We start from the raw sequence: 144,179 nt of genomic DNA, 5'->3' as shown, positions 1-144,179 counted from the left end.
GCCACGTTGTCTCCCTGCAGGAAGCCACCATTAGGAGACATGAGAAGCTGGTACAGGGCCTTTTGGAAGGGCTCAGGTCCTTGATGGAACGCCACAACCATGGGTTAAAGGCTATTATGGAGCAAATCAGGGAGTTAGCTCAGAGGCTACCTGTCACCTCTGAAAAACCCCACTCAAGCAGTAATTTTTCCCTTATCTGTGGTGAGTTTGTACAGACTATCCCGGCTCCCCGAGAACCCCGCTTACCTCCTCCGGAGCGATATTCGGGGAATCCTTTTACCTGCCTGGGTTTTCTTTCTCAGTGCTCACTTATTTTTTAGCTAAAGCCATCTTCGTTTCCTTCAGACAGATCGAAGATGGCGTATATTATTACGCTAATGTCGGGAAGGGCGCTCTCCTGGGCTACAGCAGTTTGGAAGCAACACTCTGCCATTTGTGGTCATCTGGAGGAATTCATGGCAGAAGTGAGAAGGGTATTTGAGTTTCCGGTTTCTGAGAGAAACTGTCAAAACTCCCATAGTGTGGCGGACTACCCTGTTGATTTTTGCACGTTGGCCGCCGAGAGTGCCTGGAATCTGGAGTCTCTTTTCTATACTTTTTTTGCACGGATTATCTAAGGAGGTAAAGGATGAGCTAGCTGCTCGGGAATTCCCGATGGATTCTCGACTCCCTTATCGCCCTTCCCATTAAAATTGATGGATGCCTAAGGGAACGCAAGAGTGAGAGGAGATCTGGTCTCGGGCACACTTGTGCTCCCGCTATGGTGCGTTCACCTCCAATGGAATCCGAAGTTTCCAAAGGCAGCACTTCAGAGACGATTCGAAGCCACCCGAGCCCTCTACGACGGGTGAGGAATCTATGATGGGTGAGTTGGATACTCCTGAGCCTGTGTAGTTGGGAAGAGCTAGGTTTTCAGTTGGGGAACGCTCAGGAAGGCTGAATAATAACTGTTGTATGTACTGTGGAGGGGCAGGACATTTTATAGCTACCTGCCCTATTAGGAAACCCTTGTATCTAATGGGTACCTGTACTATGGTGAGTCAGACTGGGAATTCCCTAATTCCCATTCCCCGCACACCCCGTTTTGCTCTTGTGCTGTGGAGAGACCAATCTAAGTTTCTCCGAGTGCTCATTGACTCTGGATCTGATGAATGTCTTATGGATGCCACAATAGTTTCATAGCTTGGTATTCCCACTCAGCCTCTCTCTGTGCCCATGGACGCTAAGGCACTGAACGGCCACTCTGTAGGGGAAGTCACCCATGGTACTGTGCCCGTTCAATTACGAGTTTCTGGTAAACACAGTGAGACAATACAGTTTCTTCTCATTGCATATCCCCATGTTCCGGTTGTTTTGGGATTTTCCTGGCTTCAAAATCACAATCTGAAGATTGATTGGACCACATGCTCCATCCTGGGTTGGAGCCCATTTTGCCATTCCCACCGCCTTCAAGCAGCACAGCCTTCCTAAAGTCTTCTTCCTCTGGATGTTAGCAAGACTGTGGATGTCTCCTCTGTGTTTGAACCTCTCCAGGAGGCCACCATATCTTCCAAGTTGGATCTTCAAAATGCCTACCACCTGGTTCGGGAGACGTGAAGGGGTGAGTGGAAGACAGCCTTAAGTAATAAGGATATATGAATGAGTGATGGTACAGAGCAGCATAGGCAAGATACAGTAGAGGGTATCGAGTACAGTATATACATATGAGATGAGTATGTAAACAAAGTGGCATAGTTAAAGTGGCTAGTGATACATGTATTACATAAAGATGCAGTGGATGATATAGAGTACAGTATATACGTATACATATGAGATGAATAATGTAGGGTATGTAAACATTATATTAGGTAGCATTGTTTAAAGTGGCTAGTGATATATTTTACATCATTTCCCATCAATTCCCATTATTAAAGTGGCTGGAGTTGAGTCAGTGTGTTGGCAGCAGCCACTCAATGTTAGTGGTTGCTGTTTAACAGTCTGATGGCCTTGAGATAGAAGCTGTTTTTCAGTCTCTCGGTCCCAGCTTTGATGCACCTGTACTGACCTCGCCTTCTGGATGATAGCGGGATGAACAGGCAGTGGCTCGGGTGGTTGTTGTCCTTGATGATCTTTATGGCCTTCCTGTAACATCGGGTGGTGTAGGTGTCCTGGAGGGCAGGTAGTTTGCCCCCGGTGATGCATTGTGCAGACCTCACTACCCTCTGGAGAGCCTTACGGTTGTGGGCGGAGCAGTTGCCGTACCAGACGGTGATACAGCCCGCCAGGATGCTCTCGATTGTGCATCTGTAGAAGTTTGTGTCAGGACCCGGTTACGAACCTGGGTCTCTGGAGTGAGAAACAGTCACTTAACCAACTGAGCCACGAATAGTCAGCAGAACCCAGAAGATGAGGCAGACATAGCAGTACTTAAGACGGTGTATTTAATAAAGTAAAAAAGAGAAGTCCTTCAATACAAAATGGCAAATCCAAAAGGTGGTAGGTATAGCACAAAAAGCCTCAAGAGATACTCAAAAAACAAAAACAGAATTCCACAAGAGCGTCCACCGGAATCGACAAGAATACACAGAACACTAGGGCTGGGTGCTAACATACAAACACAGAGCACAGAACTGAGGGAAACTAAGGGTTTAAATACAATCAGGGGAAACGAGGCACAGGTGCAAATAATAATGGGAATCAAGGGAAAAAACACAAGGTCAAAAAGCACAATGGGGGCATCTAGTGACCAAAACCCGGAACAACCCTGGCCAAATCCTGACAGAATCCCCCTAGGAACGGCTCCTGACGTTCCTACCAGCTCTCTCAGGGTGGAGGGCCCTGAACTGACGAATGAGGTCAGGGTCCAGGATGTCTTTGGCAGGAACCCAGGATCGCTCCTCGGGACCGTAGACTTCCCAGTCCACCAGATACTGCCAGGACCGCTGCACCCGGCGGGAATCCAGTATCCGATGGACGGTATAAGCCGGCTGGCCTCCAATGACACGAGGCGGAGGGGGAGGTCTGTCTGCCGGGACAAGGGGAGAAAAAACAACAGGTTTTAACAATGAAATGTGAAATGTGGGATTAATCTTAAGGGATCTGGGTAAGTGTAGGCGATAAGAAACTGGGTTAACTCTCCTGGCAACCTTGAAGGGACCGATGTATTTCTGGGACAGCTTGCGAGACTCCACCCGTAGTGGTAAGTCTCTTGTGGAGAGCCAGACTCTCTGGCCGGGGCGCAGGGTAGGCCCGGGACGGCGACGTCTGTTGGCTTGTTGTTGGTACCTCTGTGAGGAACGCATAAGATTAAGATGGGTCTTCCTCCACATAAGCCGACAGCGTCTGACGAACTTCAAGGCTGAAGGCACTCTGACTTCTGCCTCCTGGTCCGGGAACAATGGAGGAGCATAGCCAAACTGACACTCGTGCGGGGACATACCAGTGGAGGAGGAGCGCAAGGTGTTGTGCGCGTATTCGGCCCAAACAATAAAGGATGACCATGTGGACGGGTTGTCACGAGTCATACATCGGAGGGTGGTTTCCAGCTCTTGATTCATACTCTCTGTTTGGCCGTTGGACTCCGGATGGTACCCTGAAGATAGACTGGCAGAAGCCCCCATGAGTTGGCAGAAGGCCTTCCAAAACCTTGAGGCGAACTGGGGACCTCTGTCAGAAACCATATCTTGAGGAATGCCGAAGACTCGGAACACATGATTAATTACCAACTCAGCCGTTTCCTTGGCAGAAGGTAACTTAGTCAGAGGGACGAACCTGGCCGCCTTTGAAAACCTGTCGATTATGACTAGGATAGTAGTATTGCCATGGGATGGAGGAAGTCCAGTAATAAAGTCCAATGAGATATGGGACCAGGGTCTGTGGGGAACAGGTAAAGGGTGAAGGAGTCCTTGAGGGCGGAGGTGAGAAGATTTGCCCTGGCAGCACACGGGACAGGCATTGACGAAAGTGGCAACGTCTTCTCTTATGGTAGGCCACCAGAACTTACGCTGGATGAACTCCAAGGTGCGACCTACGCCCGGATGACAGGTGAGGCGAGAGGAGTGCCCCCACAGAAGGACCTGAGTCCTCACTGCCTTGGGGACAAACAACCGATTGGCAGGACCTCCTTTCGGGTCCGGTTCGCTAGCTTGAGCACGTCTCACGGTATCCTCAACTTGCCACGAGATCGGAGCCACAATCTTAGCAGCACTAAGGACAGGCATGTCCGTGTCATCTCGAATGGCAGGAGCGTAGACTCGGGACAGGGCATCCGGTTTGAGATTCTTCGACCCGGGCCGATAGGTGAGGATAAACTGGAATCGATTGAAGAAAAGAGACCATCTAGCTTGTCTAGAGTTCAACCGCTTCGCCTGCTGGATATACTCCAGATTTTTGTGGTCCGTAAGCACTTGAAACGGGTGAGAAGCCCCTCGAGCCAGTGTCTCCATTCCTTCAATGCCATCTTAACCGCTAGGAGTTCACGATCCCCACATCGTAGTTCCTCTCAGTTGGGGTAAGCCGGTGTGAGAAGAAAGCGCACGGATGAAGCTTCTTGTCTTCACCCTCTGAGACAGGACAGCTCCAACCCCAACCTCTGATGCGTCTACCTCCACCACAAATGGTTCATCCGTAGTCGGTAGTATCAGGATGGGAGCAGAGAGAACGCGCTGCTTGAGTCCTTGGAAGGCCGTCTCAGCTTCTCTTCCCCACAAAAACCTTGAATTGCCACCCTTGGTTAAAGCTGAGAGAGGAGCTGCCACCAAGCTGAAGTTCTTGATGAACTTGCGGTAAAAGTTTGTGAAGCCCAGGAAACGCTGAACTTCCTTAACGGATTTGGGGGTGGGCCAATCCGCTACCGCCCTACCTTCCTGGGGTCCATTTGGACTCGACCGGGTTCCACTACAAATCCCAGGAATTGTACTCGGGATGAATGGAATTCACATTTTTCCGGCTTAACGTACAGATGGCTGTCTAGGAGGCGTTTGAGTACTTGTCTGACATGCTTAGTGTGTTCTTGAAGGGAGCTCGAAAAGATGAGGATGTCATCCAGGTAAACGAACACAAATATGTTAAGCATATCCCTAAGCACATCGTTTATGAGCGCTTGGAACACCGCTGGGGCGTTGGTCAGGCCGAAGGGCATCACCAAGTATTCATAGTGACCAGTAGGCGTGTTGAAAGCGGTCTTCCACTCGTCACCAGGTCTGATCCGCACAAGATGGTATGTGTTCCGCAGGTCAAGCTTAGTGAAAACAACTGCTTCCTGGAGCAGCTCGAAGGCTGTGGCCATAAGGGGTAGCGGGTAACGGTTACGGACGGTTATGGCATTGAGTCCCCGGTAGTCGATGCAAGGACGTAATCCACCGTCTTTCTTGGCCACAAAGAAAAACCCTGCTCCCGCCGGGGAGGTGGATGGACGCATGAGGCCTGCTTCCAGAGCGTCCTTGATGTAGGTATCCATAGCAGCTCGTTCGGGTGGAGATAGGGAAAAGATCCGACCCCTGGGGGGCAAGTGCCCGGAAACAGGTCGATGGGGCAATCGTAAGGTCTATGGGGTGGTAGCATGGTGGCCCTCTGTTTGCTAAACACCAGTTTGAGGTCATGGTAACACTCGGGAACTCGGGTCAGGTCGATGGATTCTAAAGACTCGGGAGTAGAACTCGGAGAATTCTGGAAAATACAAGTAGCTTGGCACGTAGGACCCCACTGCTTGATAGTGCCCACAGACCAGTCGATGTGAGGGTTATGGCTGTGAAGCCAGGGGTATCCAAGGACGAGAGGGAACTCGGAACAGGAGATCAAATGAAAGTTCATCAATTCCTGGTGTTGTGAAACTGAAAGTCGCAAGGAGGTAGTGACATGAGTGACAAGTCCAGATCCCAAAGGGCTTCCATCCAATGTAGTAACCCTCATGGGGTCACTTAGAGGTTCAGAGGGAACGCCATTCTCCTTCGCCCAGACACCATCCATGAAGTTACCTGCGGCTCCAGAGTCTACCAAGGCTTGAAGGAGAAGCTTGTGGTTGTCCCACGAGAGGGTGACTGGAATGAGCAGACGGGAGTTGGACGGATGGGAGGATGTTATGTTTCCCGTTACAGTTCCCCCGGTCTGTACGGGACAGAGCGTTTCCCTGGAGCCCGGGACACGTGGAACGGAAATGGCCCGGTTTGCCGCAATATAGACAGCGTCGCTCCCTCATCCGGCGGTCTCTCTCAGCCTGGGAGATGCGTCCAATCTGCATGGGTTCCGGTGGAGCCAGTGAGGATAAAGGTGGGGACTCGGAGCTGGGACTGATAGGGGCTAGAGGTCTACGGTTGAGTTCTCTCTCTCTCAGACGCTGGTCAATGCGTGAGGCCAACTTGATCAGGGACTCGAGATTGTCCGGTGGTTCCCGAGTGGCCAGTTCATCTTGGATAGTGTCGGAAAGGCCTTTCAGAAAGCACACCGTGAGCGCCTCGTTGTTCCAACCACTCGCTGCTGCCACCGTGCGGAACTGGATGGCATAGTCCGTCACGCTGCGCCAACCTTGGTGGAGAGTCAGGAGCTGTTTGGCTGAGTCAGAACCACTGCTTAGGCCTTGAAACACTCGTTTGAATTCCTCAGCAAAGGCAGAGTAGCTGGCAAGCAGGAACTATGGGCATCCCACACAGCAGTAGCCCAGGCCAGGGCTTTTTCCGACAGCAGGGTGATGATATAAGCGATCTTAGACCGGTCGGTGGGAAACGACGAGGGTTGTAGCTCAAAGGAGAGAGAACATTGGGTGAGAAACCCTTTACAAGCACTTGGATCACCTGAGAACCGTTGGGGAGGTGGAAGACGAGGTTCAGCCAGGGGTTAACTGCCATGGGTACGTGAATCTGAGGTACTGGGACGGAACTGTTGCCGGGGTAAGACGATCAGACATTTGCTTAATGGAAGTCAGCATCTCCGACAGAAGATGAGAATGTCTAGCCATTAAGGCCTCTTGCTGAACCAGGGCGGCTTCGTGGCGTTGGACAGTCTCCTGGTGGTGGGACAGCATGGCAAAAAGGTCCTGGGAACTGGCTGCCTCTGGGTTCATTTTTGGCTCTGTGTTTCTGTCAGGACCCGGTTACGAACCTGGGTCTCCGGAGTGAGAAACAGTCACTTAACCAACTGAGCCACGAATAGTCAGCAGAACCCAGAAGATGAGGCAGACACAGCAGTACTTAAGACGGTGTATTTAATAAAGTAAAAAGGAGAAGTCCTTCAATACAAAATGGCAAATCCAAAAGGTGGTAGGTATAGCACAAAAAAAGCCTCAAGAGATACTCAAAAAACAAAAACAGAATTCCACAAGAGCGTCCACCGGAATCGACAAGAATACACAGAACACTAGGGCTGGGTGCTAACATACAAACACAGAGCACAGAACTGAGGGAAACTAAGGGTTTAAATACAATCAGGGGAAACGAGGCACAGGTGCAAATAATAATGGGAATCAAGGGAAAAAACATAAGGTCAAAAAGCACAATGGGGGCATCTAGTGACCAAAACCCGGAACAACCCTGGCCAAATCCTGACAGTTTGTGAGTGCTTTTGGTGACAAGCCAAACTTCTTCAGCCTCCTGAGGTTGAAGAGGCGCTGCTGCGCCTTCTTCACGATGCTGTCTGTGTGGGTGGACCAATTCAGTTTGTCTGTGATGTGTATGCCGAGGAACTTAATACTTACTACCCTCTCCACTACTGTTCCATCGATGTGGATAGGGGGTGTTCCCTCTGCTGTTTCCTGAAGTCCACAATCATCTCCTTAGTTTTGTTGACGTTGAGTGTGAGGTTATTTTCCTGACACCACACTCCGAGGGCCCTCACCTCCTCCCTGTAGGCCGTCTCGTCGTTGTTGGTAATCGAGCCTACCACTGTTGTGTCGTCCGCAAACTTGATGATTGAGTTGGAGGCGTGCGTGGCCACGCAGTCGTGGGTGAACAGGGAGTACAGGAGAGGGCTCAGAACGCACCCTTGTGGGGCCCCAGAGTTGAGGATCAGCGGGGTGGAGATGTTGTTGCCTACCCTCACCACCTGGGGGCGGCCCGTCAGGAAGTCCAGTACCCAGTTGCACAGGGCGGGGTCGAGACCCAGGGTCTCGAGCTTGATGACGAGCTTGGAGGGTACTATGGTGTTAAATGCCGAGCTGTAGTTGATGAACAGCATTCTCACATAGGTATTCCTCTTGTCCAGATGGGTTAGGGCAGTGTGCAGTGTGGATGAGATTACATCGTCTGTGGACATATTTGGGCGGTAAGCAAATTGGAGTGGGTCTAGGGTGTCAGGTAGGGTGGAGGTGATATGGTCCTTGACTAGTCTCTCAAAGCACTTCATGATGACGGAAGTGAGTGCTACGGGGCGGTAGTCGTTTAGCTCAGTTACCTTAGCTTTCTTGGGAACAGGAACAATGGTGGCCCTCTTGAAGCATCTGGGAACAGCAGACTGAGATAGGGATTGATTGAATATGTCCGTAAACACACCAGCCAGCTGGTCTGCGCATGCTCAACTGGTCTGGGTAGAGTATGCCCGGAACGCCATTCCTAGGTCTGCCACGGGACTCTCGCCTTTCGGGTGCTCCATGGGGTATCAACCTCCATTCTTCCCGGAACATGAGCAGGAGGTCAGCGTACCCTCGGCCCAAAACAAATTGAGATGGTTTGGGATGAGTCGGACTGCAGAGTAAAGGAAAAGCACCCAACATGTGTTCAGCGTATGTGGGAACTCCTTCAAAACTGTTGGAAAAGCATTCCAGTTGAAGCTGGTCGAGAGAATGCCAAGAGTGTGCAAAGTTGTCATCAAGGCAAAGGGTGGCTATTTGAAGAATCTCAATATAAAATAGATAAAACACTTTTTTGGTTACTACATGATTCCATATGTGTTATTTTTGATGTCTTCACTATTATTCTACAATTTAGAAAGTAGTAAAATAAAGAAAACCCCTTGAATGAGTAGGTGTTCTAAAAATGTTGACCGTAGTGTATGAAATTGCAGCAAATGAAGCAAACTGTTATAGAAGAGACAAAAACATTCACACAGCAGAAAAAAGGTATGTTTTCCATGCAATTTGTTTTTGCTTTTTAGTTACAGATTGTGCTAGGCAGCCTGGCTTTGCTAGCCAACTGCCTATGCTAAATTGACCAACATAATATCAAAAAATCGCTGGCTGACATTTTTGGTAGGTCTACAAGCTAGGCTAGCTAGCTAGCTTAGTTAACATCTACAGAATAGACCTTCCATGCCTTGGCAGTTAACATTAGCTAGCCAGTTACCAAAAGCTGCTAAATAGCAAGTTAGCTGGAATCAGTGGTCTTATCTTCCCTGAACCTTGTTCCAGGATATCCATATCCATATACAGACAGATCCAGCTAGCTAGCTACTTGTGTCAATACACCTATGAGTAGTTCCTTTTCAATGTAAACACGAGCTAGCTTATTAGTGTTAGCAAGCACCATTATCAGTATAACGCTAGCTGGATAACACAACAACTAGGTAGCTCGGCCCATCTATAAGCCTAAACCCTAAATTATAGAAATCATGATAATGATTATTGCAGAGATATTGGAGGAAGGTTTCTATACCATCTCCGATGATAGATAGCTAGTAGGCGAATTTGAAAGTGACTTTGTTAAATTGTCATACATTCTTCTTCTCTATCTTAGACTCCAGGATTGGAAATTGCTTACAAGAAAGAGTCAGATGAAGACACAAGCTAGGTTTCCATCCAATGGCCAACAGATTTTCATGGAAATATTCTCAAATCTGCATAAAGAAAAAATTTGCAGTTTCCCAACAGTGGTCTGTTTCCAGCAAACAACTTGTTGCAGATAAAAAATTAACTTTTCTTTCTTACGTTTTCATCATATTTTCAACTATACCAATAGTTTTAAATAGTAAATGTACCTACTCTGGTTTTGGCCCATGCGCTCTAGATAACAGCTCCCAGTCAGACTATGCAGGTAGGCTAGTCTACATGACGAGATTATAATGGATAAGAGCGAGAATATTAATATTTTGTCAACTGTGCGTCAAGCATCGATCATCATGTCACCAGACTGAGACACTCAACATTTATTGGAAAGGAGCATCAAGATCAACGGGCATGGGGAAGTTTATCATAATTTGTTTAATCTGTAGCCTCAAACTGCATGGTTTCCAGAGTTCCAGTAGGAGGACCACACACCATATCATTGTGTGACTCGAAGTTTACTTCCATAGAATGGTTATTATATAAATATTTGTGTATAAAGGCATTTACACTGCCATTTCTCACATAATTAATTTCAGAAACAAAAAGACCCCACCATGTCAAACAGTTGATCTATCGGCATTTATAAAATTGTCCCAAAACTTTCTGTTTCCATCACAGCTGTTGTGACTTTTTTATAAGGTATGACAGTATGGTATTTTTACAGACATTGTCAATTTCCTTTGTTACCTGTAATGTTAAAAAGGAGAGGAAAGGCAATCCTGTTTTCTCTTCATTTGCTAGCTAGCCAGGCAAATAACTATATTGTAGGCTTAGCTACAGATTAAATATATGTGTTGTTACTGAGTAGGCCTATATAATTGTGTATTCTAATTAATCAATAGCAATAGCAATTCTTATTTTGGAAGACTTTTAAGGTATTTTTACATATTGCAATAAAGTTGACAATAGTAGAAGCACAAATTTAGTATGTTTTCCCTATGGTAATGAGTATTAAACAGCTGGAAGCAGGCGTTTCTCCAATAGAGCTCAATTTTTATGGAATGATCTGCCTATCCATGTGAGAGATGTAGACTCGGTCTCGACCTTTAAGGCTTTACTGAAAACTCATCTCTTCAGTAGGTCCAATGATTGAGTGTTGTCTGGCCAAGGGGTGCGAAGGTGAACAGTAAGGCACTGGAGCGACGAACTACCCTTGCTGTCTCTGCATGGTCGGCTCCCCTCTCTCCAGTGGGATTCTCTGCCTCTGACCCTATTACGTAGGCTGATTCACTGGCTTACTACAAGCACTCTTCCATGCTGTCCCTAGGATGGTTGCGGCACTTGAGAGGGTTGAGTCACAGACTTGATCTTCCTGACCGGTTTTGTGCAACCTCGGGCTCGTGCAGTGGAGGAGATCTTTGTGGGCTATACTCATCCTTGTTTCAGAGTAGTAAGTTGGTGGTCTGTTGATATCCCTCTAGTCATGTGGAGCCTGTGCTTTGACAAAGTGGGTGGGGTTATATCCTGCCTGGTTGGCCCTGAGCGGAGGTGTCGTCATACAGGGCCACAGTGTCCCCCGACCAACCCCTCTCAGTATCTATGCTGCAAAAGTCTATGTGCCGGGGGGTTAGAGTCAGTCGGTGTCACGAACCGGCTCGAAGCCCGTAACAAAAAGGGAGACAACGTGGAGATAAGGAATAACAAAAATATATTTATTAACTGAGGTAACCTATATACAAATAAACAATGGTGTGTGTAGTCAGTAATCAGTAGTGTAAGTGAGTGGTTGCGTGTATAGATGTGATAATGAGGAGTGTTGAAAGATGCCCTAGTAAGGCCCCCCCATAAAACCGTGGACGAACAAGGACCCCGGAACACCACTCCAATCACACAAACAACAAAATACTGCCCTGGATCATAGTAGAAGACCCAGCCTAAATCCCAAATGACCCTGCCTTCATCCCAAATGACCTAACAATTGGCAGCAGAGCCAGAACCTGTTCACCTGGACTAAAGTGACAAGGCTCAGCTCGCCGATCAAATATGCCCTTCATCCTCCCCTGTGAAGATGATAGTTTCTCTTTAGCCATTTCACCAGGAGGGGTACAGGTGTCGCCGGAAATCACACACATAAAATAACAGGGACTGAGGTGGCTCTGAAGACTTCCAGTCATCCTGGAGTACTGCTAGAAGTCCACACACCCTATGTCCAAACACAAGGTCATTTGGACTGAAACCAGTGCTCTCCTGTGAAACCTCCCAAGAGCCTAACAGTAACCAAGGCAACCCCTCCTCCCAATACCTATTAATCTCCGTACAATAAGCTCTCAAATAAGACTTAAGTGTTTGATGGAAACATTCCAGCACTCCTTGACTCTGCATGTCATAGGCACTAGCCAAATTGTGTTTAATATGGAGCTGTTGGAGAACCTGACCAAACAGATTAGAGGTGAAATTAGATCCTTGGTCATTCTGAATGACCTTGGGGACTCCAAACAGTGAGATAAAGAAAGCTTTTAGCACAGACTTAGTCGTGATAGACCGGAGAAGATATGCAGCAGGAAACCTAGTGGTCTGACAGGTCTCACATTGAACAGGTAATTACTACCATTCTTAGAGCAAGGCAGAGAACCAACACAATCAATAATCAGCTACGCAGAAGGTGGGCTGATCACGGGAATAGGAAACAGTGTTACCGGCTTAATAGTTTGATTAGGTTTACCAGTCAATTTTATTTTATTTATCCGTTATTTTCCCAGGTAAGTTGACTGAGAACATGTTCTCATTTGCAGCAACGACCTGGGGAATAGTTACAGGGGAGAGGAAGGGGATAAATGAGCCAATTGTAAACAGGGGATTATTAGGTGACCGTGATGGTTTGAGGGCCAGATTGGGAATTTAGCCAGGACACCGGTGTTAACACCCCTACTCTTACAGGTGTGACAGGTTTTGAGGAACTCAGAGACATCTCTCTTTAACCTAGGCCAAAAGAAATGTCTTAGTATGCGATTGTAGGTTTTCCTCACACCCAGATGTCCAGCAAGATTGTTATGGCAAGTTTTCAACCTGACTAATATCCTCCCCCACAAAACAACTACCATGAAACACCCACTTTCTCATCAGGACATCATCCTGGAGAAAATAGCCATGGGCAACATCTCCCAACTGTTCCACAGACATAATTTGGTCACACAACCTTTCTAATGCAGGGTAAGCCCGTTGCTCTTTGAGTAGATCGGAGTGTGGCACAGGTAAGCGTATAACAGGGAAAGTAGCGACAGATTTCTTTGTGCCATCATTGTTAGCCAGCGCAGTGACCAGGTCGCCATGACTCATAGAACGCGTCACCGCACATGCAGAGAACACATCCGGGAAACTGTGCGCTCTCATTAGGAATCCCTACAAATGACGCCTTAACCTCTCTTGGGTAGGGGGCAGTATTTTCACCTCCGGATGAAAGGTGTGCCCAAAGTAGACTGCCTGATACTCATGCCCAGAAGCTAGGATATGCATATAATGCATATATTGAAGCAACATCTCAAGACATCAGTCAGGAAGTTAAAGCTTGGTCACAAATGGGTCTTCCAAAAGGACAATGACACAGCATACTTCCAAAGTTGTGGCAAAATGGCTTAAGGACAACAAAGTCAAGGAATGGAGTTGTCACGCCTTGGTCTTAGTATTGTGTGTTTTAGTTTATTAGTTAGTCAGACCAGGGTGTGACATGGGGTTATTATGTGTTGTAGTTTCATATTGGGGTTTGTAGTAGTTGGGATTGTAGTTGATTAGGGGTGTGTGTGTGTGTTAATTAGGGTGGCTGCCTGAGGCGGTTCTCAATCGGAGTCAGGTGCTTCTCGTTGTCGCTGATTGGGAACCGTATTTAGGTAGCCTGATTTCGCTTTGCATTTCGTGGGTGATTGTCCCTGTCTCTGTGTAGGTTGCACCAGTCAGGCTGTATTAGGTTTCGTTCTGTTTGTTGTTTTTTTGTATTTATTTAGTTATTCGTGTTTGTTCGTTCGTTTTGTCTTCTTTAAATAAACATGAGTAACTTACACGCTGCATTTCGGTCCGACTCTCCTTCAACAACAAAAGAACGCCGTTACAGGAGTGGCCATCACAAAGCCCTGACCTCAATCCTATAGAACATTTGTGGGCAGAACTGAAAATGCCTGTGTGAGCAAGGAGGCCTACAAACCTGACTCCGTTACACTAGCTCTGTCAGGAGGAATGGGACAAAATTCACCCAACTTATTGTGGGAAGCTTGTGGAAGGCTACCTGAAATGTTTGACCCAAGTTAAACAATTTAAAGGCAATGCTACCAAATACTAATTGAGTGTAAGTGAACTTCTGACCCACTGGGAATGTGATGAAATAAATAAAAGCTGAAATTAATCATTCTCTCTACTATTATTCTGACATTTCACATTCTTAAAATAAAGTGGTGATCCTAACTGACCTAAGATGGAATTTTTACTCTGATTAAATGTCAGGAATTGTGAAAACAGAGTTTAAATGTATTTGGCTAAGGTGTATGTAACCGTCCAGACTTCAACTGTATATGAAGCTTCCCCAAATCCAACAATAACTCCACCCTAGTCTTCATGGAGTTTTGCGGTGGGTAATTACGCACTATAGCCTGCTGGCAAGGAAAAAAGAACAAGCACGCTGGCAGATTCCCCCCATGCTAGTGATATGCCCCCGGACACCACACAAAAATAACTAACAAAATAACCGTGCCCAACTTATTCAAAGTGGAACACGTTGCTAAGCCTAACAGGGAAAAAGAAAGGCTATAGTTCCGGGTAGTAATTGGTACTACCCTACCCAAATCTTCCATTGAGCTAAACAGCAGATTGTATTCACCTCAGACCGATGTCCCAACAGTGAGTAGAGCAAGAGTTTCCTTGCCTGGGCACGGGCCTAACCAATGTACTCTCTCCAACACAACCAACTTTCCACCGCAGTGGCAAGTTCACCAAATGAATAAAGGAAACCAACACTGGGCACAAAACATTACAACTCAAAAAAACGAACAAAAGATGCAAACAAAGCACCATCAGAGTTTATCGATGTCACGCCCTGGTCTTAGTATTTTGTGTTTTCTTCATTTATTTGGTCAGGCCAGGGTGTGGCATGGGTTTTTGTATGTGGTGTGTTTGTTTTGGGATTGTAGCTTAGTGGGGGGTTCTAGATAAGTCTATGGCTGTCTGAAGTGGTTCTCAATCAGAGGCAGGTGTTTATCGTTGTCTCTGATTGGGAACCATATTTAGGCAGCCATATTCTTTGAGTGTTTCGTGGGTGATTGTCCTTAGTGTCCTTAGTGTCCTTAGTGTCCTTAGTGTCCTTAGTGTCCTTAGTGTCCTTAGTGTCCTTAGTGTCCTTAGTGTCCTTAGTGTCCTTAGTGTCCTTATGTCCTTAGTGTCCTTATGTACTTAGTGTCCTGATGTCCTTGTTCTGTGTTAGTTTACACAAGTATAGGCTGTTTCGGTTTTCGTTGCGTTCATTACTTTTATTGTTTTGTAGTGTTTGTGTTTAGTGTGTTTGTCATTAAACATGAATCGTAATCTACACGCCGCATTTTGGTCCGACTCTCCTTCCCATACAGAAAACCGTAACAATCGAACAATAACTCCATGTTTTCCCCTAAACAAAATACTCATACCAGTTAGCCTAACGACACTAGTATTAGTCCTTCAACATGCAACAATGTGCTATACACTAAAATGTCTAGGAACCAACATTATGATCCCGGATGACTCACACCACAACACGAGAAACACACCTTCAATATCACAGATGGGCCCCCACTTGTCACGAACCGGCTCAAAGCCAAAAAGGGAGACAACTTGGAGATAATGAATAACAAAAATATATTTATTAACTGAGGTAACCTATATACATATAAACAATGGTGTGTGCAATCAGTAATCAGTAGTGTAAGTGAGTGGTTGGCGTGTATACCTGTACATGTGATAATGAGGAGTGTCGAAAGATGCCAAAGCAAGTCACAAGAATGCAAAAATCAAATTCAAACAGTGTTTTTCATGCAGAAACAGAGAGAGTCTCCTCAATGAATGGGTAAAAGGTGCATTTATCCCGGGACCCACCTGGGCCCAGGTGTGTCCCATTTTGCTGACGACCCTCCCGGCTCCACCAACCAAACTCCTATTAAGGAAAACAAGAACAAAGAGAAATAATTTGGCAGACAGAGTAGGAGGTTCGTCACAGTCTGTTATATCTGGTGTAATTCTCCTGTCTTATCTGGTGTCCTGTGGGTGGGGTTATATCCTGCCTGGTTGGCCCTGTCCGGATGTATCGTCAGATGGTGCCACAGTGTCCCCCGACCAACCCCTGTCTCAGTCTCCAGTATCTATGCTGCAATAGTCTATGTGCCTGAGGGCTAGTCATTTACATTTACATTTAAGTCATTTAGCAGACGCTCTTATCCAGAGCGACTTACAAATTTGGTGAATTCACCTTCTGACATCCAGTGGAACAGCCACTTTACAATAGTGCATCTAAATCATTTACGGGGGGGGGTGAGAAGGATTACTTTATCCTATCCTAGGTATTCCTTGAAGAGGTGGGGTTTCAGGTGTCTCCGGAAGGTGGTGATTGACTCCGCTGTCCTGGCGTCGTGAGGGAGTTTGTTCCACCATTGGGGGGCCAGAGCAGCGAACAGTTTTGACTGGGAGAGTATGTCAGTATGTTATATCTGGTGTAATTCTCTCTGGTGTAATTCTCCTGTCTTCTCTGTTGTCCTGTGTGAATTTAAGTATGCACCCTCTAATTCTCTCTCTCTCCCTCCCGGACGACGTGAGCCCTAGGATCATGCCTCAGGACTACCTGACCTGATGGTTCCCAGTCCACCTGGTCATGCTGCTGTTCTGGTTTCAACTTTTCTGCCTGTGGCTAGGGAACTCTGACCTGGTCACCGGACGTGCTACCTTGTCTGCTGTTTTCGACTCTCTCTCTGTCTACAGCACCTGCTGTCTCGACCTCTGAATGCTCGGCTATGAAAAGCCATCTGACATTTACTCCTCAGGTAAATGTCCTGTTGAACCCTCTAAAACCACTGTGATTGTTGTTTGACCCTGCTGGCCATCTACGTTTTAATATCTTGAATAACAATCTGGCCTTAAATGGCTCATACCCCGGCAGATCCAGAAGAGGGCTGGCCACCCCTCAGAGCCTAGTTCCTCTCTAGGTATGATTGAATGATTTGATTGATAGTAAGTACTTATATGGTAATTGCTCATAGGTAACTATGTAGGTAACGTACTATGTAGGTCCACAATAATTGCAAGTAAGTGCCCTCAGGTTACACTACATTTAAACTAGAGAAGTCCTGTGTAACACCTGGTAATTACATTGTATTCTGGGGTGTACTAATGTGTTTATCATCCCACTTGGATGGCAAGGAGGTTCATGTTGTCATAATGGGTAACATACACATTAATTAAGGTTACAAATATATATATCATCTGGGATAACACCCGTATGGTAGACCCCAGTCAGTGAGGTTGATCTATATCTGATCTGTTTCTGTGAACTCAACCAAGTCAACCCAGATTATATATTTCTGGGGGGCAACTTCTAACCACAACATTGGGTAAAGATTTTGAAGAGTACGCATTCACTGGTAAGTACTTAGAGCCTATTGAGCCTTCAACCTTATTCATCTTGGACACCCAGCGCGTCTCTCCGTGAAAGAAGAAACAGCTCAGCTGAGAAGAAACTTAACACTAAATTGGTGAATTTAGTGGAAACTTGCCCATTTGTAACAAGCCTGGCAACAAACAAACTTGTTACACCTCTTTAATAACAGACTGCAATTATCACCAGTTACATGTTGTTATTACAATTAACTACAATACTTCTTACAGTAGACTTAGACATGTAATTACACTGCAATAAGGACCCCTTAAAGTGTTACCCAAATTCATTATATTAAGCAAAGCATACAGCACAATTTTCCTGTTCTTGATTTATTTACAGATAGCCATTGGCACACTACAATACTCAGGCATCATTTACTAATAATAGTAATAATAATTGATTGCATTTTATAACTCCTTTACACCTATAGAAGGTGCTCACTTTCCATAGGGAGAAACTCACCTCTTCCACCACCAATGTGTAGCACCCACTTAAACACTAGAACGCTCACAATAAATCAGCTATCATAGTGGAGCGTTAATCCTAGTCCGCCAGATCAGAGGCAATAGGGATGACCACGTTTTCTCATGATAACTGCGTAAATTGGACCATTTTCCTGTATTGCTAAGCATTCGAAATGTAACAAGTACTTTTGGGTGTCAGGGAAAATGTTGTGGATTACACTCCATATGTCTCACTTTCACACACACACTCTCCCTCTTTCACACACACACACACACACACACACACACACACACACACACACACACACACACACACACACACACACACACACACACACACACACACACACACACACACACACACACCCTCTTTCACACACGCACACGAACACACACACACTCCCTCTCTCACACACACACACACACACACACAATCCCCTCTTTCACGCAAACACACTCCTACTATTTGTCCTTTTTTCTTCCCAATGTGCACCTGCTCCCACTCACGTTTATAGCTTCAGCTTTTCAGCGTCCCTGGGGAAACACTTTTCACAGAACACCGTGTTTTCACTGGATTAAATAAGTCCCCTGCCGATTACTGTTTTTTTTTTGATTGCTTATGCACTATCTTTGAAACTATAGGCTATTTTTACAAAACTCTACACACTAACCACAAAACCTTACACCAAACCAGCAAAACATTATACATCTCTTGCGAAAGCAAACAATTCTTGCAAAATTCTTTTAAAATCTTTTAAACAATTGTGTTTTTGTGTCAATAGAGTAAACACAAACCATCATTTGAATAAGCTCATGAAGCACCAACTATGCACTGAGAGTATAAATGAAAACCACTTGTGGCTTTTTCTTTATAGCAGTTTGCAAAAAAGTTTTGTCATACATGTAGTAAACACACATACACACAGTTATCAAAAATATGTAAAGTATCGATGTGTATTCCGAACATAACACACTATCAATACAAATAAGGGGGTAAAGTTTTTATTTTTTTCTCAAAATATTCTAACACTCCTCAAACAACAAAAGCGGAGTAGAAGAAAACAAAAAGATTTGTGCTAGACAAATGAGGCTACATCTCGCCTTTTTTGTGGGTCAAGCCAGAAGACTTCATCCACATCACATGCGATGTTGTCTTGAGCTGGGCAGCTTGGAAAGTATTGCCTGGGGTGCCATATCCAGGACTGGTATGACCCCTGATTGATGTCTCCACAAGCCTCCACCACCGCCTGATGATGGGGTATGTGTTGGTGGGGCTGGCGATCATACACTTTCCAACGCCATGCAGAGAAGAATTCTTCGATAGGATTCAAGAACAGAGAGTATGGGGGGAGTTTGAGTGCGATGAAAAGTGGGTGACCTGTGAACCAATTGCGGACCACAGCATTGTGCCAGATGATAACGTACCTGGGCTGCTCGGGCCCTTGGACATTAGGGATTAGTCTGTTGTGAAGGGTGTCCAGAAATGTGACAATGTGTGCAGTTGTCACGTTCTGACCATCGTTCGTGTGTGTTTTCCTTGTTTTAGTGTTGGTCAGGACGTGAGCTGGGTGGGCATTCTATGTTGTAGGTTTTCTCACGTTTATTGTTTTGTTAGTCTATTCATGTGTAGTTTTTTTATTAAAGAACCATGAATAGAAACCACGCTGCATTTTGGTCCGCCTCTCCTTCACCGCAAGAAAACCGTTACAGAATCACCCACCAACCAAGGACCAAGCGGCGTGGTAAACAGGTGCAGCAGGAGCAACAGCAGCAGCAGCAAAAGCAGCAGCAGGAGAAGCAACAGAAGTAGCAGCAGCAGCAGCAGCAGCAGTGGGAGAGGCTGCACTATTTGGAGAAATGGACTTGGGAGGAGATCCTTGACGGGAAAGGACCCTGGGCAGAGCCAGGGGAATATTGCCGCCCCAAAGCCGAGCTGGAGGCAGCGAAAGCAGAGAGGTGGCATTATGAGGAAGCAGCACGGCGACGTGGATGGAAGCCCGATTGTCAGCCCCAAAAATTTCTTGGGGGGAGGCACAGGGAGAGTGTGGCAGAGTCAGGAGTCAGACCTGAGCCAACTCCCCCTGTTTATCGTGAGGAACCAAGGAGGAGATCAGAACCAGAGCTGGTGTTGGAGGTGAGCAAAGCAGAGACTGTGAAGGAGTTAATGGGGAAATTGGAGGAGAGAGATATGAGGGAGTTGCTGGTTTGGTGCATGAGGCACGACATTCGCCCGACGGAACGTGTCAGGGATTTGATGGCACCTGGGTCAGCTCTCCATACTCGTACTGAGGTGCGTGCTAGTTGTCTGGTGAAGACTGTGCCAGCCTCACGCACCAGGCCTCCTGTGCACCTCCCTAGCCTTGCACGTCCTGTGCCATCTCAGCACTACAGTGCTCCTAGCAGTGCTAACCGTGGCGGGCGTGGCACTGGTCAGGCACCGTGTTATGCGGTGGTTCGCACGGTGTCCCCAGTACACGTGCTTAGCCCGGTGCGCTACATCCCAGGTTCCCACATCTGCCGGGCTAGGGTGAAGATCCAGCCAGGGCGGATGGTGTCAGCCCTGTTTTCAAGATCTCCAGTATGCCTTCACGGTCCGGTCCATCCAGTGCCACCTCCACACACCAGTCCTCCGGTTGCAGCTCCCCGCACCAGGCTTCCTGTGCGTGTCCTCGGCCCAGTACCACCAGTGCTGGCACCACGCACCAGGCCTACAGTGCGCGTCTCCTGTCCGGCGCAACCAGAGTTTCCGCCCCTCAGTCCAGAGGCGCCAGAGCTTCTCTGTCCAGCGCTGCAAGGCGGAGTCTCCCACCTGTCCGGTGCTGCCGGAGTCTCCCGCCTGACCGGCGCTGCCAGAGCTCCCGCCCCTCAGTCCAGAGGCGCCAGTCTGCCCAGCGTCGCCTGAGCTACCCGTCTGCCCAGCGCCATCAGAGTCGCCAGTCTGCCCAGCACCGCCTGAGCCACCCGTCTGCCCAGCGCCGCCAGTGCCGCTAGTCTACCCAGCGCCGCCAGTGCCGCCAGTCTGCAAGGAGCCCCCAGTACCGCCAGTCTGTAAGGAGTCGCCAGTGCCACCAGTCTGCAAGGAGCCGCCAGTGCCGCCAGTCTGTAAGGAGCCGCCAGTGCCGCCAGTCAGCCAGGAGCCGCCAGTGCCGCCAGTCAGCCAGGAGCCGCCAGTGCCGACAGTCAGCCAGGATCCGCCAAAGCCGCCAGTCTGCCAGGATCAGTTAGATCTGCCAGTCAGCCAGGATCCACCAGTCAGCCAGGATCCACCAGTCAGCCAGGATCTGCCAGAACTGCCAGTCAGCCAGGATCTGACCAGAACTGCCAGTCAGCCAGGATCCGCCAGTCTGCCAGGATCCGCCAGTCAGCCAAGATCTTCCAGATCTGCCAGTCAGCCAGGACCCACCATTCAGCCAGGATCCGCCATTCAGCCAGGATCTGCCGGAACCACCAGTCAGCCAGGATCTGCCAGAACCACCAGCCAGCCAGGATCTGTCAGATCCATCAACCTGCCTGAGCTTCCTCTCAGTCCTGATCTTCCTCTCAGTCTTGAGCTTCCTCTCAGTCCCGAGCTTCCTCTCAGTCCCGAGCTTCCCCTCAGTCCCGAGCTACCCCTCAGTCCCGAGCTGCCCCTCAGTCCGGAGCTGCCCCTCAGTCCAGTGGGGCCCGTTGTTAGGGTTCCTAGGCCAAGGTTAGCGGCGAGGGTCGCCACTCAAGGGACGCTAAGGAGGTGGACTAAGACAATTATGGAGGGGGGTCCACGTCCAGCGCCAGAGCCGCCACCACGGACAGATGCCCACCCAGACCCTCCCTATAGGTTTAGATTGTGCGTTTGGAGTCCGCACCTTGGGGGGGGGGGGTACTGTCATATTCTGACCATTGTTCGTGTGTGTTTTCCTTGTTTTAGTGTTGGTCAGGACGTGAGCTGGGTGGCATTCTATGTTGTGTGTCTGGTTTGTCTATTTCTATGTTTGGCCTGATATGGTTCTCAATCAGAGGCAGGTGTTAGTCATTGTCTCTGATTGGGAACCATATTTAGGTAGCCTGTTTTGTGTTGGGTTTTGTGGGTGATTGTTCCTGTCTCTGTGTTTGCACCAGATAGGGCTGTTTAGGTTTTCGCACGTTTATTGTTTTGTTAGTCTATTCATGTGTAGTTTTCTTTATTAAAGAACCATGAATAGAAACCACGCTGCATTTTGGTCCGCCTCTCCTTCACCGCAAGAAAACCGTTACAGCAGTGTTGTATGGGCCTAGGTGTCTGATGATATTTCTGCCGCGGCCCCTTGTTTTTGCAAGGTTGAAACCTGCCTCGTCCACATATATTAGCTCATGATGCACTGCATCTCCTTCAAGCTCCATGACTCTCTGAAAGAGACAAAACAATGTAGTACAGTAGGAAAAGACAGGGATCAGTCAATATGATGTAGCACCATACACTTCCAGATCCAGTACCAATGATAGGATAGTATAGCTTACCTGCACATATTCATATCTTGCGTTTCAGTAGACGAGAGAGTGTGCAGAGAGACTCACTCCATTGACGTTTTGGAAGATGGTGTTATCTACCATTATGTGTCCCTGCAATTCTCTGAGTCTGATGCAGTTATTTGCAATGATCATATTTACAATTCCCCAAGGGGTCTACAGCATTGTGATGTAGTTTTACGCATTTATGTTGAAGAATACCCGTAAGCGGCTATATTGCGCAAATGGTCACCTGATGCTCCCAGAGAGATTCTCGAGTAAAATACAAAGATAGCCATTATTCCAATCGGTCCTACTGAAAAACTAATTGTCCCGGTGGATATATTATCGAATAGATATTTGAAAAACACCTTGAGGATTGATTATAAACAACGTTTGCCATGTTTTTGTCGATATTATGGAGCTAATTTGGAATATATATAAATAATAAATAATATAAATAATCTTTTTGGAAAAAAGGAACATTGGCTATCTAACTGGGAGTCTCGTGAGTGAAAACATCCAAAGCTCATCAAAGGTAAACGATTTAATTTGATAGCTTTTTTGATTTCCGTGGCCTGCTGCTAGCTGGACAAAATGCAATGCTAGGCTATCGATAAACTTACACAAATGCTTGTCTAGCTTTGGCTGTAAAATCTGAGATGACAGGGTGATTAACAAAAGGCTAAGCTGTGTTCCAACATATTTCACTTGTAATTGTCATGAATAGGAATATTTTCTAGGAATATTTATGTCCATTGCCTGATGCTAATTAGTGTCAGTCGATGATTACGCTCCCTCATGTGGGATGGGGAGTCACTAGAGGATTTAAACATTCAGAAAAAAATGCAATTAAAGCTACCAGGATAATGGTTGCCATAGATAGATAGCACACTGCTGGTAAGACAACATACTGCACATGGTTCCATCATGGTCCACAAAACCAGAAATATACAACTGACCACAGCACCTGAAATAAATACACTAAGCAACTGACCACAGCACCGGAAATAAATACACTAAGCAACTGACCACAGAACCGGAAATAAATCCACGAAGCAACTGACCACAGCACCGGAAATAAATACACTAAGCAACTGACCACAGAACCGGAAATAAATCCACGAAGCAACTGACCACAGCACCGGAAATAAATACAGGAAGCAACTGACCACAGCACCGGAAATAAATACAGGAAACAACTGACCACAGCACCGGCAATAAATGAGTGAAAATTAGACCAGAAATAAATGATTGGGCACAGAGCTGAAACTAAACCATTGACCACAGGAGGGGAACTAGATGACTGACCATCAAGTGAGGAGCGGGCTTAATGCAGAGGGCTTGACAGCCGTAGGCCGTGCATGTGCTCCCTGACTGTGCTCAGCAACTCAGTGGCTCTACCGTGAGTACAGCATCAGTCACAACTCCTAGTCCAAGCTAGCTGTCCCTGAAGATATGGGTCAGCCACTCCTAAAGGTTGGAGTCTGTCACTGTAGAGGAGCCAGGTCAGCTGTTTGAAGAGATTACTATCAATCGGCTACTGATGTTTAGAGTCTGTAGAGTGTCACTGACAAAGGCCTGTAGCTGATACAAGTGGGTAGAGTAGGGAGCTCTTCAGCTGTGACTGTGTTGACTGTGAATCTATTAGAAGGAACTACGAATACATGATATGAGGCTTGGGAAAAGCATAATGAGACAGGCGCATACGGCCATGAGAGGATGTGAGACTATGAAGGTAGAACAGATTGCATAATGGACAGTGATGGTAGATGATTTACCTCTACGGGTATAAGGTATGAGTATATGTGAGAATATTATGCCCTGAAAAGTATGTGAGTCAATGAGAGCCTGTGACAGTCAGAACACTATCTCCTGGGCCTGTGTGTGTTATTGCGTACAGTAGTAGACATTGTGCACAGTATGAGCCTCTAATGGCTAGAAGAGTGTGAGGTGGAAGGGAAGAAAATGCTCATCTCCGCCGACGATGGAAAAGGCAAACAACGCTAATTCCATTTGGATTTATAGTTATGGCTAATTAGATTACTGCTTAAGTGTCATGTTTGTCAGGTTTAGAGATGTAAATGGGAGCGGTTTAAGTGTATCCTAGGCAGGCGACGGGCAGGCAGGGAAGTGATAAGCGAGCTATCACAGCTGACACAGAGATCTTGTAGCCTTTATACAGGCTATAGTACTGCACGTTAATCCCTAACGGATAGATGCTAGGCCTCCATGATATACAGCATATAATACTAAACCTTTAGGAGCATAGAGGGCATAAAAAACATTGTGTAAAAATATTTTATAGACCATATAATGAGATTTAAAGCATCCCATTGGTCTGTCCAGCCAAAACGAACATTTTAACCGTCTTGATGAAAATTTTTAACTAAATTCAGCATAAAAAGCTGAATTTAACAGATCATTGTAATGGGTTTAAACACTGTTTCCCATGCTTGTTCAATAAACCATAAACAATTAATGATTAATGTGGAATGGTCGTTAAGACACTAACACCTTAAAGAAGGTAGGCAATTAAGGTCACAATTATGAGAACTTAGGACACTAAAGAGGTCTTTCTACTGACTCTGAAAAACATCAAAGGAAAGATGCCCAGCGTCCGTGCTCATCTGCGTGAACGTGCCTTAGGCATGCTGCAAGGAGGCATGAGGACTGCAGATGTGGCCAGGGCAATAAATTGCAATGTCCGTACTGTGAGATGCCTAAGACAGCGCTACAGGGAGACAGGACGGACAGCTGGTCGCAGTAGCAGACCACGTGTAACAACACCTACACAGGATCGGTACATCCAAACCTCACACCTGCAGGACAGGTACAGCATGGCAACAACAACTACCCGAATTACACCAGGAATGCACAATCGCTCCATCAGTGCTCAGACTGTTCGCAATAGGCTGTGAGAGGCTGGACTAAGGGCTTGTAGGCCTGTTGTAAGGCTGGTCCTCACCAGACATCACCGGCAACAACGTTACCTATGGGCACAAACCCACCATCGCTGGACCAGACAGGACTGGCAAAAAGTGCTCTTCACTGACGAATGGCGGTTTTGTCTCACCAGGGGTGATGGTCGGATTCACGTTTATAGTCGAAGGAATGAGCGTTACACCGAGGCCTGTACTCTGGAGCGGGATCGATTTGGAGGTGGAGGATCCGTCATGGTCTGGGGCGGTGTGTCACAGCATCATTGGACTGAGCTTGTTGTCATTGCAGGCAATCTCAACACTGTGCATTTCAGGGAAGATATCCGCCTCCCTCATGTGGTACCCTTCCTGCAGGCTCATCCTGACATGACCCTCCAGCATGACAATGCCACCAGCCATACTGCTCGTTCTGTGCGTGATTTCCTGCAAGACAGGAATGTCAGTGTTTTGTCATGGACAGCAAAGAGCCCGGATCTCAATCCCATTGAGCATGTCTGGGACCTGTTGGATTGGAGGGTGAGGGCTACAGCCATTCCCCCGAGAAATGTCCAGAAACTTGCAGGTGCCTTGGTGGAAGAGTGGGGTAACATCTCAGTCCATGAGGAGGAGATGCACTGCTGTACTTAATGCAGCTGGTGGCCACACAGGATACTGACTGTCACTTTTGATTTTGATCCCCCCCTTTGTTCAGGGACACATTAGTCCATTTCTGTTAGTCACATGTCTGTGGAACTTGTTCAGTTGTTGAATCTTGTTATGTTCATACAAATATTTACACATGTTAGGTTTGCTGAAAATTAACGCAGTTGACACTGAGAGGACGTTTCTTTTTGATGTGGAATTTTATCATGTAACACTATTATAGAAGTCTGCGCCAAAGCCTGCCACCCTATTTTCCAAAGGAGATATTTCTTATTAGGTGCCTAAATGTAAATTTTTTTCCCCACTGTACATAGTGTTTTTGTGTTTTTTTTGTTGTTGTTTATGCATATATGTGTATATATTATTTAATGCATTATAGATGACGGCTGTACCATGTTTGACCATGATTGTCTTAAAACTTAATTTGGGTGACACAAAATTTGGTTGAAAAAGAATCTGTACTTCGTATTGTTGTGTCATTTTGGGGTGACACATAACCTCCTGCTGTGTTTCGATCGAATTGGACCAATTTACAAGTTTTCTTCCTTGAAAAATGTAGTTAATTTAATCTGATTGCCATAAGGTTCCATGACTTTGTCCACACAGGGCATTTGAATACACAACATACATTTTGATGTTTTTCATTACATTTTGGGTGTTTTATTTAAATTTTGTACACCTGTGGTGTTCCCGGTCATTATAAATGAATGGGTGAGACTACAATTTGTGAATAAAATTGAGTTCAGGCACATGCCCATTCATCAGATGGACACACTTCCTCTCCCAGACCCCCACATGACACACACACACACACACACACACACACACACACACACGCATTCTCACAAACAATCGCAACATTGTTTCAGTAATATCTATAACTTTTCTCGCAGCTCTGGTATATGAAGATTTTTTGAGGCCTTGTTCACAATTCATTCTGTGGCAGCACAATTACCAAAGATATACTGCATGTGAGGCTCTTGATAATATCTTTGATCATGACACTGGTGAGGAGGAGAGGCCAGGAAACTGACAGTGAAGATGTATTAGAGGAGAAAGTGTCAGAAGTTGAAGACAACACAAAATATGATCCAGACCTTGAGATGTGGAACAATCCAGTGATGAGGAAGTGGGCCCTGCTGATGTTGTTGTGACATTCCGGTCAAAGAATGGGAATTTGTCCTGGTCTTCATCCCCACCTGAGAGGAGAGATCGGCTGTCGGTTGACAATGTTATCAGGATGATCCCAGGGCCAACGAGATACGCCATGTCCCAGGATGATGACATAAAATGCTGCCACTATTGAACAATGTGAAATGGTTTCAAAACAAAAATCCTTCTTAAACTTTGACACAAAGTGGTCTGTGATAAATAGCACAATATGTTTCATCTGAGTATTTGTTACAGTCAAAATAATCCATAGATTATGCTTTTTTTTAAACTCAAAAACAAGTTGTATGAGCTCAGGTCAATGAGGCCTACAGGCCATTGTCATGCCTTGACCTTAGATATCTCTGTTTTCTTTATATTTTGGTTAGGTCAGGGCGTGACTAGGGTGGATAGGCTAGTTTTTGTATTGTCTAGTTTTTTTTTGTATTTCTAGGGTTTTTGTAGGTCTAGATGGCCTGATATGTTTCCCAATCAGAGACAGCTGTTTATCGTTGTCTCTAATTGGGGATCATATTTAGGTAGCCATTTCCCTTTGGTGTTTGTGGGATCTTGTTCTATGTTTAGTTGCCTGTCTGCCCTACTCGTATAGCGTTTAGTTTGTTTTGGTGAGTTTCGGTTTTATTAAAAACATGCGGAACTCTACTCACGCTGCGCCTTGGTCTCATCTTTATAACGAACTTGACAGCCATAAATAGCAAATAGAAGTTCAAAACTTGTAATGTTCACAAGAACTTAAGTTGAATAAAAAGATCTAACACAACATTAGGTGATAATATACGTATATTATTATGGATTTATAATCAGCTATGATGGGGCGGTCATTTAGTAAACATTAGAATTAGTAAACATGAAACGAGCACAATTGGAGGGTTTTAAATCCATTTTTCTAACTCTAACTTTCTGAATCACAGGATATTGATGGTTTTCATTAACGCCATAGTCTGTCCATATCTATGTTAAAAGTGTACTGTTTCACTCTGTTCTTTAAAAACAGTAACGTTACAATGGAGGAGGACTGGCTGCAAAACCCCATTTTGGGTTACTTTACTACACAAACAGCAAATGTTGCCTGTTGCAGCCATTGGCCCTGGTATGCTAATGAAATGCAGGACAGAATCTCTTTTACAGATGCTTCAACGTTTTTTTGTGTGTGACAATATCCTATTGGAGGCTGTAGGATTGGAAATTGAGGGTAACAGTCATTTGTTATACTTAATCAGCTGTGTAAGGCCAAATTTGAATGGAATATTGCTGAATCGGCAAGTACTGTAAAAATTGAAAATGTTTCAGCAACAGCTTTGAGAGGAAAGAGGATCATGTAGCAAAAAAAATGTATTGTGGTTTTTGTATGGTGATTTTCATATATTTTGATTAGTGCAGCAAGGCATAGAATTCCAATGACCAATATGCTAACATTAGCTGTTTGCAAGTAAATTGGGAATTGCAGCCAGCCCTCCTTCATACACCATGTATCCAGAACCTATAACGATTAAGCAATACAGACAGCGTTAAACTGTGGGGGAACGGAGTGGAACAGATGGGAGACAGCACATAGTGGGAATAGGATAGACTACAGTTTAAAATCATCATGAAAAAGCAATAAGTCTTCATATTGGGGACACCTAACAAAATTTCAATGTAGTCCCCCATCAATCTAACAATCCAATGGTATAAGGGATTTATGAGGGATTTATCCCCGTGTGCATTTTCATTGGTGAATATTTCAGTAGTACAATCTAACAACTCTGAATGTGTGGGCCTGGCTATGGGCCTCAGACTCATCCTGATTCTGGGTGATCCCATTGGATGGTCAGATATGTGGATGATTATGTGATTGATTCCTGATGTGTCTGGGTCTAGACGATTGGGAGATTGAGGTGGGAGGTAATAGACTGTCACATGAGTATGATAGCGCTTTCAACACAGTAGAGAGAGGTTGCTTTTAGAAATGGGCTGATAAGTGTGTGTTTTTATTCCTCACAGAACCTTTGTGTGTGTGTGTGTGTGTGTGTGTGTGTGTGTGTGTGTGTGTGTGTAGTATGGGGGTTTGTGCGTTTTAAATAATGAAGTTGGTTTATGTGGGACATGCAGTGCGGAGTCTTCTCAAGTGTAGTTATCGACTTTACACAAAAAAACTCTGTAATTATGACGCACTTTAAATTTGTCCATTGATTTTAACCCAGCAATTACATCTTTAGTGTATGAAAGTCAATACACAAGACAGTAATACAAATGGCTGGCTACGACTATACACGAGTGATTTTCTATGGGAGTTAAGGGCTTATGAACCACAAACCTTACTTCACTGAAATATATGCTCTGTTAGTATCGATGGACAGTCATGCATAATCAAATATATGGTAATTGAAGACACGTTTGAATAAATGTGTATCTGGGTGTGGAATGTACTGTAGCTCCTGTATGAATCGTCAAGGGAAAAAACGATAAACAAATGTTCACGTGTGCATTACCAGGGCACACATGATGTGTATCTACCAACCATCAAGTTTTTTTTTTTTTTTTACAAATCATGTTTAGATGGTGTTAAATGTTGTTGGGAACATGTTCCTGCCTAAAGGAGCATGGATAATGCTTCTGAAAACATAGCATTTGGAACAATAACATCCTAAAATGGAACCTGATCCATTTTGTAAAATGTACTTAGTATATTTGTAAGAAAGATGGCTTTTGGACATTCTCATCTTCCAAAGCAAGCAGCACACAGTTCAGGCTTTTCAAAACATTGCTGTGGGGCACATGGTCTATTATATAGAGAGTGGATGTAGCTCTAAGAAACATTGCTATTTGACAGTGTTTAATTGGAGAGTGCGTTTCAAGGCAGCCAGCCCTGCCGCTGGTTTTATTTCTAATTGCCAGCAGCAGAGCGTTTAACGAAGCGAGCGTGCGTGGGTGAAAGAGAGAGAGAGAGCGGCCAGGTTTCCACGGCAACGGCAGATCTACAGCAGCAGTAGCCAAGGCGTAGTTTCATCTTGAGGAAATGGCTACAGGAGCACAGTGTTTTTGTTCCCTGCCGGAGCTGTTGCATCTCAGTGCTGACTATCCCTGCATGCATCAAAGACTTGTCATTGCATCATCTAATAATGGTGTTCAAACTCTATCTTCAATCTGAGAAACCTAATGGATAAGGATGAGTAGAGAGAGAGAGAAATGAATGCAATATGTCTCAGTAAAACCTGGGAGTCCCAAGATTGGAATGACTATCTTTCCTCCATGTCCTCATTGTTTTTGTCCAACAGTTCCCTGTGCAGTTTCTTCAGCATCCAGAAGGGGTCAGTTTGGTCTGCATCGACTTGCATTGTGTCAAGTGATTTTGTAGCAGGTTTAGCATTTTCGCTAACCCTATCCATATTCCTAACCTTAACCTCAGTCTCTTAACTTGCAACGGTAATTCTGCAAACCTGCTGCGTAAGTTACCTGTAATAACCTGTTGTGAAAAAGTCACTTCGGTAACGAAGTGCAGTAATAGTGTTTCCCGTGAGGCTGCATTGTGCTTTTCTGACCCTTGCTGTTTAAAATCTCTGACCAGTTTGAATTGACACTTTCCCACTTATGAGTTGGTGTAACAATTTACACCATAACTTAAGACTAGGTAATAATTTACTTACTAAAAAGTATTGGAACCACTGCCTAAAATGCTACACATGTAATATGGATTCACTTATTAACTAATGTTTTACAGCTCCATCTTCATCGTCGTGGCTTTATTGTATGGTTGATTATTGTGGGGTCTTAGGTCTGTCCCTCGATCTGGTTAGCTGACAAAACAGTGAGTGACTTCTCTGAATAGCAATGTAGACACTTCCATGAGTCCTAAAATCAGGTAATATCCTTGACATAGAGCCAGCACATCCCTCAAGTGAGAGGGTCTCCTTCATATTTGCAGAGTGCAGACACATTAATAATTGATTGATAGACAGTCAGCACTACAGTGTAGTTCTGAAATGCGAAGGCTTGCCCTCATACATGAGCCACATTGCAGCACGATAGGTCCTAGAGGTGTCAGATAAATCTTTCACCCAAGGCTGAAATGCATTACCTACCATGTCCAAAAAGCAATAGACACTAGCAGTCAGAGAATGTGCTTTTCAGAGAAAATGTTCAGAAAAATCAAAATATGGCGAACTGCAAGAGCAAAGGGTATGAGTCATCACCTATCGACGCTATAAGAATACTAAACAGTTCCAAGCTACATGTGATGTTTTTTTTTATGTACCAGTAGAAACAATTACTCCAATATTCTACCAAAGACCACACTCAACACTCAATAAGTCACTGAAACCATTGTTTTTACAGGACTCCTTTTATTACAAAGTTCTTGAGGACTTATTACAAGGGATTTTTCCTTAACATGCGAAAACAGAACGAAACGGAACACATGGGAATTGAACAAACAGGTAGGATCCGACAATCCACTGTTCACGATAAACAGAAGTTCTGATAAAGCCCTCGGGAGCAGGGAGCCAGTGAAGGACTACGGTGCAGGCATAGAACGGCCACATTCACACCGACTCAGCAAAGATCAATCCAACCAAGGCAAGATGTGCACATCTCAAGAAACACATTACAATGTTTATATGCCATCGGCTTTTGTCATACGTTTTAAAAAGCTTCACTTGCATGTACATAAAACTGTACAAAAACATGGCATCACAAGCATTTTGTCCTATATAAATATAACCAACAATTAGGATAACAACTTGGTACTCTCCTGCTAAGACATACTTTCAAGGTAGCTGTCTTTATTTTAGTGTGAACTGTCTGTGACAGTGATAAAATGTGCAGTGAAGAGAATGTCAGCTCATTTGGGGAGAGGGGTCTTGAACAGAAACCAGCACTAACACCCCAGCAAAAACAGTAAACAATTTCTACCAATTATCTTTGGAATTCATGCTAAACTCATAGCCTGCCTGACAGCACACACGGGGACATGTAGATCTACATATGTACAGTTCACCTTCAGGAGAGATTTGTCACATACAGCTCACTTTGATTTACTATGTCAGGAGGCTTGGTCTTATGTTGCACCTGCAAGAAAACTCCTTTGCCCATTCTCCAGTGTTTCATAATGTCCCAACAATCTATAGCCACAATCACCATATAATACCACTACAGAGAGGCAGAGGATACTCAGGTGAACTTCACATGAAATAAAATATCAAAAATACAAAACTAAACATGACTGGACATACTGTGGAGTGTATCAAAGGTTTTCATGCTGTCCTCTACTTTGATAAAGGACAACAACCCTGCTTTCTCTAGAGAGCAGTCGACGCAAATAATAAATTCAGCATGAGTTTAAACGACAGGTAAAACCATGTGATTCAGTATATTCAACGACTCAGAACAATTGATATAGGCTGGAGGAAAGGAGTAGACCACAGTTTTTCAGGCTGAAAAAAAAACAAGAAAATGGATGCAAAGACTGGTGGTGGTAAGGACTCAAACTCAGTGGTTTGATTTTAATATGGTATTGAGTCAAAACCAGTGATCCAGTCAAGCCAGAGAGAAGTGATTCAGACTCTCATTAGTAAAGAGATAAAAACCAGTGATTCAGTCAAGCCAGAGAGAAGTGATTCAGACTCTCATTAGTAAAGAGATAAAAACCAGTGATTCAGTCAAGCCAGAGAGAAGTGATTCAGACTCTCATTAGTAAAGAGATAAAAACCAGTGATTCAGTCAAGCCAGAGAGAAGTGATTCAGACTCTCATTAGTAAAGAGATAAAAACCAGTGATTCAGTCAAGCCAGAGAGAAGTGATTCAGACTCTCATTAGTAAAGAGATAAAAACCAGTGATTCAGTCAAGCCAGAGAGAAGTGATTCAGACTCTCATTAGTAAAGAGATAAAAACCAGTGATTCAGTCAAGCCAGAGAGAAGTGATTCAGACTCTCATTAGTAAAGAGATAAAAACCAGTGATTCAGTCAAGCCAGAGAGAAGTGATTCAGACTCTCATTAGTAAAGAGATAAAAACCAGTGATTCAGTCAAGCCAGAGAGAAGTGATTCAGACTCTCATTAGTAAAGAGATAAAACTGGTGATTCATGCCAGATCACTCAGGAGATTCAGGCTCGAGTCAGAGGAGTCGGTGAATCACAGTAAGTCAGACGAGTCAACGCCAGTGAATCTGAAAGGAGTCAGACATAGCGTAGGAGCCAAAGCCAGTGATTGAGTCTGTGTGACGTTGGCTTTATCACTCATCGCCATCTTTCACACTTATCATTAATTCCAGGTCAGTGAACTCACCCGCAGCTGTAGCTCTGTAAAGCTGCTCTGTTCCACACTGAGAAGGGGTTGGGGGGGGCCGCGAAGGGGCTTCATCACAGTGTATCATGACTCGCTGTATTTTATTTCAGCGGCTAAACCCTTGCAAAATAAAAACATGTACAAGTTGCAGCTTCGCATCTACATGTTGTATGTGATTTAATCACACGTGTCCGAAACCACGTTATTTTCCACATGGGATTTTTTTCTCCATTGTTTATGTCGTAAGGGAATGGCTTTGAAAACAGCATAATGTGAATGTTTCCCTCAAGGCTAGGATAATCACCCACCTTATTTAGTCATTGCCATGTCCAGTAATTTCCATATGTTCTAAGTTTAATTATTCTACATGTGCTGCCGACGGCAGTGCGATGAGGTAAGTGCAGATAAAAATACCCCTTTTTAACTGATTTTGCAGATGGATTTGGATTATCTGGCTGCTGTGTTGTCCTCAGGGTGTGTGCTCAGTGCTCACATATGCCCTGGCTCAGGACTCATTACTCACAGTAATTAGGGGAGCGGAGCATCAATTCTAGGCCCTTCCACCCTTACTCAGACCATACCCACGGTTTCTCTCTCTATAGAAATACACTGAGGTCAAAACTAAGGTACAAATCTAATTGAATCAGTGTACAAATCAAAAAGCTATGAGTAATGCTACTGTGCTGCGAGGCAGGCTGGTGGCATAATCATCATCCAATTACCTACTAATATTCCTGTGTCCTCCAGACATCTGATTTTAAATGACTTTGAAATTATGTATTTGTAAAAGATAGCTGCTGCAGCCTACAGGAATGTCCTCTATCTACATCATACTCAATTGAAGAGTGAGGAACAACAGCTAACAAGCTAATATAACCTGTTGGCCTCAATGAAAGTCAACTGGAAATGGACTGGAAACATGGGACAGTAAATACACTCCTGCTACCAATATTTAACTTTGATTTGAAATGGCACCATTTCACCATTGTTTATAACATGCACCAATGGATGCAACAGGTCTATTCAAAGAAAATGGTGACCAGAGTGTTTTCTAAGGCATTGACAACCGCTTCCCTTCTTTGCAAATTGAATTGTCTCTTCATCCCAGAATACTGAAGCCGTTCAGGAGTGTAAAAAGCTTAGTTTCTGTGAGACAGGGGAGTCCAGTCACAGCACTCTCAGTCACTTCAGTGGTTCTCAGGACTGAAGAGTTCTGTGCTGAAACTCATGTGAATAACTCCTCATGCATTCATCAGAACCATTGAAATTCATGCGGATCGTGAAGAGAAACCCTAACGAGGCTGGAGACACAGGGTTGAAGTTAATGGTGACCTCTACGTGGAGAGCCACTGATTAGCATAGCGTTGTTTCGGCATAGGGAGGCCTAGCATTGGAGAGGAGCTTTTCACACATGACAGAGAATATAGTCTCATCTAGGTGGAGAACCACAGGTTCTAAAGGAACTAAAGTATTAAGGATTGGATAAAGGATTGGGAAAGGATTGGGAATGGTCAGTGTGACCAGGTGCGGTGGCCTCTAAGTGTACTGTTTCCAGGAAAAGAGACAAGTCACAGTGCTGAGACTCGGTGAAACACACATTGTCCGATTAAATGCTGCCACACAGCTCTCTTCACTGGCTGAAGAGCTCTCCAGAGAGCATGAGGTACAAGGCCATGGTTCTATCATGATTGGGGGTCACGGGTGTGTATGTGTGTAGAATTCAATCAAGAGCTTTTCCACACAGTCCGTCCAAGCTTTAGGGAAACATTTCAATCAAGTTTTAAACAGCAGCAGCTCAAATGAAAGAAAAGCTCAACTGCAAAAAATTCTGAGGCTATTGTTATCAGCTTGAGCCAGACAGAAATATATACAGGATACAGTGTACACCATTCAAATGTATTTACAGCACTGTACATTAAGAAAGACCATTCAATTTGATTTGTAATCAAAAGCATTAAGTCTACCCTAGGGATGTATTGCCTGTCATTTGAATGTTATCTGGTTATGGCACTAAAGCACTGATCACACATTAAAAGTTCCAGAGAACATTCCACAGGCTGGGGCTAAGCTAAGTAAATCAGTAGCGTTTGAGGGATTGATTGTATATTTTTTTTGTGTGATATTACCACAAGTGTTCAACCAATGCTTTCAAATAAACTGCATCAATAAATGAATACATTAACTAATTAATACATTATTGAACCAATAAATATGTAAATAAATAAAATAAATAAACTGAAAAACTCCTATTGCACATACCAATGGTTCCACGAATTACAGACCATATTTCCTACAGAACGGATATTTATTTAAATAAATGGACATTTCAGAGCCTCATGCTGAGTTCTTAACCAAATGGGAAGGTGCTAATTACCTAGTTGTGAAGTTGTAAATACCAGTTGGATGCATTCACATGCTTTAAATCTTTTGAAAAATGCAGATTGGCTAAAGGCCAACAAGCTGCTTCAACCATAAACTCAAAGTACAGCTATCATGCTTGTAAACAATCTATAGTGTTAAAAACGATATGAATAGATTGCTTTTTATAAATACTATTGTGTTGTTGCATTTAACTGCCGAAAATGCTGTTATCAAGGTCATTTCCTTAGAAAGTGACAGAGGTGAGCATGTAGGAGAAGTCAGAGTTTAGGGATGATAGATGTGTTTCCCACTAGTAATTACCAGTGGAGGGGCGTTCAAGACCATTTTTACCAATCTTATGAGGTAATTACCACCTTCCCACTTTGTTATGAATGCAGCATAAGAGCATGTTTCTTTTTATAAAGTGGGTGTGTCTCTGTGGCTCCTCTATCTGTGCACCAATCAGACATGGGAGATGGGGCTTTCTCACAGGTAGATCTCTCGTTTGGGGGTGTGGCTAGGAGGGGAGGTGGATGGGAACTCGGTGGCCACGCTCAGGGGCACCTCCTCCAGGGGAAAGTCCTGACTTGGGGCGTGGCCGCTGTTGGAATAGGCACTCCGGGAAGGTGGAAGGTGGGCTCGGTGCTCCTCTCCACCCAGCCTGGCGCTCCCGTTGGCCAAGCGGCCCAGGCTGCCTCTCTCCTGGTAAGGCACGAAGGTGGAGAGTTTAGGGGGGTTTCTGGTCTTGCGCACTGGGGAGGGCTGCCCAGGCATCCAGCAGGCGTCAGAGTGGCCCAGCTCGCTGCACTCTTGAGTACAGTTCCCCGTCATTGCCACATCAGGAATGGATCGCATATCTGCAAGGAGAGAAGAACACCCATGTTCAAAGAGGTTCAAATGTTAACAGACAAGAAAGACAATAGAGGGAGTTTCACTGCTGATATAACAACGCCCAGTCTGTGAAAACCTTCCTGCTCTGTCTGCTATTTCCCTTGTAGTTGTTGCTATGCACAGTACAGCTGTTGCTATGTAGCTGTTGCTATGCACTGTGCCATTGATGCTACAGCAGTTGCAGTCCAGTGGTGTGTTCTAGGAAGTCCTTTCACTGATTTGGGCAATCATTGCTAAGCATTGAGCAAAGGTTACGACCGTGTGTCTAGTGGTGATTGATAGTTGCCATCATTTTCCTGTTGTTGCCATGTTCTGTGCTGCCCCGTGGCTGTATTGTGTTGTATGTAGGTTGCCATCTAGTATGCAGTGGGTGTAAATGGCGCCCCCAATGTGTTTCCAGGGAGAGAAAAAAAGTTTAACACACAAACACGCATGCATGATCAGACAACACACCCACACACAATGCTGCATGTGGCTCCACAGGGATCCCTGCAGGGCCCCAGGGTAAACCCATCGTGGTATGGTTGTTATTGACTGACAGGTCTGAAATGAGTCCATGTCCTTGATTGTTATACATTTTCCATTCTACCATTCCTAATTAATTAAATAGGTCCACGACCTACTGACCTCATTCCAAACAGCACAGATCCAAATCAATAGCTGGACTGCATACCTACGCCCTTCATGGGCAGTCACAGAAAATACAAGGTATGGTGACTGGGTCACAGGGAACACCCTCTCGGGTCAATATGTACAGTAACTTGATAGCACCTATGAATCTCAAAACACAAACAACAGAGATATTCTGTCAGTTCAGCTTTCTGTGCAGTTCACAGGGAAACAAGCATGCAGAGCAACCCTTACATTTGTTTGCCTGGAAATTGGAGGCGGCAGCCTGTAGGCCTGCTTAGCAGCCCAGGGGACCTGTTCCCCACTGGTCTCTCTGTGTCTGTACACACAGCTAGTTCTAATACAGCCATTATGTAGGACTTCTGGGCTGTTCCACCTGCACAACACAAAGCCACAGTATTGACCCTTTTTTACCTACTGTGCACATTCAGCTCAGCACAGCTCACACTCCTGAAATAAACAGACCCCAAACACACAGTGGACATGGAAGATACATCAAAGAGGTTGCACAGTAGGTTAAAGGAGCAGCCAAAGAAAGGTGAGGGGAAAGGAAGATTTTTCTTCTCCTGGAGTGGAGCCTGGAATAAATCAAGCTCTAGGCCTGAAACAAACCCTTTAAGAGTTCACAGTCTCATGTGTCACGGAAGGAGAGTGCAGCTCCAAAGGGCCGGGAGCAGGAAGAGAGCGGGCAGCCCAGAGAGTGGATGGGTGAGCCGCAGCACTGGCAGGGCACTGGCTTTAACAGGGAGGTGATTGGATTTAGAGAGCAGGTGATTGGGTTTTGAAGAAAGGTGACTCAATGCCATTTTTCTCCCTACACAGCAAGTCCTGAACTCTCCAGATCTGGAGACAGCCCAGTGCAGCCCATGTAGCTATCGCTCATTCACTTACAGTCGGTTTCATTTTTAAGCATATCTATTTCATATATTCCATTCATTACATCAGACACACTTAGCCATGAACAACAGGAAACCCTGCCGAGCAACATTCAATATCCCATCCACCTCTCACTTTTTGATTCCCAGTGAACTTCATCATTGATTTCAAATGCACTTCCTTCACACATTTGTAATACACACTCTACCATGCACGACCACGGAGGAGAGGAGAAGGGGAGTGCGTGCAGAATTCAACCCCCCCAGCTGATACACATGTGAGGGGTGGGTTTGCATGCTGCTTGCATCAGGGTGCCAGTGGGAGGTGTTGGCTGTCTGAGCCAGGCTTCCTCTCCGTCTGATCCCCTGCCCATGGGCATGGGGGGAAGCTGCTCTTCCTGAGATTTCACACTGCTCCTCTCTGTTTGATTGCAAATCCTCCCTCTCCCCACCGGCTGCTTTCCAGTGTGTGCCACAGCGCTTGTGATCGATGGGGAACAGACATTAGAGACCCGCAGTTCATAGAAAGATGGAGGAGAACAAAATAAAGTCATTATAGCTGGGAATTGACTGTGTGGTCTTATAATTATATAATTGTGGGTAATGCTAAAATGTTAATTTATGAATGAAACATTTATTCAAGGCACCCTACGGACAGTGGAAACAACACCCAATGTATTCATATATCTTTACATACTCTAGGCCTTCTCAATGGAGATGGAGAGCGCTATCAAAACAGGCTGTGATTAGATAGTGATCTGTTCATGCATAGTAGGATAAACACAATTCCGGGGTCGTGTTTGTTTTCCAGTGACATATTGAGCGTGTTTATTAACGCATTCACAACAGTTCCCTTCGGTAAGCAGTGATACCTGACACTTTGTCTCCCTCAAAAAGAGGGAGTGAGAAAACAAGAGGGAAATAAAAATATGTGGCTAAACAGAAACGCAACAAAACACTAAATATGTCACACGTACACAAGGAATACACCATTTTCACGAATCAAATTGGGACTTTTCCTTGTTTTCTCGAAATATTGTTTGGGATCATTTAGCATATACATTCTGCATACGCACTCATTATATAACAGTCAAATTGTCATGGGAATTGTGGGGATTCTCTTTGAGAGGCTGGCACTCGAGTGAAAGGAGAGGCAAACAGCATATCCTCCCAGTGATCATCCCTGCCCATCCTCCAGTCTTTAGCTGCTCTGTGGAGCCTTTCCTCAGGCTAAGGAAGCAAATCTCAGCTTGTGAATTTTTTACACCAAAAAAATGAGAAGTGGGTACATTTCAAGAGAATATTTGATTAATTATTGAACCTGTGTTTGGTTTACTTTCTCACCGATAACGATCTCCTTGAAGAGAAAAAGCGTCAGTAGAGCTTCTCTGAAGGCCAGTCGGCCCCGGCCTATCCCTCCCACCCTCCCCAGTAGTTCCTGTCTGTGGACTAATCCCTTTCATTCAGCTTCCTGTGTTTCTGACCAACTTTTACCTATGAGGAAGAGAGGTCAGCGCAAAGGCCCTTTGAAGAAAGCCTTGGAATCCTTAGATAGACATAACCAATGTACAAAACCACGGCAGATCTAAGAGTGGCTCAGATGTGGCAGAATGGGCAAGAGAGGAGAGACACAAAGGCTCAGGTGTTTCTGTGAGGCCAAATGTTTTGGTTAAATGACCTTTAAAGTGCATAACAGAGCTCCCAACTGCCCTTCACTGATGGTTTTGTGGGATCAGCTGTCTACTGCTGCAAGAAATCATGCACTATAGAGTGTAGTTTAATATAGGCCTACATTCAATGCTGCGTGCTATTTTTAGTATTGGTATGACATTGGCCTTATTACACTAGCAGGATGTTTGGAATGGTTTGTTTTGTCCTAATACATTTGTATATGCTTTGGCTGAGTAGGGACACTGGCTCTAACTTGAGGCTTATCATACTGATATTTGCCTAATATGGTATCTTGGGATCTTTGAGATCAATGCTACTTACATTTGGCTATGATAGTAGCCTATGTTTTGGTTTTATGATGCTTCAGTAAAATTTGTCAGTTTGGTGAGAGCTTTGTTTGAGCGTGTTTGGAGAGCAGTTGAGGAGATCTTCTGTGTGACTGCAATGCTGCGCTGTTCCTTGTTGAGGAGGCAGTGGCCATGAACCCCAGTGAATTGTGGGACACACTCCACTGGCTGTGAGAAAGCCTTAAAGGCCACAGCGGCTCCATTCCACAGTGACTCGCTGGAAATAAGGAAGTACATGTCAGACCCACACAGTTCCAGTCCCTCAAGTGCTATCCATCATGGAAGGGCAGTGCACTAGTTCGAGAGCTGTTAAGCGGCTTTCGGTGCCCGTCGCACTGTGATGGAGAGATGACCCCCGGGGCCTCTCTCTAATGCCCGTCTGAGCAGCCCAACTGGGGCGGAAGACGATGTGGCCCCAAGCCAGCTCCCCTCCCCAAATTACTGTGTGTTACCTGCTCTATGAACCCAGGGACTGGGCAAATCAACGCCTCTAAGGCCCACAGAACTCCATCACCACTTTCTATATCTGATCCTCTAATGACCCCCTCCCTTGCCTACCCCTGTCTGCCCTGGACCCCCTGTTGCTGCGGTGGGACCCCCAGCCGAATGGGCCCTCTCCAGTGGCTGAGAGCAGAGATAGGCTAATGGAGACATTGTTCTGCCTTTCTCTTTATAACCACATACTCTCAGGTCCCAGCTCTCACAGATATCATCACTTCCAAATCTGCAGCTTCAGCTCGCCGGTTCCTGCTGATAAGGTGCGAGCAGGCGCAATCCTATCCGAGATTTCTCTATGGACAGAGAATGATATATTTCTATTAAAGTAATACATGCACACACATTGTAAATAGAGCTTTGAGATACTGGCACACTCGTCCACTTTGCAAGCTTAGCCGTAAAACCGTACATTTACAGTGAGTGCGTGGTATTAAGAGCAGTCATTGAATACTTGGAGAGTGTAGTTAGAAAGATTATTTAAGGGACCTAATGTGTATTCATATCCGTGTGCTCTGACTCTGACAAATAGCTACACTAATTCATAGTGATCATCTATGTTTCACAGCACTGGCATGGCTTTAAAGAGGCTTATTCATTCACCCAGTTTTAATTTCAAGTGAAAAGGATTTGGGGATTTTGTCAATAGAAACAGAAAGAATGTCAAAAATGTGAATAATATGAGTATGTTAATAAGCACTGTTTGATTCAATCACGTCCCTCGTGATTTATGCTCTTCTCATAATACTGTGGCTGAATCCCCAAAAGTGACTTTGATGAACACAACAGTGGAGAAATGGAAATACAGAACAATCACCCTGACATCCATTTCAAATGCGACATGGAATATAGCCAACATTAATTTAAGTTTCTGTCAAAGCAGCGCTGTTATCAACAGTATTATCAAAGCCTTACAGCGAACTGGACTGGCCTCACTGAATGATGAAACTTTGGGGAAATCTTTTTGAGTGGAAGAAAACATTTGTGAAATTGCCGGCAATGGGTAGAATTTGGGTAGTAGAATAATAAGGACAGCATCGTAATGTGGATGCTACTGCATGTTGTGGCTGCAATCTGTTTTATAAGCTTCCATGCCAATTCTCCAGGAAGGACAATGAGCCAATCTCCTATATGATACGGTCAATGGTTTGGTCCTTGATACCCTGTCCTCACTTCGTCCATCCCAATGGTCTCTCTTCTCTTTAGGGGTATCATTTTACAGCCATTGCAGTGAGTGGTTCGATGCATTGACTGTGTTGTGGAATAGGCCATGTTGCCAGTGATCACAGACAGATAGGAGTTTTCCAGATTGATATTTTATTTAACCTTTATTTAACTAGGCAAGTCAGTTAAGAACAAATTCTTATTTACAATGACGGCCTACTCCGGCCAAACCCGGACGATGCTGGGCCAATTGTGCGCCACCCTATGGGACTCCCAATCACGGCCGGATGTGAGCCTGGATTCGAACCAGGGACACCTCTTGCACTGACATGCAGTGACTTGGACCACTGCGCCACTCGCAAGCCGAGGGGCCTCTAGAGACACATATGACACCCTAAAACATCATCACAACACTAGCCTTTTGTCTTCAGCTCCATAGCCTCATAAACGCATCACCAAAAGGGATATTGTGAAACATTGTCCATAGTGTCAAAGCTCGTGGCAGGTTAAAGAATGCAATTCTACTACAGTAAGAAACGTCTCTACCACTGACCTGCTTGCTCTGCAGTAAAGATACCAACAACAACTAAAAACATTGGGGGCAACAAACAGCAGCAGCTGATTGGAACTGAGCACAATGGCTGTGCCAGAATGTGCTCTGTATTAAGGCCAGATTGCTCATGACAACTTGCCTCAGGGGGACCCTTTGCATGGGACTGCATTGTTCACACATTTTCAACCAGGCCCAAAATAAGCTGTGAGTCACATGACCTATCGCCTCAAAGGTGGTGGCAGTCCCATGATATGCCTGCATAGGCCACTGTCCTGGGAGAGGCTGGCACAGGCCTCTGCAATCAATTCTACTAACAGGCAGGGACTCTGACAAGGCCCAGCACCATCTGTCTGGGCAAAACCATGCCCCCGCATCGCCACGCCACACTGGCACCCGGGCAGCAGCCCAAACTGGCACCCGCAAGACAAACAAGCCCCCTCAGACTCACACTGTCTCTCAGTCTGTCTCATTCTCTTTCTCCATGTCCCCCTCTCTCTCCCTCGTTCTCCTTCTTTCTCCCTCAAACACAACAAAAATCAGTGCAGTACACACACACACACACACACACATGCACACACACTCGCACACACACGAGCACACGCACACACTGCACTCACATACACACACACAAGTATGAACATGGACACACGCACAGACAGAAAAACATGCATCCACCCACCCACGCACAGACACATACAGGTGTTCAGTGGCATCCATGTATGGCACCATAGTGTGACATTAATTAGTTACATGTAGTCTGTTGGGTAAAAGGTGGGTGCAGAGCTTTTGAAACAACCACAGAACAAAACAATCTCTGCTAGGAGTTCAAAAGAACAGAAATACAAGGCTACATGCATCATCGGAGACATCTGAGGGAGAAAAATCACACAGCATCGCTAATGGTCCTCATTATTATGCAAATGCCATTTTATTCAATTTTATCCCTTTCTCTCACTGGCCCATATGTGCAGTGAGTCCGCACAGAGGCAGACAGAGTGAGGCTCCATGCTGAGCACCTAGCCACATGGAAATAACTCCATCTGGGTGCCCAGAGAGACTGTGTGTGTCAGTGTGTGTGAGCATGCCCTGGTACCGGTCTCCAATACACAAGGGGTCCCAACTGTGCCAGTGCCCACGCCACCACAGCCAGGGGGCTGAGCACTGATCCTAGTGGGAATCATCACCAACCCGGAGGAAAGAGGACATGACTAGAACACTGGGAGTAATGTTTTCACTGAACCAGAGTTTATGAGCATCCTAATTATACTGCTGGTCACCACTGACCCAGAGTATGCTGCAGCAGTCACTGACCTAGAGTGTATCATCTATGAGTGGGGGCTGTGGGCCCATTCAGGGTCCCCAGTGACCCAGACAGAGGGGATGTAATGGGGACAGTGGAGTGTCAAACACTTGAGGTCATTGATAATGTGAGGCAATGGCTGCGCTGAGGCTCGTTACTGGTCTGGGTTACTGCCTCATTGGTTTAGATAGGATGGAAATTAGCTAATAGAAGCTGCGATGAGCGTAGCTTCTCATAGTCATGACAGAAAGACTGGTGGCATTTCAGAACTCATATGAAGCAGAATCAAAACGACTCAACTAAGCTTCAAGGAAGTGGCAATGGACTGCTGTCACTCAGAGTAGCTGGACGCTGTTTTCTAACTTTCATCACGTATTTTGTTTTGACAGAAATAAGATGTGTAATATGACTAATGATAACAGAGAAAAATCACAATTATACAATGGTAGATCAGTGATGTTGTTTGGCTTTAGGATTAGGAAGCCTATCAGAATATTCAGAAATCTAAATATTAAGATACTATTTTACATCTGCAAAGACCTAGCTTGTGAACACCCCCACCACACACACACACGTACTCCTAACACACACGTGTGTGCACATGCACACTCAAACAGTCACTCCCACTGCTTTAGACGCTTGTTGCAGATGTGCTAAAGTGTTAAAGGGTGAATAAAGCAGAATTCATGCACATGTATACCCCACAGTGGAGAATGCACATGGGAGAACGAAACCTAATGTAGAGCACTCCAACACAGCCTGGAGTCAAGAATGGAAATACAGAGGAGGTCTACAAAGAAAGGAACTGGAGAAATCAATAGCTGCAGATCATGTAGCATACAAATCAAATATCACAGATCTTCCGAACGCTGTCTGAACCTGCTCTCTGAAGACAAGAGGCTTAGCGCCAGGGAAGTGCATGCTTCCGTCTCTATCAGTGATCCAGAGCCTGAGTCAAAGACCACACACTCCCACCCACACCACACAGGCTTATACCACCCGAGCAAGAGAACACATTCCATTACACAGTATCAACCCCAATTGCTTTCACAAAACTAGCGTTAATATAGTGGTAAATTAAAAAGCCACAAGAAACTACCACACAGTTTCTTAGGTCAATCAGACTAGACAGGGAAACCTAGGAAATTAGTTTTTTGCATTACATTTTCTCACATATGGTGAGCAGGAGAGATATTTCTGTATAAGATAGCTTTGAAAGGTGCTGAGAACTCTACCAGAGTAGTTTGGGATTCACGTTGGCACTCAAACAGATTTGTGATTGTTGTAGTGTGGGTTAGCAAAGTTAATTGAAGGTCTAGTTTCATTTATTTCCCCAAAAAGATTAACTTCATCCGACCTTCAAGGCATCCTGAACAACATGAACAAAGGGGAAGTGTTACAAAAGACAACAGTGAACCATAACATCACTGAGTCATCCTAACTTCAATCTGCTGATACAGACAGACTATCAGTCCACCCAGCGAAGGACAGAGCAGGACATCAACCATTACAGCAGGCAGCAGCACTGATACAGACAGATACAGGAAATCCAGAGCTCATAGAACAGAAGGCCAGAGTGAATCATAAACCACAGTTCCCCCTGCTGTGGGCCATAGACACACTTTTAAAATGTAGATTTCCCATAACAAAAGGCCAGCCTGCATCGTATACCACGTCATTCCATCTGCGGGGCCAACGACGCACACGCTGAATGTTTCGAGTTCACATATTGCTTTTCATCCAGCTTAAATGCAGTGACACACAGATTGCTCACCTCCCTGCTTTCCACCTGTCAATCATCTCAGGAGCCGTGAATAAATCCCGGCATTGGTACAGTCGGTCACCCTGTCGCTCAACTTCATTCTAACAGAGCAGGAAAAAGACCAGGTGGAGATGGGGAGGGAGGAATCCCTCTGTCTCGCTCCATTCCTTTCACATCCATCATTTTCTGTGGGCCTTCTCTGTAATCTCCCTGAAGTGAGAATCACATTTTAATTAGGTCTATCCATTGTTAGCGGTTCATCTCCCAGCTCCCAGTCCCTACATGCTGCTACGTGCTCACCCTGTTGGCTTTGCATCTCTGTCAAAGACGACACAGTCCCAGCTCCCTGTCAGCATCCAACATCTCCCTCATCTTTCTCTGTCTTTTCATTCTTCAACTGCTCCAGCTCCGATCACAATCTTGTCCTCCTGCCACCAACAACAAACCAGACAACAAAGTCCTCTGTTCTTTAAATGGAGTTTTGTTTTTTTGCTCAGCCAATACGCTTCCTTGGAAAGAATACAACACAATAACAGAGCCAGAAAATAAAGCATGCATAATATATCATATGTGAGAGAAGTGGCTGTGAACGCACAGAGCAGGAGACTGGCCCCACCTGTTAGCGTGTCACTCATCCTCTCCCCCAACACACATCGTTCCCGGGTGGAGCTGACATTTCTCTCCCTAACGTTTCCTTTCTCTTCCCTGTCTGCTGCTGGGCGGCTGACAGCCACTCCCCACATGGGGCGACTGAGACTCTGGGAGAAAGCCACAGGAAGCCATGTTTTACCCAGACAAAAAGGAAACAAAGACGAAGCCATGCTTTGGAGTAAAAGCAGTGGAATAGGTAAAAGGCTTAATATTGGAGACGAAACCAATGAGGATATGTTGTGGAACAGTAAACTATTGGCAAGCAAACAGAGTTGAAGCAGTGCCCTTCTGGCTGGTGCTTGCATCCAGTGTATGATTTAGTGCATTGTGGTACAGGACTAACAATGCACTACGCTGAGCCTTAAGGACCCGTGGTTCTTACTGTCAGTGCATGCATGGATAATCTTAATAGGGTTATTGCTCTTTGCTATGGGTAAAGGCTTTTCCATGGACCTAGATGTCTGTGTGTATTAGGCATAGTGCAAGCACAGGGGGTTGATGGCACCTTAATTGGGGAGGACGGGCTCACGGTAATGGCTGGAGCAGAATAGGTGGAATGGTATCAAACACATCAAACACAAGGTTTCCACGTGTTTGATGCCTTTCCATTTGCACCGTTGCAGCCACTATTATGAGCCGTCCTCCCCTCAACAGCCTCTACTGGTGCACAGCATATATGGATGTAGTATTGTGGTTTGAGCACTCTATACACAACAAAGGGAAACGCATATCTCTGTAACTGGCACACCTAAGTACACTTGGCTGCAGAGAGAATGCTTGGCATAAGGAGGGAAAATGTTTACGGCAAACACACTGTTGTCTACACAGATATCACAGGGCAGATTTATTTGGAGGCCAAACGCTCCATTAGTTGGGGTTTTTAATTAGCACACTTGTGAGGGAGGGTCATTAGGAATGACTTACAGCTCTGAGAGAGGGATGAGAGGGCCTGCTAAGGGAAAAGACAGAAACACTGCTGACTCCACCTCTGACACCACAACACAAAGATCTATCTACCCACTAAGTCTATTCCACGTTGGGTCAATGTAATTTAATTGAAATGACCTGGAAACAACGTTGATTCAACCAGTGTGTGCCCAATGGGTATCTATCTATCCTTCCATCCATCTGTGCCACCAGCCAAAACAACAGCAAAAATGTCAATACAACGCTGTGCAAACACAACACACATAAGATGGTACCGGAGAAGAAGGCTGACGGTTTACGTTTCCCTAATCGATTGTTTTTACTTATTTTGTTCATAATGTTGCCGCTACCGTCTCTTATGTCTGAAAATAAGTTGTGGGCATCAGAACTGCAATTACTCACCACAAACTGGCAGAATCCTTTTTTTCCTTTAAACGAGCCCGACGTGTATGACATACTGCTTTCCCGGGAACAGGGCCAGATACAGGTCATTTGTGTGAAGAGAAGGCTGAGAATTGAAAGGCGATCGAATAAACCCCCAATGCCTTCCATTCTGCTATGAAAAAATAAAATCAATGACCTATGCGGAAGATTAAACTACCAACGGGACATTAAAAACTGTAATATCTTATACTTCACGGAGTCGTGGCTGAACGACGACATTATCAACATCCAGCTGGCTGGTTATATACTGATAGAACAGTGGCGTCTGGTAAGACAAGGAGCGGCGGACTATGTATTTTTGTAAACAACAGCTGGTGCATGATATCTAAGGAAGTCTCAAGGTTTTGCTCACCTGAGGAAGAGCATCTCATGATAAGCTGTAGACCACACTATCTACCTAGAGATTTGTCATCTGTTTTTATCGTAGCTGTCTACATACCACCACAGACTGAAGCTGGCACTAAGACCGCACTCGATGAGCTGTATTCCGCCGTGAGCAAACAGGAAAATGCTCATCCAGAGGTGGCGCGCCTAACGGCCGGGGACTTTAATGCAGTGAAACTGAAATCTGTCTTAGCAAATTTCTAACAGCATGTTAAATGTGCAAACAGAAGGAAAAAGTCTGGACCACCTTTACTCCACACACAGAGACACATACAAAGCTCTCCCTCGCCCTCCATTTGGCAAATCTGACCATAATTCTATCCCCCTGATTCCTGCTTACAAGCAAACATTAAAGCAGGAAGCACCTTTTGACTCGACCAATAAAAAAAAGTGGTCAGATGAAGCAGATGCTAAACTACTGTTTTGACCTTTTTCCTAGCACAGACTGGAATACGTTCCGAGATTTCTCCAATGGCATTGAGGCGTACACCACATAAGTCATTGGCTTCATCCATAAGTACATCGATGACGTCGTCCCCACAGAGACCGTACGTACATACCCCAGCCAGAAGCCATGGATTATAGGCAACATCTGCACTCAGCTAAAGGCTAGACCGGCCGCTTTCAAGGAGTGGGACTTCAACCTGGAAGCTTATAAGAAATCTCGCTATGCCCTCTGATGAACCATCAAACAGGCAAAGCGTTAATACTGGACTAAGATCGAATCGGCTCTGACACTCGTCGGATGTAGCAGGGCTTGCAAACTACTACAGACTACAAAGGGAAGTACAGCCGAGAGCTACCCAGTGACACGAGACTACCAGATGAGCTAAACTACTTCTATGCTCGCTTCGAGGCAAATAACACTGAAACATGCATGAGAACCCCAGCTTTTCTGGAAGACTGTGTGATCACGCTCTCCGCAGCAGATGTAAGTAAGACATTTAATACTTCTTAGGGATCAGGCCCCTTTTTCTCCATTTCCGCCTAAATGATGTGCCCAAAGCAAACTGCCTGTCGCTCAGGACCTGAAGCCAGGATATCCATATTATTGGTACCATTAGAAAGAAAACACTTTGAAGTTTGTAAAAATGTTTAAATAATGTAGGAAAATATAACACAATAGATATGGAAGGAGAAAATCCAAAGAAAAACCAACTGGTTTCTTTTTTTTAAGAGACCATCCTCTTATAAAAATGCAAGAGAAAGCTCATGATGTAAAATAGCTCCCTGGGTGTCAGCAGTCTATGTTCAAAGTTTCAGGCTTGTAAAAAACTAATATGAAATAAAGGTTTTTGTATGAGGACACAGTCTTGAAAATCTGTTCAGCTCCTGCTAAAATCGGTTTCCTATTGAACATTCTTCTTTCCGAAGGATATTTTATAGTTTGATTACATTTTAGGGTGTAGAGTAAATACAAATGTATTGTGACTTGTTGAAACAAAGTTTAGGGGTAGATTTTCGGATTCCTTTCTCTGCAAGTTGAATGAGTGGATTACTCAAATATATATACAGACTTGACACTACACTCTGGCACCCTTTGGATGATAAATCAGAGAAAGATTAAATATTTTTGAAAATCTTCATGTATGAAATCTGTGCAGGTGGAAAAAATATTTGGATGTGGGGCGCCGTCCTCAAACAATCACATGGCATGTTTTCGCTGTAATACCTACTGTAAATTGGACAGTGCAATTAGATTAACAAGATTGTAATCTTTCGGGTGATATAAGACACTTATATGTACCTGAATGTTTAACCGCTATAATAACTATGAGAATTTATTTGAATATACGCGCCCTCCAGTTTCAACGGAAGTTGACCCGCTAGCGGGACACTAAACAGGTCAGCATTCACAAGGCCACAGGGCCAGACGGATTACCAGGACGTGTACTGCAATAATGCGTTGACCAACTGGCAAGTGTCTTCACTGACATTTTCAACTCTCCCTGTCTGAGTCTATAATACCAACATGTTTAGGGCAGACAACAATAGTCCCTGTGCCCAAGAACACTAAGGTAACCTGCCCAAATGACTACTGACCTGTAGCACTCACGTCTGAAGCCATGAAGTGCTTTGAAAGGCTGGTCATATCAACGCCATCATCCCAGAAACCCTAGACCCACTCCAATTTGCATACCGCCCCAACAGATCCACAGATGATGCAATCTCTATTGCACCTCACATTGCCCATTCCCACATGGACAAAAGTAACACCTATGTGAGAATGCTATTCATTGACTACAACTCAGCTTTCAACACCATAGTGCCCTAAAAGCTCATCAATCAATAAGGTGGGACTAAACACCTCCCTCTGCAACTGGATCCTGGACGTCCTGACGGTCCGCCCCCAGGTGGTAAGGGTAGGTAACAACACATTCGCCACGCTGATCCTCGAATCAGGGGCCCCTAGGGGTGCGTGCTCAGTCCCCTCCTGTGCTCCCTGTTCACTCATGACTACATGGCCAGGCACGACTCCAACACCATTATTAAGTTTGCCGATGACACGACAGTGGTAGGCCTGATCACCGACAATGACAAGACAGCCTATAGGGAGGAGGTCAGAGACCTGGCCATGTGGTGCCAGGACAACAACCTCTCCCTCAACATGATCAAGACAAAGGAGACAATTAAGGACTACAGGACAAAAGAGTATCTAGCACACCCACATTGTCATCAACGGGGCTGTAGTGGAGCAGGTTGAGAGCTTCAAGTTCCTTGGTGTCCACATCACCAACAAACTAACATCGTCCAAGCAAACCAAGACAGTCGTGAAAAGGGCACAACAAAACCTTTGGCATGGGTCCTCAGATCCTCAAAAGGTTCTACAGCTGCACCATTGAGAGCATCCTGACTAGTTGCATCACTGCCTGGTATGGCAACTGCTCTGCCTCTGACCGCAATGCACTACAGAATGTAGTGCGTACAGCCCAGTACATCCCTGGGGCCAAGCTTCCTGCCATCCGGGACCTCTATACCAGGCGGTTTCAGAGGAAGGCCCTAAAAATAGTCAAAGACTCCAGCCACCCTAGTCATAGACTGTTCTCTCTGCTACGGCACGGCAAGCGGTACCGGAGCTCTTGGTCCAAGAGGTTTCTAAACAGCTTCTACCCCCAAGCCCTAAGACTCCTGAACATCTTATCTTTTACACCGCTGCTACTCTCTGTTGTTATCATCTATGCATAGTCACTTTAATAACTCCACCTACATGTAAATATTACCTCGACTAATCTGTGCCCCTCCACATTGACTCTGTACCGGTACCCCCCTGTATATAGTCTCGCTTTTGCTATTTATTTCTAAACTGCATTGTTGGTTAGGGGCTCGTAAGTAAGCATTTCACGGTAAGATCTACACCTGTTGTATTCGGCGCATGTGACTAATACAATTAGATTTTGATTTGATTTGTCAGCAACACTGTCTGCACATGTCTACCCTCTAAAAAAACACACAAATAGCCCAAACAAATCCCCGCCTTAGTTCACAACCCTGAGTCACTCATTTTACAAACACAAAACACTTTACAAACACAAAACACCAGACTACAAACTACTATTAGATACAACACACACACTGCAACTCACAGAGAATTCAGGATCGTACCGTTTTCAGGGTGCTCCATTTCCCCGATGCTGCCATCCGGGGTGGTCCTCTCGTAGTGGTCCTCAGGCAGGGTCAGTGGCCCGATGCGGGGGCCTGATGATGACTTACTGCTGGGCGTTTCGGATTCCTCCAGGCCACTGTCATAGTAACTGTGCTGAGATGCATCCTGCAGATCCTGCACTGGATTGGCTGTGGAGAATGTCACTCTGCGATGGGGGAGCTGAAACCAGAATAGAGCTCCATCAACAAAAAAGTCTAACAGAAACCTTCTTAATAGAGGAGCATAATGATAAACAACAGAAGACCATGTCCTATATAAAAGCATAGACTCAACTCTATTAGCTGCAATGGAGTTGACTGCAGGGGGAATCTCCCTCTTACAGAGATACGTTTACTAAATGGCCAGTTGCCATCTTCAACAATGGAAAGATGACTTCTCATGGCACAAACACAAGCACACTCCCTCGCCCACGCACACCCCTCGTAAAACTGAGGAAACCACTGATACAGCAGAAAATGCCTTATTGCCTATTCTGTGCTGCTAAGAAAGAGTCTGTGGTGGAGATCAATAACCCAGGTCTGTACTCCACTCTCCCCTTCTCCATCCTCCCCTCTTCTTTCAGGCAAACTAAACAGATCCATTTTAGCAGTGATTGGAAGCATTTGGACAGTCATTTTAGCACGTATACTGTACAGGAACCAGCTTTTAGAGCATACATTACCATCAACACTGGGTTGTTAATCAGGCCTACCAGACCACTAATGCTGCCACGATGGTTTTGCTATTATCAATCATTTATAATCTAGCAACTTTTAATTTACTCTCTCCTCTGTTTCTTTCTTTCTTTCTTTCTTTCTTTCTTTCACTCACAATCAGTACTTCCTATCTGTGTTCTGAAGTGCTGGCCAACATATGCTGTGTGTAAACTTCCTCCTCCCACATGCCCCAGTGCAAATGGTCATGGCCATACAAAAAGCCCATCGTTAACATTTGCACGGGAAAAGTTAGTGAGCTTTATCCATCAATTTAAGCCTTACTGAACGAGATGTTTACTACTTCTAAAATCTCTCTCTCTCACTCTGTTTGTGTGTGTAATGTATGTGTTTGTGAGTGTCTTAGAGCATAATCTTTTATCTGTTTCCTCCCTTCATTACATTATTTGATTTGAAATAAGGACCATAATGTGACGTCTTGACGACTGGTAAAATAAATGTCTTGAGAACCTCTTACAAACATCTTAACATGCTTCTTAACAACATCCTGGTAACTGACAGGGAACTACACAAAGGTCCACCAGAGAACATTCCCTTGGGACCATTACGTGATGTCCCACCCTGCAAACAAAAATGTATCGTTAGGACATCCCTGGAGCATCACAAAATGTTGTGTCATGGACCCCTGCAGGTTTTGTCTAGTTCCCAGTTGTCCCAGAGATGTCCCCAATAATGTTTTTAGGATGTTCTTGGGATGTTGTGTCATGGTCCCCTGGAGGTTTTGTCTAGTTCCCAGTTTTGTTACAGGGATGTCCCAAGGACATTTTATGACATTCTCGGAACGTTGTGTCATGGTCCCCTGGCATCCTAAAAATGATCCAGGAACTAGACAAAAGCTCCAGGGGACCATTTACTTTGATTTATTTAACCAGGCAAGTCAGTTAAGAACAAATTATTATTTACAATGACAGCCTAGGAACAGTGGGTTGTTCAAGGGCAGAACGACAGATTTTTACATTGTCAGCTTGGGGATTCAATCTAGCAACCTATCGGTTACTGGCCCAACCATAACATAACGTCCTGACTACTTTAGGTGACCATGTTGTGACGTTCTAGGGACATCTTAACAGCAAATTTTGTTTGCAGGGACGTTCCTTTGGGACATTCACGCACTGTCCTGAAGACTAGTCAAATTAAAGTCCCGAGAACGACCTAAAAAGGTAACGACATGGTCTTCAGTGACAACCTGGAAACTTACAGGTAACTAGACAAAGGTTCCCCAGAGAATGTTCCCTTGGGACCATCATGCAACGTCCCCTTGACAATCATGAAACGTCCCCTTGTGGTCATTGAATGTCCCACAGATAACGTCCTGTAGGTACCAAATAGGAACCTTTTCACAACATTGTCTAATTGACATCAAAACGTTCTCAGAACGTCAGTGGGACAACGTCTGGCCAAGACTTAATGGGACCTAATCGAAATGTTGTCTAATGTCCTTAGGACAACCCCTCTTTGCTGGTTTGCTTTACTAGGACGAACCGAGGTAATGGTATTCTCAAGGAGAACTCTCAGACTGTGATTAAAGGTCTCCAAGGCAGACACATTACTATTTAAATGTAAGGGGGCATTTAGTTGTTTAAATATGGATTCTTGCTTAAACTGCTCCTCCAGGCATAGCTACAGAGTCAGCATTTTGGTAGGCTGGGAGGCCGAGAGGCTGGGGCTACGCAGATGGGAAATAAGATTCTCCCTTTTAGTCTGAACACAACTACTCCATCAAGCCTGGAGGAGTTACAAAGAGGAGACAGAGGGGGGGGGGCAGTAGAGGGATCAACGCTTGGGGCTAGAGGCGACTTGGAGGAGATTCTAGAGGACTGGAGGCTGGAAACTCGGAAAGACTTAGAGCTGGGGGTGGGGCTAAAGCAAAATCCGAGAGGACTGTATGTAAATGTGAATATCTAATCAATCTGATCAGTGTCACATAGAATTATCCTTCTTTGAGCAATGTCACATGGCTTGATCATGATATGAGTGCAAAATAATATACAGATGGGATTTGTCTGAATCAGAGAGTTTGATGCCCAGACTGAGGATTCGTCTGGCCTGGCACAGTAGAGCGTAAATTATGCCCTGTAGCTGGCTGATGGAGCTGGCTGTTCTTCTCACAGTAGGTGTGGTCTGGTGAGAAGTGTTGCTCTAATGGAAGGAGAGACATTCTCAGTTCAGCATGGGCCTGTTGAGGCCAGTGGGAGCGCGTTTTTTGTTGTTGTCTGTGAGTGATTCATTCACACCATTACTCCTGCATCCTGTCATTTGAAACGGTGTGAACAGTGAGATTTGTCATTAGTGGCAGCTACATTCACACTGGCTGATGCTGGCTACAATAATGCAGGGCTTCACTGTGACAACATTACGGCATTTCAAAGCCACTGCACTCATTGTTAAGTGCATGATTTCCTGGGTATAGAAAGGTTTTCCCATGGAGGGAAAGGTAGTCTCAGAGACAGTGAAGAGCATGAATACAACTCACCAAATGGCAATATATAAGGGTTTGTTAATCTAGCCATCTATGTGCTCCCTCTCTCCTCTCTGTCCCTATCCCCTTCTTTATAAAAAATAATGTTTTCTCCTCCTTCATCCTTATCCTCTGTTCTCCATCCTATCTAGTCTCATCTCCCTCTTCCCTAATTCATGTTGACCCCTGTATAGTGTCTCCCTCTTGTCCCTGCCTCTTGCCCCTGTCCCCCTCCCTCCCTCCCTCCCCCTCTGTCTCTTGTCCTCTAGTTTTCTGGTAGCTGTGTCTCTTTGATAAGCCTGCAGTTTTGAAGACTCCAGTTCCAGACTACTTGCCTCCAAGCTATTGCACCTACAATACAAAAACAACTATATGATAGAGAAAGAGATCGAGAGAGAGAGAGAGAGAGAGAGAGAGAGAGAGCAAGAGAAAAAAACAAGAGGGGATTCGGTCAGCAACAGAGGAGACGGAGTGAAATCGAAAAAATAAAAACAGATCTGAATGCAATTCTTTCACTTCTGCTTCACTTTCTATGATTTTATGCTTGCTGCATCTCTTCAGAGGTGCACTCCTTCATTGTCATATTTGTTCGTGCAGCTCATCTTTCCTGTGCTCTCTTCCACGCCTTCAGAGAACGCGGCTCATTGATCCCCGCGTACACGCCCAGACTGCCAGAGCCACAGCGTACTCACAACACACTGTAACTAACTGGGAATGCTGCTAGGATTTACATGCAGGGTGGCTAATAAACTGTCAAGAGTTTACAAAACATACAGGGACTCCAACTCACGCCAGAGCTTGAGTTGAACAAGGCACTGTTTATACTGCTATAGGCCTATACGACAGTATTGGATAGAGAGTTACAGACACACATGCATTGCATTTTGTTATGCTAGGATTTAATTGATCTTGGCAAAACTATGTCAAATGATTATGTAATGAACCTCCAGATTAACTTTCAAGAAAAATCCTTGACTCCCTTACACATACGGTGAACCAAAATAGATCACGAGAGGCATCTCCCATACTAGAACTAGCCTTGCAGTTAAGCATCTGACTTTGATCAGTTAGAAAAGAGGTAAATTGCTAAACTCCCCATCTCTGAGAAAACTCCTCTTACTGCAATTGGTAGTTGTTCCAAGCCCATTTACCCCCACTTCCTTCTAAATCGCTACCATGACTCTGATTGTCCTAGCTAGACCATTACCCCTTCCTATCCCCTTTTCTCTCTCTTTCTCTGCTGTCTGTTCAATGCTCCCTGCAATTCTCTCTCCCTCCCTGGAAAAATCCTACTCTCCCACCATACTCTCCCCATTGTCTCAGTCTCAATCTTTCTCCGCACTGCTCTCTCTCCCTCCATCTTCCTCTATCCATCCTTTTCTGTCTCTCTGTCACTCTCCCTCTCTTTGGCAGAGTAGCTTGCCATTGGGATTTAGAGGAAATTGAATTGAATTATGAAGGAATTTCTCTGCAGTACGATTGGCATAATTTCCCCCCTCACAATAAAACATCATTCTCATATCTCTCGGTGTGGGAGAATGAAAATAGGCCGTGCACAATTCTTTCTCTCATCCTTTTAAATTGAATTTTTCATATCACAAGGCCACGGAGACATCTACCATTTCCTTTAAGATGGGCAGCAAACCCATTTCATAACATCCGAAAGGCACAGACTGTGATTCAATGGGAAAAAGTTCTACATCCAACAGCAGTGTATGTATTCCTCAACACTGAATGATAACAAAGGGCAGCATAGATCTCTGCAACTTGAAAAGGTAAAAGCATACCAGTACTATGATTTGTATATGTTTGCCTTCACAACCCATTTGGAGCACTTCATTCAAACCTTAGTGGAGCTGAGTGTCTTATTCCTAACCTCACTCTCTCTCTCTCTCCCACTCATGTTGTCTCTGCCTCTCCCTTGGGCATGTTAGGCTTTCTGTGTTTTTTTCTATATTAAACTGTACTGTGTACAAATAAAGAGGAAATGGGTCTCATTCAATCTCCAATCCTTTTGTTTTAAGAGACCTAGTGCTGAATTGACAAACAAGGTAGGCTTTTACAGAAGATGAGAAAATGCTGCCTACATTAACATAATGAGAAAATGACAGTAATTGTCATCATTTACAATACCTCACCCATTCCAAGTAATGAGAAATGTTTAAAAAACCTCCCTGTAAAATATGAAATATAGTCACACAAGGCTTTGTCAATCAGGCCAGAAAGAGGGTGTGGAGGAGAGGAGAGATGGAGAAAGCCAGACACCAGAGAAATTAATCCACAATATCCACTCCCTAGTGGGTACCTTAGTCCCCCTCAAAGTTCTCTTTTTCAGGGTGAATATCTCTATTCCTGCGCTATCGGGCTGGGAGGCATGCATGGAGCTCCAATTGCTTAAAAGAAGTGGAACATAATGGGGTTGTGAAGTGAGATGACAAAGCCTTCAAGCATGCTTAAAACTTTTTTCTGGGCTTCCTCTTCCTCCCCCCCCCTCCTCCCCCCCTTAGTCTTTTTTTCCGGAATGTCTATTAATAACGTCTCATATCCTTGGTGATCGTCTTCATTTGTTAGCCTACATAGGAGATGGAAGTTCTGATTGACAAGTCATTTTATGAGGAAGAGGATCTTGGAAATGCATCTGCATCTCATTCCTGCGCTCTAAGTAATCCGTTGGAAACAACTTGACGGGCATTCCATGTGTCCCTTCATCTGATCAAATCAAGGAACTGGTGACATTAAAAAATCATGCTTAATTAGATCCGGAGCTGCCTTTTTCATCTCTGGCTACAAGCACCCTGCCACTGCCAAAGCAGTGGGACATGTTCCCTCCATTGATCTATCTCAGCAGACCAGGGGATTCAGCAGGGCCCTAACACTGTGAAACGAGGCAGGAAAAAAAACGACATACCAAAAATCATCAGATCAAGAGATTATTCCATCTGAGCTAGCGAGATGTGCTGTGTGTCCTCTATTGCCTCTCAATCACACTGCTTGGCAGGCTAGCTAGAATGTAGTCGGGAAAAAATCTAAAGGTATCAAAGGCTGAGAAGCATCAAAACCTAGGAAACAAACAGTCCAAATGATCCCGTGGTAAATGCATACTGTAGTAGTGTTTATTAGTGGTGTGAGGGTTAGCTGTTTGTTCACCCACATCTGACCGCAATTGCAAACATCCCAACCTATCTGCAACCCCCAACTATATGTGATACAGTGAAAATCTGAGGCCCGCACCCAACCCTAACTCGCAAATATAAAATGAGCTGTTGGCTACAGTCACAGACTGCGTAGTGATTTATTTGACAGGGGGTGCATGATTTTCTTTTGCCCGACTTAGATATGTTTCTGCTTATAATTTCCAACATTTTGGTAGGATATTTGTTAGTCAACTTGTCCATAATTAGATACATGCACCTTCACTTCTGTCATTATACAGTATGTTGCCCGAGAAGACTACATAAACCCATGCTCAGCAGAATAATGTCATAAATCGATCTAATGAATGCTTCAATCTAGCTGACATCAGTAAAGTTCTCTGTCATCTTTTGTGGCACATCTTTCGTGTTTAGTGTTTGGGGAGAAAAATACTTACGACATTAGTTTCGACTGGTTGTAATGAAATAGAAAACTCTAAAACGACATGTTTTGATAAGATTTCAGTTCAGCATATTAAAGGTTGCATGAAATTAAGCAAGAAATGCTTAATTCTGCAGGAGTTCATATTAAGGCTATGTGAGAGAATATAGACCTATTGTCATTGTCCAGATTTCTGTTTCCGTTGAACCCATCTGAACAGTAGGCTTCAGTTCCCTTGACATGCCATAGACCTATTGTCATTGTCCAGATTTCAGTTTCCGCTGAACCCATCTGAACAGTAGGCTACAGTTCCCTTGACATGCCATAGACCTATTGTCATTGTCCAGATTTCAGTTTCTGTTGAACCCATCTGAACAGTAGGCTACAGTTCCCTTGACATGCCATAGAACCTATTGTCATTGTCCAGATTTCAGTTTCCGCTGAACCCATCTGAACAGTAGGCTACAGTTCCCTTGACATGCCATAGACCTATTGTCATTGTCCAGATTTCAGTTTCCATTTAAACGATCTGAACAGTAGGCTTCAGTTCCCTTGACATGCCATAGACCTATTGTCATTGTCCAGGTTTCAGTTTCCATTTAAACCATCTGAACAGTAGGCTACAGTTCCCTTGACATGCCATAGAACTATTGTCATTGTCCAGATTTCAGTTTCCGCTGAACCCATCTGAACAGTAGGCTTCAGTTCCCTTGACATGCCATAGGCCTATTGTCATTGTCCAGATTTCAGTTTCCGTTGAACCCATCTGAACAGTAGGCTACAGTTCCCTTGACATGCCATAGACCTATTGTCATTGTCCAGATTTCAGTTTCCATTTAAACCATCTCAACAGTAGGCTACAGTTCCCTTGACATGCCATAGACCTATTGTCATTGTCCAGATTTCAGTTTCCGTTGAACCCATCTGAACAGTAGGCTACAGTTCCCTTGACATGCCATAGACCTATTGTCATTGTCCAGATTTCAGTTTCCATTTAAACCATCTGAACAGTAGGCTACAGTTCCCTTGACATGCCATAGACCTATTGTCATTGTCCAGATTTCAGTTTCCATTTAAACCATCTGAACAGTAGGCTACAGTTCCCTTGACATGCCATAGACCTATTGTCATTGTCCAGATTTCAGTTTCCGTTGAACCCATCTGAACAGTAGGCTACAGTTCCCTTGACATGCCATAGACCTATTGTCATTGTCCAGATTTCAGTTTCCGTTGAACCCATCTGAACAGTAGGCTTCAGTTCCCTTGACATGCCATAGACCTATTGTCATTGTCCAGATTTCAGTTTCCGTTGAACCCATCTGAACAGTAGGCTTCAGTTCCCTTGACATGCCATAGACCTATTGTCATTGTCCAGATTTCAGTTTCCATTTAATCCATCTGAACAGTAGGCTTCAGTTCCCTTGACAGCCATAGACCTATTGTCATTGTCCAGATTCAGTTCCATCTTGAGTTCCCTTGACATGCCATAGACCTATTGTCATTGTCCAGATTTCAGTTTCCGTTGAACCCATCTGAACAGTAGGCTTCAGTTCCCTTGACATGCCATAGACCTATTGTCATTGTCCAGATTTCAGTTTCCGTTGAACCCATCTGAACAGTAGGCTTCAGTTCCCTTGACATGCCATAGACCTATTGTCATTGTCCAGATTTCAGCTTTTCCTTGACATTAGAATTGTCATTGTCCCATCTTAATCCAACAGTAGGCTTCAGTTCCCTTGACATGCCATAGACCTATTGTCATTGTCCAGATTTCAGTTTTCGTTGAACCCATCTGAACAGTAGGCTTCAGTTCCCTTGACATGCCATAGACCTATTGTCATTGATTCAGATTTCAGTTTCTGTTGAACCCATCTGAACAGTAGGCTACAGTTCCCTTGACATGCCATAGAACTATTGTCATTGTCCAGATTTCAGTTTCCATTTAATCCATCTGAACAGTAGGCTTCAGTTCCCTTGACATGCCATATACCTATTGTCATTGTCCAGATTTCAGTTTCCATTTAATCCATCTCAACAGTAGGCTTCAGTTCCCTTGACATGCCATAGACCTATTGTCATTGTCCAGGTTTCAGTTTCCATTCAAACCATCTGAACAGTAGGCTACAGTTCCCTTGACATGCCATAGACCTATTGTCATTGTCCAGGTTTCAGTTTCCATTCAAACCATCTGAACAGTAGGCTACAGTTCCCTTGACATGCCATAGACCTATTGTCATTGTCCAGATTTCAGTTTCCATTTAAACCATCTCAACAGTAGGCTACAGTTCCCTTGACATGCCATAGACCTATTGTCATTGTCCGGATTTCTTTCCGTTGAACCCATCTGAACAGTAGGCTACAGTTCCCTTGACATGCCATAGACCTATTGTCATTGTCCAGATTTCAGTTTCCGTTGAACCCATCTGAACAGTAGGCTACAGTTCCCTTGACATGCCATAGACCTATTGTCATTGTCCAGATTTCAGTTTCCGTTGAACCCATCTGAACAGTAGGCTACAGTTCCCTTGACATGCCATAGACCTATTGTCATTGTCCAGATTTCAGTTTCCATTTAAACCATCTCAACAGTAGGCTACATTTCCCTTGACATGCCATAGGCCTATTTGAAGTCCCCATCTTGTGACTGTGGAATTTGTATAGCGCCTCACAATCATCACACATAACATAGCCTGCTATCATCCTCTTTTACAACTTCACCAAATCTTTCTCAAACTTGACTTTTCTGGCCCTCCCTTCTCTTTATTTCCAACTCTCCAATTCACAGCTTTTCTTTTATTGAATTAAATTCCGACATTGTCCTTTTTGGATCGATGTTAACTTTTTCTGCCCGTTCCCAAAAGCATTTGGTGATTGGATGTGTAGGATATTTAGAGCACGAAATGTTAGGCCCTGAATCTCAGGCAGACACACTAATGCCAGATAGCCTAAGATAATGAAAGAAAAACCTTAAATGTCGCCTATGGATATAAATTGCATAAGAATTATACGTGCATGTCTTTTTTAAGATATTGTTTTCTCTTTGTTCAATCCGCCGCCACCCACCCTTCTTTCATCAACGCAATATTTCATGACACTAAACCCACCCGTGGATATAGCCGCGGGGACTGTGGGTTATGAGTCAACCCGCGCATCACTCGTGTTTATCCAGCACGCTGTGAAGAGGCCAGGCTCAGATAGATGCCAGGCTGATGAATCTGCAACTTTCTCCACTTAATGAATTAAAAGCGGATTCGTGATCGATAGGGACAGGGTTGGCTGTTGGGGGAAAGGGTGCTAGGCCACATCATAGAAGAAGAGGTTTTGTGAGGAAAACCACAGGTCAACGGTTGAAAAGCACTGTCGTAAACAATAAACAAACTATCCAATGAAGCCTTGTAATCAGAAAGCATTGATCCAGCATTTCCAATTAAGTGGGAATGGATGTTGGGGTGAAAAGTTTGGAGAAGTGCTCACTCGCGGTCGTGTTAGCAGGGTGCAGTAAAGCTCTGATGGGGGCTTGGTAAATAAGATAGGATTTTGAATATCTCTCTCTAAAACATAAATCTCTCTAAAGCTTTTTTTCTCTAGTGATGTGCCCAGAGTATGTTAAATAAACTCACACCAACACGCCAATGGTTTATCATCTGGCCACAAAGCCACAAGCAACGTAACTGGAGAGACATGCAGTAATACTGTCTTTTTAAAAAGATTGCTGAGAGCATTGCTATGGTCTTAAAAATGAAACACAGTATGTCTTAAAGAGAGTAGTCTTGAGTTGGATACAATAACTAATAACAGTGCCCATGCTTGGCCGTCGGATAATGTGTTATTGTTGAAATAGGTCCAGCATAAGATTGATGACAGATCTGATTAAATGATGGCTGAACTAATTACACTGTTGGTGGAAGTCCCTAAGCACAATATCCCAATGTCCCTTCACAGCTCATTTGAAACCTATGTGACATATTCATGGCTCATCGTGTCAAATTCTGGTCATCAGAGGACAAAGAACGATGAACCCTATAATTACTGAGGGCCATTCTGTCATCTCCTGTTAGAAAAACACTGCTGATGCTTCTGGAACAACTTGAGTGTCTGATGTTCAGACTACTGCATGCGTGAGAAGCTAACTTCATCGCTGTGGATTTAGTGGTTAGTAGGGTCAAGTAGGACAGGGACTGTGGTCCTGAGAGGATGAAACATGTTGTACTGTCTATGGTGTATAAGGGTTGTAGTTTACAGGATCATAAGACAAAGCCAATGTAGAGATGTCAAAACGTACTGTTTTATAAGGGGGGGGGAGGTTGTTATCCGAGTTCACTGTGTATGAACAACCCCGCGCACTGCTGCTACTCGCTGCTCATTATCTATGCATTGTCTCTTTACCTCTACCTACATGTATAAATGACCTCAACTAACCTGTACCTCCGCACATTGACTCGGTACTGGTACCCCCTTTATATAGCCTCGTAAATGTTATTTTATTGTGTTCCTTTTTAAAAAACTTTAGCTTATTTAGTAAATATTTTCTTAACTCTATTTTCTTAAAATTGCATTATTGGTTAAGGGCTTGTGCACCTGTTGTATTCGGTGCACGTGACAAATACAATTTGATTTGATTCGATATCACATTGAAGTTGATATAACCAGCATGTCAAGTTTACCTTTAACTTTTAATGAACAACGTTGGATGCATTAGGGTCTCTAGAGGTACAAGTTATCACAGCGCTCATAAATCCAATACCTTTACAGTGAATTAAAGTGCCAAACTATAAACACGTCCCTGTAACCCACAGGCTACAACATTGATTTACTGTTAAACAGTGGGAATTCCTTAGACTGAAGCCTTTAAACTATTAGCTAAGGTGGGCAAAGACTTCAAAAAGAGAATCCTCTATTCTCTGCGTGCTTATTAATAATGGGAGCAAAGCCATATTGCCTTTGCTGTTGTAGGTGGCAAAGCAACGCAGCAACAGAAATAATTGGCTTTCAGTAGCTGGCTGTAATTGCTACCTATTGTGCACCTTCGGCCTGCAGGGTTACCGTTTTTGTCATCACACAGGATAATATAGCATGAGATAATGAATATGATCCGGGGGGGGATGTACTGTAAGAGATAGTGGAAAGTGATAGGCAGGTTAGGATGAATGGCTGTTGCCCCTCCATTCTTTTAAATAATTGATCAGAGCTCTAGAGTTAAAACTAATTTGTATTTTCATTCTATATGTGTCTCCCAATAACTAGCCCATCAATTACACATCAAAACATGGCTGCATCAGAAAACACAACTGTACGTCTGTCAATGAGGCTGTTGTCTATAAAATGAATATAGAAGTGACAAGCTGACAAGTGATGGACACACACACACACACGCACGCGTGTACCCACCCAAGCACACCCACACCTGTCTCATCCTATGCTGCTCACAAATAAGCCATGTTATTTCACACTGAATAATGCTAAGTGTTTACGCAAAGGGACCCAAATAAGACATTGATTGAAGATGTATTCAGTGCCCAACCAACCCAACACAGAGCCTCTCAATCACACAAATGCATGATTAATACATCAAACAGTATCAGCTCCCCTCCCTTTACTTGTACACGCACACGCACACGCACACACACACACACACACACACACACACACACACACACACACACACACACACACACACAGAGAGAGAGATACACATGCACGCACACACACACAGTACCCACATACACACAAGTATGAACATGGACACACACACACACACACTGCCCCCTCCCTCATGGTTAATACATCAAACAGCATTAGCTTCCTGGATTCCTAAAGCTTAGACAGACACGGTTCTGACAGCCCATGATTCCTCAGTCGCTGCTGCCTCCCCCTCCAGCTTCACCAGCTTCTTTATTCCCTATGAAGTCTACTGTATATGGGTGGTTACAGAACATGCTGCCAAACTAGATTCACTTACGTGTTACCTTCGCTTTTGTAAGCTTGTATAATGTCAAGTTAGAAAGCAAAGCATACAACAGGATGACAGTGGCGAAGGGCTTTATGTAGACTCCAGAGACATAACAATCAATAAGCACATGCATTGATCAACACCTCCTTATTGTAGGAATGCTACATCCTATTTGTATAGTGGTTATTTAGAACAATGTTCTTTATGAATACCCTGCGCTAGTGGTATATCTGTAATCAGTTCTTGGAAAGGCAATTTCACCATCCATCAAAACGTTCAAATCAACATACACTGAATGAGTTAAATTACAGTGTGCCCTGTGCAATTAGGCTGTTTTTCTTTTAACCATTTGTAAAGCAGCAGTGAACAAGGCCTCTTCTGAAAACAGGCCAGTGAATGGAGAGAGCAGGTGGCCTATTGGATCCAACCCTAATGAAATGGACACTCATTAGTATATCAACAGCATTGAAATGCTTTATAATTACCATGGCAACTCCATGGCCTGTTAGCCTATAAATACTGGGCTTAAGTGCCCCCTTCCCCCTTCACATTTACAATGCTTTTATTATGCTATTGGATTTAACTATTGGATTTTAAACAGGGTGTTGTATGCTTGCTGTGGCCGCATGAATTAAGCAACAAAAAGACGCTGTCTTTAGCCTTCACTTTGATGCCTATCAACCACACAGGAACTATAATCTTGTCCCTGCCTCACACCGTTCAAACATCATCAATGTCTATGAGCTGTTTTTCGCATCAAATGGATTTATTAAAAAAATCCTATTCTCCCAAGTCTCCATTTGGTTACATTTTCTCATGTGCATTACAAAATACAACTTGGATGCTATGAAGTCCTAAATGTGCCTTGACAATCTGAAGCCCAATTATTATGGCAACTTAATATTAGCATTGACATGCTACTATCTGGAGACTGGAGTGGTGTTATCTCCAATTACCTGATCATTTTCAGAGTGAGCAGGTAATCCGTGAAATAGCCTGTTAGGCTGCAAGGACAGAGATGCAACGTCTGTCTCATCTTTTTTGCACTAGGACATTTCATTAACTTAAACCAGCAGTTCAGACATTTCGACGGTAAGACACTTAGCAGATGGATTTAGGTGTTTGAAAGGTATCCGGGGAGTATTACGCCAGTCTAAATGATGTCAGAGTGAAAAGGGGAGGGCTGTCTGTGTTAGGGGCATCCCATTGGGCTGCTGATAGCTTAAGCGTGGCGAGACTCAAATGGATGTGATCCGCTATACTGCAAATCCTAAAAAGCGGATAGAAGAGGCTTTAAAAATAACATTTCCAGGAGCATCATGCAGCCAGCCAACCACAGCAGAGCAAAGGAGTCACGTAAATAAAGACCGTGATGTTAGACCCTGTCCATCAGCACATTGACAGGACCTGATTTCTTAACTGTCCACTGCAGCCATGTATACTGAACAAAAATATCAACGCAACATATAAAGTGTTGGTCCAGTGTTTCATGAGCTGAAACAAAAGAGCCCAGGATGCATGTCTGTAATAAAGCCCTTTTGTGGGGAAAAATGTGTTCTGATTGGCTGGGCCTGGCTCGCCGGTCGACTAGGCATGGGTGCAGCCATGGGTGGGCCTGGGAGGGCGTAGGCCCACCCACTTGGGAGCCAGGCCTACCCATGGCTGTACCCATGCCTAGTCATGTGCAATCCATAAATTAGGGCATAATAAATGTATTTCAAATGACTCATTTCCTTCTATAAACTGTGCCTCAGTAAAATCTTTGAAATTGTTGCATGTTGCGTTTATATTTTTGTTCAGTATAGATTGATGTGTTTCCTATGTCAGTCAGTCACAGACTACAGGGTGGGTGTCAGTGCAAACTAACAGGGCCTGATTCACGGGCCTGCACTGCACTCACTCTCAATAACAGCACCAGTTTTGATACCCGTAGAACAACAAGGGCCAATTTAACTGAACTACGGCTGCTTGGATTCTTCATAAATCTCCTCAGTCATTTAAGCTGCCATTGCATTTTTATGGAGATGGAAATAGAAGCTCGGATATCATTCTGGGACTCTTTGGAATCCACCCAACTGACACAAAAGTGCCTCAATATGTGAGGATGATATGGATTTCTGGAAGTGATAGTGTGTGCGCGTGCGTGTGTGTGTTTGTTTGCAAGAGTCCATGTGTGATTTCAGTTCTGTATTAATTGTATGGATTGTTGCCATATCATAAAGTATTATATTGTCTGTTACAGCTATGTTAGGCTACACAGTGAGGACATAGGGAAGTAGGATGTGGATGTAGAGTACTATACCAGTATAACGTGAACAATGCATATCAGTGGTATTAAAAGTGACAGAGCTCCACTTTTATTGGTAGAAACAGAAAGAAACAAATTGGACAATGTTACACAGCAAGGTGTGCCTCACCACCCACAATAACTGTGTGAGCAAAGACATCCACACACGCGTGCACACACACACGCGCACACACACGCACACAGAGAGTGCAACTGAGGTTTCACTCGAGGAAGGTTGGTTGGGTTTATTGACAAGATGCTTCTGTTTTCATTACAACTACAGAACTTTTTCATAGACCACAATCTTCTCTTCCAGAAGAATCCTACTTAAGGATGAAACCAGTCAGTGTGACATTTCTAGAAGTGTTTTCTGCGTACCAGCCTGACATCTGCCTTCACCATAAACACATAAGGCAGACATACGAGAAGACTCCTAACACGCTGCAAGAGTTCATATCAAAGGGCCCCACATTAACTTGTCAGGATGGAAATAAATAATGAAAAGAAAGAGAGGAACACATCCCAAGTCAGCTAGTGTGGCAGTGCTTTGATATACTATCAAATATAGAGGATGTTGTTCCCACTATTGAAATAAAGTTTCTGCTCGAACTCCACTACGTGTGACAATACTATAAAAAAAAACTGCACAAACAATCAGCTTGTTTTAAATAATTTCATTTTAATCTACATTTGTTTTCCTGCCATTGTACTGCTAGCTGACATTCTAAGAGTGAAAGCAGATCTACTGGTGTGGCTCAGCGGAGAACGGTGATATTTGCTGGCGATAATGAAGAACCACTTGAGCAATCCTGCCAATTATTTTTTTTAAACGTTGGCACACCTAAAAGAGTTCTTCAGCTGTTCCCATAGGATAACCATTTGAACAACCTTTTTCCCTAAAGGGTTCTCCTTATGGGGACAGCCTAAGAACCCTTTAGGGACCATTCTTTCTAAGAGTGTAGAGTCTGTGAAAAATGCCTCCATTTCCCTGCTGGCATTTTAGTGACATTTTGATGTGAGGGTGTCTGGAGTGTCCCCGGGAAGGTGTGCTGAAATCCAATATAGACATTACATATAACGATTTCCCTGCACTAGATAACCATCCCATCCCTAACATCTCAAATCAATAGCTAAACCCAAATCCAGATGACCATCTAAAATCAATAGGAAGAAATGAAATGTACTTTAACATTTCATTATATTAACTCCCCCATCCTTTCATGTACTTTAACATTTCATTATATTAACTCCCCCATCCGTTCATGTACTTTAACATTTCATTATATTAACTCTCCCGTCCTTTCATGTACTTTAACATTTCATTATATTAACTCCCCATCTTTCATGTTCATGTACTTTAACATTTCATTATATTCCCCCATCCTTTATTAATTTCATTATATTAACTCCCCCATCTTTCCCATCCTTTCATGTACTTTAACATTTCATTATATTAACTCCCCCATCCTTTCATGTACTTTAACATTTCATTATATTACTCCCCCACGTTCATGTACTTTAACATTTCATTATATTAACTCCCCCATCCGTTCATGTACTTTAACATTTCATTATATTAACTCTCCCATCCTTTCATGTACTTTAACATTTCATTATATTAACTCCCCCATCCTTTCATGTACTTTAACATTTCATTATATTAACTCTCCCATCCTTTCATGTACTTTAACATTTCATTATATTAACTCTCCCATCCTTTCATGAATAAAGTGAGCATTTCTCCTCATTGTGCAGCATGTGGCGGATATAGAGCGGGTAACTCCCAGGTGGACAGAAACAGTGGGAGAGTGGTTCATTTTTGGACTGAATGCAGTGGTGGCAGGTTCTCTCTGGTCTCTGTGGTAGGCTTTATTTCCCCCCCGGTTATGTAAGGGAGACGGAGCTGGACTGGGTGACTCAGTGGCAGGCGCTAGCAGCTTCCTGCTTTATTTATGAGAGCTGGTGGTTTTCTCCTGCGCTTCCCTCCCTGCCCCAGTGATTCATGAATGGACTGGACAGCCCCGGCCTGCATTAGAGTAGAGGTGCAATGGGACCATCCTCAACAAGGGTAGCAGGTAGCCTAGTAGTCAAACCGTTGGGCCAATAACCAAAAGGTCGCTAGTTTCCAATCCCCGAGCTGACAAGGATGAAATATATGTTTATGTTCACTTCAGCAAGGCACATACCCCTAATTGTTCTAGGATCGTCATTAATAATGGCAGACCCTGGCCGTGACCCCATTGGAGTGTTGGGATCTGCAAAATAAACATTGTCGATACACAAATAGGACAAATATAAGCACCCATCAAATTATTAATAAGGGACCAACAACGACTCTCTCCTATTCCCCTTTAACTCTCCGTGTGACTCCAATCAACAGCGTTTCTGAGTGGTTGAAAAGGGTAGCAACGCCATAAGATTGTCTTCGAGACACTACCCCACCTTGGTGTATATTGGAAGCAATTTTCCGTGTATTAATCCTCACTGGAAATGCACAGCACCCATCTAGTGTTAATACTGCTCGGCTGAGGCAGGAAGGCACGGTTACACTTTTAGGGCAGAAAAGAAGATGGGAGGATGCATGAAATACTAGAACTAACGGTGCTGCAATAATAGTCAAGGGGGTTAAGATCATAGCAGAAAAGCCAATAAAACTGCTCGGGAGCTTTTAACAGCGGGTTTATCATTAAGATGAATACTGAAGAAAAGGAGTGGAATAAGCCACAGTAGCTAGACAGTCGAGCAACATGACCCAGCTCCTGCTCATCATGACATGTTCATATACACAGCTACAAGGACCAGTGAATAATAAGAGGGAATTGTATTTATTCTCCTTTCCTCTCTCAAACCCCCCCCCCCTTCCTCTCTCCTTGGCTCTCTGTCACTCACTGTCTGATGGGTGGAAGACCATGTCTGACACACTTCCATTAGAGGGGAGACTGTTCAATTACCTCAGCTCAAGATGTTTAAGCCCTGCCAATTACTGATACATCTTCCCCTTAAATTATGCATACACAGAGCTGCTAAGGTGGTGTGTAATGATTTTCTCCTTTTGATACCATCCTAGTGTGTTCTAGTGTGTCGGGTTCAATTCGCCCGTGAGATAGGGAGAGGCTCATGGAAATCTGATGTCTGTTTCAGCTCCCATGATGCACCAGTACTATTTAGCCCAAAACCCTGTGTGTTACTCTAGGCATATTTTTTTAATGAGCATGGCCTTATTTCTATTACAGCATATTGGATGACTGTCATTCATATTCCATTCACCCAGCTCAATGTAACATCAATAAGTTTAGGCTACTACATGATAATCAAATTCTCCATGTACCCCTCATGAGGTTGATACATCCGAGCCTATGAATTAAAGTATACAATGTAGATGCACAGGTCGAGATACGTTTTAGTAAACTAGGTGATAGACAGTGCCTTGCCTGCATCTAGCTGATATAACAGTTCCATATTCTGGTACGTTTATCTCCGTTTCGTTCTGTTTTCTTCCGTTTAACAAATGCTTTTCAACAGAATTGGCAGAATGAATACACCCCTGATCACACGCAGATCACACGCACTTTCAAAGCAGACACGTAAAAACAGCATGATCACACTTTGCTCGCTGTATATATCATTCCTTCTCACAACTATCTACGAGCTCTCCTTCTGTCACCTTTTCCCTTCACTTGCGGGCTTTATTGCACAACACATCAGCTGAACTAATGCTTTAGTAAACACGCTACAATCATGCAGTACAGTGTAGTCAGAAAACAGTTTAGCAATTACACCTGCGGGCACCGCTGGCAATAAATTAATACAACCAAAAGTTTACTTTGACTTGGAAGAGTTCCAGTGTTAGATAGCAATAGCCAGCTAGCTAACATAACATCTCTCTCTGTTTGAGTTGGGGGTTTGAATAGGCTAAACTAGCTAGCTGCATTTGCAGCTAAAAAAAGTGGAAGTTTAAAAAACATACAAACAAATTTAGCTAGCTAGCTCTCTCTCAGTCTCTCTCTCTCCCTTTTGCTTCTGCTTAATTCTTTCTCTGATTCTTTGATTGGGTGGGCAACATGTCAGTTCATGCTGCAAGAGCTCTGATAGGTTAGAGGACGTCCTCCAGAAGTTGTCATAATTACTGTGAAAGTCTATGTAAGCAGGTGAGAACCATTAGCCTCCTAGGTTTTGTATTGAAGTCAATATACCCAGAGGAGGACAGAAGCTAGCTGTCCTCCGGCTACACCATGGTGCTACCCTACAGATTGCTGCTGAGGCTACTGTAGACCTTTATTGCAAAACAGTGTGTTTGAAACAATTATTTGGTGATGTGAATATATGTAGCATAGTATTATATAAAAATGATAACTTTTTAACGTTTCACGATTTATATTTTTATGAAATACACTGAGGAGGATGGTCCTCCCCTTCCTCCTCCGAGGAGTCTCCACTGATACAATCCTAGGCTAAAGTATTCAGCAATCATTTGCCCTAGTCTGCCTAACATAAAATTCACAGTCTCTCTGTATGCTCTGAGAAAGCACCCCCTTCTCTTGTTCCCCTGTATCCTAGCAACCCCTCCATTTCAGACACAAGGGATGCACTTCTGCACCTTCCCAGTCACGATGCTTCTCGCCTCCTCTCGCTGTCCTCTGACTTCCATCCTTCTACCTTTAGCTGACCTCAACCCTCAGGTGAAAAACTACAGTAGGTCCACTGCTCCACATGGCCGTGTCTGTCTCCATCTTCCCCCCACTCTACATGGTGGTTCTTCTCAATCATTTTACACAATCCAGGCCTCAAAACTGCAACCAAAACACTTGCATTTACAACACTTGGACTTGGCAGTGCGACACCAATGTTTTATTGGCCGCTAGTGTGCCAGTGGAAAAAATATGTAGCTGGTCACGTTAGTTTTTTGTTCACAATTTGCTTATTTTTTTATTATCATGATTTATTCAAACAGTAATGTGGAATTGACTAAAAATAAACCACATGAAAGTATCTGCCTGTCCCTGTTTCGCTGTCGGCTGCTGTGTGAGCGAGCCACTCCCTCTCCCTACTGTGCCCACGGAGGCGAGAGAGGTGCATTCTAATAAACACAACCACATGATCGTTGCTCAAAATGCAATTGCGTGAAAAATACAGTTCTTAAATGACTGTTGCTCTAGTTAGAGAGAGAATAGTCACAGTGTTCTGTGTATATACTGTATAATGTACTTCTTACATCTCAATATTGAGTTCAAAGCACCACTTTAACACCAGAGTAGGCTATGTAGTATGATTTTGATGCGCCAGCAGAGCGGAGCCAAGCGGAGTGCACCATTTTGAGTGAACAGGCCTACATCAAGTAGCCTTTATAGGCCTACATCAAGTAGCCTTTATAGGCCTATAGCTGGAAAGTTGTTATAGGACTTTAGAGTAATCAATTAAGTCTGCATGTCTATGTAGCATCATGATCACATTTAGAGTTAGCAATCTAGTTAAGTGTTTTGCGTTCCCACTATCCTAATATAGCCAATGCACACAAATGTCTGGATAATTCGGAATATATTTTGACATGTATTCCCTTGATTTCACTGCTGAAAAAAACAACAGCTGGTGACCAGCCTATTTAAATAGTAGAAGAATATAATTGAACTTGATTTTTCCCATCCCGGAGCGAGTGTGCATATGAAAGCTATGTTGAGCGTAAAAGTGATCATAAGAAACAGGTCCTATAGGCTACGCTAGATTTGGAGTTATTTGGAAACTTTAGTTGTGAATGAAACAAACCTTAGAATGTCTTAGAAATCAAGACATACATGGGTTGCGTGATCCAACTACAGGCTATTGATGATTTGAGAAAGTTGCAAACAAAGCCTCAGGCTACACACACTGTTCTCTCATCAAGTGATCATATTATCGCCCATCAGACTATTCTCAATTTAATATTTTCTTTACTAATATGTTAAAATAGTTTAGATTTAGAACGGGCCAATATCAAACGGGAAGGGGAAAAAAATACAGGTTATATGCATTGGAATAGCGAGCGGAAGGCTACTCTGAATGTTTCACTCCACAAACCAATCAGTGTTTGAGGAGCATTCAGCCTCTTGCTGCAGAACAGGTGATACTCTGTATGCCATGGACTCCCCAACCCTGTTCCTGAAGCTACCAAGTGCTTGATTTTGTGAAATCTGTTTTGGGAACATCGAACGAAACATGTTTTCACATGAAACCTATGTAATTAAACTGTTGACAGCTCCACTCTCTGTGTGCTTGAGAAAGTCATGGAGAGAGGGGAGGAGATGGAAATGCACGGTGGTGAGATATTCTGTAGCCACAGGTAGCCTAATGTGTCTCCCTGTTAATTAGGAAATTATAAACAAATTCACTAAGACTAGGCTATTCAAAATCAAATATGAATTCTCTATTGTAGGCTAACTGTAAGCCGTCCTGCACAATCAATGAACCAACAGCATCACATAGGCCTATACGTTCTCTTCCAAACTTATGGATAGAAAGTCTGGAGCGTAGCATAAGGTAACCAGTCCATCCAGTATGCATCACAATACGGTCCACACTCAAAAGGTGATTACTAGAATTTGTTTAATTTTGAAATATAAGCTAGACCAATTAAAGACATCTTAAATCATTTTAAAAATGTTTTTTTCTGCGTTGTGTAATATGCGGTAGGATATGTATCGTATAACGAATGGCACAATCATTATTCTAACGTTGTTTTTTGGAGGGACTTGGGCTCATAAATAGGCCTATACATAAGCTCTAATATATGTTAATCATCACCTTATAAAGTACTGTCCATTTCGTTGTTAGGCTTTGAAACAACGTCAACAATGACCATGTTTTCCACTCAGTTTCAACCTGTTGTTGAACTTCTTTCTTTAAATTGATCAATCACAGTGAGGTGAGTTTTAAAAACACAATACTGTGTTTGAGTGTTTGATGTGATTTTCGATTGCATTGACGTCAGAGTGGTAAGAAGGACAGATAGAGCCTTAAGTACCAGGCTATTAGCGAGTTGGATCCTACCAACGCAAGTCCAGAGTGCACGAAAGGACTACTATTACTGTGACTCAGCGGTCACATAGAGTTTTACTGCGGTCATGACTCATGACTGCCGGTAATGCGGTTACTGCAACAGCCCTGTGACCCAGCCTTCGCTGTGTTTTGGATACATACAGTATGCTGGTCACCCACTAAACCAGCATCAAGTCACATTATGCTGGCTTGCAAAGTGATGTCTAATTCCTATTGGATTCCAGCCTGACTGGGGATATTCCAAAATGTGATATTTTATTCACTCACAATGTGCATTCATAATGTTTTTTTTAAAGCCTAGATGGCATACAGACACTATAAACAGGCTTCTTGTGCACCGTGTTCAGGATTTTGTTCAAACGCGAGTCAGTATATAATTTGAATAAACTAAATATCCTAAATAGTGCTATGTTTGCATTGGCTCAAATAGGTAATACATCTACAGGCTATATAACACTAATTCAGCCAGCCAGGAGTACCTGAAGGTGAGGATGGGGGAGAGTGACTGACCAATTGTTTCATACAGGAGAAATGTTACATCAGAGCAGGGATCAACATCATTCCTGAAGTAAAATAGAAAAAAAGTAATATATACAGTGCCTTGCGAAAGTATTCGGCCCCCTTGAACTTTGCAACCTTTTGCCACATTTCAGGCTTCAAACATAAAGATGTAAAACTGTATTTTTTTGTGAAGAATCAACAACAAGTGGGACACAATCATGAAGTGGAACGACATTTATTGGATATTTCAAACTTTTTTAACAAATCAAAAACTGAAAAATTGGGCGTGCAAAATTATTCAGCCCCCTTAAGTTAATACTTTGTAGCGCCACCTTTTGCTGCGATTATAGCTGTAAGTCGCTTGGGGTATGTCTCTATCAGTTTTGCACATCGAGAGACTGACATTTTTTCCCATTCCTCCTTGCAAAACAGCTCGAGCTCAGTGAGGTTGGATGGAGAGCATTTCTGAACAGCAGTTTTCAGTTCTTTCCACAGATTCTTGAATGGATTCAGGTCTGGACTTTGACTTGGCAATTCAAACACCTGGATATGTTTATTTTTGAACCATTCCATTGTAGATTTTGCTTTATGTTTTGGATCATTGTCTTGTTGGAAGATAAATCTCCGTCCCAGTCTCAGGTCTTTTGCAGACTCCATCAGGTTTTCTTATAGAATGGTCCTGTATTTGGCTCCATCCATCTTCCCATCAATTTTAACCATCTTCCCTGTCCCTGCTGAAGAAAAGCAGGCCCAAACCATGATGCTGCCACCACCATGTTTGACAGTGGGGATGGTGTGTTGTGGTTGATGAGCTGTGTTGCTTTTACGCCAAACATAACGTTTTGCATTGTTGCCAAAAAGTTCAATTTTGGTTTCATCTGACCAGAGCACCTTCTTCCACATGTTTGGTGTGTCTCCCAGGTGGCTTGTGGCAAACTTTAAACAACACTTTTTTTGGATATCTTTAAGAAATGGCTTTCTTCTTGCCCTCTTCCACAAAGGCCAGATTTGTGCAATATACAACTGATTGTTGTCCTATGGCCAGAGTCTCCCACCTCAGCTGTAGATCTCCGCAGTTCATCCAGAGTGATCATGGGCCTCTTGGCTGCATCTCTGATCAGTCTTCTCCTTGTATGAGCTGAAAGTTTAGAGGGACGGCCAGGTCTTGGTAGATTTGCAGTGGTCTGATACTCCTTCCATTTCAATATTATCGCTTGCACAGTGCTCCTTGGGATGTTTAAAGCTTGGGAAATCTTTTTGTATCCAAATCCGGCTTTAAACTTCTTCACAATAGTATCTCGGACCTGCCTGGTGTCTTCCTTGTTCTTCATGATGCTCTCTGCGCTTTTAACGGACCTCTGAGACTATCACAGTGCAGGTGCATTTATATGGAGACTTGATTACACACAGGTGGATTGTATTTATCATCATTAGTCATTTAGGTCAAAATTGGATCATTCAGAGATCCTCACTGAACTTCTTGAGAGAGTTTGCTGCACTGAAAGTAAAGGGGCTGAATAATTTTGCACGCCCAATTTTTCAGTTTTTGATTTGTTAAAAAAGTTTGAAATATCCAATAATTGTCGTTCCACTTCATGATTGTGTCCCACTTGTTGTTGATTCTTCACAAAAAAATACAGTTTTATATCTTTATGTTTGAAGCCTGAAATGTGGCAAAAGGTCGCAAAGTTCAAAGGGGCCAAATACTTTCACAAGGCACTGTATATATAATATATAATATATATATAATATATAATATTCAAAAGATCAAAAATAGCCATAAACACGTTCATTAATGTGTGGTAGCGTTAGCCAGCCCTAATCAAATCAAATTTGTCACATGCGCAGAATACAACAAGTGTAGACCTTACCGTGAAATGCTTACTTACAAGCCCTTAACCGACCGTGCAGTTCAAGAGGAGTTAAGAAAATATTTACTAAATAAACTAAAGTAAAAAATAATTAAAAAGTAAAGCAAAATAACAATAACGAGGCTATACACAGTCAGTGTGCGAGGGAACAGGTTAGTTGAGGTAATTTGTACATTCGGTAGGGGTGATGTGACTATGCATAGATAATAAACAGCGAGTAGCAACACTGTACAAAACAAATAGAGGGGGGTGTCAATGTAAATAATCCGGTGGCCATTTGATTAGTTGTTCAGCAGTCTTATGGCTTGGGGGTAGAAGCTGTTATTAAGGAGCCCTTTGGTCCTAGATTTGGCGCTCCAGTAGCGCTTGCTGTGTGGTAGCAGAGAAAACAGTCTGTAGCACCTTACGGTCAGATGCTGAGCAGTTGCCATACCAGGCGGTGATGCAACCGTTCAGGATGCTCTCGGTGGAGATGTTGTAGAACTTTTTGAGGATGTGAGGACCCATGCCAAATATTTTCAGTCTCCTAAGGGGGAAAAGGTTTTGTTGTGCCCTCTTCACAACTGTGTTGGTGTGTTTGGACCATAATAGTTTGTTGGTGATGTGGACACCAAGGAACTTGAAACTCTCGACCCGCCCCACTACAGCCCCGTCAATGTTAATGGGGGCCTGTTCGGCCTGCCTTTTCATGTAGTCCACGATTAACTCCTTTGTCTTGCTCACATTGACACTGCCAGTTCTCTGACCTCCTCCCTATAGGCTGTCTCATCGTTGTGTCGTCAGCAAACTTAATGATGGTGTTAGAGTCGTGGGTGAATAGGGAAAACAGGAGGGGACTCGGTATCCACCTAAGGTGCCCCAGTGTTGAGGATCAGCATGGCAGACGTGTTGTTGACTACTCTTACCGCCTGGGGGCGGCCTGTCAGGATGTCCAGCATCCAGTTGCAGAGGTAGGTGTTTAGACCCAGGGTCCATAGCTTAGTGATGAGCTTCATGGGTACTGTTGTTGTTGAACGCTAAGCTGTCGTCAATGAACAGCATTCTCACATAGGTGTTCCTTTTGTCCAGGTGGGAAAGGGCAGTGTGGAGTGTGATCGATATTGTGTCTTCTGTTGGGGCGGTATGCAAATTGAATGGGTCTAGGGTATCCGGGAGGATGCTGTTGATGTGAGACATGACCAGCCTTTCAAAGCACTTCATGGCTACCGACGTGAGTGCTACGGGTCGGTAGTCATTTAGGCAGGTTACCTTCGCTTCCTTGGGCACAGGGACTATGGTGGTCTGCTTGAGACATGTAAGTATTATAGACTTTGTCAGGGAGAGGTTGAACATGTCAGTGAAGACACTTGCCAGCTGGTCGGTGCATGATTTGAGTACACATCCTGGTAACCCACCTGACACCGCAGCTTTGTGAATGTGGACCTGTTTAAAGGTCTGGTTCACATTGACTACCGAGAGGGTTAATACACAGTCATCCAGAACAGCTGGTGTTCTCGTGCATGCTTCAGTGTTGTTTGCCTCGAAGTGAGCATAAAAGGCATTTAGCTCGTCTGGTAGTCTTGCGTATATGGGCAGCTTCTGTATGGGTTTCCCTTTGTAGTCCATAACAGTTTTCAAGCCCTGCCACATCCAATGAGCATCAGAGCCAGTGTAGCAGGATTCAATCGTAATCCTGTATTGACGCTTTGCTTGTTTGATGATTCGTCTGAGAGCATAGAGGGATTTCTTATAATCGTCTGGATTAGTTTCCTACGCCATGAAAGCGACAGCTAAGACATATACTGTAACATTATCAAAACAACAACATGTTCCCAATAAAAATATGTTTCAAAACTGGTTATGCTATTGAAGAATCCACATTGAACAGGCCAAAATACTAATAAATAACTTCAAAAACATGTTCTTTAGTGATTTACTTTGTTTATATTGCTTATTGGGGCAGCAGGGTAGCCTAGTGGTTAGAGCGTTGGACTAGTAACCGAAAGGTTGCAAGTTCGAATCCCCAAGCTGACAAGGTACAAATCTGTCGTTCTGCCCCTGAACAGGCAGTTAAACCACTGTTCCAAGGCCTTCATTAAAATAAGTATTTGTTCTTAACTGACTTGCCTGGTAAAATAAAGGTAAAAAAAAAATTAATTGAGCATGAAATGGAAAATAGTCAATAGAAGAAGCCTCAACTTGTCCAGGCCAAGCTAAATAGAAAAACATGATACCCACATTTGACTCAAAATTCAATTACTACCTGTAGCTTTGAATGTAACAATTTTCCATTGACTGTCTGAACCTTCCTTCTGCACACGCAAATCACAGAAAGTAATGTCATCACTAGTTGAGTCCCTGGGTGGACTAGCATCTCTGACTCAAGTTTCTTTGGTGACAAAAGTTATACATTTTCAATGACAAAGAAATATCATAAACAGACGCATAGTGTCCTATAATATATATTCACCGACCAGTTTATTAGGTACACCCATCTAGTACCGGTCCGGACCCCCCTTGCCTCCAGATCAGCCTGCATTCTTTGGGGCACCTCTACAAGGTGTCGGAAACATTCCACAGGGATGTTGGTCCATGCTGACTTGGTGGCATCACACAGTTGCTGCAGATTGAACGGCAGTACATTCATGTCGTGAACAGCCCGTTCTATCTTATATGAAATATGCTCGACTAGGTTGAGGTCTGGGGACTGCGCAGGCCACTCAAGTAAACTGAACTCACTAACATGTTCCAGGCAATGTTTATCCCCTCCTCAATCGTCCAGTGTTGGTTTTTGTGTGCCCACAGCAGCCACTTCTTCGTGTTTTTAGCTGATAGGAGTGGAACTCGGTGTGGTGGTCTGCTGCAATAGCCAATCCATGACAAGGATCAACAAGTTGTGTGTTCCACGACGTGCTTCTGCACACCACTATTTGTCTGTTTGTGGCCCGGCATTTAGCTTGCATGATTCTTCTCCTTCAACCTCTCTCATCAATGAGCTGTTTTCACCCACAGGCGCTGACTGGATGTTTTTGGTTTGTCTCACCGTTCTCGGTAAACCCTAGACAGTGTTGTGAATGAAAAGCCCATGAAGGCAGCCAATTCTGAGATGCACCTGTGCACTTGGCACCGATGATCATACCACACAAAGCTGCTTAGGTCACAAATTTCCCCATTATAACAAGTTCAATCAAACAGTAATTGAATGCCTTGATGCCTGTATGCCTGCTTTATATAGCAAACCATGTCCACATTACTCACGGTCTGTAGGAGCGATCCATTTGTGGAAGGGATGACGTACCTAATAAACTGTCTGGTGAGTGTATTTCAATCAGAACATTTTATTTTTACATTATAATGTGCCTTACATTACCACTTTAGCCCTTTCTTTAGGCTAAACTGCTAGCTACACAGGCTACAGTGGTGTTCTATAAAACCTGAACGCAGTATGTAACTAACATTATAGCAATAACTACATATTCTAGCCATGTTAATAATCAATACAAATATCCTATGTTGCTAGTTCAAGTAATGTCGAGCAGAATCCCTTGCTTGCTCAAATGCGTAGTTAAGGTCATTCCTTGCTTGCTCAAATGCGTAGTTAAGGTCATTCCTTGCTTGCTCAAATGCGTAGTTAAGGTCATTCCTTGCTTGCTCGAATGAGTCTTCCACCAAAACAAGTCCACTCGCTGAAGAGCAACTAGCCAAGCTGGGGTTCAAGCATTTCAGTGGGGGACGGGCAGTGCCGGCTATGTTTACTGAACAAAACTATAAACGCAACATGTAAAGTGCTCGTCCCATGTTTCATGAGCTGAAATAAAATATATTTTTGAGAAGAGAATTGTATTGGATTCACCGTTTGTGCACCATGTCTCCTAGAGGTCTGAACCGAGAGTTTGATATCAGACCGTTTCTTATATGAATATGTCACTTTGACCTGTCTTCCAGGTTACCCACCTGGTCATTTTGTAAATATATATTATTTTCTGGGACTAATACATATATCCATCTCATTATTATTGTTATTAAATTATTAGAGATGCAAAAACTATGTGTACCTACCATGCCTCATATCCACAATAATCATGTGAGGGGAAACGTGTATATTTTGGGTTGTGAGCACTCAGTTTGTTTAAACGGATGAAGATCCGTTTCGGATCGAAACATTGTCAATACATTTGTGAATTGGGAGCTTTAACAGTGTGTGGGAAAAGATTCCAGAAATGTTCCATACGCACAAAAAGCTTACTTCCCCCAAATGTTGGGCACTAATTTGTTTACAACCCTGTTAGTGAGCATTTCTCCATTGTCAAGATAATCCATCCACCTGACAGGTGTGGCATATCAAGAAGCTGATTAAGTTTTAAAGGAGTTTGCAATTGACATGACTGCAGGAATGCACACCAGAACTGTTGTCAGAGAATGTAATATTAATTTCTCTACCATAAGCCTCTTCCAGCGTCGTTTTAGAGGATTTGGCAGTACCTCCAACCAACCTCACGTGTAACCACGCCAGCCCAGGACCTCCACATCTGGCTTCTTCACCTGTGGGATAGTCTGAGACCAGCCACCCGGACAGCTGATGAAACGGAGGAGAATTTCTGTCTGTATTAAAGCCCTTCTGTGGGAGAAAACTGATTGGCTGGGCCTGGCTCTCCAGTGGGTGAGCCTGGATCCTATGCCCTCACAGGCCCATCCATGGCTGCGCCCCTGCCTAATGTGAAATCCATAGATTAGGGGCTAATTCATTTCAATGACTGATTTCCTTATATGAACTGTAACTCAGTAAAATCGTTGAAATTGTTGCATGTTATGTTTATATTGAGACAAGGGAAACCTGGTTGGTTTCAGGAAAAGTACTCTCAATAGAATGAGGAAGTGTGGTCACTATCACCAGTGTAAAGGCCACCAACCAACAGATCTGCTGGCTCCACCTTCTTCTTCTTCTTTAAGGTTTTATGGCAGACTACACCTATTGGTGTATTGCTGCCACCTACTGTGCGGGAGATTGAAAAAATAAAAATAAACAATTTGGGAAGAGGGGAGGGAACCCGACATCATACAAAATACGAAAAATCAATACAAAAAGCATCCCATTCCTTCAGTCATATATCCTTTGCTTTTACTTCTAGCGCCACCCCAGGGATAACATCCTTGATAGGTGCCCTGCTTCAAAGATCCACAAACACAACACATTCCAATCCGATATCTTCTTGAGGCGCATAGATACCCCAAAAATCTAAAATAAGTCCACTTATCGTTACTCGATGGCATCGATGGCAGCTCATCCAACACATTCACCAATTTTATAGACACTTCAAATTGGACCACCCAGGCAACAACATTGATCCAAAACCCTTACCTTGACCCCCCCAAAAATCTGAAATAGGCTTCGATTTACTCGATTCCACTACCACTTTACCTTTCTTATTTCCTGTTGCATTCTACACTGTAATCCAATTCTTCTCACTCTCATCTCCACTTGACACTCCATTTGATTCAAACGTAACATCCACCTAGTGGTATCAACACCTTTCAGTACATATCATAGAGATAGATAGAGGACTCATCTTTATGTCTGTGCCATTAGAGTCTGTGACAGCATGGGCAGCGCCACTGAGGCTACAACCCATTGGAATCCCCACTCAGTTGACTACTTTAAAATGGTGGAAGCATGGTGGAAGCCCTCAATGGCGCTGCCCATGCTATAATGGCCATTTGGCCGCTAGTGGCCTCTATCATTCTATATGGTGCATATTAACACATTAACACATACACCTGGAGGACTCCAATAATGAAATAATACAACATTTACTTGTTCTTGCTACATCAGTGACCAACAGGTTTTGAGTTCAAATCCCAAGTGAATTGGACTCCTAAGTAATTAGAACTTTACTGGTCTGCAAAATGTTTGCATTTTGATTGATTGATTCATTAATCAATGAATATATCTTATGCTACATAAAGATACATAACATAGATTTTTCTAAACTTATCCAATCTGTTAGTTGGACTTATTGCACCCGTTACTGAAATGGTTGTTCCAGTTTAGATGGTTTCATTCATCTGTCTAACACTGTAGTGATGGGAAGTTCGGCTCATTTTACTGACTCAGATCTTTACATTTAAAATAAAAATCTTTTGACTCATTTCGTTCATTTGAGTCAGTAATGCCCAGAGCACCCAGGACCCCCTACCGGTGAACAATGAACTAAAAACTTGAAAGAGTAATGATTCTACGAGCCTCTTGTTCAAGCCATTCACTGGGCCTTATTGGAGCTGTCATTTGTGACTGATACATATAAATATGTGCTTGAAAACATGTGTTGATTGCTAGGCATAAAAATAATCTTATTTCTTGATACACTTGAAACAAGGTATGGTTGTGACTCTTGGCAGAATGCATTGCTTGACTGCCATGAGATTTATAATCACAGTCATTCGTGAACTGCAGCCTCTCAAACGATTCGTTCTCAAGTTTGACTTTGTTGAAAAGATGCTGTGTATGTTTTGGTTATACAAAGCTGTATTCATAATAACATTCAATAAGCAATTAATTGCATCAATTCTTGCACCATGCAATCAATTATCAAATCTAAACATGTCTTTCTCTTCTCTATGGTCATGGTCTATTTTTCTGTCTGCATATGACATACAGTTAGTGGTTGGTGGACGTCTCTGAAGCCGTTGAGCCAGAGGAGTATGTATTGATCTTGCTGTTGGACTTGCGGCCAACACCAGCAGGTCAAACGAATAACTATTTTGAACGAGTCACTCAAAAAAGTATGACACTCGAGTCAGTAAAAAGAGTTGTTCAAAAAGGATGAATCATTGACAAACTGCACATCAGAATAACCCTGGCAGTAATTCTGAATGCAGATTGTGGGAGTCTACTCTGGATAGATTCCAATAGGAATTAAACATCACTCTGCATGCTAGAATAATGTGACTTGATGCTGGTTTTGTTTTAACTTATGCTGGCCACCGGTGTCCAAAACACAGTGAAGGCTGGTCACCAGCAAAAAAACAGCAAACACTGGTCACCAGCAAAAACACAATGACAGCTGGCCACCAGCAAAAATATAACGAAGACTAGTCTGCCAGCATAATGAGCTAGACCATATTGGTCAGACCAGCTATACCATGCTGGTCAAACCAGCTTGACCAACATCCGACCAGCACTAACCAGCATAGACCAACATGGACCAGCCTGACATTTATACTGGTCTATACTGGGGTATGTTCAGCAGGGATGTTAGATGAAATAGCTTTCATTTTTAATCTCCATCTCATGTGTCTTACATGTCACTGGAAAAAAGGTATAGTGGCTACTATAGATAGTCTACAAAAAGACACCTAGCAAAAGTCTTGGCAATTCTACTGTAGACATATCGACAAAAACAGTACAGTGTGAAGATAGGCAGAAACTGCTTCACCAATAGAAATCCCCGATCTCGCTTGTAGGCGATGTCATGATGATGCTGGCTAGCTAAGCTCATGTGCAGAAACACGTCATCAGGTCTAACGGTTGTCTCTTTGTCTTCTCTTAAACCCCGGTCTGGTCTGCTTGGTCTGCTTCACAAGCGTTCACAGGAAGTCTGGTGATGTTGCAACTCTGGTTTTAGAAAATCTGGGATTTCAATATCTCTTTTGAAAAGCAGTCTGTCTCAAAGGGGCAACGTCCAATTCTGAAATGTAAAAAACATCTTCAATTGACAGGTCTACTTCAGAAACAAAAATGTATACAATTAATGCAATACAATTTTAAAGAATAGAGTAGTCTTACATTGCTGAACCAAATTGTTTCCAGAGTAACGCAGCGGTCTAAGGCACTGCATCTCAGTGCAAGCGGCATCACTACGGTCCCTGGTTCAAATCCAAGCTGTATCACATCTGCCTGTGATTGGGAATACCACAGGTTGGCGCGTCGACAGAAACAAACATCTTTCTGGTAAGAAGAGGGGCGGGGGCGTATGCGTTATGCCTAAGGAGACGTGGTGTGATCACAAAAACATACAGGAACTCAAATCCTTCTGTTCACCTGATTTAGAATTCCTCACAATCAAATGTCAACCGCATTATCTACCAAGGGAACTCTCTTCGATTATAATCACAGCCGTATATATATTCCCCCCCAAGCAGACACATCGACAAACTTTATTTGACTCTTTGCAAACTGGAATCCATACATCCTGAGGCTGCATTCATTGTAGCTGGGGATTTTAACAAAGCTAATCTGAAAACAAGACTCCCTAAATTGTATAAGCATATCGATTGCGCTACCAGGGCTGGCAAAAGCTTGGATCATTGCTATTCTAACTTCTGCGATGCATATAAGGCCCTGCCCCGCCCTCCTTTCGGAAAAGCTGACCACGACTCCATTTTGTTAATCCCTGCCTACAGACAGAAACTAAAACAAGAAGCTCCCACACTGAGGTCTGTCCAACGCTGGTCCGACCAATCTGATTCCACACTCCAAGACTGCTTCCATCACGTGGACTGGGATATGTTTCGTATTGCGTCAGACAACAACATTGACAAATACGCTGATACGGTGTGCGAGTTCATTAGAACGTGCGTTGAAGATGTTGTTCCCATAGCAACAATTAAAACATTCCCAAACTAGAAACCGTGGATTGATGGCAGCATTCGCGTGAAACTGAAAGCGCGAACCACTGCTTTTAATCAGGGCAAGGTGACCGGAAACATGACCGAATACAAATAGTGTAGCTATTCCCTCCGCAAGGCAATCAAACAAGCTAAGCGTCAGTATAGAGACAAAGTAGAATCTCAATTCAACGGCTCAGACACAAGAGGTATGTGGCAGGGTCTACAGTCAATCACGGATTACAAAAAGAAAACCAGCTCCGTCACGGACCAGGATGTCTTGCTCCCAGGCAGACTAAATAACTTTTTTGCCCGCTTTGAGGACAATACAGTGCCACTGACAAGGCCTGCAACGAAAACATGCGGACTCTCAATCACTGCAGCCGAGGTGAGTAAAACATTTAAACGTGTTAACCCTCGCAAGGCTGCAGGCCCAGACGGCATCCCCATCAGCGCCCTCAGAGAATGCGCAGACCAGCTGGCTGGTGTGTTTACGGACATATTCAATCAATCCCTATCCCAATCTGCTGTTCCCACATGCTTCAAGAGGCTAGGGTAACTGAGCTAAACGACTACCGCCCATAGCACTCACTTCCATCATCATGAAGTGCTTTGAGCGACTAGTCAAGGACCATATCACCTCCACCCTACCTGACACCCTAGACCCACTCCAATTTGCTTACCGCCCAAATAGGTCCACAGACGATGCAATCTCAACCACACTGCACACTGCCCTAACCCATCTGGACAAGAGGAATACCTATGTGAGAATGCTGTTCATCGACTACAGCTCGGCATTTAACACCATAGTACCCTCCAAGCTCGTCATCAAGCTCGAGACCCTGGGTCTCGACCCGCCCTGTGCAACTGGGTACTGGACTTCCTGACGGGCCGCCCCCAGGTGGTGAGGGTAGGTAACAACATCTCCACCCCGCTGATCCTCAACACTGGGGCCCCACAAGGGTGCGTTCTGAGCCCTCTCGTGTACTCCCTGTTCACCCACGACTGCGTGGCCACACACGCCTCCAACTCAATCATCAAGTTTGCGGACGACACAACAGTGGTAGGCTTGATTACCAACAACGACGAGACGGCCTACAGGGAGGAGGTGAGGGCCCTCGGAGTGTGGTGTCAGGAAAATAACCTCACACTCAACGTCAACAAAACTAAGGAGATGATTGTGGACTTCAGGAAACAGCAGAGGGAACACCCCCCTATCCACATCGATGGAACAGTAGTGGAGAGGGTAGTAAGCTTTAAGTTCCTCGGCATACACATCACAGACAAACTGAATTGGTCCACCCACACAGACAGCATCGTCAAGAAGGCGCAGCAGCGCCTCTTCAACCTCAGGAGGCTGAAGAAATTTGGCTTGTCACCAAAAGCACTCACAAACTTCTACAGATGCACAATCGAGAGCATCCTGGTGGGCTGTATCACCGCCTGGTACGGCAACTGCTCCGCCCACAACCGTAAGGCTCTCCAGAGGGTAGTGAGGTCTGCACAACGCATCACCGTGGGCAAACTACCTGCCCTCCAGGACACCTACACCACCCGATGTTACAGGAAGGCCATAAAGATCATCAAGGACAACAACCACCGAGCCACTGCCTGTTCACCCCGCTATCATCCAGAAGACGAGGTCAGCACAGGTGCATCAAAGCTGGGACCGAGAGACTGAAAAACAGCTTCTATCTCAAGGCCATCAGACTGTTAAACAGCCACCACTAACATTGAGTGACTGCTGCCAACACACTGACTCAACTCCAGCCACTTTAATAATGGGAATTGATGGGAAATGATGTAAAATATATCACTAGCCACTTTAAACAATGCTACCTAATATAATGTTTACATACCCTACATTACTCATCTCATATGTATACGTATATACTGTACTCTATATCATCTTCTACATCTTTATGTAATACATGTATCAATAGCCACTTTAACTATGCCACTTTGTTTACATACTCATCTCATATGTATATACTGTACTCGATACCATCTACTGTATCTTGCCTATGCTGCTCTGTACCATCACTCATTCATATATCTTTATGTACATATTCTTTATCCCCTTACACTTGTGTGTATAAGACAGTAGTTTTGGAATTGTTAGTTAGATTACTTGTTGGTTATTACTGCATTGTCGGAACTAGAAGCACAAGCATTTCGCTACACTCGCATTAACATCTGCTAACCATGTGTATGTGACAAATAAAATTGGATTTGATTTGTTTTGATTTGATAATTGTCCCAGTGTCGTTCTGGGTTTGGCCAGGGTAGGCCGCCATTGTAAATAAGACTTTGTTGTGAACTGACTTGCCTAGTTCAATAATAAAATGAACAAATAAAACCTTGTTACACATCTCTACCCATTACCCTGTTGCATATCTTTACCCGTTACTCCATATCACACCTCTACCCAGGTAGCCTAGTGGTTAGGATGTTGGACTAGTCACCAAATGGTTGCTAGATCAAATCCCAGAGCTGACAATAATCTGTCGTTCTGCCCCGTTACTTGGCCATCATTGTAAATAAGAATTTCATCTTAACTGACTTGCCTAGTTAAACAAAGGTTACATTTAAATATATATATATATCAAACCGCTTTTTAGTACATAATTACATAATCAAATGTAGCCTATTACTAGCTGAATATAGAAAGAAAACATACACCCCAATTTATAAACTGCCAGTAAGATAAAAAAGTTAACATTGAACCCTGAGTAAATCTATCCAAATCAATGTTAGAACACAAGGGCATGCTAATGTAAAAGATGGCTAGTCATTATTAGCCTGGTTCTGTATGGAATGCAGGCACATTATGGGACACAGGCAGGTCATTCTCGCTGCGCTGCTGTAAAAAAATTGGTGAGACCAAAACATGTGCTGGTGCTATCAACTATAACAATAATAATACAAAATCGGTAGCACCAGTGCCACTAGTTGAAAAGCCTAGAGCCATGAATACCCTTAAAAAATATACATTGCTCAAAAAAATAAAGGGAACTCTTAAACAACACAATGTAACTCCAAGTCAATCACACTTCTGTGAAATCAAACTGTCCACTTAGGAAGCAACAGTGATTGACTATAAATGTCACATGCTGTTGTGCAAATGGAATAGACAACAGGTGGAAATTATAGGCAATTAGCAAGACACCCCCAATAAAGGAGTGGTTCTGCAGGTGATGACCACATACCACTTCTCAGTTCCTATGCTTCCTGTTTTGGTAACTTTTGAATGATGGCGGGGCTTTCACTCTAGTGGTAGCATGAGACGGAGTCTACAACCCACACAAGTGGCTCAGGTAGTGCAGCTCATCCAGGATGGCACATCAATGTGAGCTGTGGCAAGAAGGTTTGCTGTGTCTGTCAGCGTAGTGTCCAGAGCATGGAGGCGCTACCAGGAGACAGGCCAGTATATCAGGAGACGTGGAGGAGGCCGTAGGAGGGCAACAACCCAGCAGCAGGACCGCTACCGCCGCCTTTGTGCAAGGAGGAGCAGGAGGAGCACTGCCAGAGCCCTGCAAAATGACCTCCGGCAGGCCACAAATGTGCATGTGTCTGCTCAAACGGTCAGAAACAGACTCCATGAGGGTGGTATGAGGGCCCGACATCCACAGGTTGGGGTTGTGCTTACAGCCCAACACCGTGCAGGACGTTTGGCATTTGCCAGAGAACACCAAGATTGGCAAATTCGCCACTGGCGCCCTGTGCCCTTCACAGATGAAAGCAGGTTCACACTGAGCACATGTGACAGACGTGACAGAATCTGGAGACGCAATGGAGAACGTTCTGCTGCCTGCAACATACTCCAGCATGAACAGTTTGGCGGTGGGTCAGTCATAGTGTGGGGTGGCATTTCTTTGGGTGGCCGCACAGCCCTCCATGTGCTCGCCGGAGGTAGCCTGACTGCCATTAGGTACCGAGATGAGATCCTCAGACCCCTTGTGAGACCATATGCTGGTGTGGTTGGCCCTGGGTTCCTCCTAATGCAAGACAATGAAAGACCTCCTGTGGCTGGAGTGTGTCAGCAGTTCCAGCAAGAGGAAGGCATTGATGCTATGGACTGGCCCGCCCGTTCCCCAGACCTGAATCCAATTGAGCACATCTGGGACATCATGTCTCGCTCCATCCACCAATGCCACGTTGCACCACAGACTGTCCAGGAGTTGGCGGATGCTTTCGTCCAGGTCTGGGAGGAGATCCCTCAGATGCACCTCATCAGGAGCATGCCCAGGCGTTGTAGGGAGGTCATTCAGGCACGTGGAGGCCACACACACTACTGAGCCTCATTTTGACTTGTTTTAAGGACGTTACATCAAGGTTGGATCAGCCTGCAGTGTGGTTTTCCACTTTAATTTTGAGTGTGACTCCAACTCCAGACCTCCATAGGGTGATAAATTTGATTTCCATTGCTAATTTTTATGTGATTTTGTTGTCAGCACTTTCAACTATGTAAAGAAAAAAGTATTTAATAAGAATATTTCATTCATTCAGATCTAGGATGTGTTATTTTAGTGGTCCCTTTATTTTTTGAGCAGTGTATTAAAGTCTCATTTCCAAAATACTGTACATGCCCATCTCTGTCGATCAAGTAATACCACACATTCCCATCTCGGTCTCTCTTGGAATGCTCTGCCGCAGGTGAGCTAGAGGTGAAGTTGCCTTTTAAAGGGAAAAGTTGTAGCATTCACTGGGGCTCTCTGGAGGTAGCTTTCCAAGCAGCCATAACCCCTACTGTCTGGTAAGCATTATTACCAGTGAAATCAAGGAGAATTAATTGAATTATGTTCAAGTCATCGGGGTCCCTCATAGGTAATTGTTTCTGAGTCAGTGACCGTGGCCAACAGCAGATCACACAGGCTGAGAGACACAAACAAGCCCTCAGCTGGAAAAATAAATGGCACATAGTCACAGAACCATAATCAAGCAGTGCATAAATAGCTATAATCAAATATGCAGGCTGTATCGAATGTGCACAGAGTCCTAGACACACACTGAGATGCTATCAGATACACATATTGTATCAAAACAAAAAACTTAATGACAAAAACCAAAAGTCATTATCAGATTCACGGGTCATGTGTGCTCGCGCAGGCAGTCGGATTGTGGCTTTGTCAAATACAAACGCAAAGAACATGAGCTAAATGAACAGGCTAAACCAACACGCACACGCACAATGCCTTGATTACAGATACACTACAGGCAGGGAGGTGGCCTAATACAGTACATAGGCTTTAAGACAATTAAACAGAGTGAGGATCAAATATACCGTTTTAACCAATTCACAGAGAACCTTGATCAAAGACACACACTTTATGAAGAGCAATAATCAAAAGCAATGGCTTATCACACTCTCACAGGGCTGCGATTAAAAACACGGGCTTATCAAACTCACACAGAAACCTTATCAAACACACACACTCTGCCAAATACACTCTGGGACCCACCCTGTCAAATACATAGGCTCCCTCAAACACACACAAATCTGTGTGTAAAATACTAATCTGTCAGATTTGGATTTCTACACACAGTTCATGTTATGTAATAAGTACAGAATAAACTCTCTGTAAAAAATGTCATTATTTGACTCTGGAATTGTTCTGATATGACAAAACCCTGGTCAACATACTCTACCGTTCAGAAGTTTGGGGTCACTTAGAATTTCCTTGTTTTTGAAAGAAAAGCACATTTTTGTCCATTAAAATAACAACAAATTGATCAGAAATACAGTGGAGATATTGTTAATGTTATAAATTACTATCGTAGATGGAAACAGCAGATTTTTTATGGAATATCTACATAGGTGTAGTGAGGTCTAGAAGGCCAGCATCCTGGAGTCGTCTCTTCACTGTTGATGTTGAGACAGGTGTTTTGCAGGTACTATTTAATGAAGCTGTCAGTTTAGGACTTGTGAGATGGCTCTATCTCAAACTAGACACTCTAATGTACTTGTCCTCTTCCTCAGTTGTGCACCGGAGCCTCCCACTCCTCTTTCTATTCTGGTTAGGGCCAGTTTGAGCTGTTCTGTGAAGGGAGTAGTACATAGAGTTGTATGATATCTTCAGTTTCTTTGCAATTTCTCGAATGGAATAGCCTTCATTTCTCAGAACAAGAATAGACAGACGAGTTTCAGAAGAAAGTCCTTTGTTTCTGGCCATTTTGAGCCTGGAATCAAACCCACAAATTCTGATGCTTCAGATGCTCAACTAGTCAAAAGAAGGCCGGTTTTATTGTTTCTTTAATTAGCACAACAGTTTTCAGCTGTGCTAACATAATTGCATCAGTGTTTTCTAATGATCAATTAGTCTTTTAAAATGACAAACTTGGATTATCTAACCAAAGTACCATTGGAACACAGGAGTGATGGTTGCTGATAATGGGCCTCTGTACGCCTCTGTAGATATTCCATAAAATATCTGCTGTTTCGAGCTACAATAGTAATTTACAACATCACCAAAGTCTACACTGTATTTCTGATCAATTTTATGTTATTATAATGGACAGAAAATGTGCTTTTCTTTCAAAAACAAGGACATTTCTAAGGGACCCCAAACTTTTGAATGGTAGTGTATCTCCTATTTGCCTTCATGGATAAAGGCCAACATCAATATTAAATCACTTAAGTTAACAGTCATTGTTAGCACAGTTGTTTTTGCCACAAGAAGAAGTGACAGCAAACAATGAGATTGACTGTGATGAATAAGATGCTTCAGAAGCAGTCAAAGAAACCACAGGCAGGCATGTGGTTGATGATGGCTCTGAATCTTTCTATTAAGGCTTCTTCTCTGTGACAAATTAGTGTGTTAACGATCTCTACAAAAACAACATTTGATTAAGCTGATTGATCGATATCAGGAGGACATGGTTTAAAGACAGCCTGAAAATACACAGATAACCTGTTGGGAGTAGCTGTTGGGCTTGTTGACAGAATTGACTGAATGTGGGACAACACTGATATAGTGAAGCTGATTGACGCCGTATCCATTATCTGGTGTTAAGTCAGAGACGTTTTCTGATAATGCTGTTTTTTTCTGGAATTAAGTTGCTTTTATGGGCAGTTCACACATTCTTCCTGAAAGGTTCTAGGCAGTGGCGACCCGACATTCAGGACAGGCGGGGCAGAACCCACCTGTTTAGCTAAAATAAATATATACCAGTCAAACGTTTGGACACGTCTACTCGTTTAAGGGCTTCTTAATGTTTACTATTTTCTACATTCTAGAATAATAGTGAAGACATCAAAATTATGAAATAACACATTTGGAATCATGTAGTAACCAAAGAAGTGTTAAACTAATCAATATATATATTAGATTTGAGATTCTTCAAAGTAGCCACCGTTTGCCTTGATGACAGCTTTGCACACTCTTGGCATTTTCTCAACCAGCTTCATGAGGTTTGCTTTTCCAACCATTTTGAAGGAGTTCTCACATATGCTGAGCACTTGTTGGCTGCTATTCCTTCACTCTGTGGTCCAACTCATCCCAAGCCGTCTCAACTGGGTTGAGGTTTATTGATTATGGAAGCCAAGTCATCTGCACTACATCAATCTCCATCTTGGTCAAATAGCCCTTACACAGCCTGGAGGTGTGTATTGGGTCATTGTCCTGTTGAAAAACAAATGATAGTTCCTCTAAGCACAAACCAGATGGAATGGCATATGCTGTGGTATGTCTTGAAATCTAAATAAATCACAGACAATGTCACCAGAAAAGCACCCCCATACCATCACACCTCCTCCTCCATGCTTCACGGTGGGAACCACACATGCGGATATCATTCCCTCACCTACTCTACATCTCATAAAGACAGCAGTTAGAACCACGAATCTCAATTCGACCATGAAAGCCTGATTCACGCAGTCTCCTCTGAGTTGTTGATGTTGAGATGTGTCTGTTACATTTATTTGGGCTGCAATTTCTGGGGTGCAGTTAACTCTAAAGAATGTATCCTCTGCAGCAGAGGAAACTCTGGATCTTCCTTTTTTGTGACGGTCCTCGTGAGAGCCAAATTCATCATACCTCTTGATGGTTTTTGCGACTGCACTTGAAGAAACTTTCAAAGTTCTTGACATTTTCCAGATTGACTGACCTTCGTGTCTTGAAGTAATGATGGACTGTCATTTCTCTTTGCTTATTTGAGCTGTTCTTGCTATAATATGGACTTGGTCATTTATCCACTAGGGCTACTTTGTCACAACACAACTGATTGGATCAAACAGGAAAGAAATTCCACAAATTAACTTTTATCAAGGCAACACCAGTTAATTGAAATGCTGCCGAGGCAGCTCCAAAATGCAGGTGTTTCAGCCTAGCTCAGTGCTTTCTGTGGTGGTGGTGGGGCAGCCAGCGGAAAATATGTAGCGTAGGGGTTGGTAATGTTATCTAGTTGCGCTGTGATTGGCTCAGTGTTCTATCACTTATGTGGACACTACATCACTGCAACATCTATGGGGAGAGCTAAAAAATTATGCCATAGATTTACATTCAAAGTGCCAAACCAATAAGGCTCAAGGTCATTGGCAACAGATAAAATTAAGTCAAATCACGTTATATCTAACATAGCTTTGATTGGACTGATCACATCATACATCAAAATCAACATCAAAATCTTAGTTAGCAAGCTAGACAAGCAGTCATTATCATGAATCATGTCGACAATCTACTGGCAAATCTTTTTCAATCCTTGTCATAAATTATAGATAAAACGGTTATTATAGATAAAATCAGTGCTCATCGGCCATTTGACATAAACATTGCACAACAAGTTGGAAATCGCAAATACAACAAAATGGTTTGGAAGGAATCAGTGGCTAAATGCAAGCGTTGCAAAGCAATCACTAGCCTGCTATTCAATGGAGTGGGTGTGTGGTCCAAGTCTGGGAATAAGGCTTTCTTTTCCAAATATAAAAGGATAAACATTCACATGCCATGGGCCATAAAAGGTTAAGTACATTGGCCATGCTGTCAGTCCAGCATGACCTTTGCCGCATTCAAATCAACTGGAAACTCAGAACAGGGAAATCTCAGACTTTAATGAGTTAGAGACAACTGGGAACTCTGGAAAAAAAGTTGCTTCAACTGGGAAAATACCATTTGAAAGGTCATTCAACTCAGAATTCCAAGTCAGGAATTCTTTCCAGAGCTCCAACCTGAAGATCACTGACGTTATGATTCAACCTTGTTTTTTTCCGACTTCCTAGTTGTCTTGAAAGCACCATAAATCCAGAGAATGTCAGACTTGGCAAAGTTTGATGACATGATTTGCCCACAAGAAGGAGCACCGTGCCACCTTCCTGTTCAAGTGAGCACAGCACAAAAAGGTGAGTTCAAAAATGTATTGTATGCTGTTGCATAAATTATGTAATATGCCAGGGAGATACAGTTGAAGTCGGAAGTTTACATACAGTTAGGTTGGAGTCATTAAATCTCGTTTTTCAACCGCTCAACAAATTTTTTGTTAACAAACTATAGTTTTGGCAAGTCGGTTAGGACACTACTTTGTGCATGACAAGTAATTTTTCCAACAATTGTTTACAGACAGATTATTTCCTGTATAACTCTGTATCACAATTACAGTGGGTCAGAAGTTTAAATACGCTAAGTTGACTGTGCCTTTATTAAACAGCTTTGAAAATTGCAGAAAACGATATCATGGATATAGAAGCTTCTGATAGGCTAATTGACATCATTTGAGTTAATTGGAGGTGTACCTGGGGATGTATTTCAAGGCCTACCTTCAAACTCAGTGCCTTTTTGCTTGACATCATGGTAAAATCAAAAGAAATCAGCCAAGACCTCAGAAAAAAAATTGTAGACCTCCACAAGTCTGGTTCATCTTTGGGAGCAATATCCTAACGCCTGAAGGTACCACATTTGTCTGTATAAACAATAGCACACAAGTATAAGCACCATAGGACCACGCAGCCGTCATACCGCTCAGGAAGGAGACGCGTTCTGTCTCCTAGAGATGAACGTACTTTGCTGCAAAAAGTGCAAATCAATCCCAGAACAACAGCAAAGGAACTTGTGAAGATGCTGGAGGAAACAGGGACAAAAGTATGTATATCCACAGTAAAACGAGAACTATATCGACATAACCTGAAAGGCTGCTCAACAAGGAAGAAGCCACTGCTCCCAAACCCGCATAATAAAAACAGACTACGGTTTGCAACTGCACATGGGGACAAAGATCGTACTTTTTGGAGAAATGTGCTCTGGTGTGATGAAACAAAAAAATAACTGTTTGGCCATAATGTTTGGAGGAAAAAGGGGGAGGCTTGCAAGCCGAAGAAGACCATCCCAACTGTGAAGTATGGGGTGGCAGTATCATGCTGTGGTGCTTTGCTGCGGGGGGGGGGACTGGTGCACTTCACAAAATAGATGGCAATAAGAGGGAGGACAATTATGTGGATATATTGAAGCAACATCTCAAGACATCAGTCAGGAAGTTAAAGCTTGGTCGCAAATGGGTATTGGAGTGGCCATCACAAAGCCCTGACCTCAATCCTATAGAAAATCTATGGGCAGAACTGAAAAAGCATGTGCGAGCAAGGAGGCCTACAAACCTGACTCAGTTACACCAGCTCTGTCAGGAGGAATGGGCCAAAAATTCACCCAACTTGTTGTGGGAAGCTTGTGGAAGGCTACGCAAAACGTTTGACCCAAGTTAAGCAATTTGAAGGCAATGCTACCAAATACTAATTGAGTGTATGTAAACTTCTGACCCACTGGGAATGTGATGAAAGAAATAAAAGCTGGAATAAATCATTTTCTCTATTATTCTGACATTGTAAAACTAAAGTGGTGATCCTAACTGACCTAAGACAGGGAATATTTACTAGGATTAAACGTCAGGAATTGTGAAAACTGAGTTTAAATGTATTTAGCTAAGGTGTATGTAAACTTGCATCTTCAACTGTATGTATACTGTACTAAGAAAGAAATACTAAGTGTATGTTGTGTAGCAAGCTGTTAGTAGCCCACGTCCCTCACCCTAATAATTTGGCCCCTTTGCCCCCTCATAACTTAGTCTACTGTTCTGACTTGGTGGTGCACATGTAGCCTACAGACAGTTTGAGATACATGTCATTGTAATGTCTGCTTCCAACTCACATGCTCAAACACCTAGATCCCCTGAACGCAGCTCACTCTCCAGATCCCAATCACCTGGATTCTAATCACCTGTTCAAACTGTATGTCATTATCACACACTATTTAGTTCAATTCTTTGCACCCCATCACTGTGAGGTATTGTTTGTTTTGTGACACACGGCTTTCAGAGCTCTGGGTTTTCCTGAGATTTACTCCTCCCCTGTGTGATAGTTTTTGTCTGTCTCACTAATGACACCTTTTGGCTATTCAATGCCTGTACTTTAACAGGATTTCCTGTTATCTACCTATTGCCTGATCTCCCAGACTAGGTTACCAGCCTTTTCCCTGCCTGTACTGTTCCTCTTTTGGACCCCCTGTGTATGACCTTCTGCCTACCCCTGGACCCAGCTACCTGCCTCCTCCTGTGGTCCTTTGCAATAAACACCTGCTTCGCCCTGCACTTGAAACCAGCTCTGTCTCCCCTCATGTTCATTACAGTAATCATCAAATGTTTTAAGAGCTTTCATTGTCTGCTTATATGCCCCATTTATTTATCCATTGGTTCTGTCTTTGTGTACAGGAAGAATACTGTCTGTACGGCCCATGTTCTGAATTCTGTTATATTGACTACGTCTGCTCATTAATGTCTTAACTGCTTGTCACAGTTCTAGTGCAATTAATGTATTGTTTAGTATTGTGTTATGTAGTGGCTTGGCTGGCATGCATGTGTCTAAAAAAATGTTGGGGAGTTTTCCCCACCAATATTGACATGCTAAAATCGCCACTGATTCTAGGTCAGTAGGTAAGGTGTATGGTAAGTGTTTCTAGTTATAGTCTCAGATACACATTGATTGGGAACATAACCAAGACTGATTATATGGGCACACAGTACATTTCTGAGATGTTTTTTCAAATGTCTCTTACTTGACAATGATGCTGTTGTATGAGCACAGAAGACTGTGATAATAGTAGAATAATGGAAGCAGTGCATCCTAGCATAAGATGCCTTAGTGCTCCTGCTGTGCAGCCATGGAGATGCCAGGGTGCAGGACCGCAGGCCTTACAGTAGATACAGTCCACACTCCAACTGTCTTAGTAAACCTCGGAGCAGCTGGAACCCAGGACAGGAGCCCAGCAGACCCATTTGATCTCCAGCTGTGCTGCCATGGCAATGGCAGAATGCAGGACATGGGAAGTACACATGCATTTGTACCCCCTGGCTGTGCTGCCAAGACAATGGCGGAATTAAGGAACTAGAAGTGCATTCCGCCTTCAGCCCCAGCTGGGATTCCCTGTTGATACCAATATCGACGTACAGATGGAACGCTTCGAAGTTCTACCGTGACCTAACCATGTGTTGTAAATTTCAATAGCACACTCTTATCTTTCTAAACTCATGTGCAATAGCTTCAATATGAATGTTTGCCTATTTGGCTGTCCAACACAGTAGGTACATTTTGATGACAATAGTTTTGATAACCCATACTTTATGCAGCTGTGGAAACTAGCTTCACTGATTACTCCATTCACACAACATGGCAATTTAACTTTCCCCTAGTCAAATCCGGAGGGAGGGGTAAGCGAACAGTGTGACTAAACCCAGGGTGAATCTCTGCCAAGGTGAAAAACGACAATTGAACCGTCCTGTGATCTGTATGAATGAGAGATATGAACCCTGTTGACTTGTAACACAGTTTTTGTGCCAACAGCTAAACAGCATAATGAGGCCTCCAGTCATGTATCAACAGAGGGCGACAATCATCTCCGTGGATAATAATTAGCTTTATCACACAATGACACGGGTCACCCGGAAGGGCATAATTCTATCAGTAGAACAATAGCAGACAAATATTGCGGCTCAGTGGAAATCTCCAAAGGGGATTGGCTGCTTCATATAATACTTGTCAAATCCCAGGTGCCATTTCATATGGCTGTAAATCAGAGAAAATCCGTCCCGGGGAGAGCTCCTGCAGTTCTGATAATCATTTTTTTGCGAGAAAAAAAATCCCACGGGAGTGCTTTGTTTACGTTGACATTTATCAAAAAAGGATAGGCGAGAGATACAATCAGATTTTCTAAATCGGTAGGCATGTCAACATAATGTTGGTTTATATGGAAACGGTTGCAAATTGCAAATACTAAAAACACAAGAAATAAATCCATTTAGCGCTGTGCAATATTGACTGTGCAATGTAGAAAGTAGGAAGCAAATATGGTTTATTTTCTACTTCTTAGGTACGAACAAAATAATGTATCAGCCCTGCAATAAGACATTTGTGCAATGCTAAATTGCCCCAAAATTGATTAACAATATTTGTGTGATCTTTGTGTTATTTATCATGCCTCCCATTACTCACAGCGGACCATTCTCTTAATGGCACTCCATAGCGTGCCAACAGAGAGGAAATGGGCTGATAAAGCTACATATTTGTCCGAATCCGTCTGTATAATCAATGTGGTCTTGACCATATGTTGATTTCTATATACAATTTGCTATTCCAATTTCTTTATATATTCAATATTTTCTCTGGCGATTCTGATAGATTTACATTCATCTTGTATGGACTGCACTGTATACTACTGCTGTATAGGCCCTACAATTAGCAATATAATATACTGTCAGTTGCCTGTGTGCTGTATTCCATTTATGAACAAGAATGTGTAGGCAGGCTGTACCGTAACTGCTCTACTGTGTTGTTAATATTGAGTATTGCCTTTTATAGTCCTCTTACTAGTGCATAACAATGGGTAGTCTTCAGCAGAGTGGGGCTACTGTATTAGCATGGACATGATGGGTCTGGGAAGGGTATCAGGGTGGCTTTGCTCCTCTCTCTCTCTTATCAGGCTTCAGGCCAATACATAGAATAACGGGACTAGAGGTCGACCGATTATGATTTTTCAACGCACAATACCGATTATTGGAGGACCAAAAAAAAAGCTGTATATCGGTCGATTAATTGGTACCAGCTTTTTTTTAATATATAAATATGCAATAAATGACAATTACAACAATATTGAATGAAAAATGTACACTTATTTGAACTTAATACAATACATAAATAAAATCAATTTACTCTCAAATAAATGATGAAACATGTACAATTTGGTTTAAATAATGCAAAAACAGTATTGGAGAAGAAAGTAAAATTGCAATATGTACCATGTAAAAAAGCTAGCGTTTAAGTTCCTTGCTCAGAACATGAGAACATATAAAAGCTGGTAGTTCCTTTAACCAGAGTCTTCAATATTCCCAGGTAAGAAGTTTTAGATTATAGGAATTATAGGACTGTCTCTCTATACCACTTGTATTGCATATAACTTTGACTATTGGATGTTCTTATAGGCACTTTAGTATTGCCAGCCTAAACTCGGGAGTTTATAGGCTTGAAGTCATAAACAGTGCTGCGCTTTAAGTATTGCTAAGAGATGCTGTTTGCATGAATGCTTATGAGCCTGCTGCTGCCTACCACCGCTCAGTCAGACTGCTCTATCAAATATCAAATCATATACTTAATTATAATATAATAAACACACAGAAATAAATGCCTTTGGTCATTAATATGGTCAAATCCGGAAACTATTCTTTCAGTGAAATATGGAACCGTTCCGTATTTTAAAGAACGGGTGGCAACCCTAAGTCTAAATATTACTGTTACATTGCATAACCTTTAATGTTATGTCATAGTTTTGTAAAATGATGGCAAATGAATTACTGTCTTTGTTAGGAATAAATGGCCTTTCAACAGCTCGCAACAAGCCAGGCGGCCTAAACTGCTGCATATACCCTGACTCTGCTTGCACTGAACACAAGAGAAGTGACACAATTTTCCTAGTTAATATTGCCTGCTAACATGAATTTATTTTAACTACATATGTAGGTTTAAAAATATATACTTATGTATTGATTTTAAGAAAGGCATTGATGTTCATGGTTAGGTACATTACTGCAACGATTGTGCTTTTATTAAATCATCACCCATTTGGCGAAGTTGAAGTAGGCTGTGATTCGATGAGAAATTAACATGCACTGCATTGATTATATGCAACGCAGAACAAGCTAGTTAACCTAGTAATATCCTCAACCATGTGTAGTTAACTAGTGATTATGTGAAGATTGAGGGTTTTTTATAAGATAGGTTTAATGCTAGCTAGCAACTGACCTTGGCTTGTTGCAGCCACAAGGTCCTTTTGATGCTGCACTCGCGTAACAGGTGGTCAGCCTGCCGTAACGGGTGGTCAGCCTGCCACGATTCAATGTAATCGGCCATAATCGGCGGCCAAAAAAGCTGATTACCGATTGTTATGAAAACTTGAAATCGGCCCTAATTAATCGGCCATGTCGATTAATCGGTTGAACTTTAAAACAGGACTGGGGAAATAACAACAACAAAGGAAGCCAAGCAATGAATTATCTTCGCCTGGCATCCCATTTAAACACTCATGCAAAGAAAGTATATTAGAGAAGCAGGATGATCATTAAAGCTCAACAAACCACTGTGTGTGCAAAACATTAGGAACACCTTCCTAATATTGAATTGCATGCCCTCAGAACAGATTTCATTCGACGGTGCATGGACTCTACAAGGTGTCAAAAGTGTTCCACAGGGATGTTGGCCCATGTTGACTCCAATGTTTCCCACAGTTGTGTGAAGTTGGCTGGATGTCCTTAGGGTGGTTGACCATTCTGATTCACAAGGGAAACTGTTGAGTGTGAAAAAGCTAGCCGCGGTCCAGTTCTTGACATACTCAAACCGGTGCGCCTGGCACCTACTACCATACCCCGTTCAAAGGCACTGAAATCTTTTGGTCTTGCCCATTCACCCTCTGAATGGCACACATTTGCCTCGAGGCTTAAATGTTTGTTTTTTTACCTGTCTTCTCCCCGACACACCAATAAGGGATCATAGCGTTCACCTGGATTTACCTAGTCAGTCTACATCATGACAAGAGGCAGAGTGGCAGGGTAGCCTAGTGGTTAGAGCGTTGGACTAGTAAACGGACTAGTAACCGTAAGTTTGCAAGTTCAAACCCCCAAGCTGACAAGATGCAAAATCTGTCGTTCTGCCCCTGAACAGGCAGTTAACCCACTGTTCCTAGGCCGTCATTGAAAATAAGAATTTGTTCTTAACTGACTTGCCTAGTTAAATAAAGGTAAAAAAAAAGAGCAGATGTACCTAATTTTTGTACATTTCAGGGTATCGCTTCATCATCACTTCAGTTAAATAACACTAGACTGTGACCATACTGTTCAAAAGCAATAAAAATGTTGATACATCCCTAGGCAGTCTATGGTATTTAAATGTCGTATTAGTGGCTCTGATATTAGGCAAGCTTGAATCATAAGCTTTTTTTTGTGCAGAAATTAACGTCAACAAAATATTATTATGCACAGAGACCTTTTCTATGGTAATAGCTTCCTGTGCTTAGACAGCAAGGAACGACAAGAGAGAATGTGAGCAAGCTAGAGGAGAGAGAGAGAAGCTAAAAGAAAGAGAGATAGAGGGTAAGAGCAGAAGCAATAGCAAGAGAATAAAAGCAAGAGAAAAGTGGAAAGAAGGGAGAAAATGTAGGACAGGTGGATGTAAGGCAGGAGGGGACTGAGGGAGGGAGAGGAAAAGAAAGAAAGAAAGAAAGAAAGAAAGAAAGAAAGAAAGAAAGAAAGAAAGAAAGAAAGAAAGAAAGAAAGAAAGAAAGAAAGAAAGAAAGAAAGAGAGTATAAGGGTGATATGGGGGAGTTTGAGAGGGATGAGGCTGGGGGGAGAGGAGATGGTTCATTTGTCACTGTCAGATCGGTTTGCTTCTCCTTCATAAGAGCGAGGACAGGGCCTTCCCCATGACCCCCCTACATCCACCCTCCGCCCCCGCTTCATTCACCCATCCCCCCACCACCCACCTCCCCCACTCATCCTTCTGCCAACTCGTTCCATGTATAAAGCCCTAGTCTGTTTAGCCTCGTTCTATGTATAAAGCACTAGTCTGTTTAGCCTCGATCCATGTATAAAGCCCTAGTCTGTTTAGCCTCGATCCATGTATAAAGCCCTAGTCTGTTTAGCCTCGATCCATGTATAAAGCCCTAGTCTGTTTAGCCTCGATCCATGTATAAAGCCCTAGTCTGTTTAGCCTCGTTCCATGTATAAAGCCCTAGTCTGTTTAGCCTCGTTCCATGTATAAAGCCCTAGTCTGTTTAGCCTCGTTCCATGTATAAAGCCCTAGTCTGTATAAAACACTCTACAGCTAATAGATGAAAGGATGTTGATGCTATTGAAATCTTATTTAGAATACAAATGTAAAGAGATAATTTGCAGAATTATCATAATGGAGTGTGTTATGTGCTAGGTTAACAAAGTACATTCATATAATCATATTAATTCTTACAACGGCGGTTGGAGAGGATGAGTGGACATTTTGATTTGATGAAGCGGTAGCTAATATGCTGGAAAAACACAGCAGTTGTGCTTGCCCATTGCACCCCTGGACCCCTCTTCCCTCCTCCCTGTATGTATCCCTGGTCCGGGAGCAGAGTGGACGCTGATGTAGCACTCCTGGATGCATCGCAGGCAGAATTGGACAAACTCATTTATTGGCTGTGTGTCCACTGCGACCACCTCCATGTAATGAATGGTGCAGTCTGCCTCCTCAGTGAAAACCTCTCTTTCAAAGCAGAAAGAAAAACCTTACATGGCTCAGGAAGCATTGAGTAGTGGCAAGCAGACTTATGACCTGTGTGTTGCAGGTTTAATCCCCATTTGGGGACACTGCTGTGTATTCTTCAGCAAGGGTAATTAACCTTAATTGTCTGTGGAGTGCAGGGCCGGTTCAAGCCTTTGGGGGCCCTAAGCGAGATTTGGTTGGGGGTCCCCCACCTCGCGGAAAATAATTTCTGTGGCACCCTTCTTGACGGTGGAGAGAAAAATGCCTCCTGCCATTCTACTCATTTTGCCATGGGGCAGAGATAAAAATAAAAATGAAGTTTTACGGCTAATGCCCTGCAATTCTCTCATTTTGCAATGACTTATGCCATGTTAATATGATATATGAGTGAGAATGACTAACAAAAGCAAAGGGTGCCCACTGAAGGTCAGGGCCCCTGGGCTATTCTACTATTCTTACTCAAAATAGTAAGTTGAGACCCTGACTGAGTACCTAAAAATCTATACAGTATATCCTAATTTATATTTTTTGGGGGACTGGGGCCCCTAGTGGCCGGGGGCCCTAAGCAACTGCTTATGTCTCTTATGCCTGGAGCCGGCCCTGGCGGAATGCACTCAACTGTGTAATATGAAAAACCCAGAGATATGTTATCCAGCCACTCTGGATAAAGACATCTGCTGAGAAAATAAACAACTATGGTAGTATTTTTATTATGATTTATAGTATGAGTATTATCAGAGGTTATGTGTCTGTGATGTCTCATGGTTGGGTCTTCCATAGTGGTCAGCCTCCTGCAGTCTGGAGCTAGTCCTACATTGGGAGAGGGGGAGTATTTCACCACCAACACACAAACTCACTATGGCAAATTATCCCTCTGATGCCTCTCTCTCCCTATTACTCACAAAATCTCCTTATCGCCTCACATACAATTTATCAAAATTTCTTGCTTGTTTTAAAGCACTTTAATTGGAATTTCGGACAAGTGCTTTTAGACAGATAATTATCACTGGTGCTTCGTCCACCTCTCTCACATACACAAACCCACTCCATCTCTGTTTTTATCCCTCTCCATTTGCCCTATGTGTTTAAACACCCTTAATGTTGGAGATAATCTTGTAAAACCACTATGAAAATAATAATCTCTCAGTAGGCTTTGGTTCACTGACGCACAAATCTCTTCTAAGAAAAAGGAAAAGCACAAACTTCTGAGCAGGCAATGGTTTGGAATGTCAATACAGTGGAAAGCGCTCCATTTGGTGGACAGAAGGAATATACTAATAACACAAAAGTACTTAGTATTGTATCAAATATATTTCCAAGCATGATATTGAGATGAAACTCTAACATTGGGGAAAATCTTTAACATTGAGAAATGTTAAAGACTTCAGGTACTATCTATCACACCTACAGTAAATCAGTAATCCCCAATAAAAATCATAATTCTGCTGCATACCAATTAATCAATAGACAGTTATCTTCAAAAGGTTAATAAGGAAAGAGTTGAAACACCCTGATGACACCTGCATGCTCTACAGGCCTACACCTAAAGCATGAGCTGATCATTATTTTTCGCCATAGGCTAAACCATTGAGTACATTCAGATCCACAGTCCTGCATCGTAAACCTAAAGAGATTGCAGTACATTAACATGGCTCAGAGAACTATTCAGTGTGCACAATAAACTCTCCTTTTGACTAAAAAACACAATTAAAAGCCTGGTCACATAGGCCATTAAAGCTGAGAATGCAAGGTTTAGTCTTCATTTATTCCAAGGCTTCTTTTCATCTGTTATGCTGGAACATATTGAGTTCAACAAAGCTGTGTATAACTCTGATAGTGGCAGGCCGAGCCATCAGAACAATTCCCATTGTCATAGATGCTGAGTTCTCCCCTCATCCCATTTTCAGAGATTTATGCAATTAAGCCATGTTCTTCTACAGTGCCAACATGAAACAGCAGTGAACATCTTTTTGGAGCAACCCAAGAGCCAGCAGGGTTCAATATTCATGAAATATTCTAATATCCTTGGTCTCTAGTGTGGTGAAGACACAGAGAGTAATGATCACTTCTCATGTCAGCTAGCGTTGGTCAGCAGGGGAAATGGAATTATGCAATAACTTATTTCAGAGTTTTTTTCCAGGGCTTTTAGGGGATTTTGAAAAGTGGATTATTACCCACAGCAATACACTAGTAAACAATAATTGACGGCCAAGTCGGGGGAATCAGCTGTGACTTTATTTTGGATTTGAGAAATTCCCACTCTCTAAACACGTTGGCCTCTTAAAGATTTGGGTCAAACACATAAAAACGTAATCAGCATTGCTGTCATGGCCTGACCTTAGTTCCTTTATGTCTCTATTTTAGTTTGGTCAGGGCGTGAGCATTTGGTTTTGTTCTGTGTGTTAGATTTCTGTGTTTGGCCAGGAATGGTTCCCAATCAGAGGCAGCTGTCAATCGTTGTTTCTAATTGAGAACCATACTTAGGCAGCCTGTTTTCCCACTGGGTTGTGGGTAGTTCTCTGTTTTTGTATTCTGTATCAGACAAAACTGTTTCGGTCATTCTCTTTTGTTGTTTTTCCCCCATTCAGTGTTCAATTCATAATAAAAGATGAACAAGTACCACGCTGCACCTTGGTTCTCACCTTCTTCAACCCATGACAGCCGTTACAATTGCACTAATCACAAAAGGGTTCTTCGAATGTCCCCATACGAGAACCCTTTTTGGTTCCAGGTAGAACACTTAAGTGTGCAGAACCCTAGAAATTATGCTATAGAGGAGGTGCTAGAGGGGATGCTGTGTGTTGGAGTGCAGTTTAGTGGGATAAACTTCAGGACAGGCACACAATACACTATTTATGCTCCATTCTGTTCTACATTATTCATGTCATGAAATGTTTATGTTGGGAAATGTTTGAGACTTTTTCTTGGTTACATGTTTTACTACAGTAACAATATAAACCTTATAAAGCCTAGACCTCACGTAAGACAATCAGCCTTAATGAAGAACATGTCATCAACTTAAAATTAAGTCAAACCAAATTGTATTAGTCACATGCGCCGAATAGAACAGGTGTAGACCTTACACTGAAATGCTTACATACAAGCCCCTAACCAACAGTGCAGTTTCAAAAACACTGTTAAGAATAACAGATAAAAGCAACAAGTAATTAAAGAGCAGCAGTAAAAAAATAACAATACAGTCGAAGTCGGAAGTTTACATACACTTAGGTAGAAGTCATTAAAACTTGTTTTTCAACCACTCCACAAATTCCTTGTTAATGAACTATAGTTTTGGCAAGTCGGTCAGGGCATGTACTTTGTGCCTTTAAACAGCTTGTAAAATTCCAGAAAATTAGGTCATGGCTTCAGAAGATTCTGACAGGCTAATTGACATAATTTGAGTCAATTGGAGGTGTACCTGACGTATTTCAAAGCCTACCTTCAAACTCACTGCCTCTTTACTTGACATCATGGGAAAATCAAAAGAAATCAGCCAATTTGTATGCCTCCACAAGTCTGGTTCATCCTTGGGAGCAATTTCAAAATACCTGAAGGTACCACATTCATCTGTACAAACAATAGTACGTGGGTGTAACGGTTTTCTTCCGCTGAAGGAGAGGAGGACCAAAATGCAGCGTGGTTAGTGTTCAACATAGACAATACCCAAGAACACTACAAAATACAAAAAAACAAATGTGAAAACCGAAACAGTCCTATCTGTTGCAATGACACAAAGACAGAAGACAAACACCCACCAAATACCCAAAGAACATGGCTGCCTAAATATGGTTCCCAATCAGAGACAACGATAAACACCTGCCTCTAATTGAGAACCAATCTAGGCAACCATAGACTTCCATAAGACTTCCATAACCACCTAGACTAGAAAACCACCCCCTAGACCAGACAAAACACATAAATCCCCCATGTCACACCCTGACCTAACCAAAATAATAAAGAAAACAAAGATAACAAAGGCCAGGACGTGACAATGGGACCACGCAGCCGCCATACCGCTCAGGATGGAGACACGTTCTGTCTCCTAGAGATGAACGTACTTTGGTGCAAAAAGTGCAAATCAAATCCAGAACAACAGCAAAGGACCTTGTAAAGATGCTGGATGAAACAGGTACAAAAGTATGTATATCCACAGTAAAACGAGTCCTATATCGACATAACCTAAAAGGCCGCTCAGCAAGTAAGAGGCCACTGCTCCCAAACCTTCATAAAAAAAACAGACTACGGTTTGCAACTGCACATGGGGACAAAGATCGTACTTTTGGGAGAAATGTCCTCTGGTCTGATGAAACAAAAATAGAACTGTTTGGCCATAATGACCATTGTTATGTTTTGATGGTTAGTCGGAGGGCATAGCAGGATTTCTTATAAGCTTCTGGGTTAGAGTCCCACTAAAGCAGACGCTCTAGCCTTTAGCTTAGTGCGGATGCTGCCTGTAATCCATGACTTCTGGTTGGGGTATGTACGTAATCGACGACATCATCGATGCACTTATTGATGAAACCAATGACAGATGTGGTGTACTTCTCAATGCCATTGGAGGAATCCTGGAACATATTCCAGTCGGTGCTAGCAAAACAGTCCTGTAGCTTAGCATCTGCTTCATCTGACCACTTTTTTATTGATCTAGTCACTGGTGCTTCCTGCTTTAATTTTGGCTTGTATGCAGGAATCAGGAGGATGGAATTATGGTCAGATTTGCCAAATGGAGTTGCGAGGGAGAGCTTTGTATGCATCTCTGTGTGTGGAGTAAAGGTGATCCAGAGTTATTTTCCCTCTGGTTGCACATTTAACATGCTGATAGAAATGAGGTAAAACTGATTTAAGTTTCCCTGCATTGAAGTCCCCAGCTACTTGGAGCGCCGGCTCTTGGTGAGCGTTTTCTTGTTTGCTCATGGCGGAATACAGCTCATTCAATGCTAACTTAGTGCCAGCCTCTGACTGTGGTGGTATGTAAACAGCTACAAAGAATATAGATGAACATTTTCTCAGTAGGGAGTGTGGCCAGCAGCTTATAATGCGAAACTCTACCTTGGGCGAGCAATAGCTCGGGACTTCCTTAGATATTGTGCACCGGCTGTTGTTTACAAAAATACATAGACCGCCGCCCCTTGTCTTACCAGACGCCGCTGTTCTATCCTAAAGGTACATCGTATAGCCAGTCAGCTGTATGTTGATATTGTCGTCTTTCAGTCATGACTCCGTGAAGCATAAGATGTTACAGTTTTTAATATCCCGTTTGTAGTTAATCTTCCCAGTAACTCATCCATTTTATTGTCCAAAGATTGCATGTTTACTAGTAGAATTGAGGGAAGTGTGGGTTTATTGGATAGCCTCCGACTTCACAGAAGGTATCCCGCTCTCCGGCCTCTCTTTCTCCGTCTCCTCTTTACGCAGATCACTGGGGTCGGGGCTTGTTCACGAGGGAGCCATATATCCTCCGCCTCGGGCTTATCAGAGTAGTGAAAGAAGAAAAAGGATTCTGCTAGTCGGTGGTGAGTAATCGCAGTCTTGATGTCTAGAAGTTATTTTTGGTCAAAAAGAAGTTACAAACAACGCAGATAAACAAACAAAAAAACACAATCGGTTGGGGGCACGTAAAAAGTCTGCCGTCTGCCTTCTGCTGTGGCGCCATCTTAAACATTCAGAGATAGAAACACCGTAAACACATGAAAAAATGAATCAGTGCATAACGGTTACCGATAAAATCAACTTCACAACAAGTATTGCTGACATCCATGTCTCTGTCAACTTACTGAAACATTGTGTAAATTGGAATTATCATATTAATAATGATGTATCGAAATGAGCCTCGTGTAACCACAGCAGAACGGATAAAAATCTATTGGGTCTAAAGATTTCCAATGAAATGTGGCCTTTGGCTGACGTGGGTATTATGCAAAACATGACATTTTAATCTACAGTTAAATAAATAAACTTGATTGAATCTGTGTAACTGGGCACCTCTGTGGCTAAGTAGCATTAAAGGTGTACACTTTCCTGATGTATTTTATGGTGCTCTATACAGGACCTCTAATGGGGTTATGGGTCTGTTGTATGTTGATGAGTCTGCTGTTGTTCTCCTAGTGTCTCTCCCAGGCTCTGTCTGGGTTCCTTATCTGACCTGTAGACTATCTCAATTCATTTCGAGTCAAGGGGCTTTATTGGCATGGGAAACATATGTTAACATTTCCAAAGCAAGTGAAGTAGATAATATACACTCTGTCTCTGTCTGTCTTTCTCTCTCTCTCTTTCTCTCTTTCACTCTCTCTCTCTCTCTCTGTGTTTCTCTCTCTTCCTGGGACTAAAAACCTCTACAATGTTAAACATTCTGGAGGTTCTGTACACTTCCATTGGTTTGACCTTCCCAATGCTTGGTTAGTGACAAAAACCCAGACTAGACTATCTTAATCAAGTCCCACACTGGATAGGTGGGGGCGATTACTCTGACTACATTTTTTATTAAAAAAAATGATTTAACCTTTATTCAACTAGGTAAGTCAGTTAAGAACAACTTCTTATTTACAATGATGGCCTACCCTGGCCAAACCCGGATGACGCTGGGCCAATTGTGCGCCACCCTATAAATAAACATGATAGTTATTTGGCATTCAGAAAACGACAATCTTTTTACAATTAGCCAAACCCTGCTTAACTACACACAGGGAGATTTCACACTGTTCACACTTACAGATGAGAGGATAGTTAACAATAGTCAGAGTTAGTGGGAAAGTGAGAGAGAGGAGAGAGTGCAAGAGAGAGAGGGGAAGACATAGAGAGAGGGAGCTGGGGAAGAGAGAGGAGCCTCAGAGTTATAGCAGCAGGAGAGAAAATACCATGGCACATTATTGAGGGACGCTTTGGCGGTAAGCTGCTTATTGATAAAAGCACTAATCTGCCTGGCAGAAGGTAAGGAGGCTGGGATGTGTGGTGATAAAATATCTGAGCTAAAGGCAATGCCATCAGGGAGCTGAGCCTCCACACAGCTTTACCTAAAGGAGCTTCTCATTAAATGTTTACATAAAAGTGGGAATCTGACCATGGGCAGCCTGCAGAAAGCATCTTTGTCTGCAGAGAAGTGAGCAGAGAACATAGGGAACCAAAGGCTCAGCTTTCCATTGGGTTCAGATAGATACTGGGAGTGTCGCTTTCTAATATTATTTCCCAATTATTTTCCAAATGCATCAACAAGCAAGTCAGGTAATTTGATAAAATCAACAGAGGTTATGGTTGGGAAAAAGATATGTCACAGATATGAATACATTAGTGGTATTGCCAGAATTATGTTTTTCTGTGTACAGGTGCCATATTGTATATGTTATATGGCAACCCATCTGTAGGTTTGCTCTAGCTAGCCTGTGGGTTTGGTTTGGATTGAATGTGCCCCGAGTGTCTCATTTGGTCTCCAGCTGTAATCTCTTTTAACAGGTAATCAAGGGAAAGTTAGCTTTAAATTGCCCACTTCAACACAGCGGCAGCGCAGAGTGCACTGTGATTTCACTTTACATTCTCACCATTTACACCCAACATACCGTCTCAGAGTCCACCCAGCCCAGACAAGTCCATCTCAGAGAGGTTGCACACTTGCTAATCCCTTAATGCAAGGCCAGGCCAGGCAATCTCAGATGGCAAACCTAGACTACTCTGTCTAAAAATCCTATGCCAATGAAATCAATCCCTTTGTCCTGGTTCAAAGACCCCCACTTTCATTAGAGCCAGTGTGCTAATTGAAGTTGTTTGCTTCTCGGCTGTCTTCCTTGTCCTCACTGTGTTGACTCTATCACCCCAGTGGGAGGCTTGCTGTAGCTCCAGGTGTATTAGAATGAGTCATTACCTGGTGAATTTCCCTCAGTGGGACATGTATCTCCAGTATCTACGAACAAAATATTTGCAGATAATTGCTGTTGTTCCCCTCAGGGTGAAGGCGGGTCTTCGTCTGCTACCAAATACTTCCTCCTAATTCTACGTTGTTCCCTGACTAGGTTCTGCTACAGAGGATGTGAGTGGGAAGTGTCTGGAGTGTTCTGAGTCAGATATTAGAAGATGAATCTGCACCATGTGTCTGAGTGTGGGTGTGTGACTATGTGTCTGATAAGGGTGACTTCCAGATGGATGGATCAAGAGAGAAATAGTTAGAGGAGAGAAAAACAGAGAGAGAATAAGCGAGGGAGCAGAAGAGAGTGAGAGAACGACTGCAATTAAATACATCATGGATGTTCTCTGATCTGAGGGTTTCTGAGGTCTCAGGAAGACAGCAAGAAACAGAGTATTAGGCATGACCGTGTTGTAAACCATCTGTGGAGATGAGGAGATTCTGCTTGTGGCCTCGCCCCCTGAAATGCATCTCTGCACCTCTCAGATAGCGAACCCAAATTGGGTTAATCCCAGCTCACAGGGATGCCTAGAGTTCATCCAGTGTATGGCCAGTTGAACAATGAAGTAGGGTTAATTAAGACTAGCCCTGAATCCTCTGTGAGAATCCTTCAGGTTGGCTGGAGATGGAGTTAGCTAGCTGCCCACTGCAGTGCCGAGATGAAGGCGGAGCCCCACAGGGGGACAACACTCAGCTATCTCTGACTAATAAGGCATTTTAATTGTGTGGATTTAATTTAAGTACAGATTTACGGCTTCACAAGCGCTCATCACGCCCACTTAAAAATGAACTGGGAAGGCCTTTCCCTTGATCTTTCACTGTGTGCTAATATCTCTCACACTGGTTCTTTCTCTCCTAAGGAGGAGGGACACATCATTAAAATGCTATGTAAAAAGGTGTCCAATCTTTGGCCTGAATGGGCTAATTATCAACACTGGGCTCAATGTAAGCTAATGGTCTCCCCGGCAACCATCATGTAATTTCACACATTCGGAGTGAGGGAGAACACGTTGGGAAAACCTATAAATGCATCCCTGAACCCATCCTCACGACCCCACCTTGCCTTAACGTCAACCTCAATCACTTACACAAACACACGTAAGCTGTTCTTTGAGGCAGAATGTCTAGGCAGGACATCAAAATTGGCATGTACCAATCCTAAAGTAACTTAAAATGCTGCCTTCTAAGGTACCTTCATTGGGGTGATTTTGAAGGCAGCATCCCAAAATTCCCCAAATGTTGTCCCCACTTGGGAAAACATTTCTCAGAAGAATAAGGAATAACTTAATGTAAGTATAATGTTTATTTAACATCAACATTTTGTTAAAATGATGAACAGATCACTTTCCTATGATGTTTATCAACTGGTGTTAATCAGCCCATTGCCAACACGCCGGACGCGATAGCTGAACATGTAAACATGTAAACTAACTTGGCCTAATCATAGATTGAGCATTGCGTCAATTGTGAAGACCCAGACAGTTTTTAAATAATGAATTGGGGAACTTTCTAGCCAGCTGAAGACATGCAGCAAATAATGTTTTCCCATCTGTTTTCAGGGACTAAAGTGGGCACCACATTGCAATGGCTTGGCAGGAGAAAATGTTTCTGGACTTGTTTGGAGATACGACATTTTATTAACAACATCTGATGAAAATGATAGGAAATGCAGCCAGCTGTGTTCTGTTCAAACTAGGCTTGTTAGCCAGCCAAATCATTTGTGCATTCCGTTGATGACTCTGCATACAGTGTCTGTTTACCTAACGTTAGCTAACTTTCTCTTGTCACTTTCCCTTTCCCTATTTTGTTGCACCATTGGGTTGGTGTTACTAGTTTACACTAGAGGCTAAGTTATTATACTCTTAGTGTAAACAACTTGATCAAGCTTAAAAATATGCAAAACTGTTAACAAAACTATTGCACATTAATACAGGTAGTTGTTGCTTCAGCAACTTGAACCAGCACTGATATTTGAGCAGTGAGGTTAATTTCTCCCCTCTCGTCTCTGCTTGTTCCGGGTTTGAAGGACATCCCGCCCTGACACCCTACAGATGTAAATAATTTGTCGGGAACCTCTCAGCAAACAGGATAATCACCATATTCCGGGATTTTATTCAGGAATGTGCACCATCACAACGTTCGAGATAAATAGATTCACCCATGTTATGGTTTATCATGCAGATTTGTCAGGAAATTGTAACTTTTGAAGCTCATTCTAAAATACAGATGTGATTTTCTGTCCCAGGGGTATGCACTGTGTGCAAGTTTCCAATGTAGACCACCATTAGTTGACATAGGTTAGTGAAGGGCTAGGGAACAGAAAACTGTAAACTCCTGGCCTGTCTGTAAAAACAAAAACCTATGGTTGTCATGACACAATGTGCCCTCATGTATTGAACAAGCTTATGTATGTTGGAAGTTAATCTCATTGATGTCCCTCACTTGGGAATTGCTTCTTTTGTACAATGGCATGTGTTTTAAGGACTCATGCACAGATACAGGAAAACCAATACAAATGTTAACGTTTATTGAAAATGACAAGTGCTGATGTCTCCACATGTTTGGAGTCTTGGGCATCTGATGACTGCAGTTCATCTGACTAATCCTCTGCAAGAGAAAGACATCAATAATATTACAATGCTGCATTCATTTAATTGAATATACTGTGCATTCGGAAAGTTTTCAGACCCCTTGACTTTTTCCATATTTTCTTTACGTTAAACTTATTCTAAAACTGATTAAATAAATAAAAATCCACATCAATCTACACACAATACCTAATAATGACAAAGTGAAAATAAGTATTTTGAAAATTTTCCAAATGTATTAAAACATTAAACAGAAATACTTTATTTAGATAAGTATTCAGACTCTTTGCTATGAGAATTGAAATTGAGCTCAGGCGCATCCTGTTTACGTTACACTGTTCACATTTACCTTGATATGTTTCTACAACTTGATTGGGGTTTACCTGGGGTAAATTCAAATGATTGGACATGATTTGGAAAGGCACACACCTGTCTATATAAGGTCCCCACAGTTGACAATGCATGTCAGAGCAAAAACCAAGCCATGAGGTCGAAGGAATTGTGTGTAGAGCTCTGAGACAGGATCGTGTCGGAGGCACAGATCTGGGGAGGAGTACCAAAACATTTCTGAAGCATTGAAGGTCCCAAGAACACATTGAACTCCATCATTCTTAAACAGAAAAAGTTTTGAACCGCCAAGACTCTTCCTAGAGCTGGCCTCCCAGCCAAACTGAGCAATCAGTGCAGAAGGGCCTTGGTCAGGGAGGTGACCAAGAACATGACAGTCACTCTGACAGAGCTCCAGATTTCCTCTGTGGAGATGGGAGAACCTTCCAGAAGGAAAACCATCTCTGCAGCACTCCACCAATCAGGCCTTTATGGTAGAGTGGCCAGATGGAAGCCACTCATCAGTAAAAGGAACGACAGCCTGCTTGGAGTTTGCCAAAAGGCACCTAAAGACTCTCAGTCCATGAGAAAGAACATTGTCTGGTCTGATGAAACCAAGATAAAACTCTTTGGCCTGAATGCCAAGCGCCACGTCTGGAGGAAACCTGGCACCATCCCTACAGTGAAACATGGTGGTTGCAGCACAATGCTGTGGGGATGTTTTTCAGCGGCAAGGACTGGGAGACTAGTCAGGATCGAGGGAAAGATGAATAGAGCAAAGTATAGAGATCCTGATGAAAACCTGAACCAGAGCGCTCAGGAACTCAGACTTGGGCGACGGTTCACCTTCCAACAGGACAACGACCCTAAGCACACAGCCATGACAATGCAGGAGTGGCTTCGGGACAAGTCTCCAAATGTGCAGCGACGGTCGCCATCCAACCTGACAGAACTTGCGAGGATATGCAGAGAAGAATGGAAGAAACTCCCCAAATACAAGTGTGCCAAGCTTGTGGTATCATACCCAAGAAGACTCGAGGCTGTAATTGCTGCCAAAGGTGCTTCAACAAAGTACTGAGTAAAGGGTCTGAAAACTTATGGAAATGTGATACTTCAGTTTTTTATTTGTAATATATTTGCAAGCATTTCTAAAAAAACGATTTTGCTTTGTTATTATGGGGTATTTTTTTGTAGATTGGTGAGGGGAAAAAACAATTTAATCAATTTTCCAATAAGGCTGTAATGTAACAAAAGGTGGAGAAAGTCAAGGAGTCTGAATACTTTCCAAATGCACTGTATATTCCTGTTTGATGTGCATTTATATAATTATATTGGACATGTTATCCTTTATCACATGCCATTATATTTTTGGGGTATCCAATGCATTTAGCTAACATTAGGAGGAAGTATCGTTTTAATCTAGTTAGATTGCATCATATCACCTTTCAATATTAGTTATCAACAAATATAAAATCATGTTCTTGAGATCAGAGTCATTTAATAATATGTGCGGGTGTGATAGTTTAGGAATCACAATGCAAGCCTACTCATTAGAATAAAACATTAGCAGCTCTAACGCAGTAATAGCTTCACAGTGAAGCACTACTATTCTGGCTATTAATCATTCTTAAACAGTCAGTAAAATAGCTTAGCTATCTCAAAAAACTGTAGTTTGTATCATGCATGCAAGCTTACCTGTCATGTCCACATTCCACAAAGATGGAGCTGCAGACCAAGCAATATGCTAGAGGAGGACCCTATACTGTAGGCTAAGTATTCTGGTTGGTGTCAACTTAATTCATGAACTGGCACTGAGGAGATACATTTTGTAACTTGTTTACTTTTTATTTGTGTCAGATATTTCCATTTTGGGATAGTTGTTCACTGAATTGCTAGCACTAGTTGCTCACGGTGCTACAGTGGCTACAATGCAACTAAATGTCTCGCGGATGCTGCCTTAGAATCCCATCCCAATCAGCAGTTGCCAACTGGAAAAGTGCTACCTACAAAGGTAGGTGAGGCAGGTAGGCATCAGGCAGCTGCCTTTGGATTGGGGACATAGCCATAGGCTTCACACAGCTCTGTCCAGACCAGATCACGCCACTGGGAAATTAAGTGGTTGTTTACTTGATTACTGATTGTACAAACATTAAGAACACCTTCCTAATATTGAGTTGCACCCCCTTTTGCCCTCAGAACAGCCTCAATTTGTCGGGGCATGGACTCTACACAGTGCTGGAAGCGTTCCACAGAGATGCTTGCCCATGTTGACTCCAATGCTTCCCACCAGTGTGTCAAGTTGGCTGGATGTCCTTTGGGTGGTGGACCATTCCTCATACACACGGGAAACTGTCTCAATTCTCTTAAGGCTTCAAAATCCTTCTTTAACCTGTCTCCTCCCCTTCATCTACATTGATTCAAGTGGATTTAACAAGTGACATCAATAAGGGATGATAGCTTTCACCTGGATTTACCTGGTCAGTCTACGTTCCTAATGTCTTGTGCACTAACGGTGTTTTTCAATATGTATACTACCCTGCTCCACATTCTCATGCTGGAAGTGCATTCTCCAAGGATGTTCTCTTGAGTACGTTCTTGTGAGGATAAGAGTGTGGAGAATGCATAAAACATTACATTTGTAAAGCACTCACACTCTCCCTACCTCTCCCCATTCACTGAACCTTCTTCCAGCCAGGACAATGGCAACAATAGAGAAAAACCAACATATCACAAAGCAAATATTTTACTTCATAATTATCTGCTAGCTCTATGTGAGTCGTAATAATCTAGCTAGCCAGCTAGTTAAACCGTCACAATTTACCTAAAACTTATGTTATGCAAGTTAGATGTACATTATTCGTGGGTAGCTAGCTGCCAATTCTTAGTGGCGAGCTAGCTAGCCCTATTGGATGTACTATGGACTTACCCATTCACTGAACCTTCTTCCAGCCAGGACAATCGCAATAGAGACGAAACAAGATATACACAAAGCAAAAGTTTAACTATCAGCTAGCTATATGTGAATCATAATAATGTAGCTAACTAATGTAGCTAATATAGTTTAACAGGCAAGCAGGACCTAAAATGAATGGGTAGATTCTTCATGGGTAGCTAGCTAGCTAATAATTCTTTGTGGCTATTTGGCTAGCTAACAGTAGTAGCTAGTCAGTTAGCCCTATTGACTTACTATGGGCTTGCAATTTACGCAAGTCCATAGCTATTGTAGGCAGGTGTCAAGATAATATATTGTAGTCATGCATCATATGAGATGTGAATAGGCAACATTTCATTCCGAAGTCTCTCACTTCAGCTCAAATAATGTCCGGCCTTTTTAACGTTTCTTTGCAATAATTTTTCTTTGTTTCTTTGCATACTTTCTGTTGAAGCTTGAATTGATGCATGCTGCAAAATATGTAGAAACGGAGTACGCATTAGAGAAGTGCTAGCCGTGCTCCGTTTCGCATACTGTACCTTGATTCGGACACTCCTGTGCTCCAATTTTCATGCTCAGAGCATGATAGTATGCATATTGAGAAACACCGTCCCAAATCCAGTTATTGGAGCTAGGTCTAAAAAGAGAAGAGGTGAAACTGCCAGAGATATGAATATGTGCTGACAGCGAATGGTAGCACCAGTGTGTTTACATTCAGCACTGCCAAGAATCATTGAGAAGCTCAGTTCTAGTCACAGACACCTGAGCACATCCCCACTGAAAATGTGAGTCATTGTTTAGACCAGCATGGTTGACTAGAGTAAGCTCTCCACTCCACATCTGTCACTCCAATAGGCAGCAACTTTATTATTTATTTTGGTCAATCTGTTCTTCCTGATGTGAGAGGGGATGCCATACATGAGGTAACATCTGCTGAGGTATGTCACACGAGTTTTAACATCTGTCCGTGTTTTTGCAGCACCTTTCCATCAACTCACACATGTTTTGAAACACTTTACACACTCATGCAGAGAAACGCAAACAGAGAGAGGTGAGGAGGCTAGCTTGATGCACAGGTGCACACAGCACAGACACTAGCAGTAGCATATAGCTAGATTAGACATGTATGTCCTCAAATACAACCAAAGCACAAAGCCCACCTGGAAACACAGACTTACTCACATAGACCCAAACATGCAAACCCACTGCAGGGCTACAGTTCATTGTCACTTTGCTCGTATATGCTGTCCATCACTGAGACAGTGGTGACTGTACACACTACTGACTCTCTTAACCCACAGGGGCTCGCAATTGTCCAAGCTGTCAGGCAACATCTGCTGAAATTACCCACCAGCCACTAGCCAACCAGTGGTGACTGACTGGGTTCTGGAGATAAGCTTCCTTATCCTCAAAGTGTCCCACACATATTCAGAGCCCAGTCACCCATTTCCCTTGAATAATAGGATCTTGAACATATTGTACCGCGCAGGTCAGGTTAAGCTAATAGACACTTGTAGATACACACACACACACGGGCACACAATCAGATATTCAAGCAAGCACGCATATATGCACAGAGACATACAGACATACTCTTCCTAATTTATTTTTGCATTCTAATCCTCTCTGAGCCTATTAATATTTCTGTTTCCATGGCAATGGTAGAAGGGTCAGAGCCAAGCCAAGTGAAGTGGAGTGCAGTGCAGTGAGAAGATAAGAGCATGTGACCTCTATGGACCACAGGGCGTGAGGTCAAGCAGAAGTGTAAGAGTAAGTCACTCAGACATGAACCTCGCCCTCTACCTCACCTCCTCCGTTCACCAGCTAGATTAATGAACCCATGGGAAGAGGGGGAAGAGGGGGGAGAAGGGGAAGGAGACTCATCTCCACCCTGGTAAAAGAGGAGACCAAAAGCAGTTTCTTATTACTTCCATGTGCCCTTTCTACCTCCAAATGGATGGACGTTTTCCTAATTACTAAAGCCTTTTTTAGTTACTGATTGTGTGTTTAAATCAGGCGATGAAAAGCAGGTAGCCAACAGCATTCTGAAACGGCTGCTTGATTGTTTTTGGGGTGGAATTTCCAACGTTAATGGCCCCCATCCATAGCCTTAAATATCACAGCCACTCCACTAATAACACACCACCTCCTACCTTTGTCACAGGCAATTTAAACAAATTATTGTTTTGCTTTCGAAGCTCTGGCTCTTACCTGCTTGCTGTTGTACTTTGGCTGGCTGGCCTTGTAGCTATAATCCGAGTACTGGTCTGAGCCTGTTGAATTGTCATCTCCTCCAGTCCCTACGAAGGTGTTGGTTGCAGGGAGGTCCTGGACTGCCTGGTGCTTCTGGGAGGCCGACGGAGACTGGGCCTGCAGCTGGATGGATGGTAGGGGAGAGTTGGAGCGGTAGTGTCTGCCAAGGTCAGGGCTGCCTGGGGGGTATGTCAGGGGCAGGTGGATCCTGGGGCTGTCGTTGACCCCATCCAGGTTGAACTTGAGACTCTTCTGGAGACTGACCTCCTCCTCCTCTCCCAAGGGCTTGGGGGACTTGGAGGGCTTTCCTTTCCTTCCCCTCTTGCCTTTGCCATTCTTTGGCCCCTGCTTAGGGGCGTAAAGGTCCTTGGTCTCCTTCTTGCCAGCCTGGTAGCCGCTCTTTGTCTCCCGCTGAATGCGGTGGCGGATAAACACCACCACTACGATCACCATGACAACGCCCGCCACTCCCGCCAGGCTTCCGTACACAATGTTACTGCGCTGGGCTGCCAGACCGTAGTCAGGGTCACCAGCAATGTCTGTCTCCAGAGGGGTGTAGAGACTGTGTCCGACCAGTGCTTCCACCAGACTGACGTTAGCAATGGTCTCATTGACGTAGATGTGCACCATGGCAGTGGCGTGGCGTGCGGGTTTACCAGCATCACTCACCCTCACCACCAGGCGATGGAGCCCACCATGTTTCCGGGTCAGCTCCTTGGCCAGGGTGATCTCCCCAGTAGTGGAGGAGATGCTGAAGAGGTCATAAGGGTTTCCTCCAGTAATGCTGAAGACCAGCTCTGCATTGGGCCCAGTGTCCAGGTCTTCAGCCTCCACTAGCTCCACACGGCTTTCTGGGGCAGCTAGAGGGGACAGGAGTCTGAAGGAGGAGTTGGAGGGCTTGGTGACCACAGGATCATTGTCGTTTTCATCCAGGACATTGATGGTAACGCCTACATAGGAGGACCTGGGAGGCTCTCCCCCGTCTACGGCCTTCAGACGGAAGGTGTAGCTGCTCTCCTTCTCCCGGTCAAAGGAGATGCTGGACAGGATGGTTCCTGTTCCATTCTGAATCACAAACTTCCCTCCGTCTGGCTCCACAGAGAGCTGCACTCTGGCGTTCTCTCCCTGGTCCATGTCCAGCACAGTCACCATGCCAACGGCGCTGAGTGGGGGCATGTTCTCCAGAACAGAGAAGCTGTAGCCACTTAGCATGAACTTGGGGTCGTTGTCATTGCGGTCCAGCACCTTGACCACGACAGTTGCTGTTCCTCTGTGACTGGGAGAACCTTTATCAGACGCAGTGACCCGGAACTCATAGCGTTCTTTATGCTCTCTGTCCAGTGAGCTCCGTGCCCTCACCTCCCCTGAATCGGGGTCAATCTCAAACAGGCCCCTGGTAGATGTGTCTGCTACGATGCTGTAGACCAGCTCGGCGTTAGTTCCGCTATCAGCGTCCGTGGCAACCACGTCCACAACCTTGTCCCCTGGCTGGTTCTCCTCTGCAAAGGCAACCTCAAACAGGTTTGGGGAAAACACTGGGGAGTTGTCATTAACATCAGTCACCTGCACCTTCAATGAGTTAGTACTAGAAAGAGCTGGGTTGCCAGAGTCAACAGCCACAATCTCCACACGGTATTCCCTGACCCTCTCATAGTCCAAGGGGGTTGTAGTCTGCAGAAAATACTTCCTCTTGTTAGTGGACGAGTCACTAGCCGGGCGCAGCTGGAACGGCACGTCCCCCGCCACCACACAGGTGACCACTGCATTCTCCCCCTCATCCCTGTCAGACACCTGGACAAGGGCCACCGCCGTGCCCACTGGCATGTCCTCTGATATGTTGGCCACCCCGTCACTGTGGGTCACCAGGCCGATCCCACGGATCTCCACAGCAGGGGAATTGTCGTTCTGGTCAGTCACCTGGATTGTCACAAAGGTCTTGGAGCTTTTGGGTTGGGGACCTTTGTCCCTGGCCACTACGTAGAATGTCAAATCGCTGATTTCTTCCCGATCCAAGGGCCCTTTGACATAGATGATGCCAGTGGAGCGATCAATTCGCAGGAGTTTTGGCACTGGGTCTAATGCCTGGTGTAGTGTGTATTCTATCTCTCCATTGGGGCCCATGTCAGAGTCATTGGCTTTCACCTGCAATCAGAGACAAAGGATTAGGTTAGAGGTTGGAATCAGGGTAAGAATTCAGGGGTTATGTTGGCATATGGAGGTATGGGTAAGGGGTTTAGGTTTACAGCCCGATGTCATTGAAGTTAGTTAACAGCAAGGGAGTCTAAATGTGCATATTATAAACATATCTTGCAATAATATGAAAACACACCATCCTAGCTTCAGAGAGACACATGTGTAATGAAAATAAATGTACACTGAGGGTTTCTTTGACTTAGAAACTGTCAACCAAAATACCCGCTCGGGAAGAAACTTTATTGAGTGGGCTAATTGTTCAAAAAACGTTCAATAAATTGGCTAAGCTTTGCTGCTTCTGGCAGCAGTTCAATAAGACTACACTGTGAAATTGCAAATTCAGTAACTTCATTCAGGCATTTCATCATGGTAAAAACCTAGAAACCCAGCACCGCATGTTGGACCCTAATGAGTTGTGGATATAAAACACTTAGTTTTCTCACAGTCAAAGTTGTATCCAATCTATACGGTAGCGTAAACAACACCTTGATCACTCTGCAATATTAAAATAATGTTTTACCTGCAAAATAGAGTGTCCCACAGGGCTGTTTTCTGAAACCTCTGCCTCGTACGTGGCCTTCTCAAACTTCGGAGCATTGTCGTTAGCATCAGCAACCACCACTCTCAGCAAGGCACTGCTATAGCGCTGGGGGTTACCTCCGTCCACAGCTTTGATTGTCAGGTCGTACGAGTCCTTGAGCTCCCGGTCCAGACTGCCCAGGACGATGAGCTGGGGCAGCTTCTCCCCCCTGTCTTCCGCCACCTGCAGGCCGAAGAGCGTCACCGCGTCTGGCCCAGCGGTGAGGGCGTAGTCGGCCACCCCGTTCCTCTCCGAGTCCCTGTCTGTGGCCAGGGGAATGGAGAACAGAGCTCCCAAGTGGGTGTTTTCTGGGACAGAGATGGTGAGCACGGGGGAGGGAAACTGCGGCGTGTTGTCGTTGATGTCCTGGACCTCGATGCGGCCCTCAATGAGCCTGGGGCTCTGGTTGTGGATTAGGTCTGTGACGGACACTTCAAACTCCAGGAAGCAGGGCTTGCCCCTGACAATACTGCGGCAGTCCCTCAATGTCTCCCTGTCTATGGGGATCTCTGTGGTGAAGATGTCCCCTGTCTTCCCATCCACTCGCAGGTACGGAGAGCCCACCTCCAGCTTGTACAAGTGACCAGTGTCGGGCAGGCCCTGGTCTGATGCCAGGCTGCCAATCAGCGTGCTGGGGGGCTGCTCCTCCTGGACCCGGTAGAGGATACCAGCCTCAGCGCAACCACAGCAGTCCAACACCAGGACCCACAACAGAACTGCTCCCAAGTGCAGTTCCATGAAGTCCGTCACCAGATTACCTGCCAGCAAAAAAATAAAATAAAAAATAAATAACACATTAAAGATGAAAAACTATACTTGGGCTTAAGGTTTATTGGTTATGTTGACTGTGCTCTGAAACAACATAGTTAATCAACAGCCATAGTTATACATATGGTATGTATATACACTGAGTGTACAAAACATTAAGAACATTTCTGTAATATTGTGTTGCACTCCCCGCCCTTTTGCCCTCAGAACAGCCTCAATTAATCATGGCATGGACTCTACAAGGTGTTGAAAGCATTCCACAGTGATGCTGGCCCATTTAAACTCCAATGCTTCCCACAGTTGTGTCAAGTTGGCTGGGTGTCCTTTGGGTGGTGGACTATTCTTGATACACACGGGAAACTGTTGATACTATATATATATAAATAGTATCTTCATTGGGGTTTAATTAAGATTTTATAATTCTAGGGGTTTTAACGTTAGTGAAAACAATGTATTCTCCCAGGTATGTGAAAATAATGTTTCTTCTGCAATGACAATACAAGGAACGATTCATCATATATGGCATATTTACTAAAAACAAGCTCTCCCCATTGGAATAGATAATATCCTTGTTTAGAGAGCAAGTATTATCTTTCCCCTGTCAACAGGACAAAACCCAGGAAACATGAACAATGAGCATAACATGTTTCTCCTAAGGACCATTTTTGCCATGCTTGAAAAATAATGGTTCAGATGTTGGAGATTTTCTCCACTGACTTAGTGACTTACAGGGAATTTATAAAGCAATGAGCACCCAATCTTCTATTTGAAAGGAACAATTTAACAAATAGGGATGATAATGTCATTCATCTAAATGTGGAATCGTGTAACAACAGTTCGGCATGTTGGGTGATTTCCCCTCCTTATTTTTGCCACATTAATTAAACCAAATTGAGCTTTTGCAGACAGTTTGTAACTGTTTTCATTCACTAAATCAGATCTTCAGCACAGTGCTGCGGATATTGAAAACAGCAACAGCCAGTATTGAAAACTTGTTTAAGCGCTACATAAGTATATATATATTTTAAAGAATTGATTTCCAGACAGAATTTACACAGAAGATAAAGTGAGAGCGGCCCAGTGTGCATTACGGCAGCTGTATAATTCAATGCAGAGCCTCAAAGACAGGGTACAGTGCCACGGTTCAAGGTTGAGCCTCCTAGACATCATTAAATGTGTATAGAAGCAGCTTGTGAATGCAACGCCACAAAAAAAAAAAAATAACACTGTTGAACAAACCATACAGTATGTTTACGAAACCTTGACGATATGATATAAAAGACAAGACTGAAAATGCATAATCTGACTGATCTAATACGAGAGAGGTCTGACCCACCTAAGGCTCCAGCTGCAGCACCCAGAGGCAGCAGCACATCAGTGTTTGGCTTCATGTGGAACATGTTGCTGATCTGTAACCTGGCCTGCGCCTTATCACAAAATGCAGCTTTACTTTTGAGCAGATGAGATCTCCATCCTACTCTGCTGTTATGGGCTAATTTACACACTGTAATGTTCATGTTTGATTTCTAACCTGCTACGCCACCCCATTAATCACTACCCCGCTAGTTTAGCTTCTGCTTTGATCCATATTCCAAGCTAAAGAATACACTATTTTTAAGACTGCAAATGATTTTACACTTTTACAATTATTTCATGTGTGAGAAGAGTTCTCGCTGTAACTTGAAAGAGGATGAGACAGTTCATTGGGATGGTTTATATTGTTGTAGTGCTCCAGCACAGGTCCTTGTAGCCTTTAAAGCCTTTGCATGCTGATGTATGTATGTATGTATGTATGTATGTATGTATGTATGCATGTATGTACAGCACCAGTCAAAAGTTGGAACACACTTACTCATTCAAGGGTTTTTCTTAATTTTTTACAATTTTCTACATTGTATAATAATGGTGAAGACATCAAAACTATGAAATAATACATGTAGTAACCAAAGAAAGTGTTCAACAAATTCAAATAGATTTTAGATTCTTCAAAGTAGCCACCCTTTGCCTTGATGACAGCTTTACACACTCTTGGCATTCTCTCAACCAGCTTCATGAGGTGGTCACATGGAATGCATTTCAATTAAAAGGTGTGCCTTGTTAAAAGTTAATTTGTGGAATGTCTTTCCTTCTTAATACATTTGAGCCAATCAGCTGTGTTGTGACAAGGTAGGGGTGGTATACAGAAGATAGGCCAATTCGGTAAAAGACCAAGTCCAGATAATGGCAAGAACAGCTCAAATAAGCAAAGAGAAACGACAGTCCAGCATTACTGTAAGACATGAAAGTCAGTCATTTTGGCAAATGTAAAGAACTTTGAACGTTTCTTCAAGTGCAGTCAGAAAAAAACATTAAGCGCCATGATGAAACTGGCTCTCATGAGGACCGACACAGGAAAGGAAGACAGAGCTGCCTCTGCTGCAGAGGATAAGTTCATTAAAGTTAACTGCACCTTAGATTGCTGCCCAAATAAAGTAACAGACACATCTCAACATCAACTGTTCAGAGGAGACTACGTGAAACAGGCCTTCATGGTTGAATTGCTGCAAAGAAACCAATACTAAAGGAAACCAATAATAAAAAGAGACTTGTTTGGGTCAAGAAACACGAGCAATGGACATTAGACCGGTGGAAATCTGCCCTTCAGTCAAATTAGTCCAAATTTGACATTTTTGGTTCCAACCACCGTGACTTTGTGAGATGCAGAGCAGGTGAACGTATTATCTCCGCTTGCGTGGATTCCACCGTGATGCATGGAGGAAGAGGTGTTATGGTGTGGGGGTGCTTTGCTGGTGACACTGTTTGTGATTTATTTAGAATTCAAGACACACATAACCAGCTTGGCTACCACAGCATTCTGCAGCGATATGCCAACCCATCTGGTTTGTGTTTAGTGGGACTATCATTTGTTTTTCAACAGGTCAATGACCCTACACACCTCCAGGCTGTGTAGGGGTTATTTGACCAAGAATGAGAGTGATGGAGTGCTGCATCAGATGACTTAGCCGCCACAATCACCTGACCTCAACCCAATAGAGATTGTTTGGGATGAGTTGGACTGCAGGGTGAAGGAAACGCAGCCAACAAGTGCTCAGAATATGTGGGAGCTCCTACAAGACTGTTGGAAAAGCATTCCAGGTGAAGCTGGTTGAGAGAATGCAAAGCTGTCATCAAAGCAAAGGGTGGCTACTTTGAAGAATCTAAAATCGATTTTTGTTGGATTACTACATGATTCCATGTGTTATTTCATAGTTTTGATGTCTTTCCTATTATTCTACAATGTAGAATATAGTAAAAATAAAGAAAAAAACCCTGAATGAGTAGGTGTGTCCAAACGTTTAACTGCTATTATATGTTAGTATGTAAACTCAGCAAAAAAGAGAAACATCCCTTTTTCAGTACCCTGTCTTTCAAAGATAATTCGTAAAAATCCAAATAACTTCACAGATCTTCATTGTAAAGGGTTTAAACACTGTTTCCCATGCTTGTTCAATGTGGAACGACCTGTGGAACGGTCGTTAAGACACTAACAGCTTACAGACAGTAGGCAATTAAGGTCACAGTTATGAAAACTTAGGACACTAATGAGGCCTTTCTACTGACTATGAAAAATATCAAAAGAAATATGCACAGGGTCCGTTCTCATCTGCGTGAACGGGCCTAGGCATGCTGCAAGGAGGCATGGGGACTGCAGATGTGGCCAGGGCAATAAATTGCAATGTCCGTACTGTTAGTTGCCTAAGACAGCGCTACAGGGAGACAGGACGGACAGCTGATCGTCCTCACAGTGGCAGACCACGTGTAACAACACCTGCACAGGATTGGTACATCTGGACATCACACCTGCGGTATAGGTATAAGATGGCAACGACAACTGTCTGAGTTACACCAGGAATGCACAATCCCCCCATCAGTGCTCAGACTGTCCGCAATAGACTGAGAGTGGCTGGACTGAGGGCTTGTAGGCCTGTTGTAAGGCAGGTCCTCACCAGACATCACCGGCAACAACGTCGCCTATGGGCACAAACCCACCATCACTGAACCAGACACTGGCAAAAAGTGCTCTTCACTGACGAGTGGCGGTTTTGTCTCACCAGTGGTAATGGTCGGATTCACGTTTATCTTCGAAGGAATGCGCATTACACAGAGGACTGTAATCTGGAACGGGATCGATTTGGAGGTGGAGGATCCGTCATGGTCTGGGGCGGTGTGTCACAGCATCATCGGACTGAGCTTGTTGCCATTGCAGGCAATCTCAACACTGTGCATTTAAGGGAAGACATCCTCCTCCCTCATGTGGTACCCTTCCTGCAGGCTCATCCTGACATGACCCTCCAGCATGACAATGCCACCAACCGTACTGCTCGTTCTGTGTGTGATTTCCTGCAAGACAGGAATGTCAGTGTTTTGCCATGGCCAGCGAAGAGCCCGGATCTCAATCCCACTGAGCACATCTGGGACCTGTTGGATCGGAGGGTGAGGGCTAGGGCCATTCCCCCCAGACATGTCCGGGAACTTGTAGGTGCCTTGGAAGAGTGAGGTAACATCTCACAGCAAGAACTGGCAAATCTGGTGCAGTCCATGAGGAGATGCACTGCAGTACTTAATGCAGCTGGTGGCCACACCAGATACTGACTGTTACTTTTGATTTTGGCCCCCCTTTGTTCACATTATTCCATTTCTGTTAGTCACATGCCTGTGGAACTTGTTCGGTTTATGTCTCAGTTGTTGAATCTTGTTATATTCATACAAATATTTACACGTTAAGTTTGCTGAAAATAAACACAGTTGACAGTGAGAGGATGTTTCTTGTGAGTTTATGTTTTTGTGTGTGTGTGTGGGGGGGGGGGGGGGTCTGGCCCTGAAATCTCCAAAAGTTCCCATAAGGATAGTAAAACAAGGAAACAAGGACATTTCCCATGTCCCCACGAGGACAAGGCTTTAAGCTTAGCGGTTGGGTTAGAGTTAGAATTAGGGGTTTGGGTTAGGTTTAGGGGTCAAGGTTGGGGTTAAGATAGGATTTTGAATGGAAATAAATGTTACCCTGTGACCCAACAAGAATAGAAAAACTGTGTACAGTATGTGGGTGAGTGTGTGCGTGTGTGTGTGTCAAAAAGCATCTGTGAACAAATTTAGTGATCCTATAGCTGCATATATTTTTGGCCATAAGCCAGTATTTTTCTGCCCCTCTTTGCATGCAACAATGTTGCAAAGCAAATACATGTTAAAACTAAACAGCAAAACATGAGCATGTCTAGAATACCAATTAGAAATCCAATTCCTTTGAATCCGTTAAGATTGGAAGTGCACGTTATTGATGGACTAATTGCTTAGTTATTGATGTGTCCTTTTTACATTTGCAGGGCAGCCTCCAGTCGATGTGGCTTGAATGACAGCACATGAAGTAAAAGCATGTTTAAAGAGTATATCGTAAAGCACCGTAAAAAAACAAACAACTAAGACTACAGCTACATAGAAACTAAATATGTTGCCATCTATTAAGATTTTATAAATAAACTAAATTGGAGGAGATCAGAGAATACATTACTTTTCCAGCCTATAGTCCTGTTAAATGTGATGAGCTTGTGGTGACAAACATATGGAGACAAATAAACTCAATGACAGCTAGTTAACCCAGAGCACATTATCACCCTCATCCTCCATGTCCACAATTGCTGAGGAAGACAGTCATCAAGTTCAACAGCAATGACCCATAACAATATCTCCTTTGAAAGTGTTGCTTCACAAAGGAGCATGATGAAAGCAGCATTGGACTGCAGTACTGTATTGACTTGCATGAAAACAATTAAAACGCTTCTCAGATGACAATACAGTATCTAAAACAGATCCCAAGAGATCCTAAATACTAAAGGGAAAAAAAGATACCACTCACCCAGTCAGGCTAATCATATAAAACTCACTCCCAATAAGTGTCATATGGCCCTTCAGGAGTCTCCATACAGTGAATGAATGTCTCTCAGAGGTTCTTTAAAATGTCTCCTTAATAAAGCCATAACCACACTTTCCTCTAGATAAGAGACTCCAAACACCCATTAGAAGTGATCACATAATCACTTCCAAGGAGATAATTGCAACAATATTCTTTCAACAGTCTCCAGATCAGGTACACACATACACAACTCGGATTATAGTCACACGTTCATTGTCAGATAAGAGTCTATGGAAGCCTCAATAACAGAAGCAATATACAGAGTAACATACATAGCTTATTCATACCTATGAGTGGACTACTCCACTGAAGAGTCTAAGCCCAGTTTCCATTTAAGATAAGAGTCTGTATACTTTCAGGTAACGGATAAGAGCAGATACACAATTACAACTCAACCTGGACTGTAATAACGTGTGCTTTTGAGGGCTGCAGCACTGCAAGTTGTGTGTATCTCCTCAACAGCGGGTGAGTTCAACAGCACTGGGATTTTGGAAAAGCCAGAACGAGTAATGAGGTCAATGGCTTGTGTTATTTTCACCCCCAAAAATAATATAATAATAATAATTCTGATGTAATTGTGATATTAAATTACTCATGCAGTTCCAGCATATTTCTAAGTAAACATGAATAAAACATAATCCAAGAGTTTAGAATATGCATAACATTGGATTGCTATCGTATTGAGTGAGACAAAATATGTGAAGAAGAATATCAAGTACTCCATAGAGATCCTATTAAATTACTAGAGGGGATACGTCAAAAACCCTCAAAGTTCCACAATGGGGTGAAATAGCAGCCATCATGGTCAGTGACAAGTCCAAAAGTAGTTTTATTGAAATTAATGGCAGTAGAGGCATAGCTGATGCATTTCCTGCATTACATATGCAGGCAAATAAAAGTAAGGCATGTGATGTATCAGAAATTGTCTAATTGAATTATTGTGCACCTAATATATAAATACTATAAACTAAAAATACAGTTAATATGGGTTTTATACACATTTTCTGTACAAATAGCTTCTAAAATATTTACAAACAGACCATAAATGTCTCAGATTGTGTTTTCTTGGAAAGCTGTGAGTGCTATTATATGATACAATATCAGTACTTGTTGTTGCATTTACAACTTGTCTTCACATGAACTGATTTGAGCCAGTATATGGCTGTGGATTGACTGCATTATTTGAATGGAATGTTGGCAGTATTCTTTTTTACATTCTGGAATCATTCCTCTAAAACTGGCTGGCTAGCTAACATACATACATACATGTACATTGCAGATGCAGTCTTCACATTCATTGTTTTACACAATATCTTACTACAGCACTGGCAACCCATGGTTGACCAACTCCCAGACCAACATGGTTGACCTTTGAACCATCATAAGAAGGTTAATGTCCATTCTAGTATTCTAATTCCTAGATGTATGAAGAACCCAGTCCAGATGTATGTAGAACCATAGCACAAGCCATTACTGGGTCATAATTGCAGTCCAGTGATTCTGTGTGTTGAAGTGCCCTAGAATCATGGCTCTCCATTCATCAAAATGCCATAGAGAATATAACCTTTGGCATGCAATTAACAATTATAGACATAAGAATGATCTAATCCTGATGTTTGTCCGCCATTGTCATTATCAGCTGCAGCACAAACAGCTTTTATCAACAGCTTTTACAAGGCATCCTGGTGACATCAGCCTTCTGTGTGGCAGTGACCTTTTCTCTTCCCCACAGCCTGGTCACTGACAGATCATGGTCATCAGACTGCAACAGGTTCTGGGATAAGTCTCAGCAGCAATTCATCATTAACTGACTCATCATTCCTCTGTCTCACAATGATTCCATTTCAAACACAGTACAGTAGGCCTATATTGCTATGCCACTAATGGTTTCATTCCTTGGGTTCATGCCATATGGCAACACATGTCTCTTCAAATCACCTTGCTACCGTAGGAGTATAAGGGTTGAAATCACTTTGTCACAAACACACAGAGCTGAATTTGAGGAATGTGAGTGTAGCTCAAAGGCTTGTGTATATCATGCATTGAAAGCTTGAGCTAAGTCATGAATAAGCATGTGTACGTACAGTAGGCCTTCATCCCGCAAAGTGTTTCAAACATACGTTAACTGTCAAACTTAGAAGTATGCATTGTAGTTGAGTGACGTTTTTGGGAATGGATAGGAATTCTAAGTAATTTGATAAATCAATGTCTGAAGATTGCACATCAGAGACATGGCGGTCTGATTGAATCAATGTGTGTGAATGGCCCAAGATGAAAATTCTTTCCCTGGCACTGGCTTTAGCTTCAAGCCATACCCATGCTTAACATCTAATATGTGCAGAAATATATCACTTTATGCCGACTGTAAAACATACAAGAAGCAGCTCACCAATAAACACAAATAAAATTATTAAAACACAATTCTTGAAAAGGGAACCCTGTCATAGTTAAGTCTGAGAATCTATCTCCAGAAGAACTAGTCTATACACTTCATATTGATTTGAGTAGCAAGGCAATAGACTGCATAACATACTGCTCCCTTGCCTCTCAGTAATCTCTAATAATCTATATGAAGTTAGATGCATAGTTACTTTTTATGACAAGACAACAATAATACTAATCACCATGAGGAGCAATATTTATCCATACTCTGCCCATGTGTACTGCTTGTCAATATTTGGGAGGGTATGGACAAACATAGGCGTGTATCACTAAAGAAATGCGCTCAGTCTCTGAAAATTTTAAATATACACTGAAAAGAGCTGCGTCTGGAGTCATGTAGACTGTCAAACTGACGTTTAATATGTGGGAAGTGGGAACGAAATATTGATAGACGATGCTAAACGAATATAGCCTGTATGGCTGGTCAGTATGCATAGTTGGTCGATAAGAGCATCTCTTGCTTTTACTGCGGGGAGGGAGAGAGAAAGAGAGAGTGACGACTCCAGACGTTTAAGGGCTTTTAGTCAAACAAGTGTCCGATTCAAGCTATTGCACCTGGTTAATCGGATTCGCAGGAAAACGAACTATTGGGGAGTGGTTTGAATTACCCATCTTTTAAATTTGTTTAAATGTACACAAGGCTATTTAATGAATGAGTGTATATTGTATTAGAAATTATACATACAGCAAACAAATATCTTATGATCAGACATACTTTCCTATTTAGAAAGAGGCAATTAACCTTTACTAAGAAACGTTTGACTTTTAAACATGACATACTGCACATGCGTTTATCTTGGAAAGCACTATTCTGGTTGTATGTCAATATATTTAATTTACCTTTGCCAAAGACTTCTTAGGGTGCGATTGTCTCGTTTTTTTTCCTTCTGTCGTCCCAGAGGCAGGTATATAACCCTCAAACCTCAGTATCAATGACTCAATCCAAATACTGTATCACGACGACGAAAAAAATCACCAGTTGAGAGCAAATCCATTAGTACCATTGATAACTTTACCCTCAAATTCGATGGATCCTTTCCCATGTCATTCTGCAGCCTTCCATTCTACCGCTGTCAAAAAAACGCGATTTTTTTCTGACCACGAAAAATAACACAAATCAAGCTAGAATTAATTCATTTCGTTTTTACAGATAATAACCAGTAGTTATGAACTCTATGCTTCTGGCCACGACGTTCAATTGCTTTTCTCTACTCTAAAATCCTGTTGCAACTGCACCTTAGCGAAGATATGCACTCATCTTCAACCTATCTATCTATCCCTTTAGTCCAAGTTTCTCAAGCTATGCGAATGTCGTGCGTAAAACCCACACACCACGAAATACAGATTGAACGATATTTTAAAAAGTATTTAAAATGTCACACGTGTCTTAATCACAAAACGGAATATGTCACCGCGTAGAGTAAACGAAGCACGTATTTGTTATGAGAAATCAAGTGAGGATAATTTTTCAGCACTTGCTCTGCTCTCCAGACCGCGCACAAGAGCGTGGTAGGAGGTGGGGCTCCACCGAACTCCGCTCTCTGTCTCAGCCTCAGCAACTTCTCATCCACATCACTGGATGCCACAGGCTGAACACTCGAGACGGAAACACGGATTTACTACCTAAATCATAACGGTGGGACTTAGACAATTTATGTTAAAACCGACGGTGACTGAAATTAATATTGATTTTAGGCTACTTGAGCTCATACACAAACGTGTTAGTCGATCTCCCGATGGGAGTTTCTATGGAGAGGTTTCAGGTGTGGTTTTATGTGTCAGTACCCTAACCTCATGATATTTTTTTTTCTCTCAAACTTCTAAAACCATCTACTCACATAGGTGATTATTTAGCTGTTGATATATTCAATGTATCATATTTTGGCATTAGTTTGATTGTAATGGAATCCAATTCAACAGAGGAAAGCACAAGGGGCACTATTTGCTCTTTTGGCGCCACCCTCAGGCAACTAGTTTACAGGGGGAAACATCTCTGTCACTGTAAAAAATAATAATGAATAAACCAGTCTGACATCTCGTCTGAAATAACAGGCTACTGTACTGTAGGCTACTGTAAATGTGAAATCTTTATTTGATGTGATGATTTGTTGGCGAAGTATATCTATAGTTGCCTACTCATGTGTATCCTATTCCCCATTTGATTAAGGGGGTGGACATCAGTGGCCTCTGTGAACAGGCATCTAGCAGCAGCTTATTGACCAAGGCATTGCAGTGCTGCACCTCACAAACTCCTAATAATGTGTGTCATCAATTAGAAGATGCAGGTGGGTTTAGTTATATAACATGGCATAGCTTTGGGCTATAAATCATCATTACCCAACTGGGAACACCATGTCCCTCTCCACGAACCAGCCTCCGTGTCCCACCCCCCAACCCCGACAGCAGCTGCTGAGCATAAGCAATGGCCCAGGAGCAATGACTCAAACATACTGCTCTGACAAAAAGGAGAGCCCCGAACATCTTCCTCTAGAGGAAACATTATTTCCCCTCTTTCCAGCCCTGGTAAAGGTAGCCTTTATCAGAGAGTTCCCATCTCTGATCCACACTCCTCCTCCAGTCTCTCATTAGCTGCAAACAAACAGCTGTCGGGTTACCTCTCCAGGGTTCTCATTAGGGGCTGCCACTCAAACGCAAAGCAGCCCGTAGCCAATCACGGCGGAGCTCCCGCCCACACACACCTGAGGGGTCAAAAAGTGACACGTCGCCAAGATGCAGGTCTTCAACAATGCCTGTGGCTCTCACACTATTCTTCTTTAAACATTTGCATGCGTTACTACAAGCCTCTAATGATTGACTGGTGGTGAAGACATCTCGAGGAGGAGAGACACATACGGTGCCTTCAGAAAGTATTCAGACTCTTTGACTTTTTCCACATTTTGTTACGTTACAGCCTTATTCTACAATTGATTAAAGAAAACATGTCCCTCGTCAATCTACACACAATACCCCATAATGACAAAGCAAAAACAGGTTTTTAGAAATGTTTCCAAAAAGCCAACTACCTTGTTTGCATAAGTATTCAGACCCTTTGAAATGGAGCTCAGGTGGATCCTGTTTCCATTGATCATCCTTGAGTTATTACTACAATTTGATTGGAGTCCAGCTGTGGTATATTCAATTGATTGGACATGATTTGGCAAGGCACACATCTATCTATATAAGGTCTCACAGTTGACAGTGCATGTCAGAGCAAAAAACAAGCCATAAGGTTGAAGGAATTGTCCGTAGAGCTCAGAGACAGGATTGTGTCGAGGCAGAGATCTGGGGAAGGGTACCAAAACATTTCTGCAGAATTGAAGGTCCCCAAGAACACAGTGGCCTCCATCATTCTTAAATGGAAGAACCAAGACCACAACTTGTCTGCCTAGAGCTGGCCGGCGGCCAAACTGAGCAATAGGGGAGAAGGACCTTGGTCAGGGAGGTGACCAAGAACCCGATGGTCACTCTGACAGAGCTCCAGAGTTTCTCTGTGGAGATGGGTGAACCTTCCAGAAGGACAACCATCTCTGCAGCACTCCACCAATCAGGCCTTTATGGTAGAGTGTACAGACAGAAGCCACTCCTCAGTAAAAGGCATATGGCAGCCCACTTGGAGTTTTCCAAAAGGCATCTAAAGGACTCTCAGATCATGAGAAACACGATTATCTGGTCTGATGAAACCAAGATTGAACTCTTTGGCCTGAATGCCAAACGCCACATCTGGTGGAAACCTGGCACCATCCCTACGGTGAAGCATGGTGGTGGTAGCATCATGCTGTTTTTTAGTGGCAGGGAATGGGAGACTAGTCAGGATCGAGGCAAAGATGAACGGTAAAGTACAGCGAGTTCCTAGATGAAAACCTGCTCCAGAGCCTTATTCTAAAATATATAAATTAAATAATTTCCTCAGCAATCTACACACAAAACCCCATAATGACAAAGTGAAAACTGGTTTTTAGAAATGTTTGCAAATGTATTAACATTTAAAAACAGAAATACCTTATTTACCTAAGTATTTAGACCCTTTGCTATGAGACTCAAAATTGAGCTCAGATGCATCCTGTTTCCATTGATCATCCTTCAGATGTTTCTACAACTTGATTGGGGTCCATCTGTGGTAAATTCAATTGATTGAACATGATTCGGAAAGGCTCGCGCCTGTCTACATAAGGTCCCACAGTTGACAGTGCATGTCAGAGCAAAAACCAAGCCATGAGCTGGAAGCAATTGTTTGTAGAGCTCCGAGACAGAATTGTGTCGAGGCACAGATCTGAGGAAGGGTATCAACACATATTTGCAGCATTGAAGGTTCCCAAGAACACAGTGGCCTCCATCAATCTCCATCAAAGTTTTGAACCACCAAGATGTTTCCTAGAGCTGGCAGTCCAGACAAACTAAGCAATCGGGGGAGAAGACCCTTGGTCAGGGAGGTGACCAAGAACCTGATGGTCACTCTAACAGAGCTCTAGAGTTCCTCTGTGGAGATGGGAGAACCTTCCAGAACGACAGCCATCTCAGCAGCATTCCACCAATCAGGCCTTTATGGTAGAGTGGCCAGACGGAAGCCACTGCTCAGTAAAAGACAGCCCTCTTGGATTTTGCCAAAAGCCAACTAAAGACTCTGACCATGAGAATCAAGAATTTCTGGTCTGATCAAATCAAGGTTGAACACTTTGGTCTGAATGCCAAGCATCACATCTGGAGGAAACCTGCCACCATCCCTATGGTGAAACATGGTGGTGGCAGCATCATGCTGTGGGGATATTTTTCAGCGGCAGGGACTATGAGACAAGTCAGGATCAGGGAAAAGATGGTAATCCTTGATGAAAACCTGCTCCAGAGAGCTCTGGACCTCAAATTGGGGCAAATGTTCACCTTGCAACAGGACAACGACCCTAAACACTCAGCCAAGACAATGCAGGAGTAGCTTCGGGACAAGTCTCTGAATGTCCTTGAGTGGCCCAGCCAGAGCCCGGACTTGAACCAGATTGAACATCTCTGGAAAGACCTGGAAATAGCTGTGCAGCAATGCTCCCCACTCAACCCAAATACAGGTGTACCAAGCTTTTAGCGTCATACCCAAGAAGACTCTAGTCTGTAACCGCTGCCAAATGGGCTTCAACAAAGTACTGAGTAAAGGGTCTGAATATTTATGTAAATGTGATATATAAATAGATATATATGTATATACAGTTGAAGTTGGATGTTTGGAGTCATTAAAACTTGTTTTTCAAACACTCCACAAATTCCTTGTTAACAAACCACAGATTTGGCAAGTCGTTTCGGGCATCTACTTTGTGCATAACACAAGTAATTTCTCCAACAATTGTTTACAGACATTAGTTGTAACGGCTGTTGGTGGAAGAAGGTGAGGACCAAGGTGCAGCGTTGTACGTGTTCATCTTTATTTATGAATTGAACACTGAATGAAAAACAACAAAAGAGAATGAACAAAACCGAAACAGTTCTGTCTGGTACAGAATACAAAAACAGAAAACAACTACCCACAAACACTGGTGGGAACAGTCTACCTAAGTATGGTTCTCAATCAGAGACAACAATTGACAGCTGCCTCTGATTGGGAACCATACCAGGCCAAACACATAGAAATACAACACACAGAACAAAACAGAATGAAAAACATAGAATCCCCACCCCAACTCACGCCCTGACCAAACCAAAATAGAGACATAAAAAAGGATCAGGGCGTGACATTAGTTCACTTATAATTCACTGTATCACAATTCCACTGGGTCAGAAGTTTACATACACTAAGTTGACTGTGCCTTTAAACAGCTTGGAAAATTCCTGAAATGTATGTCATGGCTTTAGAAGCTATTGATAGGTTAATTGACAACATTTGCGTCAATTGGAGGTGTACCTGTGGATGTATTTCAAGGCCTACCTTCAAAACTCAACACCTCTTTGCTTGACATCATGGGAAACTAAAATAAATCAGCCAAGACCTCATAAAAAAATTGCGGACCTCCACAAGTCTGGTTTATCCTTGGGAGCAATTTCCAAAAGCCTGAAGGTACCACGTTCTTCTGTACAAACAACAGTACGCAAGTATAAACACCATGGGACCACGCAGCCATCATACCGCTCAGGAAGGAGATGTGTTCTGTCTCCTAGAGATGAAGGTACTTTGGTGTGAAAAGTTCAAATCAATCCCAGAAAAACAGCAAATGACCTTGTGAAGATGCTGAAGAAAACAGGTAAAGTATGTATGTCCACAGTAAAACAAGTCCTATATCGACATAACCTGAAAGGCCGCTCAGAAAAGGAATAAGCCATTCCTCAAAAACCGCCATAAAAAAGCCAGACTATGGTTTGGAACTACACATGGGGACAAATATCGTACTTTTTGGAGAAATGTCCTCTGGTCTGACGAAAAAATATTTAATTGTTTGGCCATAATGACCATCGTTTTGTTTTGAGGGAAAAGGGGGAGGCTTGCAAGCTGAAGAGCACTTTGCTGCAGGAGGGACTGGGGGAGGCTTGCAAGCTGAAGAGCACTTTGCTGCAGGAGGGACTGGGGGAGGCTTGCAAGCTGAAGAGCACTTTGCTGCAGGAGGGACTGGTGCACTTCACAAAATAGATGGCGTCATGAGGTAGGAAAAATATTTGGATATATTGAAGCAGCATCTCAAGACATCAGTCAGGATGTTAAAGCTTGGTCCAAATGGGTCTTCCAAATGGACAATGACCCCAAGCATGCCAAAGTTGTGGCAAAATGGCTTAAGGACAACAATGTCAAGGTATTGGATTGGCAATCACAAAATCCCTGACCTCAATCCTAAAGAAAATCTGTGGGAAGAACTGAAAAAGTGTGTGCGAGCAAGGTCTACAAACCTGACTCAGTTACACCAGCCTTCTTAGGAGGAATTGGCCAAAAATCACCCAATTTATTGCGGGAAGCTTGTGGAGGCCTACCCAAAACATTTGACCCAAGTTAAACAATTTAAAGGCAATGCTAACAGATACTAATTGAGTGTATGTAAACGTCTGACCCACTGGGAATGTGATGAAAGAAATAAAAGCTGAAATAAATCATTCTCTCTACTATTATTCTGACATTTCACATTCTTAAAATGAAGTGGTGATCCTAACTGACCTAAGACAGGGAATTTGTACTACGATTAAATGTCAGGAATTGTGAAAACTGAGTTTAAATGTATTTAGCTAAGGTGTATGTAAACTTCCAACTTCAACTGTGTGTGTATATATACAGTATATCACAAAAGTGAGTACACCCTCACATTTTTGTTAATATTGATTATATCTTTTCATGTAGAAATGACACTTTGCTACAATGTAAAGTAGTGAGTGTACAGCTTGTATAACAGTGTAAATTTGCTGTCCCCTCAAAATAACTCAACACACAGCCATTAATGTTTAAACCGCTGGCAACAAAAGTGAGTGAAAATGTCCAAATTGGGCCCAAAGTGTCAATATTTTGTGTGGCCACCATCATTTTCCAGCACTGCCTTAACCCTCTTGGGCATGGAGTTCACCAGAGCTTCACAGGTTGCCACTGGAATACTCTTCCATGACGACATCACGGAGCTGGTGGATGTTAGAGACCTTGCACTCCTCCACCTTCTGTTTGAGGATGCCCCACAGATGCTCAATAGGGTTTAGGACTGGAGACATGCTTGGTGAGTCCATCACCTTTACCCTCAGCTTCTTTAGCAAGGCAGTGGTCGTCTTGGAGGTGTGTTTGGGGTCGTTATCATGTTGGAATACTGCCCTGCGGCCCAGTCTCCGAAGGGAGGGGATCATGCTCTGCTTCAGTATGTCACAGTACATGTTTGCATTCATGGTTCCCTCAATGAACTGTAGCTCCCCAGTGCCGGCAGCACTCATGCAGCCCCAGACCATGACACTCACACCACCATGCTTGACTGTAGGCAAGACACACTTGTCTTTGTACTCCTCACCTGGTTGCCACCACACACGCTTGATACCATCTGAACCAAATAAGTTTATCTTGGTCTCATCAGACCACAGGACACGGTTCCAGTAATCCATGTCCTTAGTCTGCTTGTCTGCAGCAAAATGTTTGCGGGATTTCTTGTGCATCATCTTTAGAAGAGGCTTCCTTCTGGGACGACAGCCATGAAGACCAATTTGATGCAGTGTACGGCGTATGGTCTGAGCACTGACTTGCTGACCCCCACCCCTTCAACCTCTGCATCAATGCTGGCAGCACTCATACGTCTATTTCCCAAAGACAACCTCTGGATATGACGCTGAGCACGTGCACTCAACTTCTTTGGTCGACCATGGCGAGGCCTGTTCTGAGTGGAACCTGTCCAGTTAAACCGCTGTATGGTCTTGGCCACCGTGCTGCAGCTCAGTTTCAGGGTCTTGGCAATCTTCTTATAGCCCAGGCCATCTTTATGTAGAGTAACAATTATTTTTTTCAGATCCTCAGAGAGTTCTTTGCCATGAGGTGCCATGTTGAACTTCCAGTGACCAGTCAGTATGAGGGAGTGTGAGAGCGATGACACCAAATTTAACACACCTGCTCCCCATTCACACCTGAGACCTTGTAACACTAACGAGTCACATGACACCAGGGAGGGAAAATGTCTAATTGGGCCCAATTTGGACATTTTCACTTAGGGGTGTACTCACTTTTGTTGCCAGCTGTTTAGACATTAATGGCTGTGTGTTGAGTTATTTTGAGGGGACAACAAATTTACACTGTTATACAAGCTGTACACTCACTACTTTACATTGTAGCAAAGTGTAATTTCTTCAGTGTTATCACATGAAAAGATATACTCAAATCTTAACAAAAATGTGAGGGGTGTACTCACTTTTGTGATATACTGTATATATATATGTATATATATATATATTTATAAATTATCAAAAATGTCTAAAACCTTGTTTGTGATTTGTTATTATGGGGTATTGTGTGTAGATTGCTGGAAAAAACCCGAACAATTTAATCCATTTTTGAATTAGGCTGTAAAGAAACAAAATGTGGCAAAAGTCAAGGTGTCTGAATACTTCCTGAAAGCAATGTAGACTGTGTTGATGAGCAGGAAGACCTGTGTGTGGACATGATACAGTAGGTCCTGCCTGGCAATCTCTCACTTTCCCAAGTACTTCACAATAGTTTCCATCCATATTAAGGATATAGACAACTGGTTCTGTGCCGGTTGTGTTCAGTGTTAAAGCAATTAAACGTTAGGTGGACATTTACAGTGCCTTCAGAAAGTATTCACACCCCGCTACTTTTTCTACATTTGTTTTTGTTTTACAGCCTGAATTTAAAATTGATTACATTTAGATTTTTGTCACACAATACCCCATAATGTCAAAGTAGAATTATATTTTTCAATATTTTTGTTTAATAAAATATGAAAAGCTGAAAAGCCATGGCAAGCCTAAATAAATTCAGGAGTAAAAATGTGCTTAACAAGTCACATAAATTGAATTGTATTATCTCTGTGTGCAATACTATTGTTTAATTAGATTTGGTGCAGCAGTCTAAGGCACTGCATCTCAGTGCAAGAGGTGTCACTACAGTCCCTTGTTTGAATCCAGGCTGCATTACATCCGGCTGTGATTGGGAGTCCCATAGGGTGATGCGCAATTGGCCCAGCATTGTCTGGGGTAGGCCGTCATTGTAAATAAGAATTTATTCTTAACTGACTTGCCTAGTTAAATAAAGATTTTTAAAAAGATCCCTTTTAGCAAGTTGCAGTTATTAATTACACTTTAGATGGTGTACCAATACACCCAATCACAACAAAGACACAGGTGTCCTTCCTAACTTGGTTGCCGGAGAGTAAGGAAACTTCTCAGGGATTTCACGAGGCCATTGGTGACTTTAAAACCGTTATAACGTTTAATGGCTGTGATAGGAGAAAACTGAGGATGGATCAAGCACATTGTAATTACTCAACAACACGAACCTAATTTAAATAGTGAAAAGGAAGCCTGTACAGAATAAAACTATTCCAAATCATCCATCATGTTTGCAACAAGGCACGAAAGTAGTACTGCAAAAACATTTTGGAAAGCGAAACTCTTTGTCCTCAATACAAAGTGTTATATTTGGGGCAAATCCAATAGAACACATTACTGAGTACCACTCTCCATATTTTCAAGCATAGTGATGGTGACATCATGCTATGGGTATGCTTATAATCGTTAAGTAATGGGGAGTTTTTCAGGATAAAAAATAAATGGAATGGCACAGGCAAAATCCTAGAGGAAAACCTAGTTTAGTCTGCATTCAAACATACACTAGGAGATTAATTCACCTTTCAGCAGGACCATAACCTAAATAAGCAAGAAGACACTGAATGTTCTTGAGTGGCTGAGTTACAGTTTTGCCTTAAATCTGCTTGATCATCTAGCAATGATCGACAACCAATTTGACAAAGCTGGAAGAATTGTGAAAAAAATTAAATGGGCAAATATTGTACAATCCAGGTGTGCAAAGGTCTTAGAGACTTACCCAGAAAGACGCAAAGCTGTAATAGCTGCCAACATGCATTGACTCAAGGGTGTGAACTCTTGTGTAAATCTGATATTTCTGTATTTCATTTTCAAAAAAGATTCTAAAAACCTGTTTTCACTTTGCCCGTATAGCGTAGTGTGTGTGGGTGAAAGACAAATAGTTATAATACACTTTGAATTCAGTCTGCAACACAACAAAATGTGGAATAAGTCAAGTGGTATGAATACTTTCTGAAGGCACAGTATGTACAATCATTTGGTGACAATGCTCACTGATTACAGTCCCGAGACGTTCAAAGATTTTGAGCTCCTACGTATGTAAAATATACAATCCCTCTCTTTGGCCAGGTGTTGATTTTTTTTTTCAAGATCTACTGTAGTGGACGTCTTAACAGCCACTTAACAGGTGAATTAATGGTTGTGATAATGTCTGAACACAAATTACTCCAACGCGTGACACTTTCTTAGAATCAGGAAGTTTTTGTGTCCTGATTGTGCTTCACTGGTGACTCATTCTCAGTACAATGTGTGGTAATGGTAGCCAACTCCACTGTCAATCACCTGTAGTTAAACCTTTAAATGTAATTATAAAATGGGTGGTTTAAAATCTGAATACTGAATAGCTTAAAGCAGTGGCATATCAGACCGTATACCACTGGCATGACAAAACATTTATTTTTACTGCTCTAATTACCTTGGTAACCAGTTTATAATAGCAACAAGGCACCTCAGGGATTCGTGGTATATGGCCAATATACCACGTTGTGCATAAGAACAACCCTTAGCCGTGGCCAAATACCACACCCCCTCGGGCCTTATTACTTAAAAATACTTTCTAATGATGTACTGTAAAGTGTGTGTGTGTCTGTGTGTCTGCATGTGTGTGTGTCTGCGTGTGTGTGTGCACGCATGTGTGGGTGTGTATGGGGGAGGGGAAACATTCCTCGTGTGCATGAGGAAGAGAGGAGGGGAACATTGTACAGTAGTATTCTGTGAATCACAAACAAATGTGTTTGATTATGCCTTTGTTCAGAGAGAGGACATGAGTTTGCCATTTCAGCACACTCTGACTTTGTACTATAGTAAAGGAGGATGGATTTTCTGCATGACAAAATGTCTGATGGTCTTCTGCAATGTGTCTTTATCACAAAGGGCTATTTCATGATTTGTTTAACTTCTTATGGCTTAGGGGCAGTATTTCGACGTCTGGATGAGATGCGTGCCCAAAGTAAACTGCCTGTTACTCAGGCCCAGAAGCTAGGATATGCATATAATTGGTGGATTCGGATAGAAGGCACTCTAAAGATTCCAGAACTGTTAAAATAATGTCTGTGATTATAACAGAACTGATATGGCAGGCAAAAAACCAGAGGAAAATCCATCCAGGAAGTGGGATTTTTTAAATGTATTTTCAATTGAATGCCTATAGAGTATCTAATGGGTTAGGACCCAGATTGCAGTTCCTATGGCTTCCACTACATGTCAACAGTCTTTACATTGTTTCAGGCTTGTTTTCTGAAAAAATAAGAAGAATGAGACCTGCTGGTTGCTGGTTTGCGCGTGTGACCGAGTGCACACCCTTCATTGTTTTTCCTTTCTACTGAATACGCTATTGTCCGGTTAAAATATTATTGATTATTTAAACAATTGACAACCTGAGGATTAATTATAGACATCGTTTTCGCATGTTTTGACAAACTTTACCGGTATTATTCGTCTGCATGTTTTGACCGCCTTTGAGCTCGCCCAAATATGTATATATTCTTAACTCCATTCCTTTACTAGAGCTAGAAACACAAGCATTATGCTATGCCTGCAATCAAATCTGCTTAACACATGTATGTGACAATAAAATTTGATTTGATTTGAAAGTCAACTTTTTGCTGATTCTCGTCATTCAACGTCAATTTGTGCAATCCCTCTTGGCATTAGTGATCGCAGCTGAAATGAAGATATTGTTTTGGATTGACAAAAGCAGGTGGAGAGAGATGAGTGCAGAAATGAAACCAAAGCAGACGGTCCAGGCAGAATTGGGTCTGACAGGACGTGGGATGAGACAGTGGCTGGTTTGATCTCTTGATTAGCTGAAAGACTACAGTGCTGTTTGATTCTCCACACAGCTCTCCTGACGGCCCAAACAGTATCTGCATATTATAAGAGAAGGCCCAAAGGAAAGGAAGAGGGCAACACATTAAAACAGAAATTGTGATTTTCCAGATGAGTTTGCCCTCAGCATTCAACCAGCATACACTCACCAGAGCTACAATGCATTCGGAAATGATTCAGACCCCTTGACTTTTTCTACATTTTCTTACGTTACAGCCTTATTCTCAAACAGATAAATAGTTATTTTCCCCTCATCAATCTACACACAACACAAAACCCCATAATTACATAGCAAAACCGGGTTTTTATACTTTTTTGCAAATGTATTTTATTTAAATAACTGAAATATCACATTTACATAAGTATTCAGACACTTTACTCAGTACTTTGTTGACGCACCTTTGGCAGTGATTACAGCATCGAGTGTTCTTGGGTATGACGCTACAAGCTTGGCACACCTGAGAGTTTTTCACATTCTTCTCTGCAGATCTTCTCAAGCTCTGTCAGGTTTGATGGGGAGCGTCACTGCAGCTATTTTCAGGCCTCTCCAGAGATGTTCGATTGGGTTCAAGTTCGGGCTCTGACTGGGCCATTCAATGACATTCAGGGTCTTGTCCTAAAGCCACTCCTGCGCTGTATTCTTAGGGTCGTTGTCCTGCTGGAAGGTGAAGCTTCGCCCCAGTCTGAGGTCCTGAACGCTCTGGAGCAGGTTTTCATCTAGGAATTCGCTGTACTTTACCATTCATCATTGCCTTGATCCTGACTAGTCTCCCATTCCCTGCCACTAAAAAACAGCATAATGCTACCACCACCATGCTTCACCGTAGGGATTGTGCCAGGTTTCCTCCAGAAGTGGCGTTTGGCATTCAGGCCAAAGAGTTCAATCTTGGTTTCATCAGACCAAAGAATCGTGTTTCTCATGATCTGAGAGTCCTTTAGATGCCTTTTGGAAAACTCCAAGTGGGCTGCCATATGCCTTTTACTGAGAAGTGGCTTCTGTCTGTACACTCTACCATAAAGGCCTGATTGGTGGAGTGCTGCAGAGATGGTTGTCCTTCTGGAAGGTTCACCCATCTCCACAGAGAAACTCTGGAGCTCTGTCAGAGTGACCATCAGGTTCTTGGTCACCTCCCTGACCAAGGTCCTTCTCCCCTATTGCTCAGTTTGGCCGCCGGACAGCTCTAGGCAGACAAGTCGTGGTCTTGGTTCTTCCATTTAAGAATGATGGAGGCCACTGTGTTCTTGGGAACCTTCAAATCTGCAGAAATGTTTTGGTACCCTTCCCCAGATCTCTGCCTCGACACAATCCTGTCTCTGAGCTCTAAGGAACAATTCCTTCAACCTTATGGCTTGGTTTTTTGCTCTGACATGCACTGTCAACTGTGGGACCTTATTTAGACAGGTGTGTGCCTTGCCAAATCATGTCAATCAATTGAATATACCACAGCTGGACTCCAATCAAATTGTAGTAATAACTCAAGGATGATCAATGGAAACAGGATCCACCTGAGCTCCATTTCAAAGGGTCTGAATACTTATGCAAACAAGGTAGTTGG

At 43.3% G+C, this 144,179-nt stretch overlaps 1 protein-coding gene across 1 annotated transcript; it reads right to left on the bottom strand.

The window, feature by feature from the left end:
• Window positions 1-31,316: 31,316 nt before the first annotated feature.
• Window positions 31,317-131,534, bottom strand: LOC135550473 (protocadherin-1-like). The gene is made up of 5 exons (XM_064981317.1): window positions 130,873-131,534; window positions 120,816-121,633; window positions 118,061-120,244; window positions 51,327-51,546; window positions 31,317-36,486 (listed from the first exon to the last, which is right to left on the bottom strand). Exons 2-5 carry the CDS (start codon window positions 121,611-121,613, stop codon window positions 36,116-36,118), a joined length of 3,573 nt encoding a protein of 1,190 aa, XP_064837389.1. The 5' UTR covers window positions 121,614-121,633; window positions 130,873-131,534; the 3' UTR covers window positions 31,317-36,115.
• Window positions 131,535-144,179: the final 12,645 nt, after the last annotated feature.

Source organism: Oncorhynchus masou, chromosome 12 (assembly GCF_036934945.1).
Source record: "Oncorhynchus masou masou isolate Uvic2021 chromosome 12, UVic_Omas_1.1, whole genome shotgun sequence".
Taxonomy (NCBI): domain Eukaryota; kingdom Metazoa; phylum Chordata; class Actinopteri; order Salmoniformes; family Salmonidae; genus Oncorhynchus; species Oncorhynchus masou.
The sequence above is the reverse complement of the archived record's forward strand: the minus strand, read 5'-3'. Positions and strand labels throughout refer to the sequence as shown.

Bases quoted from the DNA above. Each gene is read 5' to 3' on its own strand.
- LOC135550473 (XM_064981317.1), bottom strand. From the start codon at position 121,613: ATGGAACTGCACTTGGGAGCAGTTCTGTTGTGGGTCCTGGTGTTGGAC. The intron at 120,245-120,815 runs GTAAAACATTAT...CTCTGATTGCAG, and splicing joins TGGGACACTCTATTTTGCAG to GTGAAAGCCAATGACTCTGA. The intron at 36,487-51,326 runs GTACGATCCTGA...CTCTCCTTGCAG, and splicing joins AATGGAGCACCCTGAAAACG to ATATGCGATCCATTCCTGAT.